The sequence below is a fragment of the Salvia hispanica genome, chromosome 5 (assembly GCF_029641045.1).
Source record: "Salvia hispanica isolate PSC_SH4W2 chromosome 5, Shi_PSC_v1, whole genome shotgun sequence".
In the NCBI taxonomy this organism is placed as follows: Eukaryota; Viridiplantae; Streptophyta; class Magnoliopsida; order Lamiales; family Lamiaceae; genus Salvia; species Salvia hispanica.
The window spans coordinates 42,319,389-42,459,123 of record NC_142696.1 but is presented as its reverse complement, the minus strand read 5'-3'; the positions used below and the strand labels follow the sequence as shown (position 1 = coordinate 42,459,123).

The 139,735-nt window shown below is 37.5% G+C and overlaps 21 protein-coding genes, 1 long non-coding RNA gene and 1 other non-coding gene across 27 annotated transcripts; 12 read left to right on the top strand and 11 right to left on the bottom strand.

Annotated features, from left to right (window-relative positions):
- Positions 1–21,639: 21,639 nt before the first annotated feature.
- On the top strand, positions 21,640–32,118 carry LOC125186305 (putative late blight resistance protein homolog R1A-3). Its single transcript, XM_048082656.2, has 3 exons — positions 21,640–22,828; positions 28,885–31,123; positions 31,381–32,118. The coding sequence occupies exons 1-2, from the start codon at positions 21,686–21,688 to the stop codon at positions 31,090–31,092; spliced, it is 3,351 nt and encodes a 1,116-aa protein (XP_047938613.2). The 5' UTR covers positions 21,640–21,685; the 3' UTR covers positions 31,093–31,123; positions 31,381–32,118.
- Positions 32,119–32,513: 395 nt separating this feature from the next.
- Positions 32,514–36,828, top strand: LOC148926876 (putative late blight resistance protein homolog R1B-8). The gene is made up of 3 exons (XM_089058557.1): positions 32,514–33,641; positions 33,833–36,065; positions 36,374–36,828. Exons 1-2 carry the CDS (start codon positions 32,538–32,540, stop codon positions 34,448–34,450), a joined length of 1,722 nt encoding a protein of 573 aa, XP_088914683.1. The 5' UTR covers positions 32,514–32,537; the 3' UTR covers positions 34,451–36,065; positions 36,374–36,828.
- On the top strand, positions 34,556–36,049 carry LOC148926877 (putative late blight resistance protein homolog R1A-4). The gene has a single exon (XM_089059276.1). The coding sequence runs from the start codon at positions 34,556–34,558 to the stop codon at positions 36,047–36,049; it is 1,494 nt and encodes a 497-aa protein (XP_088915402.1).
- Positions 36,829–38,697: 1,869 nt separating the features above from the next.
- LOC125189307 (DUF4228 domain protein) lies at positions 38,698–39,430 on the bottom strand. Its single transcript, XM_048086596.2, has one exon. It carries the CDS (start codon positions 39,342–39,344, stop codon positions 38,838–38,840), a length of 507 nt encoding a protein of 168 aa, XP_047942553.2. The 5' UTR covers positions 39,345–39,430; the 3' UTR covers positions 38,698–38,837.
- Positions 39,431–44,315: 4,885 nt separating this feature from the next.
- Positions 44,316–46,080, bottom strand: LOC125187037 (WAT1-related protein At2g37460-like). Its single transcript, XM_048083546.2, has 6 exons — positions 45,857–46,080; positions 45,723–45,785; positions 45,533–45,649; positions 45,067–45,457; positions 44,834–44,985; positions 44,316–44,659 (listed from the first exon to the last, which is right to left on the bottom strand). Exons 1-6 carry the CDS (start codon positions 46,033–46,035, stop codon positions 44,479–44,481), a joined length of 1,083 nt encoding a protein of 360 aa, XP_047939503.1. The 5' UTR covers positions 46,036–46,080; the 3' UTR covers positions 44,316–44,478.
- Positions 46,081–48,417: 2,337 nt separating this feature from the next.
- On the bottom strand, positions 48,418–50,088 carry LOC125187038 (WAT1-related protein At2g37460-like). The gene is made up of 6 exons (XM_048083547.2): positions 49,888–50,088; positions 49,750–49,815; positions 49,558–49,674; positions 49,084–49,477; positions 48,817–48,968; positions 48,418–48,727 (listed from the first exon to the last, which is right to left on the bottom strand). The coding sequence occupies exons 1-6, from the start codon at positions 50,067–50,069 to the stop codon at positions 48,568–48,570; spliced, it is 1,071 nt and encodes a 356-aa protein (XP_047939504.1). The 5' UTR covers positions 50,070–50,088; the 3' UTR covers positions 48,418–48,567.
- Positions 50,089–50,303: 215 nt separating this feature from the next.
- Positions 50,304–54,915, top strand: LOC125186543 (uncharacterized). The gene is made up of 5 exons (XM_048082924.2): positions 50,304–51,027; positions 51,461–51,718; positions 52,429–52,671; positions 52,819–52,968; positions 53,084–54,915. Exons 1-5 carry the CDS (start codon positions 50,587–50,589, stop codon positions 54,302–54,304), a joined length of 2,313 nt encoding a protein of 770 aa, XP_047938881.1. The 5' UTR covers positions 50,304–50,586; the 3' UTR covers positions 54,305–54,915.
- A 244-nt stretch (positions 54,916–55,159) lies between these two features.
- LOC125186542 (putative disease resistance RPP13-like protein 3) lies at positions 55,160–58,204 on the bottom strand. The gene is made up of 2 exons (XM_048082922.2): positions 57,614–58,204; positions 55,160–57,544 (listed from the first exon to the last, which is right to left on the bottom strand). The coding sequence occupies exons 1-2, from the start codon at positions 58,052–58,054 to the stop codon at positions 55,298–55,300; spliced, it is 2,688 nt and encodes an 895-aa protein (XP_047938879.1). The 5' UTR covers positions 58,055–58,204; the 3' UTR covers positions 55,160–55,297.
- A 1,955-nt stretch (positions 58,205–60,159) lies between these two features.
- Positions 60,160–62,626, top strand: LOC148926875 (uncharacterized). Its single transcript, XR_016130596.1, has 2 exons — positions 60,160–60,457; positions 60,702–62,626. It is a non-coding gene; the product is annotated as an uncharacterized LOC148926875 (long non-coding RNA).
- On the bottom strand, positions 61,297–65,231 carry LOC125188405 (putative late blight resistance protein homolog R1A-10). Its single transcript, XM_048085225.2, has 2 exons — positions 64,815–65,231; positions 61,297–63,680 (listed from the first exon to the last, which is right to left on the bottom strand). The coding sequence occupies exons 1-2, from the start codon at positions 65,229–65,231 to the stop codon at positions 61,470–61,472; spliced, it is 2,628 nt and encodes an 875-aa protein (XP_047941182.1). The 3' UTR covers positions 61,297–61,469.
- A 3,959-nt stretch (positions 65,232–69,190) lies between these two features.
- LOC125200859 (uncharacterized) lies at positions 69,191–72,613 on the top strand. Its single transcript, XM_089059275.1, has 4 exons — positions 69,191–69,700; positions 69,737–69,838; positions 72,185–72,316; positions 72,599–72,613. The coding sequence occupies exons 1-4, from the start codon at positions 69,191–69,193 to the stop codon at positions 72,611–72,613; spliced, it is 759 nt and encodes a 252-aa protein (XP_088915401.1).
- A 1,140-nt stretch (positions 72,614–73,753) lies between these two features.
- Positions 73,754–75,421, bottom strand: LOC148926874 (protein FAR1-RELATED SEQUENCE 5-like). The gene is made up of 2 exons (XM_089059274.1): positions 75,341–75,421; positions 73,754–74,759 (listed from the first exon to the last, which is right to left on the bottom strand). The coding sequence occupies exons 1-2, from the start codon at positions 75,385–75,387 to the stop codon at positions 73,754–73,756; spliced, it is 1,053 nt and encodes a 350-aa protein (XP_088915400.1). The 5' UTR covers positions 75,388–75,421.
- A 14,531-nt stretch (positions 75,422–89,952) lies between these two features.
- On the bottom strand, positions 89,953–91,170 carry LOC125186437 (non-specific lipid transfer protein GPI-anchored 9-like). The gene is made up of 3 exons (XM_048082802.2): positions 90,717–91,170; positions 90,427–90,483; positions 89,953–90,237 (listed from the first exon to the last, which is right to left on the bottom strand). The coding sequence occupies exons 1-3, from the start codon at positions 91,045–91,047 to the stop codon at positions 90,122–90,124; spliced, it is 504 nt and encodes a 167-aa protein (XP_047938759.1). The 5' UTR covers positions 91,048–91,170; the 3' UTR covers positions 89,953–90,121.
- A 1,112-nt stretch (positions 91,171–92,282) lies between these two features.
- LOC125191174 (uncharacterized) lies at positions 92,283–97,427 on the top strand. 2 transcript variants are annotated; one of them, XM_048088665.2, is made up of 3 exons: positions 92,283–92,947; positions 93,095–94,956; positions 95,088–97,427. In XM_048088665.2, exons 1-3 carry the CDS (start codon positions 92,347–92,349, stop codon positions 97,275–97,277), a joined length of 4,653 nt encoding a protein of 1,550 aa, XP_047944622.1. In that variant the 5' UTR covers positions 92,283–92,346; the 3' UTR covers positions 97,278–97,427. The 2 variants fall into 2 exon arrangements, with proteins under 2 accessions (XP_047944622.1, XP_047944621.1); XM_048088664.2 differs by having other exon boundaries at positions 92,283–94,956.
- Positions 97,428–97,987: 560 nt separating this feature from the next.
- Positions 97,988–101,279, bottom strand: LOC148926873 (uncharacterized). Of its 2 annotated transcripts, XM_089059002.1 has the most exons (5): positions 101,033–101,279; positions 99,374–99,431; positions 98,986–99,089; positions 98,322–98,376; positions 97,988–98,245 (listed from the first exon to the last, which is right to left on the bottom strand). In XM_089059002.1, the coding sequence occupies exons 3-5, from the start codon at positions 99,083–99,085 to the stop codon at positions 98,125–98,127; spliced, it is 276 nt and encodes a 91-aa protein (XP_088915128.1). In that variant the 5' UTR covers positions 99,086–99,089; positions 99,374–99,431; positions 101,033–101,279; the 3' UTR covers positions 97,988–98,124. The 2 variants fall into 2 exon arrangements, with proteins under 2 accessions (XP_088915128.1, XP_088915127.1); XM_089059001.1 differs by lacking the exon at positions 99,374–99,431 and having other exon boundaries at positions 101,033–101,270.
- Positions 101,280–102,245: 966 nt separating this feature from the next.
- On the top strand, positions 102,246–107,401 carry LOC125186547 (zinc finger CCCH domain-containing protein 67-like). Its single transcript, XM_048082930.2, has 6 exons — positions 102,246–103,038; positions 103,130–103,195; positions 103,587–103,706; positions 104,066–104,338; positions 106,563–106,838; positions 107,046–107,401. The coding sequence occupies exons 1-6, from the start codon at positions 102,463–102,465 to the stop codon at positions 107,199–107,201; spliced, it is 1,467 nt and encodes a 488-aa protein (XP_047938887.1). The 5' UTR covers positions 102,246–102,462; the 3' UTR covers positions 107,202–107,401.
- A 1,147-nt stretch (positions 107,402–108,548) lies between these two features.
- On the top strand, positions 108,549–113,144 carry LOC125189308 (uncharacterized). 3 transcript variants are annotated; one of them, XM_089058365.1, is made up of 7 exons: positions 108,549–108,761; positions 108,865–108,990; positions 110,331–111,348; positions 111,445–111,555; positions 111,660–111,737; positions 111,838–111,992; positions 112,642–113,144. In XM_089058365.1, exons 2-7 carry the CDS (start codon positions 108,865–108,867, stop codon positions 112,915–112,917), a joined length of 1,764 nt encoding a protein of 587 aa, XP_088914491.1. In that variant the 5' UTR covers positions 108,549–108,761; the 3' UTR covers positions 112,918–113,144. The 3 variants fall into 3 exon arrangements, with proteins under 3 accessions (XP_088914491.1, XP_088914490.1, XP_088914489.1); XM_089058364.1 differs by having other exon boundaries at positions 108,859–108,990; XM_089058363.1 differs by having other exon boundaries at positions 108,550–108,761; positions 108,862–108,990.
- Positions 113,145–117,304: 4,160 nt separating this feature from the next.
- Positions 117,305–118,779, top strand: LOC125187653 (small ribosomal subunit protein bS21c-like). Its single transcript, XM_048084282.2, has 2 exons — positions 117,305–117,766; positions 118,336–118,779. Exons 1-2 carry the CDS (start codon positions 117,384–117,386, stop codon positions 118,445–118,447), a joined length of 495 nt encoding a protein of 164 aa, XP_047940239.1. The 5' UTR covers positions 117,305–117,383; the 3' UTR covers positions 118,448–118,779.
- Positions 118,780–121,134: 2,355 nt separating this feature from the next.
- On the top strand, positions 121,135–122,936 carry LOC125190838 (GRAS family protein RAD1-like). Its single transcript, XM_048088245.2, has one exon. The coding sequence runs from the start codon at positions 121,194–121,196 to the stop codon at positions 122,661–122,663; it is 1,470 nt and encodes a 489-aa protein (XP_047944202.1). The 5' UTR covers positions 121,135–121,193; the 3' UTR covers positions 122,664–122,936.
- Positions 122,937–124,599: 1,663 nt separating this feature from the next.
- LOC125186059 (stemmadenine O-acetyltransferase-like) lies at positions 124,600–125,993 on the bottom strand. The gene has a single exon (XM_089057976.1). The coding sequence runs from the start codon at positions 125,981–125,983 to the stop codon at positions 124,751–124,753; it is 1,233 nt and encodes a 410-aa protein (XP_088914102.1). The 5' UTR covers positions 125,984–125,993; the 3' UTR covers positions 124,600–124,750.
- Positions 125,994–132,835: 6,842 nt separating this feature from the next.
- Positions 132,836–134,496, top strand: LOC125191195 (stemmadenine O-acetyltransferase-like). Its single transcript, XM_048088704.2, has 2 exons — positions 132,836–133,243; positions 133,419–134,496. Exons 1-2 carry the CDS (start codon positions 132,842–132,844, stop codon positions 134,283–134,285), a joined length of 1,269 nt encoding a protein of 422 aa, XP_047944661.1. The 5' UTR covers positions 132,836–132,841; the 3' UTR covers positions 134,286–134,496.
- Positions 134,497–135,059: 563 nt separating this feature from the next.
- LOC125191465 (U4 spliceosomal RNA) lies at positions 135,060–135,210 on the bottom strand. The gene has a single exon (XR_007171147.1). It is a non-coding gene; the product is annotated as a U4 spliceosomal RNA (small nuclear RNA).
- Positions 135,211–136,147: 937 nt separating this feature from the next.
- On the bottom strand, positions 136,148–137,340 carry LOC125187913 (stemmadenine O-acetyltransferase-like). Its single transcript, XM_048084571.2, has one exon. The coding sequence runs from the start codon at positions 137,272–137,274 to the stop codon at positions 136,198–136,200; it is 1,077 nt and encodes a 358-aa protein (XP_047940528.1). The 5' UTR covers positions 137,275–137,340; the 3' UTR covers positions 136,148–136,197.
- Positions 137,341–139,735: the final 2,395 nt, after the last annotated feature.

Here is a 139,735-nt window from a genome sequence, read left to right as displayed (position 1 = left end):
TCTTTGCATCTTTGTTCCTAGTGGATTCTTTGACTGTTATCTGTTTAAATCCACTATCTGTGAAAGCAGAGTTGCTTGCTTTGCCCTTGGTGTGTTGAGTTCTTTTGTGTGTGTAAAAATCTTTCTCAAAATGACTCAGCCAGTTTGCATTGTCCCCTTCAATGGGAAAAATGATTTTGTTATATGGAAACAAAAGGTAAAATGTGTTCTAATTCAGCAAAAAGTTTTCAAAGCCGTTGAAGGGGTTCTTCCTGAAAATATGTCTGCTGAGAAAAAGGCTGAAATGAATGAATTAGCTAGGTCTTCAATTATCCTCAACCTTTTCTGACTCTGTGATTAGAAAGGTTGGGGCTATTGAATCTGCCAGTGAGATGTGGGCTAAGCTGGATACCCTCTATACTGAAACTTTTATGTCCTCCAGGATGTATCTCCTGGAAAAGCTTTTTAAATTTAAATTGGATCTTTCAAAGGACATAGATGATAATATTGATATTTTTCAAAAATTGGTCCAGGACATTAAAAGATCTGGAGATAAAACCATTGATGAGTATACCAGCATAGCCCTCATGAATGCTATCCCTGATACTTATGGTGATGTTAAGGCAGCTATAAAGTATGGAAGGGATAGTGCCCCTCTAGACATACTAATCAGTTCTTTAAAGTCAAAAGAATTGGAGCTTAAAGAAAACTTTAACCCTAAATCTTCTCAAACTAAGGCTTTGACTGTGAGAGGGAGGTCTAAATCTAGAGGGGATGGCAGTAATTCCTCTGGGAATGGTAAGAAGTCAAATAGAGGCAGGTCTAGGTCTAAAAGTAAGGACCCTAAGTTTAAAAGAAAATGCTTTAATTGTGGTGAAGTGGGTCATTACAAGGCAGAATGTACTAGACCCAATAAAGGTAAGAATCCAAATGGTAATAACCAGATGGAGTCTGTTGCAAATCTGGCCAGGGATGATGGTGCAAATGGTGTTTGTTTTATGAACCATGATGTTTTTTCTGTAAACTCTGCCTCTGAGTGTTTCTTTACCAAATATGACTGGCTAATTGATTCTGGATGCACTTTTCACATATGTCCTTTCAAAGATGCTTTTACTTCTCTCAAACCTGTGGAAAATGCTTTTGTGTCTATGGCTAATCACAAGAAGTGTAAAATTCTTGGCATTGGTACTGTGCTCTTAAAGTTTGAGAATGGCTACTTGCTGCCTTTGAAAAATGTGAGATATGTGCCTGATCTGAACTATAATCTGCTGTCTTGCTCTTGTCTTGAATCTGAGGGTTTTGAGGGTAAGTGGGGGCAGGGTATTATGAAGATCTGTAAGGGTGTGCTATGCATGTTTAAAGCTGTGAAAAAGTGTAATCTGTATGTGTGTACTGCTAAGCTTCTAACTAGTTATGATCATAGTGTAAATCTGGTTAAAATGGATAAGGCTCTACTATGGCATAATAGACTTGGGCACATGAGTCAGAAGGGGTTAAAACTTTTGAAAAATTCTGATATTTTGAGTGAGTTGGATTTCAAACATGAGCTCCCCTTTTGTGAAACTTGTGTGATGGGAAAACAGCACAGGGTGTCTTTTCCCACCCCTTAGTCAATCTGTCTTAGAGTACTTGCATATGGATGTTTGGGGCCCTGCCTCTGTTACTACCCACTCTGGATCTGTGTATTTCTTATCCATTGTGGATGATTTTTCAAGAAAAGTTTGGTGTTTTCTTTTAAAACATAAGTCTGATGTGTGTCAAACCTTTTCAAATTGGAAAGTTTTAATTGAAAATCAAACTGGAAAATGTATCAAGACCATTAGGACAGATAATGGACTTGAGTTTTGTAATGCTCAAATGGATTCTTTGTGTCAAAAAACTGGGATTAGGAGACATAAAACTACTCCTTACAACCCTCAGCAAAATGGTGTTGCTGAGAGGATGAATAGGACTTTACTTGAAAAGGTTAGGTGTCTCCTGTCCAAAAGTGGTTTGTCAAAAAAGTTTTGGGGTGAAGCTCTTTACACTGCTTGTTATTTGATAAATAAATCCCCTTCTGTTCCTCTTAAGGGCAGATGCCTTGAGCATGTTTTTGTTGGGGTTTGTATACTAAAAGATGCTTCGAGCGTACATGCCTTTGTACAGTCAGCTTGTGCATGTATACGAGAAACGCCACATCCACTTGTTTACCTATTTATGAGAATAAATAATATAATATAATGGTTTATTATTGAAATATAATAAACAGTCTAACGCTTTTTACTAAGAAGGTCAAGTAGGGAAATTCGATGAATCTCCTCATGAGTTTTCCAGTAGGGGACTTGGCCAGATCTAGTAAGAAGAAAAACGTATTCACAACCTAGATAGGCTTTGGCTATCTGTTGGTACGGTTGCGGTGTTTGTGATAATTCTCTCTTACCTAAGAAGAGATTAGTAACACCGGTGTGGTAAAGCACTGAAAGGATCTAATCCGAAATGTATTCTTTATTGCTATCTACTGAAAGAATATATTTCAGAAAGTTTAGTATTTTCTAGTCTATGATATTAATATCAATATTGTTTATTCAATCAAACGCCACTTTGACTTATCAATATGTGAGAGTTTGTACGTAACTCAAGTTCATGATATCTTGGGTGGTAGTAATTGAATAACATGAAGGTATTGGAATATTATTTCATAGAATTCGCGTGCCCAGTGTGGTATGATTAAATCCCTAAAAGGGTGATCCCCAATGAGGTGTTTGAAAGAGGAATTTATTATTCAGAAATCTGCGCAGTTGGAATTTATTCCACGAATAATAAATAAAGTTTCAAACTAGAAAAACTCTTTGGAGAATTAATTTAATTCTAGTCACATAGCAGACAAAAGAATTAAATTGATGGATCTAGATAATCTTAAACGCGGGAAATATTATAAAATAAAATGGATCCAAGTTATTTGTAATTTGGTGATTTAAGTGGGAGTGCAATATTATTTTTTAGTGGAATAAAATAATATTCCATTGATAATATATTAAATCATGGGTCATTTGATTTAATTAGTAATTTATCTAATGGGTGAGCCCAACACTTAAGTCATTCCATGGATCCTCAACCTAGCCCAACAAGTCCATTATAAATAGTGATGAGATGTGGAAACTCTAGCACACCACAACTCACACCTCTCAACCCTAACCCTAGCCGCCACTAGCGTGGCTTTTCTCTCCCTCATTTGGCTCAATTTTCGAGCCTCTAAGTAATAGGGAGCTAGGGTTTTTGGTTTGATCTTGTCTTGTTCATTCTAATCCATAGAATTGAATCGAGATAGATAGATTGGTGTAGTGTTCCTCCTAGATCTCATCAAGACTATTTTGGTTGTTCAAGATCTGCCCACACGGATGAATAGCCAAGGACTAGGGAATAGGTTGGATGATTCACGGTCGATAAACCAAGGATCTCCGGGTGGTGCAGCTAGCAACTTCGATCCTGTGATGGATCAAAATGAGGTAACAATCGAATCTATATCAAATTGCATGATTATGTGTTTATTTGATGTTATATCTATAGATCTATGTAAATTGCATGAAATTGGAGTCGAATGCATAATCACCTAAATAGATCCGGTCAAGGACCTGTTTGGTTTTCGTGTCTTCCGCTGCTGCAGCCCCAACAACTGGTATCAGAGCCAATTTTTTCGGCTCTGATTATGTATTTGATTAATTGAATTTTTCGAAAATTATAGTGTGGAAACTTGGGATTTTCGAAAATAATGCAATATGTGTTGGATCTATGTTTTTCTTGATTTTAATTTTGGATCTATGATATGATGTTCTAGATCGATGAAAGAATATTATGAATCTTGAATTTTATTCAAGTTTTTCACAAAAATATTCTAGATCTATGATGAACATCATTAGATCTATATATTCTAAGTAATATGTACTAGATTATATGTTTGTTGATTACATATATGTATGTGTTTAAGTGAATATATGTTTTTTGAATCAAGAAATAAAGTGGTCCATGATTGAATACTTGGATCGATGAAAGAATATTATGAATCTCGAATTTTATTTGAGTTTTTCACAAGAATATTCTAGATCTAAGCAAGTATTCATAGATCTATAGTTTTATGTTCTTAATATGCAAGAATAATTTAAATTGCTAAAATGCTAGATGTTTAAATGTAACAGCCCGACATTTTTAGGGTATAATAAATGCAGCGACTGCTACTTAGGCGAACTTAAAAACAACAAGAACAGAGACTAGGGTTTCAATTAAAGAGATTTACCCTAGCAATTAATGAAGATCAAGGCAATAAGTCAACGGCTAACTTACGAGAATCAAGACTTAATAGATTAGGCTCAAAAGTCAAAGGTTTAGCATAAATCCAACAAACGCAATAATTTCCCTCAATCCAAAACAAAGAATTAAGTTCACCATAACCAAAGATAACAAGTTCAAAAATATTCAGCGGAAGCATATCAAGAGAAAGCGGAGCCATGTATGAAGACACGACTACACTTATAGTTCCAAACATCCATTTTATTCGATTCAATCTTCTCAACACCACCGACCGCCCATCGCCGCTCAACCTGCACATAGGGAAAACACATGCAGGGCTGAGTATTTTAAACATACTCAGTGGACTCATGCCAAAACATTTTATAGTTATGCCACCCTTACCATAGTGAACTCGAGGTTTTGCATTTATATGAAGATAAGCATCGAGTATCACAAAAATATATCATGGACTGGCCAGTCAAAAATACCTCCCATTTTCTCATCAATCATCATTTCATAGTGCGACGAAAGTGTGGCCACACTATTCGCCCACGAGATCGGCCGACTAGCAAGGACGGCTCCCGATCCCACCGTGTACACAGCCTGGTAGGGTTTGCGGCCCATACTCAGACTCGAATTCGTTTAATCATAGCCACTGTAGCCTAATGGAGCGTACTCACAATCTAGGCATCAGGCAATCACAATATCCAAAATAATTCATAGGCATGGCATAACAGTTTAATCCACCCTTATTTCTCCAACATCATATATTTGCACATAGAAGAGAGTTTAAAATAAAGCCCACCTCGATTTCTTTCGAGTTCAACAAAAATGCACTTCTTCTTGATATCCCACCGGGAACGCGAACTATCACCTTTAGTTCATATTTTTTTCAAATAAGTCTCAAATCATGGATTAAAATTATGCATGATCTCACGTTTCCCTTTTCCCATCAATTATTTTCAATATCACCAATCAAACAAAATACGATTATCATATCGTTTTATTCACACAACAATTCCAGATCTTTCATCAAATCGTGTCACGCATGAGTGTTCTTCCACACACAACACACGCACACACACCACGCATGTACACGCCTACCGAGGCATGCACACACACACACACACACGGTTACACACACATGCATCAAATTTCACCGATTAATTTCCCCCTTCACTCGATCTAAATGCATGTGGACTCAAGAACACCGATTAATCGGTAGAGGAAGAAAAGATTAATAATAGAAGTACCTTTTCTTGCAAAAACAAACGGTAGAAACAAGTAGAATCTTGATTCTTCAATGAATTCTTGAATTGCAGCTTCAATTCTTCTCCAAAAGATGAAGAATTAATGGAGAAAGTATAAGAAAAATTTGAGAGAGTGGGAGAAAGAGAGAGACCGAAAGTTGGGAGAGTGGGGGACGGTTTCTGTAGTGCTAGGGTTTTGATTTCTCTCCTCTTATTTATAGAGTGCAAGATATACTCCAATAATTAAATAATAAAGATTTGGGAGAGATTTGTTGGGGAAGTGGCGTTATTATAGTTGAGAAATAGGGGGTTTTCGAATTTCAAGCTATTTTAATAGCTTTTGATTTAAATTTGAATATTTCACGGAGTAGAATAAAATATCACGGAGCAAGAATAATAATAAAAAGTCTCCCCAATTTAATAGGAAAGTGGCGTGTGATTTGAGCCTTTCAAAGGGATTTAATTAAAAATCCTAATTAAATTAGGATATGGTAAGATCTTCTTAGATTTGGCAAGATATGCTAGGATATTTGAATTTAAATTATGGAAGAGAATCAATAAGGGATCAAATAATATAATAAAATAATCCCTTCTCCCATAATAAGGGAATTTCGAAAATCCCTCTAGGAATAACATAGATTTCGAAATTTTCATCAAATAAAAGGAATAATCGGACTTTGGATTTAATTTGGATAATTATCCCAAGCAATAATTAAATCCAAGAAAAATAGGATTTCTTTCCAATAAATAGGAGGGTCGAAAATTCCACATACTTAAATAAAATGCTCCTATTAAATTCTCACTCATCCCTTAGGATAATAATTCACCACAAATATTATTTCCTCCCACATCAAAATATCCACATTTTTCGAAAATCATCTCCACTTCACATTTTCAAACGACTTTGACCATTCCACGGCCACGTCATATTTTCCACAATGTTGACTATTCAATAGCCACGTCACATATTCAACAAGTTGACCATTCAACTCAATCTCAACTCAAAATCGCAATTAGGTCACATAGAATATTGCAATTAATTCACGCATCAATTAATTCCACATATCATAGCATTAAAAGCATTTAATGCAAAATTTCCACGTCACAAAAATTAGGGTTCGAAAAAGCGGGGCGTTACATCCTACCACTCTTAAAAGAAATTTCGTCTCGAAATTTGGTACCTTCATGGAAAAAGTTCCGGGTACATTTCCATCATTTTATCCTCGAGCTCCCACGTGGCTTCCTCGTACTCGTAGTTTCTCCAAAGTACTTTCACGCTAGCAATGGATTTGTTCCGCAAGATTTGAACCTTACGGTCCAAGATCATCTGTGGTCGCTCCTCGTAACTCAAATCCGGATTCAAAGCAACTTCTTCATAGTGAATCACGTGTTTCGGGTCGAACACGTACTTCCGCAACTGTGACACATGGAACACGTTGTGTACGTTCCCAAAGTTCGGCGGTAGCGCTAATCGATAGGCTACGGGTCCCACTCCTTCGAGAATTTCATAAGGACCGATAAATCGTGGTTTCAACTTTCCCTTAACGCCAAAACGCGTTATCCCTTTCGACGTGGATATCTTGAGAAAAACTTTATCACCGACTTGAAATTGTAAGTCAGTCCGTCGGACGTCAGCGTAAGACTTTTGTCTATCCTGGGCTTCCTTCATTCTCACACGAATTTGTCGAACGATTTCAATCATCTCCTCGACTGCATCTGGTCCAAGTACCCTTCGTTCGCCAACTTCATCCCAGTAGAGCGGTGTTCTACACTTTCTTCCGTATAAGGCTTCATACGGCGTCATGTTAGCTTGGAAACTGTTGTTGTAAGCGAATTTGATCAAAGATAGTGCGGTCTCCCAACTTCCGTCTCGGTCGAGCACCACGGCTCTTAGCATATCCTCGAGAGTTTGTATCGTCCTCTCGGATTGTCCATCGGACTGTGGGTGAAACGCTGTGCTAAAGTTCAATCGTGTTCCAAGCTCGCGTTGTAGACTAATCCAAAATTTTGAAGTGAACTTCGGGTCACGATCAGACGTAATCGTCACTGGGACTCCATGCAATCGCACGATTTCTCTTATGTAGATACGCGCTAGTCTGTCCGATCCATGAGTTATCGGAATCGGTATGAAATGCGCACATTTGGTGAGTCGATCTACAATCACCCAAATGGCGGTGTTTCCTTTGAGAGTCTTTGGCAAGGCCGTCACGAAATCCATGGTGATGTGCTCCCACTTCCACTCGGGTATCTCCAACGGTTGTAATTTTCCATATGGTCGTTGGTGTAAAGCCTTCACCTGTTGGCAGGCTAAGCAACGTTCTACAAACGTCGCGACATCCTTCTTTACGCCATTCCACCAAAATGACTTCTTCAAGTGTTGGTACATCTTCGTGCTTCCAGGGTGAGCAGTGTATGGAGTCTCATGAGCGAATGAGCTTCGCTCATGATCTCGTTCCTGAGTTCCTCGTTGTCGGGCACGCATAGTCTTCCTTCAAAGATGAGGGCATTGTCGGACTCCTCACTAAAATTTCCCGATTTGCCTGTTCTCACTTCCACTCGAATTTCTTCGAGTTTCGCATCCATTCGTTGCGCTGCAACGATTCTCGTTTTCAAATCTGGTTCCACCACTAAGGTGGCGATTCGTCTTTCCACTGTTTCAGGTGCCCTTATTACTTCCAATCGCAAATTCCTAAACTCTCGTATCAAACTTTCCTCTTCCGTTAGGAAAGCTAGTTGCGAATGGTCCTTTCGGCTCAAAGCGTTTGCCACCACATTTGCTTTGCCGGGGCGTAACATTAAATATGCATATTTGATATGAACATAAAAGATTGTTACAAATTAAGAAACGATTAATTAAGATTTAAGATCGCGGTCACGCGAAGCGACCGCGATGAATCAAGTTAATTAAAATCGAAAAAAAAAAAAATTAAAACTAGGGTTTCGAAAAACCCTAGCTTCACGCCGATCGGGAATCGCGACGGAGAAGGAGCTCGGGGCGGCGGGCGGCGATGGTCGTCGACCAGAGGGAGCTCCAGTCCAGTGGGAGAGGCGGCGGACGGCGAGCAGGCGGCGGAGCTGTCGGAGGCGTGTTGGACCGATCTCGATCCGACAGCGTGGGCCTCCGGTGGCTGCTGCAGCGACTGACCGACGACGACCGGTGCAGGCGACGGCTCGGCAAGGCGGCGGCGATGGAGGCGCGTCGGGTCTGCCTCAGCAGATCCGGCGACGTGGGCTTCCTACGTCGCTGCAGTGGCTGATCGACGCTTGCAGCGGCCGAACTCGGCGTTTCCAGACGGTGGCGGCGGTGGCGTGCGGTGGCTCCAGATGGCGGTCGACGGCGGAGCAGTTCCCAACGGCCAGAGGCGGCGGCGGTGGTCAGACGCGGCAGCGGCGGCTGCTGCGAGGCCGTGGCGGCCCAAACCCTAATTAGGGTTTGGGTTGCGTCGTCTCGTCGTCTCGTTTTGTTTTTCATGTTTTCGTTTCGTTTCTTAACACGCAAGCTATTTATAATTATGGTTTAAAATCCTAAACCTAGAATAATTAAAATATCTTGTGGAAATTAGAATGATTTTGCAATTAAGTCAAGATTCTAATTTAAAAAGAGAATATTTACCTTCTTTAAATTTGCCAATTGGAATAATTAGGTCAAATAAATTGATTTAATTTGTTAATTAGTTGATTTTGATGGATTCTTTCCATCTAGATAATATCATGATAATTAACATAAGGGAATTCAATTTTGATTGATCTAAATTTTGGCATTTCCATAATAGAATGGAATTTTAAAGGATATTCTCACTATATGCTTTCATGTTTTAATTTTAAGGTTTAATTGAAATTGTCTTTATTTTAATTGGTGTGTTATGGAATTATTTCCTAGAAATATACCTAAGGAAAAGACATAAGTTTCCAATTGTTTTATAAACCCTAAAATTTCGAAAATTACATGTATAATAATTGGATGGATTTTAATTGGAATCTAATTCCTAGTTTGAATTTTGTCTTTAATATGATGTAGGTGAATTTTATTTCATCTAGATAACATCGGATTAATTAAAGAAGTGAAAAATTCATTTGGCATTAACATGCTACTAAAATCCTAAATTATTAAAGTATTAAATGATTAATTGGATTTTAATTGGAATTCAATTCCTAGTTTAATTTGAATTTTATCTTTAATTTTGATGAAGGTGAATTTGTTTCATCTAGATAACATCAAATGAGATTTAAGGGTATGAAAATTCATAGAGCATTAATTTTGCTATTAAAATCCTTAATTATTTATTTATGTTGAATTTTGTCTTTAATTTTGATGAAGGTGAATTTTATTTCATCTAGAAAACATCATTTTGAATTAAAATGTAATAAGATTCTTCTTGTCATGTGATTTTATTTGAAAGCTATGAGAATTTTGATTCTCGAATTTAATTAGTGTGTTTTAAATGGATTTTGTCTTGATTGGATAAATGCGGATTTATATATCCAAGTGGGCATTTTAAATTAAGACTTAGCTAATCTTTTATGATATACACCTAGACATTAATTTTAGGATAATGATGGATAAATTCTATCTAAGTAAATCCTAATAGTATTAAAAGGTAATCCTAATAATCAAGATACGTTATTTTAACTAATAATGTATGATTGTTTAAGATTGGACTTAGTGTCTAGATAATCTTGTTTATGTGAAGATTGAATTTTAATTCTATCTATTTATTTTAGATGTTTAATTAAATGATCAAGTTTCGTCATTATGTTTATGTGAACCTTTTGTAAATGTGTTTACATGTTTTATTGATGAAAGATGGATATTTAATTTGAGTTATGATTTTATTTGTTAAAATCTAGTTTAACTCATGCATCGCCTATGTACTTATTTCCTTGCATGCATAGCTAGTACATGTTTAATTATTCTTTGAATGTGGATACCTGCCTTATCTGCTTAAGTGATAATTAAACTATTAAAACCACCAACAAGAAAATATGAAGCGATAATTACAACACGTTTGTATATGGCCTCCATAAAATTGGTCTTAGTGCGAAGTAGTGACCGTCCTGTCTTTACGGGAGGAACATTACCAGTTCGTATGTTTTGACTTCTCTAGATAAAGGTTATTAAAATCGTAAAATTAGTTTTTCAGTAATATCGCGACTGGTCTTTACCGGAGCAATATTGCTGCGAAATTATAAGGATTGTATTTTAATAATGCTTAGAGGGAGCTATAGGAGGAGGTGCTTGTCCGGTTCGACCTTTCTTTAGAGGAGTTCACGCACAAGTAAAGAATCCTTAGTGCTTAATTTTATGGTTATACGCTTTAGCATTGTTAGTCAGCCATGCCATTCTTATGGTCTCTGGACTATCTGTCGACATTGTGGCCAGTAAAAATAATGAATTTCTTACATGAATAAGACACGGCTTCCTAGTAGAAGAACGTTTGTGCTTGATTTTTGTGGATGTAAAATTGATGAATTGTTTTGTGGTTATTTGCAATTCCTTGAAATTTTACATGTTTATATTATTGGTATTTGTTCTCAGCTTGAACGAAAGATGATTGATACTTGGGATATTTACTATGCCATACTTAGTTCGAGGAAGCATGACTCTGAATTGTTTAAGGAATGGAAAAGTAAACTTGATGTTGATCGTTTGATCAATGACTTGAAATTGATTCTCAGCAAGGATCGACCGCCCACATACCATCTACAAGGAGAGGACAAGGAGTTTCGTGATCAGTGGCATACCGCAGAATGTCATCTCAAGGGCTTCGTTTTGGCCAGTGTTGGCAATGCCCTTGAGAGGTTTGACAAACCCAAAAGGCCGTTGTTCAACAAGCCCACGTGGTTTGAAGAAAAGTCCTCTAAGATAAGAGCTGGTATCGCTGTGAAGCATTTAAGGCATGATGTGTTTGAAGAGGGCCAAGACGTGGGGGTATATGCCCTAGTCATGCTTGGCTACTTCAATAAACTTCACTTGTCGGGGGGGAAAGTTGACCCAGAAACCCAACAGATAATGATCCTTGATGGGCTTCCAGATAGCTTTAATGAAGTCAGAAATGAAATTTTGTTTAGAGACAAAAAGTTTTCGTTTTTGGAGCTTTATAATAAGCTTGTGATTGCTCAAACAAAGATGAAAAGAAGGGGTGGACTTTTGAGATGACCATGTTCAAGTCAGAAGAGTTTATTTTTGCTTTTATGTTTACATTGTTGAATTTTGAGAGTTTTTTATATTGTTTGGTTTTGATATCATATGGATTATTGATATGGAATTTTATTCCTAGTTTATCAACTGTGTTTGTGGATTATCGATGTCATTTTATAATGCTTGCATTATTAGATAAATGAAGTTTTGATTATCCAATTATTTATGACATCAAATGTAACATGGTTAATATCAAAATGTTTGCTTGTGATTAAATTTGTTGATTCAATTATTATGAAGTTTTCTTCTAGAAATATTGATTATTAAGTTTCTTTAATCCTTAAGTCTTTTGAACCATTATTTTGTTGATGAGTCAATAGAACATTAATGTTCGACATGGATTCAATACAAAATAAAATGATCTTATGATCGCGTTTGTTCAAATAAAGGTGTGAGAAAAATAATCACAATAATTGATTACAAGACAAGTAAAATAAATTCAACTAGAAACAAGATAAGTATTTATTATAAATACTAGAAATTCTTGTGTAGTAAATATAGTGTGCACATTAAATTTATTTTAATGCTCCAAGCCTAGAGTTGACTATTTGATTAGTTATTGTTTTATTTATTTTGTTGTGAAAGTGATAATTAAAATAGTGGGAGCTTTTCTTAATGAATGATCAAATTCTAAGTGTTTAATAAGAGTGTTATGGCTCGTTTTATTAAACTAGGATGAATTTAACTCCAGACACTATTTAAATTGTTCTAATAGCCTTAAAGAATATTGAGACTGGTATTTTTCTACTTTTAAAAGTGGGAGCTAAATTTTGTCTCATAGAATATTCATAAATGGAATTAAGGTAATGTTCGATAGAGTTAAAGGGGTTCACACCCTAGAATGAAAGAAGTGATGAATTGCACACTTTCTAAGACTCTAATAACATTAAAAGATATTTCCAAGTTAGCTATTAAAAATTAGAATTACTTTTGGGTTTCCAAAGAAAGTATTTCTAAAAGTCACAACAAATGGTTAAATAAATGAACTCTTGGAATTTATGACTATAAAACACAGAATGCAATCATTCGGTTTTATTTTGTCATAAGGACTAATTTCCAATTAGTCATTGTGATGAGGTAATTATGTTCATGCATAAATTTACATCACAAGTTATATAGCAAGGATAATACCAAGTTAGGTTGGTATTATATAATTAAAGTTTTGGGAATCATATTCGACATGATTAAAACTTTATATTTGCTATAAGTATTCTACTTTAATTAGTAGAAATTCAGAAGGATCAAAATAATGGATTTTGATAGAGGAATATGTATAAGTGCACTTGAGAAAGGCACATAAAATTATTCCACTGGATCAAAGGGCCTAGAAATATTTTGATCAAATAATCGTGCTCCTTAGCAAGAATTAAGGTTATAAATTACAAGTATATTTTCGTTTTATGTACTCTAGAAAACTATATTGGTAGATTCTTTTAAAGAATTATAAGTGGGAGAAAATGTGTAGTGAATGTGTAGCACAAGGCCAATAAAGCAGTTGGTATACTCGAAAGCATTCTTTGAGTATAAGTGGGAGATTGTTGGGGTTTGTATACTAAAAGATGCTTCGAGCATACATGCCTTTGTACAGTCAGCTTGTGCATGTATACGAGAAACGCCACATCCACTTGTTTACCTATTTATGAGAATAAATAATATAATATAATGGTTTATTATTGAAATATAATAAACAGTCTAAGGCTTTTTACTAAGAAGGTCAAGTAGGGAAATTCGATGAATCTCCTCATGAGTTTTCCAGTAGGGGACTTGGCCAGATCTAGTAAGAAGAAAAACGTATTCACAACCTAGATAGGCTTTGGCTACCTATTGGTACGGTTGCGGTGTTTGTGATAATTCTCTCTTACCTAAGACCGGTGTGGTAAAGCACTGAAAGGATCTAATCCGAAATGTATTCTTTATTGCTATCTACTGAAAGAATATATTTCAGAAAGTTTAGTATTTTCTAGTCTATGATATTAATATCAATATTGTTTATTCAATCAAACGCCACTTTGACTTATCAATATGTGAGAGTTTGTACGTAACTCAAGTTCATGATATCTTGGGTGGTAGTAATTGAATAACATGAAGGTATTGGAATATTATTTCATAGAATTCGCGTGCCCAGTGTGGTATGATTAAATCCCTAAAAGGGTGATCCCCAATGAGGTGTTTGAAAGAGGAATTTATTATTCAGAAATCTGCGCAGTTGGAATTTATTCCACGAATAATAAATAAAGTTTCAAACTAGAAAAACTCTTTGGAGAATTAATTTAATTCTAGTCACATAGCAGACAAAAGAATTAAATTGATGGATCAAGATAATCTTAAACGCGGGAAATATTATAAAATAAAATGGACCCAAGTTATTTGTAATTTGGTGATTTAAGTGGGAGTGCAATATTATTTTTTAGTGGAATAAAATAATATTCCATTGATAATATATTAAATCATGGGTCATTTGATTTAATTAGTAATTTATCTAATGGGTGAGCCCAACACTTAAGTCATTCCATGGATCCTCAACCTAGCCCAACAAGTCCATTATAAATAGTGATGAGATGTGGAAACCCTAGCACACCACAACTCACACCTCTCAACCCTAACCCTAGCCGCCACTAGCGTGGCTTTTCTCTCCCTCATTTGGCTCGCTTATTGAGCCTCCAAGTAATAGGGAGCTAGGGTTTTTGGTTTGATCTTGTCTTGTTCATTCTAATCCATAGAATTGAATCGAGATAGATAGATTGGTGTAGTGTTCCTCCTAGATCTCATCAAGACTATTTTGGTTGTTCAAGATCCGCCCACACGGATGAATAGCCAAGGACTAGGGAATAGGTTGGAAGATTCACGGTCGATAAACCAAGGATCTCCGGGTGGTGCAGCTAGCAACTTCGATCCTATGATGGATCAAAATGAGGTAACAATCGAATCTACATCAAATTGCATGATTATGTGTTTATTTGATGTTATATCTATAGATCTATGTAAATTGCATGAAATTGGAGTCGAATGCATAATCACCTAAATAGATCCGGTCAAGGACCTGTTTGGTTTCCGTGTCTTCCGCTGCGGCAGTCCCAACAGTTTTCACTGGTAGAAAACCCAATCTGTCACACCTAAGGGTGTTTGGGTGTAGTGCTTTTATTCATTCAAAAACTGACAAGTTAGACCCAAGGTCAAAGAAGGGTGTTTTTGTTGGCTATCCTGATGGTGTTAAGGGTTATAGGGTGTGGGTTAGGGATAGGGATGTTATCTTCAATGAAGATGACTTCCCCTGTGTTGTCCCCAGGTCCCCTGCTTCTCCATCCTCAGATGGTGAGGTGGAGCAATCTGAGGAGAGGACCTCAAGTGAGGTGGAGTCCCAGGGCAGTGATGCTTCCACTGAGGTGGAGCAGGTGTGGAACTCTTCCCCTATCAACCCAGATCCTATACCCCCTGAGCCTCTAGAAAACCAAGACCCTGACCATGAAAATGTTTTTGATGGTGAGCCACAACCCAGTAATAATCCAGATTTACACAATTATGAGTTAACTATGGATAGAGCAAGAAGGGTTGGTAGAGCCCCTGATAGATTTGGTTCTTTTGTGAATTTAGTTGCCCTAGCTTTTAATGTGTTTGAATCTGATGGAAATGAGCCTCAAACTTTTAAGCAGGCTCAAAAGTCCAAGTTCTGGGATTTATGGTTTAAAGCTATGCAAGATGAAATCCACTCTCTGTTTGTCAATAAAACTTAGATCCTTGTGCCTCTGCCCCCTGGTGCCTCTGTAGTTGATTGCAGGTGGCTGTTTAAATTGAAAGATGAGATTGAGGGGTTGAGGTACAAGGCTAGGTTGGTTGCCAAAGGTTTTACTCAGCAAGAGGGGATTGATACTATTGTAAGAGTGATGCTTGCCTTATGTGCTCATTTTAATTGGGCTGTTTTTCTTCATGGTGACTTGGATAAACCCATATACATGAATCAACCAGGGGGTTTTGTGGATCCCAACTTTCCCAATCATGTGTGTTTTCTTAAAAAGGCTTTGTATGGTCTTAAACAATCTCCTAGGCAGTGGAATATTAAGTTTAATACATGCATGCAGAAGTTAGGTTTCATTAGGAGTACCTTTGATGCCTGCTTGTATGTGAAAAACCTTGATAAAGTACATGTGTTCTTGCTGCTATATGTGGATGATATGCTCATTATGGGTCCTTGCATTAAGTCTATTAAACATGTGCAAAGTGCCTTATGTGAAAATTTTGACATTAAAGATCTTGGTGATGCTAAAAAGATTTTGGGGATCAATATCCTTAGGGATAGAAAGTCATCTTCTCTGGTCCTTCATCAGGAGCCTTATGTGCAAAAAATTCTTGAAAAGTTTAATATGCTTGGTGCTAAAATTGTTTCTGTTCCTTTAGCTGCTCATTTTATGCTGAGTAAGGACCTTTGTCCTATAACTGAATCTGAGGTTAAAGCTATGCAAAAGGTCCCTTATTCTAATGCTATTGGCTCTATTATGTATCTTATGGTTAATACTAGGCCTGACATTGCCTATGTTGTTTCTTGCTTGAGTAGATACATGTCTAACCCTGAGCCAGTGCATTGGGAAGCTCTTAAGTGGTTGCTTAGATATCTGAAAAATACTTCTAAGTATGATCAAGGTGTTGAGTTGTGTGGTTTTGTTGATTCTAACTATGCAAATGATAAGGACAAGAGGAAGTCCACAACTTCCTATGTGCTTCAGGTTTGCAGGTCTTGTGTTAGTTGGAAATCACAACTCCAACACATTGTAGCTCTGTCTACAACAGAATCAGAGTATATAGCCATTACAGAGGCTATGAAGGAGGCAATCTGGTTAAAGGGAGTTCTCTCTGAACTCAAGTTTATTAAGTCTGCTCATGTGTTGTACTCTGATAGTCAGTCTGCCATTCAACTTTGTAAAACCCCTGCCTTCCATGATAGAACTAAGCATATAGATGTTAGGTTCCATTTTATTAGAGATGTTGTGGAAAAAGGTGAAGTTCTTTTACAAAAGGTGCATACTGATCATGACCCTGCTGATATGGGTACCAAATGTCTTTCTGTGGATAAGTTGTTGTCATGCATCAAAAATTTGCACTTTGATTTTGGTTGAGCATGTGCATTGCATGTCCCGGGGAAAGACCTTGTTGACTCTTTGAAGTCATAAGGCAGTTTAAGTCCTACAAAACTAATTGGGTTACCATCTGGTGTTTTGTTAGGCAACCTGGCATCTTCTATCTAATGAACTTTGTGTTCTTTGGTGATAGGAATGCCTTGTAGGCAATGATGAAGCAGCAGTAGACCAAGGCTCTCCCCTGTTTCTCCAGAAGTAGTCCAAAGGTGGAGAATGTTGAATATTGGACTCCTTGCTTTGGGCTTCCTGTATTAATTGTTTGGGCTAGTCCGTGCTGAGCCCATATGATTAATTGTTGGCCCAAATCGAGCCTGGCCCGTTTACTTATCCAGAGTGGCTGGATGTGTGACACCTGGCAACTCCACGCGGATCGTGGCTCTCAGTCGTTGGATGAGTGTTGTGTTTGTTAAGTGAGAGAAGGCCGTCTGGCTTCTCTAATTCGCTTCAATCTCTCTCTCTCTCTCTCTTGCTTCCAGAAACCGCCTTCTCTCTCTCCCTTCTCTCTAAGATTCCGGCGAACTTTGCCGGAGTTCTCCTTCACGCTTTCTGTTCCACCGATGTTTCTCATTCCTTGAGGGTTCCACCGGTGTAGATTGAGTGTTAGGCAACTTCTTCGGTTTCCTTCTCTTTCTAGGGTTTGGTCTTCGGTCAGTGACCAATCCCGAAGTGCTTGGGGTGTGTGGTGAGGGATCTTGTGTTCTTGGCTGTGTTCTGAAGCTGTGTGGGTGAGTCCGCGTGTGAGACGGTCGTGGTGTACGTTGACCGGTGAGATCTAGGGTTCCACTGATCTCTGGTTTGAGTTTGTTCAACGGTGCTCTCCTTTGTGACTTGCTGTGAGGATTGAGGAGGTCTGAGGCCTAGTGCAGTCACTGCTGTGACCTGAGCCACTCGTGGCCCGATTTTCTGACTTAGTCTCTTTTGTGTTTAGATCCTTCGGGATCAGTTTCTTGTGTGACTAATTCAGCTACTAAGTGTGCAGGTACAACTAGAAAAGATGGACTCTCAAGAATCAAGGAGTTCTTAAGCTTAGACTAGGGTTTCTGCTTGTAACATTGTACTTAGTGTGTAATCAAGATACCACTGTTGTATTTGGCTTGTACCTCTGAGATTAGCCATCTCAGAACCAATCAATAAAAGAGGTCCCGGTAATTAGCGAATCCCGAGTAGTCTGATCCCTACAAAAAGGAATTATTATTACTTTAGTTTGGATGCCCATGACTCATGAGTGGTGAGAAGGAAGGAGTAGTACTACGGGAGAGGCAATTATACTAAAATGGAGTTTAGAGCATCCGCAATGGTGCTTAGCCCAGCAATAGGCCAGCCATTCTCTCCCCTGCCACGTCAGCAACACTAAAAAATCCACCTGCCACGTCAGCAACACTAAAAAATCCACCTGCCACATTAGATTTAGGCCAGCCATAGGCCAACCGCAATAAAAATAATTCAAAATATACTACATTTACGGAATTAAGATTACGATTAAAATACGGAATTAAATTTACGACACATATACGGGAAAATTAATCCATTCCATTAAAAAAAGTACAAAGATTTTAAAAAAAAGTACATGATTTTTTTTTTAAAAAAAAAGGGCTTCAACACACGAGCCCCGCCACTCTCTACTCCTCATCGCCGTTGCCGTCGTCCTCACCGTCGCTGTCGCCGCCGCCGCCGCCGCCCGTGGTATCTGAGCCCACGTCGGAACTCGCTAGCCGTGCCCTCGCAATTTCCAAATCAACCCGCATGCTCTCGAGCATCTCGTGAAGAAACATCTTCTCCGTTGGATCAGTGGCGGTCTTCCACTCTTGGAAGACCTTGTACATCTGATCCCGCGTATGGTTACGCGAATGGAGAGTGTACTCGAGTGGGGCGGGATGGAGGGCGGAGGACTGGACCTCGCGGGGCGATAGGGGGGATCCGCCCCTCGCAGCCCGCTGCGCCCGCTTCTGTCCAACCGGGCGGGGGCGACCAGTAAATGAAGGAGGGGATGGAAACTTCTCAGCATCCGGGGGGAGGTCGTGGGATCCGCCGCTGCTGCCGCTGTAGTCGCCGCTATAGTTCAGTCGCTGCTTCTTCGGCCACCCAGCGTCGCACCCCACCCGGAACTTCTCGGAGTTCTTCAGCAACAAGAAGCACTCCCAGTAGGTGAACTCCTTATACTTCCCCGCCAAGGGGAACTGACTCGTGGCGATCCTCCGGGCGTCGTCCTCATTCTGCCCACTCCTAAGCTGACGGAGGGCGTTGGCGTACAAATTCGAAAAACGGCCCACTGCGGCCCTGGTGCGCTCCCACCCCTTCCGGACCTCCTCCGGCTGAAGTCCTTCCCGTGCGGGCAGTGCCTCCTATAGGCAGCTCTGATCTTCGCCCACATGTTGACGATCCGCTGGTTGTTCGCAACCAGCGGATCGTCGCACACCTCCAACCACCCCCTGGCCACCCCGGCGTACTCATCCTCCGGCCAGGGGTGTCGTCAACAGCGGGCTGCGATGACTCGCCGACCGCCTTGGCCTTCCCCTTCCCCCTCGTCTTCTTCTTCGGCGCGGCCCGCCTCGCTGGAACGGGAGTATCATCTTCCCCGAGAACGATCCCCATATCATGCAATGACAGAAGGTCATCGCCAGTGAACTGCGTCTCCACTGGGGTCGACGTGTGAGACGAAGCCGTCAAAAAATCAAGCGAGGGCCGATATACCGTGTCCCCTCCCGGTGACCCCCCCCCCCCCCCCCCCCCCGCATCCCAGGATGCATACCGTGCTACATCCCGCCCTGACACATCATCCCCATCATCTGCTGCAGCATCATCTGCTGCTGCATCTGGGGCATACCCCCCCACTCGGGCGCTGACTGCCCGCCGCCCGGCATCCCCCACGGCATACCCCCCGACATACCCTCCTGCGACCCCTGCGCCCCCCCCGGCGCACCGGCCATCATCCCCATCATCTGATTCCAAGGGATGTTAAACCCCGGGCCCATCTGCCCCCATCCAGATCCCACAGGTACCGTGGGAGTCTGAGATCCACTCGTCGCTGGACTGGACTCGTTGTTGTGATCCATCGCTCGATGATGCTCTTGTACAGAAAGTTAGAGAGAGAGAAAACTCGTTAAAACAAGTGGTGCAAATGAAAATAAAACGAAAATCGCGTTTATATAGGTTTTTTTTTTAAAAAAAAAAACAAAAATCGACGCTGGCCGATCGGCCAGCGATCGGCCAGCCCACGCCGAAGCGCTCGCCGACTGCAATGGTTCGGCTAGCCGATTGGCCAGCGCGACGAATCGGCTAGCCGGTCGCTAGCCGACCATTGCGGATGCTCTTAAGCATACAGACGCCGACGATGTTGAAAATATTGACACTGTTTGAACAATTTAAAATTTGAACGATGTAAGCGAAATAGACATAAAACAATTCATTAATACAACTTGAGGTGTGATGTGTTTTGGCGATCATGACATAAAAATATTATTGTTTATTTTGAGTTTTTTTTTTTTAATTAGACACTAGCCATCTATTTTCATTGTTCAAATATTTGACAACACAAAAAATCATTATTCAACTCTTTGACAACATGAAAAAACCAAAAGCTCTGCCCTCCCTCTCTGTCTATCCAAGGGATGGAAGGGCAGAGGCCTTTGGTGTCCCTTCCGGTCAAGAATTGGGGACTCACAATCACTAGCTATTGGCTTTTCTCTCATGCCTTTCTTCGTTCATGGTTCGATATTCTGGTGTCCTAGGCGTAGAGGAACCCCACCAATCTATCCCGAATTTGGTGGTTAAACTCTATTGTGGTGATGATACTGTAGGGAAGGTCCTGCAGAAAAATAGCTCAGACACCAGGATGATAAAAAGCTTAACACCTCTCATTCTTATTACTTTTTCAATGAATAAAAGGAAAAATCAAAAGATCATCTTGTAATTTTAATTTACTGCCTTATAGTAAGTTTCTATAATTTGCTAACTACTTATAAATAGTGGATTTTATTCTTTTACCTTCAATTTTGATAATAATCTCTTTGTCTTGCTTATGATTCTTTTAAGCATATATTTTAAAAAATTACTATTGAAAGAGCTAAATGAAAAATATTTTATTTTAAGCATAAATTTTAAAAAATTACTATAGAAAGAGCTAAATGAAAAATATGTAAAATATAAGAAAGAAAAATTAAAGAAGTAAATAAAAAAATAAAGCAGCAAGTGAGATGAAATATTACTTACTTCAACCATTATAAGCAAAATGAATCATCTACTCCCTCCGTCCTGAAATATTGTTCAGTTTTACTATTTTGATCCGTCCGTGAAATATTATCTATTTTGCTTTTTTTTTCATTTTTGGTAAATGCACCATACTTTCCGTTAACTCATTATACTCATATTAATTCTATTATAAGACTAATACTTCCTCTATTCATAAAAGTATAGACAATGAATATGACACGGGAATTAAAACAAAAAAGTAAGAGAGATGAGCAGAATGATAGATAAAGTAGTATTAGTGAATAAAAGGATTTACATTAATAAATTGATATAACTTTTTAAAAATAGAATGCACAAATTTTTGTGGGACGAACGAAAAAGAAAAAACGCACATATTTTTTTATGGGACGGATGAAATATATAAATGTGGAGCCTACATTCCACTTACTTTTTCCACTCACTTTTCTTCACATTTTTTAAAATCCGTGCCGAGTTAAACATGGATAACATTTTGCGGACGGAGGTAGCACTTATTATTTTATTTTGTTTTTGTCTTTTATCTTGATTTCCATTATACGCGCTTGTGCGCCATAATATAGTACCTACTCCAGTATAGTACTCCTACTACCATTTCATATACAGAAAATTTTCAAACTCATTAAGCTAGCAAAAGAGAGATGGCATATGCAGCTGTGATTTCTCTGAAGCAAACGATACATCGCCTTCTTAACTCTTCTCACACTCCCATTCCATCCTCAAGTCGAGAAATCCTTGAATTTGCTTCCAAAGAAATCACATCCTTGCAAGAATTTCTCAACGAATTCTACAACAGCAACAGCAAGAGATGGAACGCTTTGGATGCCAAAATCAGAGAAGCCGTACAAAAAGCAGAAGATGCCATCGAATCCAATCAATTTCTCTTTTTACCCGAACTGATACATTCCTTTGTCGAAACCATGGCGCAAATAAAGAACGATTTCACTCAAAATTACCCGCCACTCGACGACGATGAAGATGATGATGATGATGATGATGGTGGTGGTGGTGGTGATGGTGATGCAGCCGTTTCAACCGATAACGATCTCGGCTATGAAATGATAGGATTATCCAATGAGTTAGCGGAAACGAAAGAAGACCTGCTCAAACCACTGAGGCCCTACGATTTCGGGGTTTACTCCCACGTCGGAAAGAGAGGCTCTCTCAGAAGCATCACCGCAAAAGCCCTTTTCGACGATATATTCGTCGCAGAAGAAGAGCCCTTCGACTGTGGTGCGTGGGTGACCGTAGGCAGAAACTACCAATTCACTGAAATTCTCACAAATATCATCGCCCAAGTAGATGATCAAGCGCGATTTGATCATCATGATATGGATAAATTGAGGAAGGATCTATATGCGAAGCTGAAAGGTCGAAGATACATGATTGTGTTGGATGATGTTGACGACGTTGAGGTTTGGGATGAGTTGAAAAACTCATTTCCAGAGCAACACAATGGCAGCCTAATCGTGCTGACCACGGGGCTCATCGAAGTTGCCCAATATGCAAATAGTTTTTATATTCACGAAATGCCAATGCTATTCGGTGACTTCTTTTGGGATTTTCTTCGAATAATGATGTTTAGGTACGGGAAGGAGATCAATCCAGAAATGGAAAGAGCTGGGAAGAAGATTGCTGAGAATTGTAGAGGAAGTCGAATTGCGTTTGCTAGAATTATCCTCTTCCTCTACAAAGTCGACATGACTCCAGATCAGGAAAGCTGGAACAAGCTAGCTGCGGATGAACAACACTCCATATTCGTCGTCCATGATGAAGTCTCCGAGGTACCATCGCCAACCTATTTTCGCTCTCTGTCTCACAACTTATAAGTAAATACATATACAACTGGATTGATCGATTTCAATATTAATTTGAACATCTTTCTTTGTATATTATATAGCTCCGTTCGGTATCATGGATCCATTGTTTGGTACCACTTATTAAAATATTGTCTCCACCGCCTTTGATGAAGGATCTGGAGTTGCCGAGAATTTACCAAAGTCACGACATAGATGCTATATTAAAATAATAATATGTAATTAGGGAATAGGCTAGAGATTGGAGGAATTCTCTAGATTTAGTAAGTCGGCAAACTAACCGACTTAGTATGCCTATAAATTGGCATTAGGAGTGTAGCTATGTGTGTGTGAGAAAAGAGTACACAAGAGAGTGAGTGAGTGCACTAGCTAAGTGTGTGTGAGTGTGTACGAGAGTTAGTGTCCGAGGTGTGTCCTCGTAGAGCTAGAGGCGTGTCCTCGGGCGTCTTGTGAGGTGTGTTCTCCAAGAGTCGTAGTGTTGTGTTGGTGTTGTGTACACCACTGTTGTGTTGTGTATTGGTGTTTCGTACACCGTTGTCGGGAGCTTAATAAAATTCCGTTTGTGTGTCGATCCTGGAGTACCGCTGATACCCAACAAGTGGTATTAGAGCCAGGTCGAGCCGTGGTGGTTGTTATTGTAGTTGTGGTCTTTTTCGTGGTGTTTATTCGCAGGTCTAGAGTATACTGTTACTCTATCGGAATTAGCAATTGAGGACTGTTGTTGGAGTCGCTACTCTGCCGAAGTTGACAGCTAGAGAAGACCAGTACCAAATGGCGGATTTTTCTGGAGTTTCCAATAGCATTGAGAAGCTAAATAGCAACAATTACGGAAATTGGAGTATCCGTATGCGACATTATCTCATAGGTCAGGACTTATGGGATATTGTTGGAGGAGAGAACACCACATCACCGACTGGTGACGCGAAGGCGCGCAAGGAATGGGAGATGAAATGCGGAAGAGCAATGTCCGTGCTGATGGTTGCATTGGAAGACGAGCAGATACAACGTATCAGGTCAGCTAAGACACCGAAGGAGGTGTGGGAGATTCTGAAGACTGCTTTCGCCAAGAAGAATGAGGCAAAGCTGCAGCACCTGGAGAATGAGCTATTCTCCATCTTGCAATGGAAGCTTACTGTAAGTCAGTACTTTTCTAAAGTTAAATCATTATGTGAAGAGATTTTGAAATTAGATCCTGATAACGTGACTAACGAGACGAGGATGAGGAGGATCATCATCCATGGTCTAAGACCCGAGTTCAAGGGTCTTGTGACTGCCACACGCGGTTGGGCTACACAGCCAACTCTGGACGAGTTAGAGAATATCTTGTCCAATGAAGAGACCGTGGATAATAAGATGTCTAAAGTAGCTGTGAAGGACTTTGAGGAAGAAGCTCTGTTCACCGGCAACAGAGGTCGCTCTGCCAGAAATGATCACTGGCGTAGGTGATAGGGTTTGGTGCCCCTTGCACAGCGGAAGACTTGTACAAAACAAATAAATCAGATACGGATCTATTTGACCGATTATGCGATTAATCAATTCACATGTTAAACAGATAATTGCATGCTAGAACGCAAATAATTCATGCTCAAAGAATATAAATCCTAAAACATGAATTTCTACGGTTTAGGGATACCGATTTTGATTCTCCAAAGAATCGATGATTGCTCGCGCCTTCTCCACGATGATGATCTTCAATACTAGACCACGGATCTTCTGACTGGTTTCCGAACTGTATCTCGATATCAGGGTGGACTGATCTTATCAAAATACTAGGACTCGAATAAAAGAAGACAGAAATTCCTCACAGAGGAAAACTGAAGAATTTTCGAGCTCCTCTAAAACTTAGAGAGGGACGAAAAATTCAATGAATAATAATTGTGATTCTGTCTCTCCTTTATTCTCCTATTTATATTAAGTTCATATTGGGCCCAGTCAGGGATCTATGGAAGGTTTTGGATATGGACTCCTCCAATTAGCTTTTTACTAATTAAATTGAACCCCAATTTAATATAAGCTTTTAACTGGAATATTAAAAGCAGCCACTACAGAAGTAATATTGCACTCCCCATCTAAATCCGAAATTACAAGTAATCCGGGTTTCTGTTATTTATATTATTTATTTCTCGCGCTTATGATATAAATGTCCATTAATTAATTAATGTCTGCTATGGACTTAATTAATTAACATCTGCTTAATTCCAAGAGTGGATTTAGCAAGAAACACTTATTTATTATTCATAGAGTGATAAAACTCCAACTGGTCAGTTTTCTGAATAATAAAACCTTGTTCAAGATCCTCTTGAGGACATTATCAAACGAGACTCACCACTCGCACGATTCAACATAATAGCAATCCTAGCACCACTAGATATTAATCACCACTACCCAATATATCAGGATTATTGGGTTGCGAAAAACCCGCACCATTTGATAAGTCAAAGTAGTGCATAATCAATACCGTATGCTTAATGCTAACGTATGTAGATTAAGAAATAGTTATTTATCAAGACCTAGTCTTTCTGTTAGATCCATTCAGTGCTATACCACACCAACGTCGTCTTATTTCAGAAAGGCTTAGAAATAATCGGACTGACATTGCAAGCTTTCACGATAGGTAGCCAAAGTCTGTCTAGGTTGTAAAATTCTTCTTTCTCTTTTGCAAAACATTGCATAGAACCGACTGTAGTTACCTTAAAGTGGACGATGCCCACAACCAGTCTACTAAGTAAAAGACTTAGGCTTTGTTTACTTCTTATGCATTTAAATGTTTGTAAAACATCTTATAAATGCACAAGCAAACACAATGTAATAATATATTGATTCTTATTCGTGCGATACTGCTCGAATAATACTGAATCGGGTTAAAAGTGGATTGTAGAGTTTTTCGTATACAAGCAAGATTCTATTCGCGCGAAACTTGCTCGAAACATGCTTTTCAGTATACCAAACCTAACAGTAGGAGAGTAGAAGGTGAACGAGAATATCGATGTAGAAGGGACGAAGGTGATCGAGATCAGTGGCGTGAACGAGAAGAAGATGATCTGAGAAAAAGCCAGTAGAAGGTCATGCAGTGATAACTAGTGGTGCATCACCGGATGAAGAAGAATGGGACATGGAAGCAATAGCTATTCTGAGTGACAGAGAGTTGGAATTCCAGGCGTCCTTCGTTGTAGAAGAAGAAGATTGGAACTTTGACGATTCCATGTTGATTACTGAAGACGAAGAGCGTAATATTATTGAGGAGACTTGGGGAGAAGCAAATGGAGAAATAAAACTGGAGCCGCTAGAAGTTGAGGAGGAAATCGACGAGCAACATGTGAAGCTTCCAGAAACTCAAGGAGAAAATGATGAAGGTGAAGGAATAAAAATATCATGGGTTGAAGCGGATCAAGCAGCAAGAACGCTGAAGCAGCCGGAAAAGGTTTTGGAGTCCGAAGAAGAATCAGAGAAACTACAAGTTCGAAGATCAAGCAAAACACGGAAGAAAACAATTGCCGGAGAAAGAGAATTTAGGGAAGCCGTCTCAACTGAAGAATCATGTCAAGACATGCATCTTGAAGAGCTCAGCACTGCGGAGCTACAGAAGCTGCAGGAGCAACTAACCATACGGAAAAAAAAGTCGGTGTCGAGGGGGAGTATTAAAATATTGTCTCCACCGCCTTTGATGAAGGATCTGGAGTTGCCGAGAATTTACCAAAGTCACGACATAGATGCTATATTAAAATAATAATATGTAATTAGGGAATAGGCTAGAGATTGGAGGAATTCTCTAGATTTAGTAAGTCGGCAAACTAACCGACTTAGTATGCCTATAAATTGGCATTAGGAGTGTAGCTAGGTGTGTGTGAGAAAAGAGTACACAAGAGAGTGAGTGAGTGCACTAGCTAAGTGTGTGTGAGTGTGTACGAGAGTTAGTGTCCGAGGTGTGTCCTCGTAGAGCTAGAGGCGTGTCCTTGGGCGTCTTGTGAGGTGTGTCCTCCAAGAGTCATAGTGTTGTGTTGGTGTTGTGTACACCACTGTTGTGTTGTGTATGATTCGTACACCGTTGTCGGAAGCTTAATAAAATTCCGTTTGTGTGTCGATCATGGAGTACCGCTGATACCCAACACCACTAAAGTATATGAATTTGGAATTGAATTTCAATTCCACCAAATCCAATTCCACAACTTCAATTCCATACCAAAACAAAAGAATTATAATTTCACTGGGTCAAATTTAGCAAAAAATGCGGATCTTTTACGGGTCATTTATGGAAACGGGTCATATAAAACAAAAAATTATTCTTTGTCCCTCACACTTCTCCTGCATGCCCTAGCCGTTCCGCCTCTTTTTTCTCTCATTTCAACTGTGCCTCTGTGCCCTTGATCTGCCGTTTCTCTCTCTTTTCAACTGCGTTGTGAGCCACGATCGATTTATTGATAATCAAGATCCATTTTTTTCACAATCCAATTTGTTGAGTTTCATGAAAAATCGATGGAAGGATTGCTTGAATTTATGTTAAATTACGTTGTGTTCAACTTTTGAAGTTAATATGGTTTTTCCAACAAATTTGTGTTCTTTATATTGAGTTTTTTCGTGTCTTCGAACTGTTTTAGAAAAAGTCTCAATTAGTTTTTAATGGGTTCTCAGCATTCAAATCTTCTAAACAATGAAAAAAATACCAAATTAACACCCTTGACTAGGGGTGGAAATACGGGTATCCAATCCAAAAAAATCGGGTACCCAAATCCGAAAATCATCTAAATGTCTATCCAAAACCCGACCCGATATATTTTCGGGTACTCCAATAACCGTCCTGGGTATCCATACCCGACATATCGGGTACCCAAATACCCGACTCTTTACATATGTTAATAACTAGTAATAAAAAAAAATTCAAACTATATGTATTAATATAAATATATAAATATTTAAATTGACTAATATCTTTAATGTTTCATTTAATTTGTAGTATAAAATTATAAAAAATGGGTTACTTTTATTTTAAGTATATGATTATATTTATGGGGATTGGTTATGCAATATGTAAGTAAAGTAATAAAAGTTATGTATTTAATTAAATCGTAGAAACAACCAATAATATAATTTAAAAGTCAAAACAATTAACTAAAATGTAAAAACCACATGAGTTGGTTATGCAATACGTAAAACTTGAGAGTTTGGAGAAGTGGTGACCTAGAGTAAGAGAGATCGACTTATTTATATAAGTTTAAAGAAAGTTTAACCTAGTAGTAAATAAATTAGCCCAGCTCTTAGAAGCTTAAAATTGTTAAATCTAGTTTAAAAAATGATAATAAATTGGATATTCAGGTAATATTCGATACTCATTCGGATTACCCAGTACCCGTTCTATCTTAAATTTCAATATCCAATCCTATACCCAATCTCATAAAATTGGATATTGGGTATCCAATACCCGATGGATATCGGGTCGGGTACGGATAAACCCAATACCCGATATCCATATTCCCACCCCTACCCTTGCCAAAATGACTCAATTTTTTCTGGTGTTTACAGATAGCATTTTTTTTAATATTTAATTTGGACGTGCCATTCATATTTTTGTATTATTATTGTACCTAGTGATTTTTTTAATAATTTTATAGATTTTCATTTTAGTTTTGTTCTAAGTGAATGTAATCTAGCTACTAATTAAGTGGTATCAATATTTCTTAACTAATGTCAGATTTTTGTTAAATAAAATTATTAAACAATGAATTTAACATTATACCAATTCCATAGCTATACCATACAAAGGATTTGGAATTGAATTACTATTCAATTCCATGTCAGATTTTTGTTAAATAAAATTATTAAACAATGAATTTAACATTATACCAATTCCATAGGATTTGGAATTGAATTACTATTCAATTCCAATTCCAATTCCGTATACCGAATGGACCGTTAATGTTGTTTTATGTTAAAAAACATAAGTTAAAAATAACACCAAAATATATCCTTAATTTGAAGACGTAGACAAAGAGTAATGACCCTTGCATTTTATCTTTTTCTCCTGCCAGGTTCGTAAACTCAGAGAAGACATATATGAGCTTACAGACGAAAACAAGTTTACGATCACAGCTCCACTTGAGACTTTTGCGGCTCTTAAACTAATCAAGGAGTATCTTTTTCCCCAAAAATACTTTCCAAAATCAAAAATCATGTTCATCTGTGGAACGGCAGGTATTGGAAAGACTACTCTTGTTAAGAATCTTTTCGAAGATTCCTCAGTTTCGCATCACTATGACCACCGGGTGTGGGTGGCTCTCGGCACAAGATATAAGCCAGAGGAAATCTTGATCGATATTCTAGCTCATATATATCCCCACATCGAGAGAGAACGTGTCAAAAATGATGCAAAATTAGCTGCAGATTTGTGTATGGAAATGGAATTATCAAACAAGAGATGCTTCATTGTGTTAGATGATATGTGGAATCCAGAGCCCTTATACCACTTAAAATCTCTATTTCCAAACATTAGAGCTAATATCGTTGTAACAACCCGGCAACCTGGGCTAGGTCCATCATTTGGGCCAGATGATAGGTATTACACAGTGCGCTTACTCAATAAGCAAGAAAGTTGGGATCTTCTTTGTCACAAGTTGTTTGTTGGTGCGTCATGTCCTCCTCGACTAGAGAAAATTGGCAAGAAAATTTCTAACAAATGTGAAGGTCTTCCTCTCTTAATCCTCACAGTTGCCAATCTCTTGTCAAAAGAAGAGAAAACACTAGAGTATTGGAGCATGGTAGCAGAGGAAAGAAATTCAGTGTTCAGGGATGCATATGATCATATGCATAAGGTGTTAGTTCCCAGCTATCAGTACTTACCACAACATCTGAAAGCGTGTTTTCTCTACATGGGCGTTTTCTCACTGAATGATGAGGTTCCAGTGTCAAAGCTCATTGATTTGTGGGTTGCAGATGGGTTTCTTGAGCCAGATGTTTCTCAGACTGTAGAAGATTATGCTCTTAAATCATTGAAGGAGATTGTTAATCGAAGTCTAGTTATGGTCCAACGGAGGGACTCTGATCCCAAATCCAGTAAGACATGTAGACTTCATTCTGGGCTTTGGTATATGTGTAGCCGTGAAGCTGAGAAGAGCATGTTTTTCAATGCTTATACTGTACACGGATTAAAGGAGGAGCAAAGGAGAGTGTGCATTCGTAATAACAGTTTGTTAGGCATCAAACATGAGCATAACTCAATGTTATACACGCGTTCTCTCTTATGCACTGGCCCATACCATCATTATCCAGTACCAATACCTTTTGGGTCGAGGCTGCTGAGGATATTAGATGCTGTGTCAATCCGTTTGTACGAGTTCCCAATCGAAGCAGTGGAACTCATACATCTAAGGTACCTTGCCCTCACTTGTGATGGGAGGCTTCCTGCTTCTATATCCAAACTCCGCAACCTGGAGAAGTTGCTTGTGAAAAGGCATTTGAGCACCAAATCTGTTGATGATTCTTCGATTCTGCCCATGGAAATCTGGGGTATGAAGGAACTGAGGTATCTTCGAGTTGAAGGATGCAACCTACCTAGCCCTAGTAGTGATGAGGTTTTAGTTAACCTCTCAGCTCTATTAGATGTGAACATTGATAGTTGCACTGAGGAGGTTCTTAGAGGTGTTCCAAATATAAAGAGGTTAGGAGTCCGGATCCAGCTCGAGCCGGGAGATGATGGCAAGTCCTTCCATCACTTGAATAACATATCCAGTCTAGGCAAACTGGAATCACTTACTTGTGTGGTTGTGAATCCTGACTTAAGTCAGGATACTGTCACTCCACCTGCTCCTCATTCCATGTTTCCAGAGTCTCTTAAGAAGTTGAGTTTGAGTGGGCTAGGATATCCATGGATTTACATGGACATAATTGGCAGACTACCAAATCTTGAAGTGCTCAAATTACGATGCTATGCCTTTCAAGGACCAGTATGGGAAACAGATTATGCCAGTTTCGGCCAGCTTAAGCTTCTCTCACTCGAAGATACTGATCTAGTGCTGTGGCGAACAAGAAACCCAAGCTTCTTCTCTCTTAACTATCTTAGAATTAAACATTGCTATAACCTAGAAGAGTTCCCTGCTTACTTGACTTGTAGTGTTCGAATGCTTCAAGTAGCTGACTGTAGCCTTTCAGCTGTGGCATGGGCAGAAAAAATGAAGGAAAATGATTTGGAGAATAGAATAGAAACGCTCACAATTGATGTCCATTCTTCATGGGATGATTAGAATCTCGACCCATGACTGCGTGCTTACCAAGGTTAGTCTCTTCAATTCAATATTCTATTTTTAGTAGTATCATAGACAGTTCCTATTATAGGAGTATGTGTTTTTGTTGATAATGATACGTATATACTATTTCTTAAGTTTTCCTACACATGCCCCTACTTGATTTATTATATTCTTTTGAAGATGTTGATCTACACTTTTTGCAAGAAAATCACTTTCCCCAGATTCCTAAAGCTCTTATTACTATCCTCTGTTAAATTGATTGAAGTAGAGTTATGAATTTGGCAGAGGAAATGAAAACAGGAATATGCATGGCAGCTTACAAGAAACAAGGCATTTGCAGACTCATGGGATTCTGGGATAACTTCAAATGATGACTGTGAGTTGCTTCAGAACTAAGGTTCATTTTCAGTTTGAATTTTATTTGCTTTAGTTACGGGTGTTGATACGTGGAATTGATTTAAATTATGTAAACTTAGGAAGAGGAAAACCAACTGTGTTTTGTTTTTACTACCTCTGTCCCTGAAAATTTGATACAGTTTATTATTTCGGTCCGTCCCTGAAAATTTGATATACTTCACTTTTACCATTTTTAGTAGTGGACCCCATATTCCACTAACTCATTCTTACTCACATTTTATTATAAAACTAATACTTTAGAGTAGGACCCACATCCCACCAACTTTTTCAACTTACTTTCCATTACATTTCTTAAAACCCGTGTCGGGTCAAATGTAGCAAATTTTGGGGGACGGAGGTAGTACATTTTATGGAAAACTGCAATATCAGTCCTGTGATTTTAGAGTGGTTGTAATATTGACGAGTTTCATTCTAAGGTCATCATCTCTGTTCCTCTTGGTTATGTTCTTTGGCTTTATGTATTTTGGGCTTTAGCCTTTAGTAGTCTATGATAAACATTATACAATCAAAAAGTCAGAAAGACAAATGGCTTCAACTCGAATCTAAACCCTTGGGTTCGTGTAGACTCACTTGAAACGGTGATCACATATGCACAGTGCGATGGAGAGCTGACGATCGCAACCGTGTGATCCATCCGTGCATATGTGATCACCGTCCCTATAATGTACTTTTGATACCTAAAAGCTTATTAATGAGAAGAACACTGTTGAATCCAATGGATTTTATATTCAGTTATTACTTCATTTTATATTGAGAATAATTTCGAAGACAGTCGTGCAGATGCAAATGCATTCATATGCTAGTGCAATTAAATTTATATATTGCCACATCGATACGTCAAAGCGAGACTTTTCGTTGTTAATTTAATTTAGCTAATCGCAACTATGTGTTTATTTTCATTATTTCACATTCAAATTAATATTAATAAATTTTGGAATTCTAAAAACGTAACTTATCTATCTCTTCTTTTTATTCATACGCGCTTAGGTAATTTTTTTAAAACTCATTAAGCTAGCAAGAGAGAGATGGCATATGCAGCTGTGATTTCTCTGAAGCAAACTATACATCGCCTTCTTAACTCTTCTCACACTCCCATTCCATCCTCAAGTCGAGAAATCCTTGAATTTGCTTCCAAAGAAATCACATCCTTGCAAGAATTTCTCAACGAATTCTACCACGACAACAGCAAGATATGGAACGCTTTGGATGCCGAAATCAGAGAAGCCGTACAAAAAGCAGAAGATGCCATCGAATCAAATCAGTTTCTCGAATCGAGGCGAGAGATACATTCCTTGATCCAAACCACGGCGAAGATAAAGAAGGATTTCACTCCGTCATCACTCGACGTTGACGAAGATGATGATGATGCAGCTGATTCACCAACCAACGATGTCGGTTTTGAAATGGTAGGATTATCAAACGAATTAGCCGAAATAAAAGACTACCTGCTCAAACCAACGAGGCCCTATGATTTTGGGGTTTACTCCTACGTCGGAAAGAGAGGCTCTCTCAGAAGCATGGTCGCAAAACACCTTTTCGACCAAATATTCGTCGCAAAAGAAGAGCCCTTCGACTGTGGCGCATGGGTGACCCTAGGCAGAAACTACCAAATCACTGAAATTCTCAATAATATCATCGCCCAAGTAGATGATCAAGCACGAATTGATCATCATGATATGGTGAAATTGAGGAAGGATTTGTATGCGAGGTTGAAGGGTCGGAGATACATGATTGTGTTGGATGATGTAGACGACGTTGAGGTTTGGGATGAGTTGAAAAACTCATTTCCAGAGCAACACAACGGCAGCCTAATCTTGCTGACCACAGGGCTCATCGAAGTTGCCCAATATGCAAAAAGTTTTTATATTCACGAAATGCCGATTCTGTGGGATGAGTACATGTGGGATTATCTTCGATTGTTGATGTTCGGGTGCGAGAAGGAGATAGATCCAGAAATGGAGAAAGCTGGGAAGCAGATTGCTGAGAATTGTGGAGGAAGTCGAATTGCGTTTGCTAGAGTTATCCTCTTCCTATGCAAATTCGACATGAATCCAGATCATGAAAGCTGGAACAAGCTAGCTGCGGATGAACATCACTCCATATTCGTCGTCCATGATGAAGTCTCCGAGGTACCATCGCCAACCTATTTTCGCTTTCTGTCTCACAACTTTTAAGTAAATACATATACAACTAAATTGATCGATTTCATCTAGTCACTAAAAGGAATTGGTCTTTCTCTATACATACCTTCGTGCTGTTTTATGCAAAAAAACTTTGGGTTAAAATTAACACCAGAATATATACTCAATTTTCCTGCAAGGTTTGTAAAATCAGAGAAGACTCATATGCGCATACAGGTGACAAAAAGATGAAAATCACATCTCCACTTGAGATCTCTTTGGCTGTTAAGCTAATCAAGGAGTATCTTTTTCCCCAAACATACTTTCCAAAATCAAAAATCATGTTCATCTGTGGAATGGCAGGTATTGGAAAGACTACTTTTGTTAAGAATCTTTTCGAAGATTCCTCAGTTTCGCATCACTATGACCACCGGGTGTGGGTGGCTCTCGGCCCAAAATATAAGCCAGAGGAAATCTTGATCGATATTCTAGCTCAATTATATCCTCAAATCGATAGAGAACGTGTAAAAAATGATGCAAAATTAGCTGCAGATTTGTGTATGGAAATGGAATTATCAAACAAGAGATGCTTCATTGTGTTAGATGATATGTGGAAGCCAGAGTCCTTGTACCACTTAAAAACTTTATTTCCAAACATTAGAGCTAAAATCTTTGTGACAACCCGGCAACCTGTGCTAGGTCCATTATTTGGGCCAGATGATAGGTTTCTCATAGTGCGCTTACTAAATAAACAAGAAAGTTGGGATCTTCTTTGTCAAAAGGTGTTTGTTGGTGTGTCATGTCCTGCTCGGCTATAGGAAGTTGGCAAGAAAATTTCAAACAAATGTGAAGGTCTTCCTCTGTTGATCCTCACAATTGCCAATCTCTTGTCAAAAGCTGAGAAAACACTAGAGTATTGGAGCATGGTAGCAGAGGAAAGAAATTCAGTTTTCAAGGATGCATATGATCATATGCATAAGGTGTTATATCCTAGCTATCAGTACTTACCACAACATCTGAAAGCATGTTTTCTCTATATGGGACTTTTCTCACGCAACGATGAGGTCCCAGTGTCGAAGCTCATTGATTTGTGGGTTGCAGAGGGATTTCTTGAGCCAGATCCTTGTCAGACTTTACAAGTTTATGCTCGAAAATGTTTGATGCAGATTGTTAATCGAAGTCTGGTTATGGTCCAATGCAGGGACTCCGATCCTGACTCTAGTAAGACATGTAGACTTCATTCTGTGTTTTGGCATATGTGTAGCCGTGAAGCTGAGAAGAGCATGTTTTTCAATGCTTACACTGTACAAGGTTTAAAGAAGGAGCTTAGGAGAGTGTGCATTCGTAATAACATTTTGTTAGGCATCAAACATGAGCATAACTCAATGTTATACACACGTTCTCTCTTATGCACTGGCCCATACCATCAATATCCAGTGCCAATACCTTTTAGGTCGAGGCTGCTGAGGATAGTGGATGCTATGTCAATCCGTTTATATGAGTTCCCAATTGAAGCTGTGGAACTCATTCATCTAAGGTACCTCACCCTCACTTGTGACGGGAGGATTCCTGCTGCTATATCCCAACTCCGCAACCTAGAGAAGTTGCTTGTAACAAGGCATTTGAGCACCAAGTCACTTGAAGATTCTTCAATCTTGCCCACGGAAATTTGGGGTATGAAAGAATTGAGATATCTTCGGGTTGAAGGGTGCAACCTACCTAACCCAAGTAGTGATGAGGTGTTAGGCAACCTCTCTACACTATTAGATGTGAACATTGATAGTTGCACTGAGGAGGTTCTTCGAGTTGTTCCAAATCTAAAGAGGTTAGGAGTGCGAATCCAGCTCGAGCCGGGAGATGATGGCAAGTCCTTCCATCACTTGAATAACATTTCTAGTCTAGGCAAACTGGAATCATTTACTTGTGTGGTTGTGAATCCTGACTTAGATACTGTGACTCCACCTGTTCCGCATTCCATGTTTCCAGTGTCTCTTAAGAAGCTGAGTTTGAGTGGGCTAGGATATCCATGGAGTTACATGGACATAATTGGCAGACTACCCAATCTTGAGGTGCTCAAATTACGATGCTTTGCCTTTCAAGGACCAGTATGGGAAACAGATTATGCCAGTTTCGGCCAGCTTAAGCTTCTCTCACTAGAAGATACTGATCTAGTGCTGTGGCGAACAAGAAACCCAAGCCTTTTTTCTCTTAACTATCTTAGAATTAAACATTGCTATAACCTAGAAGAGTTCCCTGCTTACTTGACTTGCAGTGTTCGAATGCTTCAAGTAGCTGATTGCAGCCCTTCAGCTGTGACATGGGCAGAAAAAATGAAAGAAAATGATTTGGAGAATAGAATAGAAAAGCTAACAATTGATGTCCATTCTTCATGGGATGATGAGAATCTCGACTCATGACTGCATGCTTACAAAGGTTAGTCTCTTCAATTCAGTTTTATACTTTTATACATTCACTAGTATCATATTCCTATCATATTCCTACTATACAGTTCCTACTATATGTGTTTCTTTTCATAAGTATAGTATTTCTAATGTTTTCTTATGTATACCTCTTTTGGAGTTATTAGTATATTCTTTTGAAGAAGTTGATCTACTATTTTATGATAGAAACTCACTTTCCCCAGATTTGTAAAGCTTGAGCATATAGTCTATCAATATATCCTCTTTTTAAATTGGTTGAAATAGATGAGTATAACTCTATGTTATGAATTCATTGGGCAGAGGAAATGAAAACAGGAACATCATGCCAGCTTACAAGAAAAAAGTCACTAGAGACTAAACGAAAACTTCAAATAATGACCGAGTTGGTTCAATATCAAGGCTCATTTTCAGTTTGAGATTGATTTATTTTTGCCACGGGCGTGGCTATGATACGTGTAAATGGAGGATCGAGAAACTGCTACTGATGGAAGATGTTAGAGATGGAGTTTGTTGGAGAAGCAGTTATCAGTTCAATAACAAATGTCAACAAATAGCTATGTATACATCTTCTATAGTCAATTAATGAATCAGAACTTCCTAGTCTATCCTCTCTTATCTCTGTACTCTCTCTGCAAATCTGCAATCAAGCTCTTAAGCTCTTAACCTAATCCTTCCCTGCATCAGGTTGATTAGAATTGATTTAATGTTAGTTTAAGAAGAAAAAACCAACTATGTTTTCTTTTTATAATTTGTGGAAAACTGCAATAGCAGTCTTGTAATCATAGGGTGGTTGCAAACTTGCAATATCAACAAGTTTCAGTCTAATATATTTATCTCTGTTCCTATTGTTTATGTTATTAGGCTTTTGTATTTTGGGCTTTGGGCTTAGGCCTTTAGTAATAGGGATAAGGAGCCGTGATACAGCGCAAAGCTGATACGGATTAGTCCATTATAGTAAAACAATTTTTCGTTTAAAACAAAGTCATATTTGTATTAAATAAAAAAATTAATTTAATATAAATTCAAGAATATTAGAAATATTCCAATTAATAAATAAACATATTAATGAAATTTATTGGTCAAAGGAAAAATTAAATGTGCCAACGACACCTTGAAGAAGAATAAGATGGCGAGTCATTTAGAAAATAAGACCAAAAAGCCTACTAAACCCTAGATGTCATCTAAATTCTAAACCATAAAACCCACGGTACCTTAACCCAAAGCATACAAGCCCATTCTCCTCTCTATCTATGACTAAGTGTCGTTAAATTTAGAGGAAAAAATCATAAATAAAAGAAAATTAATTATTGTAAATAACTCTAAATTCAAAATAGAAAAAGAGAGTATACATTTATTTTATTTTATTAAAAAAAATTAATAAAACTCACCCGTTTGCCCACCCACCTCCTTCCTCGCCACCATTGCCCAGTAGCGGATTCACATGGTCTCTAGGTGGGACATATGCCCACTCAATTTTACCAAAAGTATTTTGTTCTATTAATTTGTAAATTTAGTCAAATTTCTTTGTAAATGTACCCTCTCAATGGTGGGACAAATGCCCACTCAATTTTTTACCAAAAGTATTTTGTTCTATTAGTTTGTAAATTTAGTCAAATTTCTTTGTAAATGTACCCTCTCAATTCTTCAAAATTTCCTCACGTATATCTTTTCCACCCATAAATTGAATTTCTGGCTCTAACATTACTGTCGCGGCCATATCAAACACACACGTTTCACATTTGCACGAGAGCTTAGGATAGGAGAGACAACTACCAACACCTATTTTATATTATTAGGTCAAAACTAATAAGGCTATGTTACGTGTCATGGAATTTGGCCCATGGAATTGGAATTATAACATTTAATTCCAAATCCAATATTTGATACTGCAAAATATTTGGATTTGAAGTTGAATTACAATTTCAATTCATTCTCACAATTTAAATTCCACATTAAAATTAAGTAGATTAGAATCCAAATAGTTTAAAATTTTTGGGCACATTCACACAAACACAGACTATATCTAGAAACACGCTGTATGCACATACACACCTCATATCAATTATATCATTTTTATTGAACAAAAAATTTAAAATTGAATTACAATAATTTAATTCTGTCGAATTCAATTTCATAAAAATTATAATTCTAGTTCAATTCTTATTCCGCGTATGGAACGGATCCTTAGCTAATCTTGCTAGAAAAAAGAAAAACTCTTTTACCAAAGACACCAAAATTAAACTAATCTTATTGTCTTTCCTTCATATTCACATGAGATATTTTAAAGAATATCTGCCTTGACCGACACATCATATGGAATAGAAAAATATCATTTAAAAATCAGCAAAGTTGCTTTTTTAATTCAATTTTGTTGTGATGACAAATAATTGTACTAGCCAGATTTAACAATAATAAACATTAGCTATAGAGCTTCTGAATGGTCGAACCAAGTTTCAATTCAGATTATTCTTATACTAATCAACCAAAAAAAATAAAAAGAATCTTCCACACAATATACTAATACTAATACATTATATTCAAGTCTTAACACCAGCAGTTAACTCGAATATACAAGTAGCTAATACACATACATTTAATTATTCTAACCTGACTAGCTAGTCGTATAATATAATGATAAACTATGCTTCTCTTCGAAATCATAATGTTTCTATATTTTACATCATTTCACAGAACCAAGTAAAAGGCACAAAAAGAACGCAATAAAATATAAAAACCCCGAAAAAGAAAAAGAAAATAATTTAGATCAAGAATGAGGGGCTTCAACAATGGTTTCCAATGCAGGCTGCCATGATCTTTGCCTTGAAAACCTCCCAACTTGCAGCAGCGAATCACCACCACCAACTACATCAAGCTCCTCCACGCCATTGTCGTCTGAGCCACTCGGAAACAGACAGTTGAATTCAGGAAAAATCTTAGAGAAATTTGAGGCTGCCCCATGCTTCATTCCTTTAGTCGTCTTGTGCGTCAGATACTTGAGTTCTTCCTCCGTGAGGACGGAGTATAGCATTTCCATCGGCAGAAGGAAGTAGACCTGCCCGCTCTCCAGCTCTTCCTCCGCGCAAACGCCAGGCACTCGCTGCCCGACTTTCAGCTCACCGGACTCGCAAAGGAACTGCCCGGGGAACTCGAGCATGATTTCTGCTGCTTTGATTGGTGACCTTGTGTAGACCAGCAATCTGCCGTCGCAGCAGAGGATTTTTACTTCGTTGGTGCCGATGATTGAAGGAGCACACATTGCTACATTGCCCATTTTTTTGAGGAGAGAGGAGAGGGAAGGAGGGAAGGGGAGGTGAGAGTGTTTAACTATTTATATAAGGGTTTGATAGTTATGGCACCTTTAAGTTTAGACCTGTCTGTAAATGAAAATTTTGTATTAGATTTACATGTATTGGTATGAAGGATGTGTGTGATGGTTGTTGAGGAGAAAGGACAAGGGAGAAATTATTAATCTAAATTGTTGGTTATGTGTTCTATGTTGTATAAAGAGTATATTTCATTAATTAGGATATTGTTTAAGCAAGCTGCATACAATGAAATCATCAAAGTAGCTATTGACAGGGTGATTTAGGGAATATAAAATGGAGAACATTATTAAGTAGGTAGGCTGTGTACAAAGTATTGGTGCAACGAATGTAGATGATTTGAGGATTTGTATACGACAAATTGGAGTTTGAAGTAATTAATGTAGAAAGTTGTAATGGTTCTTAAAATCACAAAATTACCATAATTTGGTATTTTATGAATTTAAAACTCGATAGTTAATAATACTTCAACTTGCACTTTAATGCAAATTTCTAGTGAATTTGAACTTTTTTTCTTAAATTAAATTTGACGTGGCACGTTAGATTATGTAATTGAACAAAACTGTCAACATAAGAAACGACGCCACTTTTAATGAGTGTAAACGATATCGTTTTGTACGTTACTTGAGTTTAAAATCTCTCTCAAATTTTGCCGAATTTCCAAATCGTGGAAAATTCATCACAATGCATAAATTCATAATTTTTGCGATTAAATTTTAAGTTTGTGGGAATACTAAATTTTGTCCGATATTTGAGATTGTATGGACCAATAACCCTTAATATTATGACTCTACTTATTAATTTGCTAAAGATGCATGTTAGTATGTTTATATGTTCATTTGTCTTTTAGCAAAACATGTTTCATGCTAGGGTTGATTTGCTATTTATCTGGTCCCATTATACATATATGAGGCATTTCAACTGGACCCTTTGAAAATAAATTGTGTTTGTCCGCTGAAATATGTATGTAGTGAAGACGACTCTTCCAACAATCAACCACAAAAATTATATTACAACGAGAATTCATTACTGCTAGGATCTAGGATCTAGGATCGTCGACTGCACATTATTAGATCATTGTTGAAAAAGCGTACTTCTAACTTTTGGGCCGCAAACTACAATTATTACATAAATATTCTAACTGATTAATGAGTATGTGAGAGGATAGCTAGAGGCATATAAGATATGATCCTAAATTGAAATCACTTGTTTTGGCTTAAAGTGGTTAGATTAAATTATACTATTGCTGCAAGCACATGGTAAGGGATGGAACTACCGTTGGCTCTATTCACAAGCCACACAAGGACAACACCAAACCAATTATAGGTGATGGTATCACTTATTTCTTTGCTACTTTTCTATTTGTCTACTCACCAAACTTGATTGCTCTAATTAACAATCCCCTACTTACAAAAAAATTGAGAGGAAGTCATAATCATGAAAACATTGAAGAAAAATTTGATGAGCTGTTGAAGAGGGAATCTGAATACTTATTTAGATCTTAGGTTAACTGTTAATAAATTTGTCAATATCCCACCACCATCCATAGGTAGGAAGTCACTATCAAGTTCAATTCCAACAAATTCACCAATATAAATAGTACTCCTGATGCTTGTTTTTGAACTATTATGAGGAAATGAGTATACAAGCATGTTATTAGGGAATTTGGTTACAATTACATACGAATGTGACCAAATTAATACTGTATTTTAGTGCCAAATAAGGAATTAGACTACTTACACCCGCTTCAAATTTTCAATTCCACAGTTTTATAGGATTAATTTAGGGGTGGCGAAACGGGTTACCCCCGGGTATCCGCACCCGATAAGTCGGGTACCCGTATCCGATTTTAGCCAAATTGTTGTCCCGATACCCGCCCCGCCACATACCGGGATTACCCGATACCCTGTCGGGTATCCCGTACCCGACATTGCGGGTACCCGTACCCGACCCGAAATCCTAATAAAAAATTTGAAAACCATAACAACCGTTAATGTTACCTAATTTACTTTATTAATATCGATGGTAAACGTTGAATAGATTGAGCATAAAAGTTAGGGAACACTCTATAGCTAGTTCGGTGAGTTTTCAATTGTATGTTCGTTGGAATATATAAATGTTACAAAAGAACTCTTAGATAAAGTACTTCCATTGTTTCACCTTAATAGAGGCATGCAATTTTCTTTACTCATTTTGGAAAAACAATAATAGAAATACTCTTCTCTACATTATTATCTCTCTTACTTTATTTTTCCTCCATTCTAATTATATATTTTTAATTTTTCAAAATGAGTGCGTATAAGGCTATTATTCTTTAACTATTTACTTGTTTTTTTTCTCCACTTTAACTATTTGAAACACGTCTATTAATATGGAACGGATGGAGTATTAAAAGATGGAATATGGCTAATACTAATAATAACGGGTATTATTGGGACTAACGGGTATACCCGCTACCCGTAAAACTCTAAAACGCACTACCCGATCCCGCCCCGTTTCTCGTTATCGTCGGGTAGTGGGTACCCAATACCCGGCGGGTAGCGGGTCGAGATGGGAATTACCCATTACCCGCTACCCATTTTGCCACCCCTAGATTAATTGCATATAAAAGCATCACCTTAGGCCCAAATCTGGTTTGTAACATGACTTTTTTAGCGGGTGTTCGGGATATTGTATCTCGGGATTAAATATATTCACTCTCACAATTCAATCCTAGGTGGATAATCATAAAATAATTAGTCATAGTTAACCTCCTTATGACTAAAATAATCTCACAATTCGATCCTAGCTAGCAAATTAAATCTTGTTATTATTTTATCTTGGAAACCAAACACCACCTTAATGTGTGGAACTTAGCCGATAGTTCAGTTTGTTACAATTGTAATTATTCCTAAATTAATTCGACATTTCAATTAGCTAATCTGCATGCCAGCATGGGCATCATACAACGCTAGTTTGACATATACAATGTGGATACCATGTTTGAAGTGATCACAACTACAACAAATTAAAAGTTTGGCAATTTTTTTTGCTAGTGTCAATTCATGTTGCAAATCAAATTTAGTTTTGGTTCCTTGACATGCACATAATTTTTTTTATACAGAAGGTGAATTAAAAGTTTGGCAATTTTTTTTTGCTAGTGTCAATTCATGTTGCAAATCAAATTTAGTTTTGGTTCCTTGACATGCACATAATTTTTTTTTATACAAAAGGTGTTACAGATTAAATATGAGAACTCATCCCAAAAGTCTATTGTAACGACAAATTTACAGTGCTGCCAAAAATTTTTATAATACACATCCGACTCAGTGCAGCTCTGCCTTCACCCCGATCCATTGGCCTTTTTCCAGAAAATAAAAAGAGATGGAGGGAGAATATTAGAGATTGGAAATGGAAGGCAAAAAGTCCAGAGATTCTCTTATGGTTGGAAGGAAGAGGTAGACAGTTGCTTTGGTAAGCTGAAATGAACAAATTCTTTGGGCCTATATATATTTACTAAAATAAGTTGGGCCTTTGATCTAAAATGTTGATAAAAATTAATTATATAGATTTACTTAATTTCAGATTCATTAAGTATAACTATTTTCATATTTTTAAATTTTTTTAACTATAATTTCATTCTATTTCTATTTAATTTACTGAATTTGTTAATTATTCATACATGATCGGCACAAAGAAATTTGAATTTTTTTTTATAAATGAATACTTTAGAATCAACTATCGCGCAAAAGAGAGATATTGCTACATTAATTGTAATGATTTCTTAAATAATTACTTAAATATGATATTTATTATTGATTAATTCTTTATTTTATCCGGCCCTTGAATTTTATCTTCTGGATTGTTCGTTAATCTATTTTTATTGGTCCATTTGATCGGCCACGTTGGTAACCGTTGGCTCATTCCCTAGGACTCTACTCTAAGTCAATGTGTTTCCTAATAAAAATACTAACGAGTTTCTTGGTATGATTGAATTTAATATGGACATAATGAAGTGAAGATGTGAATTGAATGGGGATTTCATTCCATTATTGTATTTGGTAAATGTAAGGAATACAAATAAAATGAATTTGTGTAGTGTGTGTGGTGTGTGCAATGTGTGTAGTGTGTATAGTGTGTGTGCAATTTGTGTGGATTGTGATTTTTTTTAATAATTAAAAATTCTAAACTTTTTATCTTATTATAAAATTTAACAATTACTATAAATTGAGTGATATTGAATTTAAATACTCCATAATAGTATGTTTTATAATTTTGTTAAAATCTAAAATAAAAATAAAAAAGGATGAAATGGAATGACCATTCCTTAGCAAAATGGAAGGAATTATTATGTCCATATAAAAAAATACCAAGCAAAGGAATGGAATGGTACGAAAGCCATTCCATTCGCCCATTTCATTCTACCATACACCAAGTATTATTAACTACACTGATATGATACTTTTTATTCATCTACAATATCACGGCAAGTATAGGGTGCTACTAAAAGTATTGCTATAACAAGCATCCTAAAATCAATGAACGCAGAGGAAAAACGAGCTTATTTGATTAATCATATCAATTCCTTATAAGGAACTAAATTCCACAAGCACGAAAAATTAATTAAATAATTCGGACAATAGAAAAAGATATATGCATGGTGAAGTGCAGCCGAAAAAACTTTTGAGTTGGAGCATAAACGGATCACTTGATATAGAAAATTATTCTCTCCCCAAAAAGTTTCTATTTATGCATAAATTCATCACCGTGATGCCGTTGTTGGTGGTTAATTAGTGGTATTCTTAAATCTATATCCTTCTAGTGGAAAAACTTTATCACAGAATGCTTCAGCATAAGCATCTTATCTCTCATTTTAATATCTGCAGTGCTCCTTTACCATATATATCTTGAATCTCATGAATTGATCATCTACTCAAAAGTAAAGATATTCAATCTGATCGTATGATTGATCTCATCATAAATGACAAATAATTCCATCCCCACTATTTAAGAATCAACAGTACTAGTGTTGCACTTTTATCTATACACACACTTACATTATATTATTATGAAAGAGTGATATGAGCATTATAATAATTAACACTAGACAACATTAGGGGATGATATTGGTTCATCTGATCTGGCAGTTGATGTGGCCTTGAAGCTTGATGATGATTTATTGTGTAAATGTGGCAGCTGAATTTTTTCTGCCTCTTTATGATCCTTTGTTTTACCCCATATCACCATGTACAACCCAATAACAATCACAACAGCTCCACTAACCCTGCAAATATTCCAATTCCATCAATATAATTCGATATAGATTTGACCTCGTAAACGAAAAAACCGTTTTCTATGAGCACTTTTTGTGCTTATAGACAACAGCTTAGTCCACCACAACGATTTTTCAACAAATACGTTGTAGTGGACGTTTTTTTCTTGTAGTATAGCTACTTACATTCCGACTCTCATTTGCTCCGCAAATATAAAAGAACTCATAATTGCGACGATGACCAAGCTCAAAGGACTGAATGCTGTCAGGAAAACTGGCCCTTTTGCATTTATCACCACTCCAGCAAGATAATAACCCAATCCAGAACTGAATATTCCCTGCACCGATACGAAAATAAATAAACAAAACATGATAATAACATACATTTTAGGTCACGTTAAAAAACAGTGATGCCTTACACCATAAACATAAGCCAATAGCTTAGTGTCCCATCCGAGAGCCCAAATGGCGGCATTGCCCCTCTCTACACCTAACGTGAGCGCAGTTCCAATCACTGTTCCCATCGTGCAGGCGGCTGCTGTGAGGGAAAGTCCGGCTGGATACGCCTTCAATGTGATTGCCTGAAGAATGTAGAAGGAGGAGTAACATAAACAGCTGGTTGTGATCATCAGAGCTCCTTTTATGGGATCTTCGCCCTCGTTTCCATTGGTGTGGGTGGACTTATGCGTCCACGGCAGCTCTATCACATGCCCTCTCATGAGGGTCACCATCATCGCTCCGCCTACGGTGATCAACGTTCCCACAATCTTCGCGTGACTGCGAATATCTTTCCACTTCACCTTCTCAATCCTACATTAAAAGTAAAAAAAATATAAAGTGCAACCTAGCTATAATCCGGTTGGCCCAAAGCTGACAATATCGTACCTCAAAATCCAAGCAAGTAGAAAAGTTATAGCAGGCAGAAGATTGCACATAGCTGAGATGAAAGTAGGTGATGAGTATTTGAGGCCGGCGTAGAAGGCGTTCTGGCCGATCACCGGGCTGTTAGATGTAATTAATTAAACAACAAATAGAGTTACAAAAACGCAGATAAATTTGTGTATAGTTTGTTTACTCAATTGAGCCAAGTAGTAGGATCTTGATGAATGTGGAGAGAGTGATTCTTGGCCTTGTTTTCCTGTTTAAGAAATTAATATGAATGAACCAAGAAAGAAAAGTGATTAACACAAAGAGTAGAAGATAGGAAACCTCTCTAGAAACAAGGCTAAAGGAATGAAGATAGCAGCTGCGAAAGCGTTTCTGTAGACTGAAAATGTGAAATGGCTGCTTCCTTGGTTTAGAGCAGCTTTGGCAACTATACTAAAACCTGCGTTACCTAATTGTAGGATTATTACACAAACGTATGGCTTCACTTTCTTCCAATCCATTGCTTAACAATGATTACTATGCTACAAACAATTAATTAGTTTCGATTGTTTATGGAGATCACTGATAAATTAATATATAGACTGAATGTCACACATAATAATTTAAATCTTTGGTGGAGGCAAAAGTGAGCTGCATGCATAATTAATTGACCCACTACTAAAGGTGTGACACTACAAATTGGAATTGGAATCTTACAATGGCGCCACGTGTAATATCACTGCTAAAAATATACTATATGAACATCCTAAAATCAACGTGGTCCATTTGATCAGCCACGTTGCTAAGAGCATCCACAGCGGTGTCCTTACGGACGGACGTCGATGGAGCCGCACGCAACTGCTCCGTCGCTGCGCTCTCGCCGTTGGCACGACGCTGCTCGATAATAAGAGCACGTCCGTGTCGCTGAGCAGGCTGACGTGGCGGCACACGATTGATCAACGGCTTAGCCGTTGGATTTTCCTTTTTTTTTAAATAAAAAATAATACCAAAAATTAAAAAAAATATATTTTTGGATTCTCAAAAAATAAAGCTATTTATTATCGTTTTTTTTATTTTTTTTAATCCCAAAATCATCTATAAATACATACATTCATCATCCACTTTTCACATCAAATTATCTCTCATTCATATTTTTTCATACAACTCATCTACATCTTCGTCATTCACTCAAACCCTCTCTAAAAAAAATTAAAAAATGGATTTCACCGATACCAATGCGGAAGCGGAGCGCGAAGAATACTATGAACAATTTCGTGCCGCCTATGTAATTTACATATTAATTTTATGAATTTAATTATGTAATTTTTAATTTTTAGGATTTTAATTAATGTAATTTTTTATTTTTAGATTTAAATTATGTAATTTTTAAATTTTTTTGTAATTTGTAATAGTATTCCGAGTATTGTTAATGCATTTAATTTTAATATTGTGGAAATGTTTTATTTAAATTGAATAATGGAGTGGTGAGACCCTTGAGCTTGTCCTTGAGGAAGAGCGTGGATGTGGGTATTGTGCTCTTGCTTAAGAGCACGGAGTAAAGAATGAATAAAAGTGGGTCCGGACCCACATCCGTACTCTTGCCAAAGAGCACGGATGTGGATGCTCTAACCTTGATCACTCCAAGTCAATGTAACTCTCGATGAAAATACTGATTAAATTGGAGACATTTTTTTTGTCATCTACAATTTCATCTCAAGTATACAGTGCTATTTGAAAGTATTGCTACGACTAGGGATATCAATCGGGCCAGCCCATAGGGTTTTAGGCCAACCCTATTCGAATTGCGGGTCAATCGAGTGCGAGCTAATCGGGTTGTATTTTTTCCGGTTATAAAAGTTCACCTCTAACCCTAAAAACTCGGGTTTCGGGCTAGCCCAACGGGTTAATCGGGTTTCTACAGATAAAATTAACATGCGATCAATCCAATAAATAACAGTGAAAATTAGTTATATATATAAAATGTAAAATATTTAATTATGATAAATTTGAGATATATGCTTTAACTCAAATATAAACATGATCAAATACTAATATTTGAGATATATGCAAAATAAAACATAAACATCAAGAAATTTTATAGCATGTTTTAGAAATTTAAATATATTTTTAGTGAATTTAAAGTTTCTAATTTATTTATCTATTATTATGTTGATAAAAATTTAATATATTTATATATTTAGTATATAAAATTGAAAGTTATTTTTTTTAGTAATCTAGTAAATGAAGGGTCGAATTAGAGTCAAACAAATAGAACGATAGAAATTTTATCGGGTTCCGGGACAGCCCATCAGATTTTCGGGTCCGGCCCAGGCGGGTTGTAGGTTAATAGGGTGCAGGTTAATCGGGCTGTAATTTTTTCGGACTATAAATTTTCAGCCCTAACCTTATAAATTTGACGGGCTATTCGGATCAGCCCACAGACTGCGGGCTACATTAACATTCCTAGCTTATGCAAACGTCCTAAAATCAATTAAAGCTATGGATAAAAACGAGCTTATTATTTGATTCATCATATCAATTCTTTCTAAGGAATTAAATTCTACAAACACGTGGAAATAAATTAATGATCTGAGTCTCAGACATAAACAAAGATATATACATGGTGATGTGCAGCCGAAAATACTTTTGAGTTGGAGAGTGAATGAGGGCATAGAAAATTATTGTTTCCACTACAAAGTTTCTATTTATACACATATATATTTAGGAGGTGCGATTGTTGTGGAATAATTAGTGGTATATATTCTTATTTCTTTTAGTGGGTAAACTTTTATCGCAGTGAGCTCCAGCATCTTCCCATTTTTGCACTCATTTGCAAATGGCAGTGCTCCTTTACCATAGACTCCATATATTTCTTGAATCTCAATTGATTATCTACTCAAAAGTAAAGAAATTGATCTCATCCATTAATAATTCCATGCATTCTCTGCCATGAAACACCCCACTAGTTATGAATCAACGTAACACTAGTGTTGCACTTGTTATATTATACTCCATATTAAATAGAGATATGAGCATTATACTAATAATTATCACTAAACAACATTAGGGGATGATGTTGGTGAGGCCTTGAAGCTTGATGATGATTTATTGTGTAACTGTGGCAGCTGAATCTTTTCTGCCTCTTTAGGATCCTTTGTTTTACCCCATATCACCATGTACAACCCAACAATAGTCACCACAGCTCCACTAGCCCTGCAAAATGTAAACGAAAAACCGGTTCTATAAGCACTTTTTGCGCTCATAGACAACGACAACGTTTCTTTTGTAGTATAGCTACTTACATTCCAACTCTCATTTGCTCGGCAAAAATGAAAGAACTCAAAATTGCGACGATGATCAAGTTCAAAGGATTGAATGCTGTCAGGAAAACTGGCCCTTTAGCATTTATCACCACTCCAGCAAGATAAAAACTCATTCCAGAATTTAATATTCCCTGTGATTGTATCACACAATATTAATAAATAAAATAATAACACATGGAGTACTAGTAGTATTTTAGATCATAAAATTAACATGGTGATAAAAAAAACAGTGACATGATGCCTTACACCATAAACATAAGCCAAGAGCTTAGCGTCCCATCCCAAAGCCCAAATGGCGGTATTTCCCTTCTCTACAACCAAAGTGAGCGCAGTTCCGACCACTGCTCCGATCGTGCAGGTGGCCGCTGTGAGGGAAAGTCCGGCTGGATACACCTTCAATGTGATTGCCTGAAGAATGTAGAAGGCGGAGTAGCATAAACAGCTGGTTGTGATCAACACAGCTCCTTTTATCGGATCTTCGCCAGCGTTTCTAGTGGCAGCATGGTTGGACTTATGCGTCCACGGCAACTCTATGGCACGCCCTCTTATGAAGGTCACCATCATCGCTCCGACTAAAGTGATCAACGTTCCCACAATCTTCGCATGACTGCCAATTTCTTTCCACTTCACCTTCTCAATCCTGCATTAATTAAGATTGCGGACAATATCATCATATATATATAGTAGTACTAATAACTGTTTGGTGATATGAGTGCGTACCCCAAAATCCAAGCAAGTAGAAAAATCATAGCAGGCCGAAGATTACATATGGCTGAGGTGAATGTAGGTGATGAGTATTTGAGGCCGGCGTAGAAGGTGTTCTGACCGATTACCGGGCTGTTACATGTGAACAAGTAAGTACACATAAACAAAAAAGAAGAAGATAGGTTTGTAGCTAGGTGGTTTACGTACTCAATTATGCCAAGTAGAAAGATCTTGATGAATGTGGAGAGAGTAATTGTTGTTGGCCTGGTTTTCCTGTTTAAGAGATGAATAGACAATATGAATGAAACAGGAAAGCGAATGAAACAGGAGTAGAAGATAGGAAACCTTTCTAGAAAGAAGGCTAAAGGAATGAAGATAGCCGCTGCGAAAGCGTTTCTGTAGACTGAAAATGTGAAATGGCTGCTTCCTTGGTTTAGAGCAGCTTTGGCGACTACGGTAAAACCTGCGTTAGCAAATTGTACGATTATTACACACACGTATGGCTTCACTTTCTGCCAATCCATCATTCTACTCCAAGCATGTACTGGCTTCGTCTTGTTTATTTATAGTAAATTTATATGCATTAACTCACTAATAAATTAATACACCGAATGACTCAATCGAGCATTATGTGAATCTTTGGTGGAGAATGGCGCCACGTGTATCACTACATTGTCACAGATAATAATAATAATAGTGGAGGGAGTAATTATGCGTTTGGTTCTCTATATGGACGATGGGCATACCGCATATGTTATGATTCGAATTTTGAATAGAAAGCAGATGTTTGGTGCCATTATGGAATGAAGATAGTTAAATTGTGATCAATTGCGTTATTTACGTCGCCAGATGTGTCGTTGCCCAGCAAAAGTGGCCCCGTTAGCCACGTGTCTTTATCATCTTCCCAGTTAGTCACCCCCAAATTCAATCAACGAACCCCCACAGTTTTACACAATAGCCATGGCTCTCTCCTCTATTCAGTCGATCCCGCCCAAACCCCCCTTCCCCATCCTAATTTAATCATTCTAACCCTAGCTACAAGCCATGGCGATCGTCACCGGCGATAGATATCTCGAATCACTCGTCAAATTCGTTGATTATCAGGCAGAGAAATTGATAGAAGGTACTCTGGTATTGAAATTGAATCCGGCGGGTTTGCGTTACGTGCAATCGAGGCTGGAGGCATTTAGGCAGATGGAGAGCTCGTTGGCCGGAGCTCCGGTTGATTATCTGCGCGCCTATGTGTCGGATTTTGGCGACCACCGCGCGCTCGTGCAGTTGCGGAGAATTCTTCGCCTGCTTCCGTCGTTAAAGGTGGTTTCTCTGCTGCCGCCCCTCCGCAGGGATCCGACGCCTCTGTCCCTTCTTCCATTCGCCAGTTTGAAGGTTTTGGAGCTCCGGGGATGTGATTTGTCGACGTCTGCAGCCAAAGGGTTGCTTGAGTTGAGGTTCACGCTTGAGAAATTGATATGCCATAAGTCAACTGTGAGTGCTGATTTTCGTATAATGATTGCCAAATATTTTACTTGCAACGTTGATCACCTTGAGTTCTTGTTTGATAATCAAAGAATTTGCTTTTAGCGTGGTGTAGGGGATTAACTTTAATGATATTTTTTTTTTATTTCTTCTGTTTTTCATGTTTAGCTGTGCAATATGAAGCTGTAGTTTAAGCATGTTGGGGAAATAGTGGTGTATGTCATTATTTTGCATTTTAGAATGGGACAAATTATAGTGTATTATTATTAATGCGTGGAGAATTGGTTGACATTTGATAGTTTTTAGGCCAATTTCTAATGAAGTCCTTGTTTTTCATTCAGCTCAGTGCACACCAACCAAGTATTGATCAGTTCCGCTAGATACAGTGTTTGATCTATTGTCATGTTGACCTTTCGTAATTTATTGATTGAAATTGTCTCAGGATGCATTGCGGCACATATTTGCGAGTAGAATTGCGGACATAAAGAATTCACCCCAATGGAACCGGTTGTCTTTTGTTTCATGTGCATGTAATGACTTGATTCTCATGGATGAGTCTTTGCAGCTGCTTCCTCTGGTTGAAACCCTTGATCTGAGTAGGAACAAGTTTGCAAAGATGGATAATCTCAGAAAGTGCACCAAATTGAAGCATGTGGATTTGGGATTTAATAACCTAAGAAGTATTGCATCATTACGTGAGGTAATTTCTGAAATCAGATGCCTAGTAACCAAGCCAAAAGAATATGTTTGCATTGTTGAGTTGATGACATGATTTCTTAGTGATAATAATAGTTCCAAAATTTTGGATACATCATTTAGCAGGACTCACCTAAGGTTATGGCAATCAGTGACCATATTAGAAGTAAAAACATACTTTCAACTGTACACCTTAGATAAGGAAGGTATATAGCTTCAATATGGAAGAAGGGACAATGTTTTGAAAGATCATTTATGCTTTATACAGTGAAGTAAACAAATCCAGTCTATCCTTTCAAAATAGAACTTGAAATCAATTTATCATCTTAGTTGGTCAGACATACAACTCAGCATCTTATTCTTAACGCAATTCTGTTTCAAAGTAACATAAAAATCTTACAGAAATGGTTCGACTCAGAGTATTGTAGTACTATTATAAGTATAATCTAACAAGTGGGTCCCAAAATTACAGTGTATACATGATTCTATTATAGTCTATCGCTTTCTTGAGACTGCCACACCTACTGCTGGAGTGTGGATGTTTTTATTTCCTTGATTTTCTTGTATTATTACCTGAAATGTGGACTCACATCCTGCTCTAGCCTCAAGTTAAATACTCATTTTTTGTTGCTTTTTTACTTGTTCATTCTGTAAAAGTATTGGTACTTTTATCTAGGGAATTGGCAGAGCCACTTTAAATGCTGATTTGTGCAGGTCCCCTGTCAGATTGTTAAGCTTGTGCTGAGAAACAATGCTTTAACTTCATTGCATGGCATTGAAAATCTCAAATCACTTCAAGGGCTTGATGTTTCATACAATATCATTTCTAACTTTTCTGAGATAGAGGTTCTTGCTGGTATCTCATCTCTTCAGAACTTATGGTTAGAAGGAAATCCTCTTTGCTATGCCCGATGGTTCCGAGCTAAAGTTTTCAGCCTTATTTATCATCCATATTTAGTAAGTCGCTGGTGACCTTTTTCAGGTTGTTATTACTCGATAGCATATGCATTAAATAAACTTTTTTCTTATTTATTGGAGCACTTATTTCAACTATTTTTGCTCTTTTGTTCACTTGAATAACTGATATGTTGGCATGTGCCGTAGCTTAAGCTGGACGAGAAGAAAATATCTGCTTTTGAGGATTGGAAGCGGAAAATAATAATTTCAAGTAGGCAGAAGCAGCCTGCAAGCTTTGGATTTTATTCACCCATCCGTTATGAAGCTGATTTAGAAGAAGATTCTCATACAAAGAAGGTAAGAAACTGCTAAATGGTATCATTATTAATGCTATGAAAATATTATTAGCAGACATTTACTGAGTTGTGAAATTTGTTAACAATATTTAATTACTTTTGTTTGATGATTTCAGAGGCGTTCACGTGTTGCATGTATTGAGAATGATGAGCGAAGCACATATATTGTTGACCCAGATTCAGTGTCATGTGATGATGATATTGAGAGCAAAGGAGAAACTGTGCATACAGAAGAAGAAGCTGAAATTGAAGATTTGATGGAAAGAATTGAAAATTTGAAGAAGCATCGTTCTTCTATGTGGTTGGAAGAATTTCATGAATGGATGAATCAAACATCAGAAACTGTTGGTGATGGCAATAGATTTAGGAGTACCATATCACATAGAAATAAAGAGATGTGTTTGAACAGTGAGACAGAGGACATTGACCAAGGCGAGACCTCAAGGTACCTCTCCGACTCTTTTCAGCTTTCTGGGGATGAGAGCAGCACAATCCTTCTAGGATCCGAGACATCCTTTGCAAATACGTCGGTTGTCAGTGCTCAACAGTATTTTGATCGAATCAGCGAAGCATCTTCAAGGTCTTCAAGGTTGTTCATGGGCCATTCTGGAGGGGACAGATCTGTTTTCAAGAATTTTAGTGAGAGTCAGGAAGAGCTGAGATACTTAAACAATGAAGGGAATATTCCTGCAGATGCTGTATACTTGAGATTTGATTCCCTTGAAATGCCCAGAGGGGATAATTCGAGTGCAGAAAACATGTATGTCCCTTCAACTACTGCAATGAATAATATAATGGGGTCCCGTTCTTCCTCAACTTTGCCGCCATCTCCACCTCATTACGAGGAGGATATTTTACATCGACGACACAACTTAGAAGAAGAATTTCTGCAGCTGTCTGCTGAATCATTCTCAGTGGCATCATCTGATAGTAATACAAGCTGTAGTGACCATGATTCTGCTCATGATGGCCCTTCGGTGTCTCATATTGATAGGTCTGTCGATGACAGTTCATCTAAAAAGAGTAATGATAATATCTTTATAGCTTCAACTGACGATGATACAAGTGATGCAAAGAAAAATGTGACTGATGTGTCAATTTCTCAGACTCAAGGAAATTGTGCTTACACAAATGGAAGAGAGATGGAAATTTCCCTTCCTGACAGTGGTAGGTCTTTAGATGATATACAAGATGATGAAAGTTTAGGACTTTTTAAGGGGAAGAATAGACACAGAAGGAAACCCAGTAAAAGGATGATTTCCTTATCTGAGGAGGATGATGTGAGAGGAGATACTGAATCTTCAAAGAGGTCAGGTGATCACGTAGAATCCTGCTGAAGTAAAGTCTCATGAAGCCAAAAATAAATGTTGGGCTTTGAGCTATGGAAATCCAGTCTGGATAGTAACAATGATGACAGCACCCAACGTATTTGGCTAGTATAACAAGGGAACCAGATCTTGAGTTCAACAATTGAAATTAACAAAAAGATGGTCATACTTGTGATCTTTCTAGTTTTCCTTCTCATCCAACTTGTGGCTAGAGTATGGTACCTTCCAGGATTGCTGTTCATGTATGAAGGGCCTCTGCCTCTATACACTGAAGATCTCATGCCATTTTCTTTCCTTTGGGCAGGCATATCGGAAACGTGATCTAAAAGATAAAAACATGCTTCTGATATCAAAGCATGGAGGTATGAGTTATTCTCCGACTTTCTGACCTTGCTGAATACAATCCACGCCTAGTCTGCATCTTAACAGCTTATTCTGAGATAATAAGGTTTTGGTTTTTGCTTGAAATTCTTGCCCATTCTGTGATTTTTTCCATTTTTTTTACTGTGCGTTGTGCACTTGTAGTTGTAGCTGGTGATCTTGCCTTGGTAGTACAATTTTGTGGCTTGTATTTGATTGATTCATTTATATATTGTAGTTAAATGATGCAGATATAAACATCTTGAATTGTACATACATGATAGTACCTTACATTGGATGATCATGATGCAATTATATTAATTAATTGCCAACTCTAGTCCCAACTCCAATGATGTTAATGTTTATCAATATTCTCAAGTAACTTTAGCATTCGGATCTAACAAGTGTATATTGAAAGCTTATCCTTGAAAAATGAAATGTTCTTCATCTTGACGTCAACGTAATACTATTTGTAAATAAGGGGTATAACCATAGTATACTAAATTGCGTTAAAACTATATAATATTGATATAATACTAACTCATCTCCATCCATAACATGTTGAGTACAAAAAGATGAGACCCTGTTTTTGGCAAGGCTACGAAAATCCTTGAGACTGATATAATTAAGATAGGTGGTGGATTAGTTTGAGGTTGATGAAGATGATGCATCCCCTGGAGAAGTTTTGAGTTTAAATCCACCCCTTCTGGCTCTTACTTCCCCACCTTGCATTTCTTGTTTTTCCTTTTCGATTTTGGCAGATGCGATTTTTTGGGCAGATTGAACTAGTGTTGGTGACACACGTTCAATCTCCAGGAGCTGAAGGTTTTTCCCCTTCCCTATTGCAAATGGGATTTCTTGAAGTCCCTCGCAGTTCTTCAATATCAGATTCTTCAGTTTGGGAAATGGTTCATCTGAAGCAGCAGTCCATATTTCCAAATCGGTACGCGCAATGTGTAGAGTTTCGAGATTAGGGAAGCCGCTGCTTTGAGTTTCCCAACGCCCTCCCTTGAACGCCATCTCCTTGAGCTTGAGCACCTCCAGACTGTGCAGGCCTCCTAGTATGTTCATCTGGGTCCAAGCCAACTGAGTGTATGATAGCGTCAGCATCCTTAGGTTCGGTGGGAGATTGTGAAGATGAGGGAATCGATGCAGCTCCTTCTTCTCCCCCGTGATGGAGAACGGGTCGTGCACTAGCTTCAGCTTTTCAAGTAGTTCCAATTTCCCCAAGTACGGCGCATCCACTAGAGTGTTTAGGTTCCCTCGGATCCCCAAGTTCCTGAGGTTTAAGATCCTGCTGAACAGCTCTGCGGTGCAGGATTCGGCTGACAATCTGCTCAGTGTTTGTAGATTCTCTCCGCCTTTTCCTTTCAATCTCATTTCCTTGAGACTGATAGCTGCTTTCGTCTTCAGATGCCTTAGCTGCGCCATCTTGGAAATATCCACTCTGACCTCCAATTCGCGTGACGTGGTGTCAATCTTGACGGTCTGTAGATTCCAGAGGTTGGAGACGCCTTCGGGTAGAGCCTTGAATTCGTTGCCGGAGAGAGCAATGTACCTCAAATGTATCAGCTTGGTGAGTTTAGCGGGGAATTTGGTGAATTTGAGTGAAGTGGCGTCGACAACCCGAAGTAAATCGAAAGCGTTGGTGATTGACTCAGTGTGCTCTGTTGGCAAGCTGATTGTTTCCTTGGAGAAACAAACGAACGAGCGGACTCTAGGGCCCTTGGGTTTGTTGTGGAGGAATTCCATCATGACGTTGTAATGGATACAGAGGCGGCGGCGCTTCACTATCTCGGTTATTGCAGGATCCAACACCCCATGCCTCGTGTTCTTCACCTCCTGGAACAGATTCTTGTTTGCAAACGAGGCTTCGTTCTGGCAGAACTCGCGTATCATGTCGTGGACACGGCAAGTTTTGACGTATCCATTGGCCTTGGTTGTCTCAGCCATGACTAGGTTCCTGGCTACGAGATCGCCCAGGTTGTCCTCCGCCACTTCCTCCAAGCTCCTCCCCGGCTTTTCTTGTATAAATCCTTCTGCAATCCACAAGCGTATGAGCTTCCACGCCGAGATCTCGGTGTCCTCAGGAAACATCCCTAGATAGAGGAAGCAATCCTTCAAGTTATGTGGCAGTTTGTTATAACTCAATGAGATGATTTGTGTAGTGCGCCGATCTTCTTGGACGTAGGTACTCACACTCTTGGACACCTTCTCCCATTCTCTCCTGTCTTGTTTATCGGAAAGAGTTCCTCCGATCACCACCACAGCTAGAGGCACTCCCCCACACTGCTTGGCTATATGCTGTCCGGTCCCCTCCAACTCCTTAGGACAAGTATTGCCCTTACCAAATGCCTCCAATTGGAGGAGCTCCCAACTTTCCTCGAACAACATGAAGCGTAGCTTGTGGGGCTCTCTGTTATGGTTTGTTTGTTTAGCCACTCTCTCATAACGGCTGGTTATCAGAACTTTACCCAATTTATTGTTCTTTGGTAGGGCAGCTTCGATTTCCCTCCAGTCTTCGAGAGTCCACACATCATCCATGAAGAGTAAGAACCTCCCCTTCTCCAGATGAGACCGGACTAGTCGGGTCAGTTCGATGTTGTTATTGCCAGACATGTCTTCGCGGGTGAACTTCTTGAGAATGGTGAGGAACACCTCTCTCACATTGAACTCCTGAGAAACATACACCCAAATCAGCACCGGGAATTCAAATTCGATTTTGGGGTCACGGTAGATTTTATAGGCAAGAGTGGTCTTGCCAAGACCAGGCATGCCCACGATGGAGATAACATCAAGTTGCTCTGTTTTTTCACTCAAATATTCGAGTAGAATGGCTTCTTGATCAGCGAAACCCACTACATTGTCTTGTCTCAACACCAACGTTGTCTGCATACAAACAAATAACCCATCAGCTTACAAACTCAAGGAAAAGAAGAGTTGAGAATGGAGTAGTACCTTTTTGAGTATATTGTGATGGGATGTTCCTAGGGTGGAAGCAGATCCATCGGCGACCGACTGGGCCGGGCCTTTCAAGTTGGACATGGCTCTATCAAATGCAGGCTTGAGTTGGAGCCTAAGCTCCTTGACCTTCTTGGCCAAGTCAAGAGTCTTGAGGCTGGGAATGCCACCGGGTTTAGATTTAGATTTGGCCTTGAGGGTGAGCGTGTCGAGGGCGTCTTCGGCATCGTAGACGGCCTCCCTTATCTGCTTCACCAACTCCATGAAGATGGGGCCATTGTCTTGATTGTCGGAATGCTCCATCAAGAAAGCATTCATCAGCGCCAGGTCGTTCTCCAGTTGCTTCAGCTCACCCTCCGCCCCCTTTACCAGACTCGCCTGCTCCACCACCAGCTGCTTCACGTTCTCCAGCAGGAATGTTACTGCAGCATCCGCCATTTTTCACTATTTTTCCTTTTTCCTTTTTTCAATCTCTATTTTTGTACATTCAGTCAAAATAAAACTATATATTTATAAATCTCAAAGCGAGCAAGAAACTACTCTTCCCGTGGTTCTTCCGCGTCCAAAATGATTCCTCATGCTTCCACGAAATTTCCCGACGGAATGATTTAGGCGACGACCCTAAAAGCAAGTCTTCGTCGTCGGTAACAACTAAGAACGTTTCCTGGGCCCATGCTGACACCATTGTTTGATTTAGCATTTCAGTTTTGGTTCTCATTTTTGCTACATCCAAACATAGCACTAGTAGTCATTATTTTAGATTCAAAATCAAATTGAATCAAAATATATACTCCTTCCGTTCCACAATAACAAAAGCGTTTCGTTTTAAGCACTCATTTTGAAAAAATAATAATAAATAGTTAAAATGGAGAAAGAGTAAAGTAAGAATAATAAATAATTATAATAAGTAGTATTTTTTTTTATTTTAAATTTTTGTCTCAAGTTACTGCAGTTTTTCTTTCACCAAATTTAAGAAATTACTAATGTTTAATAAATAGAGAAAGAATAAGGTATGAATAAATGTGAAATAGTCGAGATTATATATTTTATGTTTTATTATAAAAATTGTTAAAATAAAATAATGTAGGACTATATGTGACTTTATTTGAAATTTCAATTAAACGCAAAACCGAAATCCAACAACTAAATTGAATTTCATAAATCAATTGGCAATACTTTTCTCTTCCTTATGGTTTAAGAAGTTAACAAAGTTAGCAACTATGATTATTTTAGGCATGATACGATGTGCTTACAAAAATTTCTCTCATTATTTTATGCCCTACTCCAACTTGGTTACTTCTGTTCTACGTAATTATCATTATACTAAAAACTATTACTCTTTTTATTTCATGTTAACAGAGTCGTTTCATTTTTCTGCACTCGTGTTAAAAAGAAATAAAATTAAAGTAAAAATAGAGACTAAATAAAATAAGAAAGAGTATACTAATACTCCCTTCCTTCTATGTTAATAGAATCGTTTCATTTTCTGCTCTCATTTTGAAAAAATAAGAATAAATATTTAAAATAGAGAAAGAGTAAAATAAGAATAAATATTTAAAATAGAGAAAGAGTAAAGTAAGAGTATGTTAATAGAATCGTTTCATTTTCTGCTCTCATTTTGAAAAAATAAGAATAAATATTTAAAATAGAGAAAGAGTAAAATAAGAATAAATATTTAAAATAGAGAAAGAGTAAAGTAAGAGATAGGATAATAGTAGTATTATTCATTGTTTGCAAAAAAGATACTACTATATGGAACAATAATTAATGAAAAATCGAATGATTCCTTATAAATTAAAAATCTCTAACAACAACCAACTATTTGTTTTTTAATTGAAAATTTGGAGAAAATTTTATTAAGTGAGCCTGGGCACTCGAAAACCGTTGAATACAAAAGTCGTCTCATTTAAGAATAGATTCCAAATGAAATGAACATCAATCATGAATAGAGTGAACTAAAGAAAAACAAAAGAAGGACCAAATCAACAACAATCGTAGGTTTATTGTGACCAATATAATAGCAGTCAGTCTGAATATCTTGTTAATTTATGGAATTATGATTGTAAACTCTCACCTCGAGATAATTCTATTCCGACCATCACCACAACCTGAATAAGACTGATCCAAATTCATACTACTCTCTTTGTTACAAGTTACTTGAGTCGTATTTCATTTTAGATTGTTCCAAGTTACATGAGTCATTTCTCTTTTCTAGCTAAAAATAAAATATCTAATCACCTACTTTATTCTTTCTTTTATCTTACCCTATCTTCTCTCTCACTTTATTCTCTCTTTTATTTTATTTTATTTAACTTACTAAACTCAATTTTCTTAAATCTTGTGCTGAAAAGGAAATGGCCCAAATAATATGAGACGGAGGAGGTGGATTTAAAATATAAGCGGGCCGAACAGAAAACAAATAGCTATAAATAATCAAAAGCCCACTAAAACATTGCCGCTGCCGTCTAATTTTAAAAAAGCCCACTAAATAATTAGGGCTCCCCGTCTAATTTTACCCCAAATCTGAAACAACCATATAAACACCTTCATCCATTGTTTCGTCTCTCCCATTCGCATCTCGAATTTTCCGTCATTACCTCACCATAGCAACTGGAGTTGCAGATATTTTTATCTCGTCCAGAGCTAGTCAATAATCATTTCAATGCGCTCGTTTAATTCCTTTTCAATCATTCTGTCTTTTGCTTTTACCAATTGCTTACGGGAAATATGAAAAAGGCAATCGTATGTTTGACTGATGCGTTTAATAATCGATGAATCCATCAGCCCTTACTGTTGCCCAGATGTCTGGAGCATCATATGCTTGCGCCTGCTGCTCTTGCGGTTCGTGCACTAATGTGCTCCTACATTTCCAATGTTTTTTCACCTTTTTTTTTAAAATTTTGTTACTATACTGAAATTTATTTATTTTTTGATACGCTTTGATCGTCTTTACTCTTTACTGGGTATTTTTTCATTTAAAATAATCCTTTCAATGCCTGGACATCTCATTTTGTGTTTGATTATGTTGTTTCAAAAGGATCGGTTTAATTCAGATTAATTTTCTAGATTTTAATTTATTTTGCAGAAACTGTTATATTATTTTAATCACAGCCGGGGGTTTTCACTTTGGTTATCACATTCCAAATGCAATGGAGGTACGCATTTGTAAAACTGCCGATAATTTTATGATTACAATTTTTATTGACTCTCGAAAATCTCGAATTAAAACTAACAAATTACAATTGACAATTATTAAATTCTAATTAAAAATCATAACTATAACTTGACAAAAAATAAAGAATTCACTGATTAAATGTTGATAGTGCAATCGCAGCTTTGGGAATTTTTTTTAAGCAAAATCGTCTTAATCGCGGCTTAATATTCATTCCCACTAAAATCTCAGTAATTATTGCAAAATTTTATGATGGTTTAATATTTTATACCCATAAAAGTAGCTTAATTTAGGTGTCACAGCTCAATCTACAATTAATTAGCAATCATCTAATTCTTAACTTAAAAAAGTTGATTTGCAATCAGAAGAATCATAAGCTCTTGATATGGAGTATTAAAATTGTAACTATAATGTCAATCAAAACTTTAGTTACGAGTGTCAACTGAGTAAAGCAAAATCTTAGTTTGGCATTGCTAGAAAGAGAACTTTAGTTAGAGTGTCAACTGAGTAAAGCAAAATCTTAGTTTGGCATTGCTAGAAAGAGTTTTAATAACACACTGCTGCCTAATGAGCACACATAAATATGTTGGTACATGAAAGGGATAAGAGCTTAAAAGATAATTAGGCCATATTACAGTACGAAAATTATTGAGACTGATAATAATTAAGATAGTCGGTGGATTAGTTTGGTGTTGATGCATCCCCTGGAGAGGTTTTGAGCTTAAATCCACCTTTCTGAGCTCTTCCTTCCCCGCCTTGCATCTCCTGTTTTTCCCTGCTGATCTTCTCAGCAGATTTAAGTAGCGATGCCGACACACGTTCGATTTCCATGAGCTGAAGGCTCTTCCCCTTCGCCACTGCAGATGGGATCTCTTGAAGCTTCTCGCAGTTCTTCAGTATCAGATTCTTGAGTTTGGGAAATGGATCACCAGAAGCAGTCCATGTTTGCAAATCACTGCGTGAAATGTGCAACGTTTCCAAGTTAAGAAAGCCGCCGCCCTGAGCTTCCCACAACGCTCCCTTGAACGCCGTTTCCTTAAGCTTGAGCACCTGTAGTGTGTGCAGGCTTCCGAGTGTACTCATCTGCGTCCAAGGCAAATGCGTAGACGAAAGCGTCAGTATCCTCAGATTCGGCGGGAAACTCTGCTGATGAGGCACGCGATGTAGCGCATCGTCTGAAGCCGAAGGTAACAAGTCGTGCACCAGCTTCAACTTTTCAAGATGTTCCAGTTTCCCCAAGTAGGATGCTTCCACCAGATTGGTTAGGTCCCCTCGGATCCCCAAGTTCTTGAGGTTTTTGGCCCTGTTGAACAGCTCCTCTTTGCAGCTTTCGGCCGATAATCTGCTCAGCGTTTGTAGATTTTCCCCGCCTCCGCCTTTCACTTCCTTGAGCTTGATGGCTGCTTTCGTCTTCAAATGCCTTAGCTGCAGCATCTTGGAGATATCCACTTTCACCTCAAACTCGCGCAACAAGGTGTCTATCTTAACGGTCTGTAGATTCCAGAGCTTCGAGACAGATTCGGGTAGAGCCTTGAATTCATTGCCGGAGAGAGCAATGTACCTCAGATGTATCAGCTTGGTGAGTTTTGGGGGGAATTTGGTGAATTTGATGGGAGTGACGTCTACAACCCGAAGCAAATCAAAAGCTTCGGGGATCGACCCTGTATGCTCTGCTGGCAACCCGATCGTTTCCTTGGAGAAACAAACAAACGAGCGGACTCCTTTGCCCTTGGGTGTCTTGCGGAAGAACTCTGCCACGTGGGAATGAATACACAGGCGGCGGCGCTTCACTATCTCGGATATTGCTGGCTCGAACACACCTTGCCTCGTCTTCTTAACCTCTTGGAAAAGATTCTTGTTCGCAAAGGCGGCTTCATTCTGGCAGAACTCACGGATCATGTCGTGGACGCGGCATGTTTTGATGTCGCCGTTGGCCTTGGTTTTCTCAGCCATGACCAAGTTCCTGGCCACGAGGTCGTCTAGGTTGTCCTCTGCCACTTCCTCCAAGCTCCTCCCCCGCTTCTGCTGTATGAATCCTTCTGCAATCCACAAGCGCGTGAGCTTCCATGCCAGGATCTCGGTGTCCTCGGGAAATACCCCAAGGTAGAGGAAGCAATCCCTCAAGTTATGAGGCAGTTTGTGATAACTCATGGAGATAATGTTTTCAGTCCGCTTGTCATCCTGGACATAGGTACTGACACACTTGGACACCTCCTCCCATTCTCTCTTGTCTAGACGTTTTTCGATAAGAGTTCCTCCTATCACCACGACTGCTAATGGCACTCCCCGACACTGTGTGGCTATATCCTTTCCAACACCCTCCAAATCTCCCGGGCATGTATTGTTGTTACCAAATACCTCCAACTGGAGCAACTCCCAACTTTCCTCAGTACGCAAGAACCGCAGCTTGTGAGGTTCTCTGTTGAGGTTTGTTTGCTTAGCTACTCTCTCATGACGGCTCGTTATCAGAACTTTACCTGATTTATTGTTCCTTGGCAGGGCAGGTACGATTAGTTTCCAGTCTTCCACAGTCCACACATCATCCATGAAGAGTAAGAATCTTCCCCTCAGCAGATGAGACCGGACTAGTGGAGCTAGCTCCCAGTCTTCCTTGCTAGACATGTCTTCGCGGGTGAACTTCTTGAGAATGGTGAGAAACACCTCTCTCACATTGAATTCCTGAGAAACATACACCCAAATCAACGTGGGAAATTCGAACTGGATCTTGGGGTCTCGGTAGATTTTCCAGGCAAGAGTGGTTTTGCCAAGACCAGGCATGCCCACAATAGAGATAACATCAAGTTGCTCAGTTTTTTCATACAAATATTTGATCAGAGTGGCTTCCTCATCAGCAAAACCCACTACATTGTCTTCTCTCAACACCAGATCATTCTGCAAATAAACCATTCCAATAACCCATCAGCTCATTTATTTCATTTTTGTCCCAAGTCATATCATAGTAGTATAATGAAACACACTTTGATTGAATTGTGATGCAATAAATTTAGTTTTGGACTATTCACTTGCAATACATAGTAGCATTTTGGTGTCGAATTTGCATACAAAGTAGGGGTGGCAAAATGGGTAACGGGTAATGGATAATTCTCATCTCGACCCATTACCTGCCGGGTATCGGGTACCCGCTACCCGAAGATAACGGGAAACGGGACGGGATTGGGTAGTGTGTTTTAGAGTTTTGCGGGTAGCGGGTATACCCGTTAGTCCCGATAATACTCTTTATTATTAGTATTAGTCATATACCATCTTTTAATACTCCATCCGTTCAATATTAATAGAGACGTTTCAAATAGTTAAAGTGGAGAAAAAAAAGTAAATAGTTAAATAATAATAATAGTCATATACACACTCATTTTAAAAAATTAAAAATAAATAGTAAGAATGGAGAAAAAATAAATTAAAAGAGATCATAATGTAGAGAAGAGTATTTATATTATTATTTTTTCCAAAATGAGTGAAGAAAATGAAATACCTCTATTAAAGCAAAGCAGTGGGAGTACTTTATATAATCTAAGAGTTCTTTTGAAACAATTTTATATTCCAACGAACCAATTGAAAACTTACCGGAACTAGCTATAGAGTGTCCCCTCACTTTTATTCTCAATCTATTCAAAGTTTACCGTCGATACTAATAAAGTAAATTAGGGAACACTGACGGTTATCATGGTTTTCAATTTCTTTATTAGGATTTCGGGTAGGGTACGGGTACCAGCAATGTCGGGTATGGGAACCCCGACATGGGTATCGGGTAATCCCGATATGTCGCGGGGCGGGTATTGAGACAACAAATTTGGCTAAAATCGGATACAAGTACCCGACTTATCGGGTGCGGGTAACCCGTTTCGCCACCCCTGATACAAAGGTACCTTGACTTAAATAATTTGCACCAAATACAATTCTAGAAATAGATAGATAATACCCACAGCTAGTAATTACTTGACTATGACAAATGTGTTTGTAATTGTATTGAAGATAGAATTGAAGAGAGGTAGGGTATGAAATAGATACCTTTTTGAGTTTATTATCATGGGGAACTCCAGATCCATCGGCGACGGGAAGGGCGTTGAAGCCCTTGATGGCTCGGTCGAAGGTAGGCTGGAGCTGGAGGCGAAGCTCCTTGACCTTCTTGGCCAAGTTAAGATGCTTGATGTTGAGAATGCTACCACCAGATTTGGCCTTGTGGGTGAGGCAAGCGTCGAGGGTGTCTTCGGCCTCGTAGACGGCCTCCCTGATCTGGCGCTCGAACTGAATGAAGACTTGGCCCTTCTCCCGATTGTTGGCGTACTCGATTAAGAAGGCGTTCATCAGCTCCAGCTCGCTCTGCAGCTGCTTCAGCTCCTTCTCAGCCCCGGAGATGAGATTCATCTGCTCCACCAGCAGCTTCTGCACGTTCTCCAGCAGGAATGTCACTGCCGCCTCCGCCATTTTTTTTCTCTCTCTGTACTATCGGATACACCACAGATACTCTACTTATATTTGAAGATCACATCAATTTTACAATCTCTAGCGCGTGGACATGAATGATGCTTCAACGAAATTTCTCAAGTACTACTTCTAAAACTAGAGACGACGACCTAAGTCTTTGTCTATACTATATCTTGTTTTGGTGGGTCCACGCGGACACTGGCTTTGCTTCCAGCTTTATGTAATCAACAAAGTTGCCACTTGCCAGCATTTACTTTTTAAAAACTTTCCCGAGCAATGTAAATACTCACTATAGACTATAGTAGTCTTTTTTATTCTATTTTATATACTTATCATAATACTCGTGAAATTTTGTAAATGTATTTTATTTCGAATGAGAATATTAATGGTGAATCATGAAGTTTCACAAATTGTCAATTGACATTGATTATTTTCAAGGAAAATGAGAAGCTAAATTACCGTACATGTCTAAAATTTTGATGATGACAATGATAACAGCGTATCAAGTCTAAGAGCCCTATTTTTCTGCAGTGGTGGAGCCCTAGTGTATGCTTTATCTCTTATCAATTTTTCATTTAAATTTTAATATTATTGTTTTTTAATTTTATTTTTAATTACTAAAATACCAAAATATATTATATTAAACACCACAAATGCAAAAAAAAAATTGCATTACTTAATTAAAAAAAATTACATCATACTTAGCTAAAACAACTACATTAAACTAAATTACTAATTAAAAAAAAAAACTAGTCATCTAAATTTAACTTTTGGCTCAAATTCTCAAACTTTTAATAGTGATTTAATTAGGGTTTAAAGAATTAAAAATTTTAAAAAAATGAAAAACGGCCCGATCAGGCTCGGGCATCGAGCTGCAATGGATGGCCGATCTCACGCCCGATGGATCGGGCGAGAGATAGGTCGCGACCGATCTTTCGATCGTGGTTGGGCGCGACCGACGTCTGCAGTGGATGCCCGACGACGCCCGGGCCCGATCTCAAGCGACCGAGCGTGAGATCGGACATCCATTTTAGATGCTCTAAGAAACTATCAAACCGGTAGAATAAAGCAAGAGATATAAATTAACAAAAGCTCTAACCATTGAAACACCTAATAGTTAGAACAAACTGCTAATATTTGAATTCTGCATAATCATTCCCATCACTATTTAAGAAAATAAGTATCACTATTATTCCATCTGTGTTTTCAAAATAGCAACTACTTTTATTTTGGGTCGTTTCTTAAAAATAGAAAATTTAAATCTTTCTATGTTATGACATGAATCCCACAATCCACTAACTCTGCTTTCACTACTTTTTCTCTTCCTTTCTCTTACTTTACTTTTTTTCGTCTCTCTTACTTTACCAATTATTTTCTCTTACTTTACCAAATTTATATTAAAACTCTTGTTAAATCAAATATTTCTATTTTTTTAATACAAGGAGTATAAATAAAACACGTTACGTGCCTTTATAGCTTTAGCCCTTCGAAAATTATTCAATTTGCACAATCATGTTTCCACGAGATTTCTTTACTCAGAGGAAGAGGCGACCAAGACCAACAGCAAGGAGTCGAATTATTGTCATCTTATTTCTTTTAATCCAAATTAATAATATAGTGTTTCAAATATAAATTTACTTTTGGTATGAATTTTCCATGTGTTGCAAACCTTTCTTCGTGCCTTTCTATATATATATATATATAGGGGTGCATTATAATGATAACCCTAATTTGTGTGATAACCCTATAACTAAATCTCCACCACACATTTTTAAAATATATGGTCTAGATTTAATCTAACAAAAACTATCATTGTATCAAATAAAACTATCATTTTCGGATATATTAAGGGCAAAATTGTCATTTCATTTTAAAATTTGGTGGGAAAGAAGAAACTTGACTCAGACGTTAACATTCGATTTCTCACAACTCAAACCCTCCATCAATATCTCCCACAATCAAACCCTCCGAATCCCGTTTCAAACCCTACGAATCGAAGGAAAAATCATCACAATTCTGGAATATGTCGAAGGAAAACGCTGAAGCTTCACCGAAGAAAGGTTGGATGAAGTTTATTACTTATTTCACTTTTGATTTTGCTCGATTTATCATTTTGCTGAAGATTTTCTCGATTTTTTTTAGATTCTGTATTTTTTTAGTGTAGATATTTCTTACATTTATACAATATTGTTCATGCATAACAATATTGAGAACAATCTACATATTTAGATTTACATTTTACCGTGCATGCTGCTGGTGTGTGTTTTTCTGTGTTTGTGTGTGTGTTTTGCTTTGTTTACGTGTGTTTTTGCTGTGTGTGTGTTGCTATGTGTTTGGTTGATCTGTTTAAATGTAGAAATTGTGATTTTGCTTGATAAAATGATACTTTGTGAATAGTGTTTTGTTTTACTTAAGTGACAAGTTATGCCCTCTCTACTTTTTTGAACTTATTGAAATTTAGAAAATGATAGTTTCAGAAGATAAAATGATAGTTTCATGGGATATGGGATAAAATGATAGTTTCATGGGATAAAATGATAGTTTACATTATAAAATGATAGTTTCATGGGATAAAATGATACTTTATGTTTGTTTGTGTGTGTGTCCTGATGCTAATGCTGCTGTGTTTGTGTGTGTGTTGTTGTGTGTGTCTCTGTGTTTTTGTATGTGTGTGTGTTGCTATGTGTTTGGTTGATCTGTTTAAATGTAGAAATTGTGCCTTTGCTTGATAAAATGATACTTTGGATGCATAAAATGATAGTTTCTGAAAATGATAAAATGATACTTTGTGAATAGTGTTTTGTTCTACTTAAGTGACAAGTTATGCCCTCTCTGCTTTTTTGAACTCATTGAAATTTAGAAAATGATAGTTTCAGAAGATAAAATGATAATTGCCCTTGATAAAATGATAGTTTCATGGGATAAAATGATACTTTGACTTTATATAATGACATAAACTGTTTAACACACTAAAATCTTTTGTTTATTAGGAAAGAACATTCGTGATGATGATGATTATGAACATAGAACATTAGCAGAAGAAGTAGAACATATAAGAAATAAGAAGAAAAGAAAGAATGATGATGCAACTGATGGTAAGACAACATCAAAGAAGGGCAAGAAAAAAGTTGTTGAAGATATTACAGTCATTAAGATAGCAACTTTGGCAGGAAGAAGGAATACTGACTTCTTCGTTGACATGCTTGAATCTCTAAACGAGAATCAAAGAAGAGCTGTTAGAGAGATTGGGTTTGGCGCACTCCTAAACTTCAATATAAGAAGTTTCCCAAGAGCATTAGCGTATTATCTGATCTACAACTTTAACCGTAAAAGTTCATCAATTGAGTTGAACAGTGGGGAATCACTGTTTTTAGACGATGAAGATGTTCACATAACTCTTGGGTTCCCGATTGGATCTTTACCTATCAATAAGAGCAAATTTCAGAAAAATACCCACATCAAAACTGAAATTGCTAAATTCTGTAAAGGTGGAGAGAAAAAAATGGTGCCAAAGTATGTTGTAGAGCAGATGGAGAGAGACAAAGAAGGTGGTGAGTTGTTTAAATGGACTTTTATGGTTCTCATGGAGTATGCCTTGATTAACACTCCTGCTGATGGAAATTTGAGGCCAAAAATTTTAGATTACATAGCTAATGTTGAGAAGATCAAAGAATACAATTGGTGTGGCTATGTCATATCTAGATTGCATGAAACACAAAAGAGGTGGAAAAAAAACACAACAAAGATATTTACCGGGCCAGTTATCTTTGTAGTGGTAAGAATATATTTGTTTTCCATTGTCTATGAATCTATTTACAGAAAAACTAATATTTAGTTTTTGTTTAATGTAGGCTTGTTACGTGGACAGGATTCTTTTTGAAAAAAAAATGGTGCCAAGATGTTATCCAACAGTGAAAGGATGGACTGCCGAACTGTTGAAAGAAAGACAAAGAGCAGAAATGGAGAATTCAACATTTGGTATGGGTCATATGTATGACAGATATAAAAAGCAGCCACATGAAGAAAATGATGAAGATGACGAAGAAGAAGAATCTCAAGATGTAGAAGTGGGGACAACCAATGAATGGGAGAATTTCTTACATGAATGGAAGGAAGCTGCCAAAAATGTTAAAGCGTCAATGGAGAAGATTGTTGATGTCCTTGAAGCAGTGCCGGAAAAACTCAGGAATCTAAATAGCTTTAAGATAATCTGTGATACAACAAGAAATGCAGTGGGATTGAGAGAGGAAGGTGTGCAGCATGTTATAGAAAGTCAGAATACAATGACACATGCTATAAACAATGATGAAACTGATGATCCTGAATGGATTGATATCATGATTGAGTTAACTAAAGCTGCTGAGAGGACATATATATTGAAAAATAGGAATGAGTTCCCTACCTTCACTCTGATACCTGAATGTGACGACAGTCCTAATGAGAATCAAGAATTTAATCGGAAAAAGGATGTAAAGAAGGAAAAAGATGATGAGGTGGAAAACGAGCAAGAGAAACAGAATGAAAGCGAAAAGGAAATGGCTAATAAAGCAGCTGGAAAAGAAGAGGAAAAAGTTTCAGGGAAAGAAGTTCAGAATGAAGAATATGAGGTAACTTTTAAAAATGATAGTTTAAGTACATAAAATGATTGTTTATATGGTTAAAATGATATAGGTTTGATGATGTTTTTTGGTGGTTCTGTTTTATTTGAAAACTGATACTTTTGCATCATAAAATGATAGTTTAAGCGGATAAAATGATACTTTTGCATGATAAAATGATAAAATGATAGTTTCGGGGAATAAAATGATAGGTTCTGTGAATAAAATGATAGTTTTGTTTCATAATGATAGTTTTAGATTTTTGGCTATGAGTATTATTTTATCAGCTATGAGTATCATTTTATCAGCCAAAAGTATCATTTTATCTACTGCAAGTATCATTTTGTCATTATATAATTCAGAAGTACCATTTTATAACATAAAAATGAATTATATTTTCATGCATATAGAAAAGTATCATTTTATCAGCTATAACTATCATTTTATCAGCCAAAAGTATCATTTTATTAGTAAGAAGTATCATTTTGTCATTATATAATTCAGAAGTATCATTTTATAACATAAAAAGTATCATTTTATCAGCTATGACTATCATTTTATCAGCAAAAAGTATCATTTTATCAACTGAAATATAATTTAATCAGCAAAAAGTATCATTTTATGTATATTAGCAACAAAAGTAATATACCTGTTAGTGTTGTATGTTGAATCAAATGAAATTACATCTCCAAACATATGATAATTTCATCTTGAAATAGCATCATCCCAGAACTGATACTTTTATTTGAAAACTGATACTTTTGCATCATAAAATGATAGTTTAAGCGGATAAAATGATACTTTTGCATGATAAAATGATAAAATGATAGTTTCAGGGAATAAAATGATAGATTCTGTGAATAAAATGATACTTTTGTTTCATAATGATAGTTTTAGATTTTTGGCTGATAATGTGATAGTTCCTGTGGATAAAATAGTATACCTTCTGTCAATAACAATTTTTTTTTTTTTTTAATGAAAGCATGACAGAGTTGATACCATAATAACCACTGTCATGGAGGATATCCACAGAGATGATGAAGTTTTAAAACAGAGAGAAGAAAATTTGAATAAGGAGAAAGTGGTTTCTCAAGAAGATGATGAAGTTTTAAAACAAAGAGAAGAAAATTTGAATAAGGACAAAGGGAAGAAGATGGTTTCTCAAGATCCTCCAATGGAAAAGGAGAAAGTGGTCAGAACAACAAAGAAAATTGTTGAAGCAATGTGCTCTCCCTACAATGTCAGAGCAGTGAATCTGAAAGGAAAGCTGAATAAAGAAGAGAGAGAAATAATGTACTGGTTGATGGCAGATGAAGAAAGTGAACAGTAATTTTTGAATTACATAATTATATTCTTATTCAGTTCTTTTAACTAACATTAAATATGAATTTGAAATCAGTTATGAGGTAGTTTATGAGAACGACAAGATCACATTGTTCAAGATTGACTTCCACAGCCTTGCTCCACGTACATACGTCAGGATCAACATCATAGATGCATGGGTTGTGTTCCTCAACCACAATGAAAAATTCAAATCAAAGGCATCACCGAGTCGTCTTTTCATCAACACCACACCTACGGTACAGTAAACGATTAAATAAATAATAGTATTACATTAAAAGTTAAAATATATTTACAAAAATGTAAACATGACAGATTTACAACATTACTGCAAGGAGATCTGGTTGGACTGAAGCAGAGAGTCGAGAAAGATTTTGCTCAAACTTGAATGAATTTGTGTCAAAGATTGAAAATTTCAAATGGGAAAATTATGACCTGGTAAGTAATAGTTAGATATACATTACAGAACAGGGGTGCGTTATAATGATAACCCATATTTATGTGATAACCTAATAACCCTATCATTTTATGGGTCAAAAGTATCATTTTTACTAAAAATGATATTTATACATGATAAAATGATATTTTTCGTCCATAAAATGATATTCTGTTCTATAAAATGATACTTTTCTTCCATAAAATGAGGGTTATTAGGTTATCATCATAAATATGCGTTATGATATGATGACATCCCTTACAGAACAACATACCTATATTTTTGAAAATGACATTTATATATAATGTTTTGAAAATTAGATATTCTTTCTGATCTGGGCGTATGAACATTATTATATCATCTGCTTCAATCTCAAAATGCAAATGATGGATGTGATTGACAATTCTCTGGTTAGTGAAGATTTACTTGAGATGAAATATGAAGATGCACCAAGTACTCTGGTATGTTTAGTTAAATGCATTCAATATTTATTAGTTAAAATGCATTGAATATAATTCAGTATGGAACATAATATAATTTTTAATCAACCTCATGTATGTTTTGTGTTATTTGAATAGAGAAATTTCTTCCGAACTTATCTTGGAAATGGAGTCAATCCATCAATGGGAAGAACTGTCAAACTGTCAAAAACCAGATACATGAATATGCCATGGCAGAACGATACAAATAAAGTTGACTGTGGAATTTATGTGATGCGCCATTTGGAGACTTACATGGGTGGTCCTGTTCGTAACTGGAATTCAGGTTTAACGAAGAAGGGAACAGAGTCTTTCATAAAACTCCGTGCCAGATATACTGAAGCATTGCTTATTGGAGATACTAACAAGAAGGCTTTTGAGACACTTACAATGATAAAGAAGAAGTTTGAGAATGACAACAAAAAAGGAGAAATTGATGGTGAAAAGATGATCAGAGAATTTGAACCCCTTGTATACTAACTTATATGACTTGATAATAGCGTTTTGTAATAGTGGTTTCGAATATAATCACCCAAAATTATCATTTTATCTGCTGCAAGTATGTCATTTTATCAGTCAGAAGTATCATTTTATCATTTTATCTGCTCCAAGTATCATTTTTTCAGGTTAAAGTATCATTTTATCAGTTTATAAACAAAAGAATGATGTTATAAGCCAAAATGTCATTTTATAAGCCCAAAGTATCATTTTATCTACTGCAAGTATCATTTTGTCATTTTATCAGTCAGATGTATCATTTTATCATTTTATAAGCCCAAAGTATCATTTTATTAAACAAAAATGTCATTTTATCAGAAGTATCATTTTATCAGTCAGAAGTATCATTTTATCATTTTATTTGCTGAAAGTATCATTTTATCAACTGCGAGTATCATTTTATAATTTTATAAGTCAGAAGTATCATTTTATCAGCTTATATATCATTTTGTCAGATTAAAATATCATTTTATCCGTTGAGAGTATCATTTTATCAGCTTATATGTCATTTTTTCCAGCTTATACATGATTTTATAAGGTTATTGTCATTTTATTTGCTGCGAGTATCATTTTTTCAGGTTAAAGTATCATTTTATCAGTTTATAAACAAAAGAATGATGTTATCAGCCAAAATGTCATTTTATACACCAAAAATACCTAAATTATATCAAATGGTTTCAATCTGTCTTCTCTTGACTCTACCACAATTTCTTGAATCATGACGACCCATCTCATGACATTTACCACACCGTCGTAGAGGCTTATTTGCTTTCCTTATTGCACTCTGCCTCTTTGCTACTTTGCCACTAGCTGATCCTTTGGTACTAACAACGTCTGGAGGATGTACATCAATTACATCAGGTACTGCCATTCCATAAAAATCCTCAACCATCTTCTTCTTTTCAATGACTGAAGGTGCTGCACAATTTCCAAATATATGCTGTTCCAAATCATCAAGACCAGCACTTAACAAAGACAAATGATCAATACTTCCTTCAGACTTTTGGACTAATCGATAAAAGTTGGAGAACAACTTTTTCTTAACTTCCTGCTTTTCATCCAAATCTGCAAGATAAAAAATAACATTATTACAATAAGTACTATCATTTCTCTGACTGAAAAATAGAATTTTTACAAATAAGGTTAAAAATGGAACACACGTTCAAATGGTTATTGTTCCTCAGATGGTAGACCATGTGCTGCCTTTAGTAAAGAGCTCGTCAACCACCTTCGACCAAAATATTTCTCAGGAATGAGATTAGCAGACTTATTCTTCAACAAACAAAATATATGACAGCATAACAAACCAATTCTGGAAAACTTCTTGCAACTACAGTCGAATGTGTCTTTCTTACAATCATACTTAACATCCAATGTTCTACCATATTGGTCCTTGACCTGATGCATCTTGATGTTATCCTCAACAGTAGTTATAGAAACAATCTCACATACCATACTTATTTCCTGTTGTACATGTTTGAAAATAGAATCAGTGTAGATTGTAGATGCATGCTTCTCAATAGGCAATTGGGTTGACAAATCAGGAATAGTTGAGTAATCCAAGTAGTTCAATCGTGAATTGGCATTCCTTTGATCTCCCACAGCATAATTAAAGAAATTGATGAACTGTACAAGATTTGCACGTGGCTTTGTGTAGTTTTTAAAAAAGCTATTCTCCGATTCAGACATCGATGTAGTCCTAAGAAGCGACCCCATGGGAAAATCTCGAAAATAAGCAGGAACCCAGAATTCTCTATCTTCAAACATTGATCCAAACCAGTGCACGTCTTCTAATCCATACCGTTCCATTATATCATTCCATATTATATCAAACTCATCAGGCTCTAACAAATCAGACCAAACACATGCATTCAACTCTTTTTTGAAATCTTCATTACCAAGTAAAGATTTGGGCAACTTATCTGACACCTTAACCATGATATGCCACATACACCATCGGTGCCTTGTTTGTAAAAGTACTTGTTGAACAGCAAGTTTGATCCCCCAATCTTGATCAGTGATAATCAATTTGGGTGCTACCCCCATGCATCGAACAAAACAGCCAAACAACCAAGAATAGGATTCTCTACCTTCACTTGATAACAAGCCAGCTCCAAATGTAACTGGTCTAGAATGGTTATCTTTTCCAGTGAATGGAGCAAAAATCATGCAATACCTTCAGAATATAGCATAAAAATGAATTATATTTATCATAAAATGGTTAAAATGATATAGGTTTGATGATGTTTTTTGGTGGTTCTGTTTTATTTGAAAACTGATACTTTTGCATCATAAAATGATAGTTTGAGCGGATAAAATGATACTTTTGCATGATAAAATGATAAAATGATAGTTTCGGGGAATAAAATGATAGGTTCTGTGAATAAAATGAGTATATTCTGAGTATCATTTTATCAGCCAAAAGTATCATTTTATCTACTGCAAGTATCATTTTGTCATTATATAATTCAGAAGTACCATTTTATAACATAAAAATGAATTATATTTTCATGCATATAGAAAAGTATCATTTTATCAGCTATAACTATCATTTTATCAGCAAAAGTATCATTTTATTAGTAAGAAATATCATTTTATCTACTGCAAGTACCATTTTGTCATTATATAATTCAGAAGTATCATTTTATCAGCTATGACTATCATTTTATCAGCAAAAAGTATCATTTTATCAACTGAAATATAATTTAATCAGCAAAAAGTATCATTTTATGTCTATTAGCAACAAAAGTAATATACCTGTTAGTGTTGTATGTTGAATCAAATGAAATTACATCTCCAAACATATGATAATTTCGTCTTGAAATAGCATCAGCCCAGAAGAGTCTAGATAACTTTCCATGAGATCCTATCTCAATTTCATAATAGAAGGCATCAGATGATTCCTTTTGAGAACGCATATAATCAAAAATCATTTGAGCATCTGAACCATCAATATTGGACATAATATCACGATAACCATTTCTAATATCAATAATATCACATCCAACATTTTCAGGTCCACCCATTATCTCCTTCAAAAGTTTGAATGTGAGAGTGGGACCAATATTACACCGGCCACAATCCTCCATAAACCTCCGATGGATAGGATCCAGATTGCGATTGGCCATCATAAAATGCCTATGCTCATCCGCAACCATTAAGTGATTATGATACTCAACAAACTGATAAACCTCATATCCTCTGCTCTTGCCATCTGAATAATATCTCAAATTGAGTTTAGCAAGACATTCACACCTAAATGACCGACACCTACGCTTTTTAAAAGACACTTCAGTTGATTGGGATGCATGACCAGGTATAAAATTCTTAGAGCCTTGTCTGCTGCAAGCCAAATACTGCCACTTAGTAATACCTTGAACTGATTTGTTACCCATTTTACGAATGCCAAAACCAACTAAACGAGCATAATGTTCATAGAAACCAACTGCTTCTACTAATGTATTGAATTTCATACCAATCATTGGCTTCAAAGCATCATCACAAACAGGAATGTACATACCTACAAATCAGTAAAAGTATCATTTTATCATAGTATCATTTTATCATAATATCATTTTATGCAGTAAAAGTATCATTTTATGCAGTAAAAATATCATGTTATGCAATAAACCTATCATCACAAACAGGAATGTAAATACCTACAAATCAGTAATAGCATCATTTTATCATAGTATCATTTTATCATAGTATCATTTTATCCGACAAAACTATCATGTTATGCAGTAAACCTATCATCACAAACAGGAATGTACATACCTACAAATCAGTAAAAGTATCATTTTATCATAGTATCATTTTATCATAATATCATTTTATGCAGTAAAAGTATCATTTTATGCAGTAAAAATATCATGTTATGCAATAAACCTATCATCACAAACAGGAATGTAAATACCTACAAATCAGTAATAGCATCATTTTATCATAGTATCATTTTATCATAGTATCATTTTATCCGACAAAACTATCATGTTATGCAGTAAACCTATCATCACAAACAGGAATGTACATACCTACAAATCAGTAATAGTATCATTTTATCATAATATCATTTTATCCGACAAAACTATCATATTATGCAGTAAACCTAACATTTATAAGCCAAAAGTATCATTTTAACACATAATCGACAATACATAATATAATCAAATAAGAATTTCAGTACATCAGAAACATAAACCAATCAACAACTAATATTAATCTAAAATCAAATTCAATACATGAATATGAACACAATCAATAAGCTAAGTAATAGATAATGATTGTCACCTTCGTTATTTGCTACAGATTCCATCGAAGCAAATTTTCACAGCAATTGCCACATGGCAGCTTATTATTCATCCACGTGTACAAATGATTGGCTAGGAATAGTGGTATGATGTTATTTTAAGGGGTGGTGGCACCCTAACATGCCTATATAAATAGAGAGTTGTGATCAATGTCGAACCAATTTTAAAGACCGAACTAGAGACCAAATCTAGGCCATTAGATCTAGTTTTTTTGATGAGATGTGCTGCTGCGAAAATTTTTTCTGCTTCATTACTAGCCCATTTTACTTCATTGTATAGGTTTATTACTTCATTATGTACCTAATACCTTGAAACTACAACATGTTTTTACTTGCTTCCAGTAGGTTTTGAAATGATTCAACATATGTTTCATTCAAATTCATTGACGTGGGTTTTTGCTTGATTAACATTTAAAAATGCAATTTATTCAAGTGAGTTTATTAATTCATTCAGGAATGTTATTACTTCATTGGATAACATTTTTACTTCATTCCAGTAGGACTTCAACTGCTTCTACACATACTTCATTCCAATAATTTATTACATTATTCCATGTGTTTATTAAAACAATATTAGCGTCATGGCGTTGGTGATAGATATTGTAGAGAGAAAGAACGGCACGCGACGGCGAAACCACATTTACGTACTGGAATGAAGTAAAAACCTACTGGAATGAAGTAAAAACCTACTAGAATGAAGTAAAAACCTACTAGAATGAAGTAATATATTCTGGAACGAAGTTAAATCTTCGTAACATGTTAGTATAACTTATTTACCTTCAGATGAATTAAAATAGGCTCGTGATGAAGGCGAACATAATTTATAAATTTCTGTATCTTATCCATAAAAAAACTAGATCTATAAGCCCTAATTTGGTAAGGTTCGGTGGTTCGGTCTTTAAGAGTGGATTTGTGGATAATGGGACTCTATATATATATATATATATATATATATATAGGGGAGTGATCAATTGCTAACTTATCACTTAATTGCTAACTACAACTAATTTAAGGCCATAGGATTTTAGAAAACGTGTGGTCTACAATTTGCCACGTGTATTTTTCATTTTTATTAATAAAATAAAAAAAGATAAAAGAAAACGTCAAATTAGGGTTTTAGATGAAAATGTCAATATAGTGTTTCGAAAATATCAATACAATGCTTTGAGAATGTCAACACAATGCTTTAAGAATGTTAACTCATTGCTTATATTGACATTCAACATGTATTATATTGACATATTTTATATAGTATGTTGACATTTCTGCTTTACGAAAAAATTGAAAAAAATTCAAATTTTTTTTAAATTTTGACGTCGGAACATATGCATGTATGATATCGTTGGAATCCTTATAAAATTATCTTTAATTTGATATATGTTATATGAATTTAACATTTTGGGATTTCTTTTAAAAGTTAGTTATAACTAAACATGTAGTTAATTGACATTAATACCCCTATTGATATTTTATGGAATTAATCCTATGACTTTATTGACGTTTTTTGTTGATCGTATTGACATTTCTTGGTTGATGATCTAGGCCATTAATTTGAATATCTAATGGCTATTATTTAGTTGTAGTTAGCAATTAGGTATTGAGTTAGCAATATAACACTCCTATATATATATATATAGGATTGTGATCAATTGAGATTATTTAGGCTAATTGAGAAATGAGATGCAATATCAGCCACTCATTTTTATTAAATGAGTGGTCCAGATTTTGCCACACAATAAATATTTTTAGATTAATTTAATATGAAAGGGTAGAATGGTAAATGTTGATTCCTTGCATCTGGACGCATTGTTGGGAGAGAAAAATTGGGTTTCGATCTGAAAATCCCCAAAACAGAGAAGAAAACCTCTCAATCTCGACCGCAATTGAGCGGCGAGGCATCAATTGGGGAGTGCTGAAGAAGAGCTTATGCCCGCCGTGGGGGTGACACGGCGTGGATGCACTGGTGTGCGATTTCCGTCTCGAAACGTAGGGTGAAACGGAGTGGTGAAACAACAGAGGCTGTGGCAGCTGTGAATTGAGCTTGCAGCGATCATGTAGCGCATGTTTGAGCGCCGCCTGCGCCTGCGATTGCGCTGATATGACGGCGACGAGGTGGTGGCAGCTCGATCATGTCTCCGCCGGAAGAGCTGCCACAGCAGGGAGCCGGACGCCGTCGCCTAAAGTGACGGCAGACAAGCTGACGAAGTCGAAATCTAATAATCAATCAATTAACGCGGACGGCGAATTCAGCTTCGTGTTCAGGCAGCTCGGCGGAATAACGAGCACGAATATGAGGAGCGAGCCGTCGCCGTTCCGGACTTGGCGAGCGCTTGGAGGAGCTTCGACGAGTAGATTTGCTGCTGCGTCTCCGATTTCCATTCGATTGGTGAGTTTTGGTGCTGATCGTTATTTTCTGCTATATCGCGGCTATGGATTTTCTTCTTGTTCCGTCTCCTCATCGATGATCTACCGGAATTTAGTGCTGGATTCGCTGACAGGAGTGATGATGACATCTTATTAGCTGCTGCTTTTCAATGAATCCAACGAATTTGATTTGAAGATTTTGCAGCTGCAGATTCAACAATTAAAGATGAGACAAATTCAATACCACCGCCAGATTATGGAATTGGATGAACTGATTTCAAAGATTGATTCATCAAAATTTGCTTTTGTTATAAAATTTGAACTTTTTGCAAGCTTGATTATTAATTCGTTTATGGAATTGAAAGTTTTAGGTTTAGATTATCAATTGTGTTGGAGTGAGGAATCAAGCTTAATCATAATGCACTCTAGGTGTTTGGTGATATTTCCTAATTGGGAATTAGTTGCTAAGAGTTAGATTCTCAATTTTAATGTCAACTACGCACCTATAATGTCAACTACATATAGGTGATCGGAGAAGGTGAAATGTTGATCGAAGATGGTGAACTTTGGGAGTATTTCACAAAAACAGGAACCCGAAAGCTCACTCTGCATGTCTGTTTAACTTTGGGAGTAAATCGTTTGATAGAGTGAGATGCACTTCAATTTTTGTTCTCATTTCACCGCATCTCTCATACTCTGTTTCTTTTCTGGCTAATTCTATTTTCTTTTCATGTTTTGATTGTTTGGGCTAACACTGTGTGGTTATTTGGGGAAAGTAGATCAGGTTTAGGTGAATTTCTTTGTTCTCTTTTCCATTTTTATTTATTTGAAACAAGCATTTTTGTTGTGGTTGTACCATGTTTTAATTCAAATTCATCTATTTTCTTTTCATGTTTTACTGATTTCTGTAAAATAGAGGCATTTTGATACGTCTCTGTTTTTTTTTTTTTGCCTTGTAGTGCTTGTTGTGATGACTGTAGACTAAGTAGTTGTTTTTCCTTGATCATGATTTGATGAGTTGCTATTTACTTGTGTTTTTGCTATCAACATTTTTATGAGATTTTTGCTTCTGTTGCAACCATATTACCATATTTTTGCAGTAGATGATTCAATTGTATTAGATGTGAACTCATTTGAGAGATTGATTTTTCCAATATTTGCTTTTGTTATAGGATTTGAACTTTTTGCAAGCTTAATTGTTGATTTGTTTATAGAATTGGAAGTATTATCAGGAATTGGATGTCAACAAAACTTGGATTTGGGTTGCAGAATTTACCCCAAGAGAAGATGCCTCAACTTGTACAAATAATCAGGAAGAGGGATGAGCATTTGGCACAGGATGTCAATGAAATTGAGCTTGATATTGAGGCTCTTGATACGGAAACGCTGTGGGAACTTGATCGGTTTGTGACCAATTCGAAGAAGATGGTGAGCAAGACAAAGCGGCAAGCGTTGATGATGAACAACAATCCAGCTGCTGGAGTTTCTATTCCCTCCAGTCCTGTTACTGATGCTGATGTGGTAAGTTAAATTTGCATCAAGATTTTTGTCTTTTTTGTGGTGTTTTCACTGTTTATTCATGTTGTTGGTAATGTTGTGTAGGGCGCATTGAGCGACAAGAATGATGATTGTGGCAAGATGATGAAACAAAATGATGAAGAAGATGTAGATATTGATGACGATATGCCAGCAACGAGTTTCCCTGTTGTTGTGGAGATTGAGTTTGTGAAAGAAGGTGTTGTTGGGCAGGAGAATGATGGTGTTGTTGGACAGGAGAATGATGGTAGAGGCAATGGCATCAGTAGCTCAAGCAGTTCTGGCAGCTCAAGCAGCGATTCGTCCTCGAGTGGTATTGATACTGATTTTTCTTGCGTTTCTACATTGTTTGGGGGTGAAAGTATGGAAAACGGAAACAGAAACAGATGTTCATTCGTTTGAGCTTGTTTTTTACAGATTCTGATTCAGGGAGTTCCTCTGGTAGTGAGTCCGACGCAGATGATTGACCAATTTGATGATTGAACTTTTATTTGATGATTGAATTGGATATCTGGCAGTTTTATTGCTTTTTCTTGCCTGTTAACTGTGATATCTCAACTTTGTTTTAGTTCATTTGATATTTTGGCTATTGATATGTGAATTATAAGTGTTATTTTTTAGTTGTTGACATTCGATATTCTCGGTATTGATATGTCAATTGTAAGTGTTATTTTTTAGTTGTTGACATTTTAATACGAGTTGTTGACATTCGATATTTTCGGTATTGATATGTCAATTATAAGTGTTATTTGTTAGTTGTTGACATTTGATATTCTTGATATTGAAGAAATGTTAAATGTACAATTTTTTTATTGTTGTTGGATGATTTATCAAGTATGAAAGGAACGGAAAATACGTAAAGAATTCTGCTTTTGAGGCAAATGTTACGTGTCTCTCTCTTTTATTTCTCCAAATTAAAGCATGAAATATTTTGCACTCTGATTGTTTGGTAATATTTCTCATTTGAAAATTAGTTGCTAAGATTTAGTTATCTCCCCTTTTTAATATCAACTATGCATGTCAACTACCTATATAATCTATGTCAACTACATATACAATTAATGTTAACTACACACATATAATGTCAACTACATTTACAATTCATGTCAACTATGTGTACAATCCATGTCAACTATATATACAATTCATATCAACTACACACATATAATGTCAACTACATATACAATTCGTGTCAACTATACACATATAATGTCAACTATAAGTTGTTAACATTTGGTGCAGGCTATTGACATTTGATGTGCAAGCTATTGACGATAATACCCCTAATTGACATAAACTACACGCTGTTGACATCGCACGAAAATTATGAATGAGTGGCTGCATCAAATGTCAACAACTTATAGTTGACATTATATGTGTATAGTTGACATGATTATGCCAACTAGGGGTATTATCGTCATTTCATTTCTAAAATGGCGGAATATCGAATGTCAACAACTCGTATTAAAATGTCAACAACTAAAAAATAATACTTATAATTCACATATCAATACCGAGAATATCGAATGTCAATAACTCGTATTAAAATGTCAACAACTAAAAAATAACACTTATAATTCACATATCAATTGACATGTAGTTGACATGGCTTGAAAGTGTAGTTGACATGACTTATAATTTCGTGACATGGCTTGTACATGTAGTTGACATGGCTTGAAAGTGCAGTTGACATTACTTATAATTGTTGACATGGCTTGTGCATGTAGTTGACATGACTTGTACGTGTAGTTGACATGGTTTTTTTTTTTAATTTTTTTTACATTTTTTTTTTAAAAAAAAAATATTTTTTTTAAAAAAAAAAATTAATTTTTTTCAATTTTAATTTTTTTTTATGTCAACTACACAGTTGTTGACATTTGATGTGTAGTTGACATGGATTGTACACATATTTGACATTATATGTGTGTGCAGTTGATATGATATGGCTTGTACGTGTAGTTGACATGACTTGTACGTGTAGTTGACATGGTTTGAAAGTGTAGTTGACATGGCTTATAATTATCGTTGACATAGCTTGTAGTGTAGTTGACATGGCTTGAAAGTGTAGTTGACAGGACATATAATTGTTGACATGACTTTTACGTGTAGTTGACATGACTTGAAAGTATAGCTGACATATTACTTACTTTCAGAAACATCGCAGAGCTTCCACCAACATACACAAAATCTATTAGTCAATTAAAAAATTTAACAATTTCGACACGAGGATTCAATATCTCACAAATCTTATTGTTCCAATTTTTAGATCTACAAATTCCAATTCAGGAAAAATGAGTAAAATTGCAGATCTCACTACAAAATCCAACAAAGAGTAGAAATCAATGCTGTCGGCGAGGAGCTCTCGGCATCCATCTCGAGATCGGGCAAAACATCGCCGTCTTCGATTCCGAGGAAGAGATCGTTGAAATCAATGCTATCGAGCAGAATGACGCCTAAGAAATCGGGGAACTCGGCAGCGTCGATCGAGAAGCCTTCCATTTCGCCTTCCATATCGGAAGGCGAAATGTCAACATCTTGTCAACAACTTGTATATAGTGTCAACAACTAAAAAAATTCTTGTAATTAAAAGATAACTACTATTTTATGGCTCTGCACATCATCATCGTCATCATCAATATTGAGAGTGCTGCTTTTCACTCTATTCCTTACAAGATCAAGATGTTTTCCTCTCTCTCTCTCACTCTTTCTCTCAAATAGATCAATATGTTTCTTTCAGGAACCAAGAAGCTATGGAAATCTTAGCTCAAGAGACAAACAGAGAGAGAAATTAGATATGGTAAGATATCAAGACCAATAAAAAATCAGCAGAATTAAGTAAGACAGCAACTCCATCAAGAACAATTTCAGCTCAAGAATAAGAAAAACAATCCACCAAAAAAAATCCCTCATTGAAAAGAAAGGAAACATTTGCTAGAAAAACAGAACACATTCAACCATCACTATACACAAGAAAAAAGAACATTTTATTCTGGAAAAAAATCGAATCTTAATAATTAGATTAGAGAGACAATTCACTCTAAACTTTCACACGCATAAACGCACACACCTTCTGAATCAATTCATCAAACACCTGGAGAATCCAATCGAGCTCCACCACCTCTGCCGCCCCCTTGCGCTGCTGGTGGCTCCAAAACGGCACAAACGCTCTCTTCACCTACTGCAGCACGGAGAAGAGCTCCGGCGGCACGCCCTGCGGCAGCTGCTGCTGCTTCGTGATCCACCACGGCGACAACTCCTCCCTCGAAGCCTTCCTCCTCTCCAACGGCTTCACCGTCCCCCCCCCCCCCCCCCCTAGCTCGATCCCCTCAAATTTGCCATGGAAATCCTCACCGACCTCCAACCACTGGAACAGCCGGAGCAGTAGCCGGAAAAATCAATCGAATCCATCTCTCCTCCTCCAATTGAACACAAAATCAGATCTGGAAGCTCGAGAATCCACGAAATCACACTCCTATCCTTCCGATTCTGGAAATTGATTTACAGAACGAAGCAATTGCTCGTCAGCAACACATTGCAAGCCATAGGAGTCGGAATCGTGCTCGGCACGATCTACATCAACATCGGATTAGACAAATCGGGGATCGAGAAGCGATTAGGTCTCTTTGTGTACACACTCACCTTCCTCCTCTCCTCCACCACCGAAACCCTCCCGATCTTCATCAACGAGCGACCAATCCTCCTCCGAGAAGCCTCCAGCGGCGTCTACCGCCTCTCTTCCTACCAATCCGTCTTTCAGATTTTCCTCTTCATTCGTTATTTAGATCAGCGAGATTTTGAATGTTTACGTTTTGAATTTTGAAGATCAGCGAGATTTTGCAGATGAAGATTTGAAGATTTTGGAAGAGAGATTTTAGAGAAATTTTAGAAATTGGTTTGAAATCAGTTTGGATGTTTCACGCTTTTTTTATTAAAGAAATTACAATTTTACCCCCTTGTTGACATAATGTTGTATTTGTTGACATTTTGTTTAGCTTGTGGATTAGTGGCCCATATTGCATCTCATTTCTCAATTTAGCTAAATAATCTCAACCTAACAAGACCCTATATATATATATATATAGAGTTGTGATCAATGTCGAATCAATTTTAAAGACCGAACTAGAGACCAAATCTGGGCCATTAGATCTAGTTTTTTTGATGAGATGTGCTGCTGTGAGAATTTTTTCTGCTTCATTACAAGCCCATTTTACTTCATTGTATAGGTTTATTAGTTCATTCTATACGTAATGCTTTGAAACTACCACATGTTTTTACTTGCTTCCAGTAGGTTTTGAAATGATTCAACATATGCTTCATTCAAATTCATTGATGTGGGTTTTTGCTTGATTCACATTTAAAAATGCAATTTATTCAAGTGAGTTTATTACTTCATTCAGAAACGTTATTACTTCATTGGATAAGATTTTTACTTCATTCCAGTAGGACTTCAAATGCTTCTACACATACTTCATTCCAATAATTTATTACATTATTCCATGTGTTTATTAAACCATATTAGCGTCATGGCGGTGGTGATAGATATTGTAGAGAGAAAGAACGGCACGCGATGGCGAAACCACATTTACGTACTGGAATGAAGTAAAAACCTACTGGAATGAAGTAAAAACCTACTAGAATGAAGTAATATATTCTGGAACGAAGTTAAATGTTCGTAACATGTTAGTATGACTTATTTACCTTCGGATGAATTAAAATAGGCTCGTGATGAAGGCGAAAATAATTTATAAATTTCTGTATCTTATCCATAAAAAACTAGATCTAAAAGGACTAATTTGGTAGGGTTTGGTGGTTCGGTCGTTAAGAGTGGATTTGTGGATAATGGGACTCTATATATATATATAGAGAGAGTTTTGATCTATGAAGACCAGATTTAAATACAGAAACGCAGAACATGGTCATACGTAAGACATTTTTTGGTCATAGTTAGTTTATTTTTAGGTCATGCTAACAAAGCATGACCTAAAATGATCTTAACATGACATAAACCCAAATATTATAATATGACCTAAAACTACTTAATTATGACCTTCCGTGTTTTGGGTTAATTATTGACCATTAGATCATCTAATCCTAGGGCCAAGATTTGGGCTGCATTTCTGGATTTAAATGCATTCTTATTTTGATCATCTCCCTATATATATATATATATATATGGTCCTATTCTAATGCTTATAGCACCCTAATCCAAAATCAAGACTAAATTTCCACCCTTGGATTTTAAAATGAGTGGATGAGATTAAAGCTCACAAAATCTCAATAAATAGTAGACAAAATATCAACAAAAGGGTAATATCGTCATTATGTTATCATATGATAATTTTCGTTAGTGTTTTTTTATATCAACATTGTGTATTACAAATATCAACACAAGGACAAGAAAATATCAACACATTTTTATTGAAATTGGACATGCATAATATTGAGATTTTGCCTACAATATATTGAGATTTTTTGTTGCATTTGTTAAAAATGGCTGCTTATCAACATGTACAAAAATTGAAATATAATTTATCAAATTTCATCACCCGAACATCGTCGGAACATATGCAATTGAGATCTCGTTGGAATCCTTATTAAATTATCTTTAATTTGATATATTTTTGGGAAAAAATAATTTAAATTGAGAGAGTTACTTAAATTTAAAGATTTGAGATGATTTTGAGGAGAGAGAAAGTAGTTAGTTATAATTACTACATATAAGATTTGACATTAATACCCTTTTAATTTAATTAATAATTATTTAAATTTAAAATACATTACACTTGGCATTATATTAACCACAAGATCTTCTAATCTAATGGTTGAAAATTGGTCTCAATTTGGGATTGGTAATTAGTTAGCAATTGATTACATCCCTATATATATATCTATAGGTTTGTGTTAAAATGACAACACCTCTTAAGGTAACACCATATCACCAATCCTACCCAATTATTTGTACACATGGACGAATAATCAGCTGCCATGTGGCAATCATAAAAATTGCTCAAGGGTAAATTTTCACGGACTGCAATATCCAATACGCTAGACTGCAATTTTTCCCGCCTGCAATATCCAATACGCTGGACTGCAATCTATAGATTGCAGTCTAGTGTATTGGATATTGCAGTCTAGCCTTTATAATATTGCAGTCTAGCGTGGTGTCACAGTGTCATTTTAAGAGTGTTGTCATTTTAACGCACCCCTATATATATATATATATATATATCATTAAGGGTTTGAATTCATCCCTACACATATATATATATATATATAGAGTTGTGATCAATGTCGAACCAATTTTAAAGACCGAACTAGAGACCAAATCTGGGCCATTAGATCTAGTTTTTTTGATGAGATGTGCTGCTGTGAAAATTTTTTCGGCTTCATTACAAACCCATTTTACTTCATTATATAGGTTTATTACTTCATTCTGTACTTCAAATGCTTCTACACATACTTCATTCCAATAATTTATTACATTATTCCATGTGTTTATTAAACCATATTAGCGCCATGGCGTTGGTGATAGATATTGTAGAGAGAAAGAACGGCACCCGACGGTGAAACCACATTTACGTACTGGAATGAAGTAAAAACCTACTAGAATGAAGTAATATATTCTGGAACGAAGTTAAATCTTCGTAACATGTTTGTATGACGTATTTACCTTCAGATGAATTAAAATAGGCTCGTGATGAAGGAGAAAATAATTTATAAATTTTTGTATCTTATCCATAAAAAAAACTTGATCTAAAAGCCCTAATTTGGTAGGGTTCGGTGGTTCGGTCTTTAAGAGTGGATTTGTGGATAATAGGACTCTCTCTATATATATATATAGCCATATGTAAGGGTTTGCGTTAGTGTGCTAACTAATTTACAGTAATAACTAATAACTTTCAATTTTGTGTATTAAAATTATTAATACAAAAATATAATTATATCAATACAACATGTAAATTTAAATATCAACACAAAGACATAAGTTTATCAACACAAGAAGATTGATAAATTTATGTCTTTGTGTTTATATTTTTAACAATCAAAATTGATATTAGTTATTAGTTATTACTGTAACTTAGTTAGTATTTGATCACACGAATTGAGATGGAATGACAAAATTGTGTACAAACAATACTCTATGGAGTAGTTAGAAAAGAATCAATAAAATAAAAGAAAATTAAAGTAGTTAGAAAAGAATCAAGAAAATAAAAGAAAATTACAACGTAAAGAACAAATCAATAATAAAAAAAATAAATAAAGTAGTTAGAAAAGAATCAATAAAATAAAAGAAAATTACAACGAGAAGAACAAACACTATCTCCAAAGCTGATGCATAATATTTTTATTAAACAACATTTTTTTAATTCAAAACTGACGCATAATTTTCTTTTGAAAGCAATGCATACCTTTCTTGATAAACTACAATTCAAACAAAACTAATTTTATCCGTTCACCTTTTTTTACACCATCATACTCCCTCCGTTCTAACCGTTCTAAGATATTAGAGCACTTTCTTTTGGATACAAGAATTTAGAAGATGTTGTTTAGTAGTGTAAGTGGAGTTAATAGTGAAGTAAATTTTTACCATAAATAGAAATGACTCAAATATGGTAGGACACCCCAAAAAAGAATAAAGGTCTAATATCTTGGGACGGAGGAAGTATATAGTATTACTAGGCAAGAATTGGAGAATTGCAACTTCTCCCTTTTCACGTGAGTGGACAAAAATCTCCCTAAATTGTTCAATTTTGGGAGTAATTTGATTTTTGGAGGGATAAATTAGTCATTTGCACCACCAATTCTGGATAACAGTCCAACCAGATTTGAATACTGCGATTTTGTTTTGTTTTAATTCATGGGAATTGTTGAATAAATAGTGAGGGTTGGACCCCAAATCTTGGGCCTGGCAGAAATGGATCATGAACACTGAACACATGATTTTGCAAAGAAATGACCCAAAAACATGGCATATCAAAGGAAGCTGAATATGACACGTTAAGGTGAATAAGATTATACTATTATCATTAAGGGCTCGTTCGGTGTTCATTAAATGGGCAGAAATGGCTTAAAAACATGGCATTTATGCTAGTTCGGTGATTCTCATTTAACCCCCAGGCCCGCACTGTTCGGCAATGCTTTGGTGTGAAACAATTCTGCCGACAGACTCGATATTGTATTTCTTGTCCGCTACAGTGATCGAGAATTGAGCATGAGTTTACCAAATTGTCGTTGAAAATTTCGAATTCCCTCCTTCACCAAAATGGGTCGTCATTTTGAAAAGTGCATTTAGTGAAGACTCTCACTCTAGTCGGAAATCTAGAGAGAGTTGTGGTCTGCGTGCTGAACATCGAGAGCTTTGTCGCCGTCCTGGGCCTATATTTCGTCGTCATCTTCTTCAAACGACGAAGGTATTGTTGTTTCTGTCTCCCCCCCAACACGGTTGTCTTGGTTATATGAGGTCTGACTTTCTAAGGTTAGTATGTCTAATTCGTTAGATCCATAGTGGGAAAAAACTCCAGCGACATCAACTTGTAGCAAGCTATGTATTGGATGTTTGGAGTGTATTTAAACCAAGTTCTTGCCGTGAACATATACCAAATTTGGTGGGTAAATGAAATTCAACTCTTTTCAGGTTTTGCCGCGTCTAATGTGTTGGGGGTAGCAGGTGGAATTTGTAAAAAATATGGAGGACATAAATGTCCAACCACGTGCACATATTTGGTCAACAGACGTGCAATTAGTGTAAACTGTAAAGCAAACGCCAACAAATAATACCAACCGGTGGGACCAACCACATACATTTCTTCGCAGAATTATTTAATGCAAATGCAATTCGTCACAAACAAACGAGCCCTAATAATATCGTCACAATTTCATAAAATTGATATATATTCATAAAACAAAAATGAAAATGATTTAGAATTAAATAAAAGTGCCTAAAAGATTACATTTTATTTTCAATGGGTTCGATTAACCAATTTTTACTGAATTTTGTCAATTAACACTAGGTCAATTGATTTTTTCAGAAATTGGTTTATAATTTGAATTAAATCACTACTATTTCCCCACCGAAAAAGATCAAATTTGAACAATAGTATTATGTACGTTTCACTGTTATTTGATAGACTTTCTTAATTGAAACAACCAATCAAAGGAATTTTAACTTATACTACTACTACTACTACTATATTAGTAGGAGTAGTAAAGTGCAATTAAAGTTGATTACGGTCGCCCTCAAGAAAAAGGTTGACTAATTGGAGAAGAGAAATGTTACAGTCATGAAGAATCGCATTGCTATACCCAGTTCTCAACTGTTAAAAATATCTCTAAAATAGAGAAACAATAATACCGAAAATGGAGGGCAGCAACAATAGAGATCCTCCAGCATGAGATACAGTGGTGATGCCTGCATTTTGATTTGGCGGCCCACTCGTTCCCGAACCTACACATAATTTATGCAGATTTATTGCTTACCAAACCTAGTTTTGTATACCATTTCATATTGTAAATAAATGTATAAGCATCTATTTTTCCATGGAGCAAATCGTAGTAACAAATAATTGTCATCTATTTGCGATTGTAGAAATATATGAATCCACTAAACAAATTAACAAATTACTTAAAAACTTACTATTTGAAGAAGGTGCAGATGGAATAGATGATGGTGGACCAGAAGGTGGTGCAGCCTCTGACAAATATCACAAAAAAAGGAAGTGAATTTTTGTTTCTAGTAAGTGAACTCAACTTGACAAGATAAGCATTCACTTGACGAGATTAAAAATTGTAAAAAGTTCCCTGTGACATAAAATATTTTAGGTAAGAACCACAAGTTTAGCAATTTGGTGGTACTATTATTCACATTTATACAAAAATGAAAGCAAATTTTTTACTAAATTATCATGAAAATGGGGGGAAAAAAACCTTTAGAGCAAATGGATATATCAGCATTGGCACCACAAGATTTAACAAGATTGAGAGCATCTTCCTGCGTGACATTGAGTTTTTTCAAGAAGGCCTGATTGTTGAAGACGGCGCAGAGGCAATGGGCGTCGCTGCTCGCCATCTCCTTCAGCGGCACGCAGCACGCCGACGCCGGCGACAGACACGCCGATCCCTTCAGATACGCCTGGCAGGGCAACAGTTTCTGAATGCATGGCAGCTGCTCTCCACCGCCGCTTACTTCACAATATCCCCTCAAACCTAAACAACATATCACCAAAAAGTTTAACAATAATAATTTCGAAATTTCCATCGAAATTAATACTATCTGTATATTTGAGAGAATTTGGAGTCTCTCTCTATATATACGGTAATTATATGTGAATTTTTATTCGAAAAATCCTTCTTGATACGTATTTTTTTTAAGTTTATAGTACATCATAAAGTATATTTGGGATTTTTAAATCTTCAAATTAGATATATATAGTGATAAAAGCTCGGTTTATTAATCTTATTTTACTTTAACTTGGAATGAAAGAATAAATCAAGCTTGAATTACTATAATGTAAAAATTTGATGATTGCCGTAAATGGATGGTTGTTAATTATAATAGCGTATATATTTGTTATGAAAGTGCACATTATATATATCTGCGTATCAAGAGTTTTGGGAAATAATTGATCGCAAACGTAATTACAACCCTGTTTGAGTTAGCAGTTACGATTCTTTATTTGGAGGCTTTTTGTAAATCTAATTTTCAACAAAATTATCCGAGCCAAACTTCCTTTATTTTTTTTTTCCCTTTTAAGTCTAGAAATTTGATGCGGAATTTAGGGGTGTAGATTGATTACGTGAAATGCTCTTCTTCATTTCGTTGCAATTTGCTTTATTGGATGATCTAAATATGGGGGAAATAACGATTACAAATATTGTCATTCATTGATTGAGACGGCTACAAATATTGGTCATTCATTTTAATAAAACCAAGTATACTATTAGGCCATAATGTTCGAATTAATGCCATAGTTGCAAACATTGTCATTTCCAGCTTTATTATATGTATATTAATAATATTAATAATAATAATAATAATAATAATAAGGATGTCAATTCAACTGAAGTTTACATACTACTATTAGCCTAATAAATCAATAAAAAATATTACTCCGGAGTATAATTAATTTTTATAACCCAAAAGCATAACCGGAATATTTGCCGGATTGCAGACCATTCTGATGAATTGGTGGTCTTTATTTTATAATGGAGAATTTTTTTTGCTTGGGAATTGGGATTAGGATTTTGGGTTGACCTAGATATAAATTCAGTAAAGATAAATTATCATTATAGATTTAAAATTAGTTTTCAGTAATCTTATCAACACAGCTGCAATGTTATCTTAATTATAGTATCAAATAATGTTAATAGTGAATCAATAGTGAATTACCACTCAACATTTTGTTTCACTCAGCAGTAGCTGATCTGGCAACGCGACGACCACTTGTTAAACAAGTCCTACCACTGACCAGAAACAATTCATCTAACATATTTCTTGTGGCTACAGTCTAGTCTTCTACACCATCTGTATTGATCTGAAAACTCTCATAATCCGGTGATGGCGGCTGCTTACGCAGCTTTAGTTTCTCTCACTCATGTTCTACACCAAATTCTGCATCCACCTCCTCTCAATCAGATCATCATTCCTACAGACCAGATCGAGTCTCTACAGCACAAAGTTTGTTTCTTGTTGGATTCTCTTCAAACTTATTCCAGGGAAGTAGGAATTCGGGAGTTGGAGAAGAAGATTGCAGAAGCTGCTTATGCAGCTGAAGATATCATTGAATCTCATGTGGTCACCCAAATCCGAGACAAGTATCCCATCCATAGAGCAGAGAGTTCCCGTGGCCTGAATGGAGTTAAAGGTCTTCATGCAATGGTGAAAAAGTTGGGGAAGATCAACTACAAGAATCAGATACCAAGGGTGATAAAGAAGTTTCATTCACTCGAGAAAGAGGTGGTCAGGATCATAGACAAGAAAGGCGTTGAAGATTTGCATTCGAATAACTCCCGCATGGCTACCTCATCCCCACGGCCTCCCTTGAGTAGGGAGGAGACCATGGTTGGATTCAATGAGCAGTTGTTGCAAGTTATGAGTGCAATCACCACGTACGAACTGAATCGCCTGATCATCCCGATTGTTGGAATGGGAGGCATTGGTAAGACCACTCTCGCTACAAATGTATTCAACAATCCTACTATCAGAGATTACTTCCCTATACGTGCTTGGATAACGGTGTCCCAGGTTTATACTGCAAGAGAGATTCTTCTAGGCCTTCTGCATCACATTTGTAATATTTATGCAGATGAGCAGAAGAGGAGTGATGAGCAACTAGGAGAGTTACTGTATAAAGAGCTTTTTGGGAGGAAGCATTTGATAGTTATGGATGATGTGTGGGATATTGAGGCTTGGGACAACATAAAGAGGTTCCTTCCACCAAGTAATGATGGAAGTCGAGTCTTGATAACCACAAGGCTGTCGAACTTGGCGGTATATTTTGGGAGTTGCAGCCCTTATGAAATGAAGTTTCTAGATGATGCACAAAGCTGGGATTTACTTTGTGAAAAGGTTTTTGCAAAATATGGCTGCCCTGTTGAAATGGAGGAAGTTGGAAAAAGTATTGCGAAAAAATGTGGTGGACTACCTCTAGCCATAGTTGTCATTGGTGGGCTTCTTGCTAACTCTAAAATGACTAGAGAATATTGGGAATCTGTTGATGCAGATGTGGCTTCTGCCATAAACCATGGAAATGATGACCAATGCATGAAGATATTATCATTGAGTTATAGTCACTTGCCTATATATATAAAGCCATGCTTTCTTTATCTCTCTGTGTTTCCAGCTGATTTGGCAGTTAAAGTGTCCAAGCTCGTCAAACTGTGGGTTGCTGAAGGATTCATTAGAGCGACTAGCAATAAGACCTTAGAGGAGACCGCAAAGGAGTATTTGGAGGAGTTGATCAACAGAAATCTTGTTTTGGTTTGTGAGCGAGGAAGTAGCGGAAAGTTGAAGAGCTGCAGCATTCATCATATGATATGGGACCTCTGCACGAGGGAAGCTCACAAAGACAACTTTCTGCATATTGAAAAGTTTGATAAACTGAATATCTCACCACATATTGAAAGAGAGCGCCGCATCAGTATTCAGCCCTGTAGAAGGAAAGAGAAGTTAAATGTTCCCTTGCTACTGGCTCCTCTTAACAGATCATTGTTAAGCAGCTTATATTGGGAATCCAGAAAAATTACTCGTAAGTATCGTTTGCTACGGGTACTTGATGTAGTTGACTTCTACTCCATTGATGAGATTTTACACCTGATCAACACAAGATATGTTGCTTGTGCCATGGATATGTCATTAAGGAATTTTTCTCTCTGGAAATCTATATCCCGACTTTGGAATCTGGAAACTTTAGTTATTGATAGAGAAGTCTTTCTACCTCCTCAATTCTGGCAGATGGCACAGCTTAGACATCTGAAGATGGAAAGAATCATCCTCAATGACCCTCCAAATGCCCAAATGGATGACCAAAGTTTTGTAGTTCTTGAGAACCTACAAACACTTTCGACAGTCCTAAACTTCAGATGCACTGACCAGATAATTCAAAGAATCCCAAATTTGAAGAAACTGAGGGTTACTTATGGTTATAGAACCAATGGCTTCGGAACACATTACCTGCGCAATCTTGTCCATCTTGATAGACTCGAATCACTTGGCATCAGAGGTCATGAGAAGTTATCTGGGAACATTGACTTCCCAGGTTCCCTTAGAAAGTTGACTCTGGAAAATTGCTTCATTCCCTGGGAAGATATGTCCATGATTGGTTTGTTGCCTAATCTTGAAGTTCTCAAGTTGAGGACTAATGCTGCCAAGGGCCAAGAATGGAATCCAGTTGAAGGAGAGTTTTGTCGACTGAAGTTCCTATTGGTTCATGGATGTGAGTTGGAGATTTGGGAAGCAGAACATACCCATTTTCCAGTTCTTCAGCACTTACATCTCAGACGCTTAAAGCTGAAGGAGCTTCCAATGGCTTTTGCCGAGATATTAACTCTTCAAGTTATTGACTTGAAATACTGTAGTAGTTCTCTGGAGATATCAGCAGAAAAAATATCAGAGGAACGGGAGAGCCTTGGATATGATGACTTTCAACTTCGATTAAATCCTTCAGAGGTGAGAAAGATGAAAAACATATACATGAGTACAGCTTTTGTCTATCCTTTTCCTTTTTCATTTCAGTACAATAGGAATAGGTGACAATCAGTTACATTAGTTTCTGACATATGATTCTGCTTCTTACATAGATTTCCTGGAGCCAAGAAAATGTAGTTGGTTTTGAAGATGAGGCAGACACTCTCATCAGATATCTCAATGAAGAATCGGAGAAGCTTGAAGTTATATCTATCATTGGGATGCCTGGTTTCGGGAAGACAACTCTCGCATGGAAGATTTATCGGGATCCAAGAATTCAGTATAAGTTCTCAACTCTGATTTGGGTTAACGTTTCCCAAGAGTTCAGCATGAAGAAAGTGTTTCTTACCATTCTAGAAAGGTTCACTGAGCTAGACATGTCTGTTTTAACTGAAGGTGAGTTAGCTCAGAAGGTTCAGTTCTATCTCGAGAAGCAAAATTTCTTGTTGTTCATGGATGATGTTTGGACAGCTGAGATCTGGAAAACTATTGAAAATTCATTGCCAAGGAGTAATGGAATGGGAAAAGTTTTGATAACAAGTCGCGATGAGAAAGTAGCTAGGCAAGCAAATCACTTGAGGGAACCCCACAAGCTACGCGTCCAAGATTCCAAAGAAAGTTGGGAGCTTCTCCAGCTAAAAGTGTTTGGTAAGCTTGATGAGTGCCCACCAGAGTTGGAAGAGATTGGGAGTATTATAGCCAAGCAATGCGAAGGAATCCCGCTTGCAATAATCATTATAGCAGGAATTCTTGTTGAAAAATACCCGAAAACTAGTGATATGAAAATTCAGTGGGAGAATATATCAGCTAGTTTGAGTATGTACTTCAAGTATGACAGTATTGTTGAGAATATCATTGCATTGAGTTACGATCAGCTACCTCGTTACTTGAGAAATTGCTTTCTCTATTTAGGTATGTTTCCTGAAAATGCAGATATCCCGACTTGGAAACTCATTCGTCTGTGGGTTGCAGAAGGATTCATACAGAAAAATACAGAGAAAACCTTGGAAGAATTGGCAGAGGACAATCTTAAGGACCTTATAAAGAGAAACTTAGTCATTGTTGATAAGACAGCGGCCAATGGCGATGTCAAAACATGTCGTGTTCATGATATGATACGTGAGTTCTGCAAAAATGAGGCTGCCATTACCAAACACAATTTGTTCCAAGAGGTTGAAAAATCAAGTGAAGGAGTCTTCAATCCATCTGTTTCTGAAATAAGGAACTATCATCGTCTATGTATCCATTCCAATGTGGTCGACTTCCTCCGTAAAAGGCCAAAAGGCCCATGGGTTGTGTCATTTTTGTGTTTTTCCAAGGAAACTATCACGTTACCACCAGAGTACACTTCATCGATTCCTGATTCATTCAATCTGCTGAGGGTGTTAGATGTGAACCCCATCAAGTTCACCAAATTTCCCTTTAAGCTTACTCAGCTAACTCAATTAAAGTACATTTCTCTATGTGGTGACAACTTCACCGCACTTCCTAGTGCTGTGTTTGAGCTTTGGAATCTACAGACTATAAGAGTTGATACAATGTCGCGTACACTTGATATAGAAGCAGACATATGGAATATGATGCAGCTAAGGCATTTGAAGACGAAAGCAGCCATTGTTATTGATAAGGAAGTGAAAGGTGAAGCTGGAAAGAATCTACAGACACTCAGTCTGTTGTCGGCCCAATGTTGCACAGAGGATGTGTTCAACAGGGCCTTAAACCTGAAGGATTTGGGGATTCGTGGGCAACTAAGCATTGTTTTAGAAACTAATCTAAAACAGTTAACTTCTCTTCAAAAGTTGAGGCTGGTACATGATGTTTATCCTGAGATGAACTATTTGAAACCATTGCCTCGTCTTCCTCGAGCAGACAGATTCCCTCCTAATCTAAAATTCTTGAAATTGTCATCCACATTTCTGGATTGGAAGCATATGTCCACTTTGGGGGAGCTTCGTTATCTTGAGGTGCTCAAGTTGAAAGAAAATGCATTCGTGGGTAAGTTGTGGGATGCAGTTGGCAGCAGCTTCCCTTCTCTTCAATTCTTGCACATTCAATGCACGGACTTAGAGGTTTGGACAGCGTCAGGCAATCCTCTTCCTAAGCTCAAATGCCTCGTGCTTAAGAAGTGCAAGGAGCTTGAAGAAATTCCATATGTACTGGTGAAAAGCCTTGAGGTACTGGAGATTGATCGTGTTTCTGAATATGTGGTTGCCATTGCCCGGAAGATGGAGCTGGAGAAGCAAGGACAACTACGGACCAAAAGTGATCGATTTAAGCTCATAATTAATCCCAGCGCAGAGTGATAGCTGGGGAATGTTGCTTCTCCTTCTCTAGATTCCTCTCAACTAGGAAGTAGCTTTTGCTATTACAAATATAATTCATTTCATTTCCCTCTCTTCTTTCTAAGTTACACTGCACTTGAGTTCAATTTTCTATTTTTGTATTCTTGTTCATCGAATTAATTAGTCTCTCTTTTTTCGAAGAAATTAGTCTTTCTTCTTAGATAAATAGATCTGCTGAATATTCCAATGTCAGTATGTCACCCCTTAAGGATTTCCAAGATCTATGGTCACAACTAGTTATTTGAGGGGGAAAAGGACAAGAATAATGATACACTTCTAACGAAATGGAGTCTAGACTAATAACTTTTGCCCAGCCAAGGATACTTATACTTCGATGAGCCCATTTCTTACATACAGAAGGCATATCAACAATAATACAGACGAAAGATGGATATGCCAGAATTATTGGTCAAATAAATGCACCTAGGAAAAGGAATCATATTCCAACATTAGAAACCATGTTCTAGTCCAGTATCTATACAAGCCACGTCTCCTTTCTATTCCCTTGTCTGTGAAAGGTAGAAAGACCCTTCCAGCATTATCTCAATCGAAATACAAAATTCTTGGTTCGACCATACGCTTTCATACCAATATCATGACATGAACATAAGACGGATTTTGCACATTTAGCACAAGTAATTAGTTGCAAAGATAGAGACTGTATCATCACATACGTGAAAACAACTTCGCATGAGTTTGCTTAAAAACAATAAGCTTCACATAAGCAACCAGAACAACATTCACAAACATTGCTACAATATCCATTTTAAATCAACTACAGGATACAAGAAGTTAGATGTAAGTGACCTTAGGTCAAAGGCTTCCCATTTGAAGTACTAGTTGTTGGAGTTTCTGCTGAAGAACTTGACCCTTTGTTTATCATTTCATCAAAAGTCGCAGGATCGAGATAAGATTGGTATGGTGGCAACCTACACCACAGACAATAAACTTAGCAAAAATCAACATAAATTAAGGTATTGGAATGGGAAAGATAGTCCTTTCTACCTGCTAGCAGTAATAGTTTGTCCATCTATATTCATCTTCACATCGAATATATTGCCTGCAGACAACAAACTGATTACTCGTAGCACTAATAATAATGTCAATAATATTCCGACAATGAAATTACTTTCGGATTTTACTGGGTCAGCAAAAAAGTATGTATAAAAATGATTTTTCTTCCTTAAGATTAAAACTTAAACACCATTCATGAAATGAAATAGATTATGTACAGAAAGAACCCAGTTAACATAGAAGTTATCATGGGCCTTCTACATCATTCTGCATTCATGTCTTCTTTTAACCATCACCCTTTCGTTGTGCTTATCTTTTAACTAGCTGATGTATATTTTAAGTCTAGCATTTAAAATTCCAACACTTAAAATATAAGGGACGACAATCATGAAATCAAAAAACGTAAACAGAGAGCTAGAGGATAACTTAAGATAACAAGGAAATTGAAGGTTGTGATATGTATTGGTAAAAGTCCTTACTTCTTGCCTCGTTTATCATGTCAACAAGAGATTTATCAGATAAGATCAAGTGTGTAAGAGCAGACATTGCAACAAATAGCACTAAGTGGCTTCCTCTACTATTTCTAATTGTATCTAATGCATACTTCCATTTACAATCAAGGTCTCTATCTATTATTAGTTGCATCAATATTTACCTCCAAAAATAGTCTTGTCTGAGAAGTATTTTGACATCAAATACTGTTTAGATTCAGCCTCATACTTCTTGAACTTCTCAATATGCTCTTTGTTGTCCATGAATCTGAAGGCGAAATATGAAAAGAGTTATAAAGCATGTCAGGTCCACAAATGAAACTAAAGCAGAAGTGCAGAACTATAATAAATTAATCAACTCAGAACACCATTAATCATAATAAAGTGTAGTAAACTATAGCATAGTAACTAAATACGACTTTACAACGATAAGTCAGCTATACAGATTCACTATACAAATGAAACAAAAGAATAGTTAACATAAATAAATAACTAATAAAATAATCAAATTTGTAAACCATATAAAGAAGTGAAATAAAGCGTACAACTCACAGCGTAGGTCAGCTTCTTTGATTTATTACACATTTCAGACTCCCGGACTGCTTCTTAACTACATGATATAAGGAAAGAGTTTTCCTTATGTGAACCAATGAATGATGGAATGCAAATAAAGAGTGAATTCTAGCTCCAAAACTGAGCGGCAACTAAAAGCGTAATCACTTTCCAAGTGTAAACTGAGAGCTTGTCCTTGAAAATTAATACTAGTACTAATTTCTTTCAAACAAAAGAAGTTAAAAGATATGGTAGTGTATCTTCCTATACATCTCTGACAAAACTATTTGAGATTTTAATAGCAAAATCTCTAAATAAAATCAGCAAAAACCAATCTGCATGCAGAAAAGAAACTGAATCAATTATAAGAGGACTTCAAAAATATAAAAAAAAAAAAAATAGAACATTTACAATTCAATTATTTTAAGCCAATAATTCTTTCATGAAACCGGACATGCAATAAGGACCAGCAGACAGAGGTGACAAAAGACCATGGTCAACTAAAACTAACTCGAAACACATGGAGCCAAAAATAGGATTTTTTTCACATTCATGAATCCGGAGGCTGGCATTTTCAGAAAGCCATAATCATGGTATACACAATATAACTAAGCCAGAAAAAAAATACAAAAACAGATTTTGTGTGATGCATCTGATGAAGCAAAACTGAAGGGATACAAGGGAAAAAATAAGTCATAAAAGAGGAAAATTCAGATTAAGGTACAACCATCATATTGAGCACAGAACACTATGGCCTGCATTTTGGTATCAATTTAAACGTCCAGTAATGGAGTCTTGCTGATAAGCTAACATCATTTTTATCTTATCTAATAAAAGGTGTGTCAAGCCCACAGACGTGGCTATAACATGTCAAAAAGAAAATTCAGATTAAGGTATGCCAAATACTATTGCATGTTTGTCCTTACTTTGAGAAATGGCCAACCCACGTTTCTTCAGGAGTCTATCATACTAACATTAAAACCATTTGCACAAAATCACAAAATGAGATACTGAAATTTGATTTAACATCAAACTAATATCACTCCACACAGTTTTGTGAAATAAAATTTAGTTGCCCTAATGTGCATCACTATATTTGGTGTTTACTTTCACTGAATTACATGTATCTTAGGCAAAAAAAACTTATTGACAAATATACTTCGGTTTTGAAAAATATATAAAATTTTCAGTCATTAAGCAGAACTATTCCTTTGCCTATGATAAGGGGGGTTATGTTTTTAAATTTCAATTATCAAGCAGAACTATGCCTTCAATTATAAGATGTTGGAATCTGCTGCTTGATAATTAAACTATTTCTGATAAGTCATGGGAGATTATGTTTTTCACTTTGTTTTGAATAAGATGCCAGTTCTACTATGTAGCCTCTCAACAAGCAGTTCAAGCAAAATCACGATGAGTCCATCTATCTAGGTGGTTCCCAGGCCTTCCACTCTCTAATAAGTTTAGGTATAGTTATCTAAAAACATCTACAGGCCTTCTCAATTGAGTAAAGAAGTTTCGAGATGAGACATTAGTAATTTTAACCGAAAACATTCATATGTTTCACGAATCAAGACAACACTCAGCAGAAGTTTGAATCTTTCCACATTTTCTCACTAACAAACACACAACTTGAAATACAAAACGAAAGAACAGTACCGAATCGGTAAGAACGGGGCGGAGTGCGGCCCCACGGCAGAGAAGGTGCAGGGATGTGGAATCGGCTTCAATGGAGCAGGCGGCGGCGCCCGCCGGAGAAAGTGCAGGTGATGAGGTAGAGTGGCGACTTCTACCAAAATACTGTGTTTAAATCAGTTGGGTTTGGATTCAATCCGAACCAAAATTGAAAACCCAACCCCAACTGAAGTTTGAGGTTAAAATACTCAGATTAAATTCGATGTTCACGAGTTAAACTTTCATTTCATGAAAAATTACAGCATAAAATAAACTTTAATATTTGCACTTGCATTCCCTCGAAAACCTATCATATGCAAATAGAAACTATAAATTTTTTGTTTATTTCTTAAAATTAAAAACTTTTTATTTTTAATAAGATGGAATTCATTTTTTATTGAAATATATTTTCTTTTTATTTTTTTACTTTACCAATCTTGCAGTAAATTAGTATCGTTTTAAAGTTTACGCGGAGTACTTCTTCTCTCTTCTCACATTTAATTTTGCAAGTTATCTTTGTCTTCTCTATATACTTAATTTTAGTTTCTGTGCATTTTTGCATATGATAAACTTAATTTACGTTTTAAATAAGTAGACCGTGGTCCGAATAATAAAATGACTATGGAATTAATTATTTGTGGTTAAACGATTTTAGCTTTGGAATGATTAAGATTACATGCCATCTGCATGAAGCTTAAGTTCTAAATTTGAGTAATCTACTTAACGAAAAAGAAAAGCATCATTCATGACAAAATAGAACATTTTCTCGTTTGCAAAGGGACTAATAAATACTCCTACTAACTAACAAAACTTGAAATAACTCACAAGCTTTCAAAATAATAGGAAAATCTCATATAATGAATTTTGTCAACAATAGATTTTTTGTAAAGAATAGTTAAAGAAATCTATTTTCCACAGTATCCATTTCGTTCATAAAAAATTATGAACACTTTCCTTTTGTCCATTCTAGAAAATTAGCTTTACCCCTTATTTTTCTACTTTGACACTACTCACAATAAAATACTAATAATCATTTCGCCCTTTACAATACAAATAACACTAATTTTTTTAAGAAAGTGTAGATAAAGGTTAGTTAATATTTAGTTGGGAATTAATGACACGTAATGTCTCTCATCTGTAATTATCCCATAAAACCTCAAATTACGAATATTTATACCCATAAAACCAGAAAATTACTCATAGGTTATATGTGTAGAGCGAGAAGAAAGTGGAAGCTTGAGTCTCTTCCATTAAAGGCTTAAGCTCCGTCCCCAGTCAGTAAATACTGTACTCCACACTTATATTTCCATTCAACGCGCATTCTCACTCGGTTTATTGACTTTTCTCGATCAATTCATCACTCGAATTGGAGCGAGAGGCGTTTGATCCAGGGTTTGACATGCGGAGGGGCCGCCATGGCTGAATCACCACCATCAACCTCTGAAAAACCCCCAATCCAGAAGGTAGGGTTAGGGTTTTTGCTCGAAGATGCGCCTCTGTCCGATCCGATCAATCCCGAGCCTGAAATTCCTGAAAATGCCCCTGGTGGAGGGAGTGATCCGCCGAAGGCGGAGCGGGAGGAGGTGTTTGATGAAACCGCCTCCCTCGATGAAGAGATGGAATTTCTAAATGCAATTGAGAGAGAGCTGTCTGAGCTTACTATCCAGCAAGCCCACATCGAGGGGGTTAGCGTGATATTGGAGGGCATCGAAGGGGATGATGCTGGAAAACAAAAGGATGGCAACGATTCGGAGAGCTTCGAAGGTGGAAATGATATTGATGAAGGTGATGCGGATAAGGAGGGTAATGTAGCTGTTAATTTTGGTGATGGAGCGTCCAAGTTTGGGAGATTTAATCAGAACAATAGCCGAAGGAGGATTAACTATCCTATGAGGCCTGATGCAGAGGATTGCTCCTTTTATATGAAATTTGGGTCGTGTAAATTTGGGTTGAATTGCAAGTTTAATCATCCTCCTAGGAGAAAGAACCAGGTCTGTTTGTGTAGTTGGATTAGACCACATCATGCCAATAATGTTTAATATACCGTTCATTATAATCATAAATATGTTTACTTTTTTGCAGAATGTTAAGGAGAGAACAAATCACAGGGAAGAGAACTCAGGGAGGGGAGGGCAGACTGAGTGCAAGGTTATTAAAAGTTATTCTTTTCTTTTTTAACTTTTGTGGAAAATGCTTTATCTGCTTTTCAAGTGGATGTGATCTTAATTCCTGACAGGGCCCATGTAAATTTGATTTCTTTAATATGGCTCCTGATAACTTCTTGCCATTTGGACACTAGATGTACAGTGTGATAGTCTGAGTCTTTTCATCTTGCTACCAAGACAAAGCTTTTTAGAATAATATACAGCATAGGTTTGGTTCATTTATAATCGAACATAAAATTTTCTCTTAGCCATTATCTATTTTCTTGCCTGATGCATGAGGCTTTATATTGATGATATTTTTTTCTATTATACACAGGTTGAGTTTTCCCTGTAATTTGTTATCTGATGTGGCAATTTATTTGTATGTAATGCAGTATTATCTGACATCAGCGGGTTGCAAATATGGAAAGGACTGTAAATACTCTCATGGTTCAGACAGAAGCTCGACAAGCCAAACACCAGAGCTCAACTTCTTAGGGTTGCCAATTCGAATTGTATGTCTCTTCTGCAGAATTTGAAATGTTCTTCATGCATATTTGGATTTTGTTACCTTAATCTAGGCTTTGGTTTGATTTAAACGAATTAGTGGCATTTGATTGGTTCATAGATATATTCAGGAATCAGGATCAATAGGGAATGCAGCTAATTAAAGCTGAAAATGTTGAGTTTCGTTAAATTAGGCACTTAAAAATTTAGAGTTCGCTGTTAGTTCCTAGTAGCTAGGCACGGGAAAAATTCGACTGACATATCTAGTTGTGATGCTATGGAGAACTTTAAGCAATATCCAAAGCAAAGTTTGACTAGTTTCTTTTGGCTCGACTCAGTCTGTTGGTAATAGTAATCTTCATTACAGGGAGAAAAGGAGTGTCCCTACTACATGCGCACTGGGTCCTGCAAATATGGATTGAATTGCAGATTTCATCATCCTGAACCAGTCACTGTTGGTGGTGATTCCTCTTCTGGATATGGAAATGGGGGTTCTTTTCCATCACAATTTGTTTCCTCATCATCTCCCACTTCATGGTCTTCACCAAGAGCATTTAATGAGAATTCTCCATTCGTACCAGTTATGTTTCCACCATCCCCAGGTGCTCCTACTTCAAACCAGGATTGGAACGGGTATCAGGTAACTTTTGCTTATCATCCTACATGGTTCAGTATTTTGGTATATGTCTTCTATTTTCTTTAAACCTTGCGCAGATACTATTTTCAGATAACCACCCACTACTTTTGTTTCAATTATTTGGTAAGATATTTACTCCCTCCGTCCCACAAAAGATGTCACACTTCCCTTTTTTAGTTTGTCCCACAAAAGATGTCACATTTCCATTTTTGGAAAAAGTTCTTTCTCACATGAATATAAAAACAATATTTTCTCTCTCCATTTAACACACAAAATAAAACCTCCTAAAATCCCGTGCCGTCCCTCAAGTGTGACATCTTTTGTGGGACGGAGGGAGTACTATTTAGATGGTAGTGTAAAAATTGCAGTTCTTGTCAAGGTCAGGGAGTGTAAAACTCTCTGTTACTGTGTCTGTTGTGGTTGTGTTCTTTAAACTCACACAAAGTAATCGATCCCTCTTTCCATCAAACAAGTGGTACTTGGTTCTTAACTGACCTCATTAATTTCTAAAAAAAGGCCTGTTTCTTGGATAGTCAAAGTCATGTATGGAATATTATTGTTGTTCTTTGGTTGAATTGCTGAAAACATTTGTGGTAGGTGGGATTGATATTCCCAATGCTACTTAGTTCTATCAGCAAGAGTTTAGTAAATAGTGTAGTCTACCTCATTAAGGAGTTACGAGTATTATCCGGATGTCCTTTGTAAGCGATAATTTATGCAGAAGTTAGGAATCTGTTGTGTTGCCTTCATTCCTAGTAGATATGCATACTCTGGCTGGTCTGCTTTTATATCTGTTGGTGTGCCGTAACGCTCTAGCAAATGAGTGGCTCACTTAGCTCCAAAAAACACCTAGTTGCTGTATTTAGCAAAGTAGAGATCGTCAAGAATAAAATATCTGTTCTATTTTATTTGTAATAATTTTTTGTTAGCTTTTAAAGTCACCTTGGTGGGCCATTTTTGGAATCTAGAAATTATTTATAGCTAAATGGAAACAATATAGTTTCAGTTCTGCTTGATCTAGTTTACTTACTTAGTTTCAATATATATACCAGTATTTTATCTATTAAGAATTGAGTGCATAAAAGTGATGTAAGTTAATTTTATGAATAGTATGAAAGTCTACCGGAAAGTAGGTTTGGTATCACAAATAACCAGAATTGCTATCCATATGTTTTGTTATTTTGGTTTCTCCTACAATATCTAATTTCCTTATTGTTGAAGTGAAACAAGATTGTTATTCCATTTGTTAGTAGTACTAGTACATGGTTTGTTTGGTAGAATATGGCAATATGCTCTAGATACACAAGTGAGTCTTCCTAGAGTCTCTGGAATGTAGTCAGCAGAATAGGGAAAAACAAAGTGAATATGTTTATTAGGGAGTACTCCCTCCGTCCCCCATTAGGAGTCACACTTTGACCGGGTACGGGTTTTAAGAAATGTAAAGAAAAGTTGGTTGAAAAAGTTAGTAGAATGTGGGACCCATTTATTTATATTGGTTTTATAATAAAATGTGAGTGTATTGAGTTAGTGGAATGTGGGACCTACTTACTATTTATGGTAAAAATGAAGTGTGACTCTTAATTGGGGACGGACCGAAATGGAAAAGTGTGACTCTTAATCGGGGACGGAGGGAGTACTATTTAGTGGAAATACAGTTCTTGTGGTTGATTCATTGGTGAAGTCTATATAGTCTAGTTTTCTTTCACGCTCTCAGTAAGCACTAAGCTCCTATAAGCCTATTGTAAAGGTTGATGGATGAGTTTGAAACTTAAACATGGTGTCAGATTTCTTTATTTTGATTATTTTGTCATTTTGTGTCACCTGGATTTCAGTGAAAATACCTTCTGAGTTAGATTTGAAAATGGTGTTAACTGAAGAGTCCACAATCAGGTAAAAGATTAAAGCAGTATTTGTCGATGTAAAACAGAGGGCCATTTGTTAGATGAAAAGATAATTAATGATTCTTCAATAAATGGTCTTAACTTAGGAGTTCACTCCACAATATTATGAATTATAGATAAAGATTAGATGGTATATGTCGCCTCTCCTAATCTCTCCCTTGAAGGTGATAGGACTATTGACTGAATGATAGTACTAATTTTTTATGTGTTTTATGTGATTGTGTGTGGTGGCCAGTTGGTTTATTTTAAAGTTTTATAGCTTATCCGTATAATGCCCCCTTTAGCTCTGTCTTATCTGCTTCCATTTCATTCTTGATTTGTTTGAGGCTGCAACCTACTCCGCATCTGAGGGCCTGCCAACACCCCCAGCCTTTGCCCTGAACAATCTACCAGCTGAGATAAACTTCCCCATGCGTCGTCAGCCTGATATTCTAGTTGAAGAATATCCAGAGCGTCCTGGTGAACCAGAATGCAGTTTCTTCATAAAAACTGGCGACTGCAAATTCCGATCAAATTGCAAATTTCATCACCCAAAAAGCCGTGTGATCAAGGGAAAACCAAACACTTACACTCTCAGCGACAAAGGCTTGCCTCTTAGACCTGTAAGATTTTTTATGTTCAATTGAATTTTCCATTTAGGGGCACACTAAGCAAAGCTTTCTTGTGCCTTTAACAACCGTCATCCAAGATGAAAACTAGAAGTTAGGTTTTGTTGGAAGCATCTTTCTCATTATCTCCAACTGATGACGGAGCTTGCTGATAATATCATTATCTGAAAATACTTTTGATTGCTCTTGTTAACAATGCAGGATCAGCCCATCTGCACGCACTATCACCGCTACGGGATTTGCAAGTATGGACCAGCTTGTAAATATGATCACCCATCAAACTTTGCCATCTTGCCGACTCCCTTTGATCAACCGGCTGTAATGCTGGAGCAAGGAAATGAAAGCTTAGAAGCTTGAGCCTAACTTAGAGAACTATCCACTCTTTTTGTCACGTCTTAATTTAATCCTTTCATGTCACACTAGATTTTAAACTTTGGACATGCAACTTCTGCTTGACTGTGTTATTACCTAGATACAGTTTTGTAGTGACCACCAACACTTCATATTTGATCTTGGTTCTGACTTTTACTATGAACAGAATAACTTTGCACCGTGTATCTTAGCCTTGTGAGATTATGAACCAACCCCAAGTACGGTGAATGTTTGCAGTTAATGATGATTTGGCCTGAATCCAAAAGATAAAGAAAGATGTTACTGAAACAAGAAATGTAGATTTTGTTGTCCGAATAACTGGATAAAATTATAGCTTGAAATCCATCGGTTGACCCGAATAACTTGATAAAATTATAGGGTTCGAGCCGAATAACTTGATAAAATTATAGGGTTAGGCTGTCTCTGAAAATTATACTCCTCGGGAGTATACATTTGATGTTCCTCGGAAACGGAGTAGTATAACATCTTTCATTTAAATCATGGCCTAGTACTCAATATTTTAACTTTAAAAGCATCTCTTGTTCACAAAATAAAATCACACATTTTCTTGCTAATAATCTTTAACCACTCAAAACATATCCATCAACTATTTATTTTCTTAAAACGTGTGTAAGACAAATGTGTAAGTTTTGGGGATGGTGGGTATGGATTGGAATTTTGAGATATATGCAAAGACTATTGATAATTTCTGCAGCTAATAAATAGTGTCATCTTAGCTTGAAGAGAAGGATTATCTTCTTTCTCAAATGATCTAATGATAATATCAAATGCTATAGATAGAGTGGCATATAAGTACAAAATTTGATTACTAATAAAATATTCCCTCCATCCGCTATTAAAAGTCGCATTTATGAGCGTCACGAGTTTTAAGAAATGTTAAGAAAAGCAGGTGAAAAAAAATGAGTGGAATAAAGGCTGAAATGTGAGTAGAATGAGTTAGTGAAAGGTGGGACCTTATTACCATTTATGGTAAAAATAAACCGGGACTCATTTTCGCGGATAGATTAAAATGAAAAAACGAGACTCCTATTCGCGGACAGAGGGAGTATTACACTACTCTGGGTTGATTCAAACATAGAGTAATACCACAAAGAATACCACAAAGATTGTCCTATTTTTTCATTTTCGTGCCTCCCAAAAAATTTATTCCATTTTTCCATTTCCGTCCGTTCTACGAAATTTGTCATATTTCACTATAGTTGACCTTATATTCAGTTAACTTTTTCAACTCTTCGCGACGAAGGGAGTAGTTCAATATGATAAAAATTATAATTTCTCCAAGCTCATGACATTTAATGATCTTGATTTCTAAAATAAGTAATCCATTCAAGATTTATTATACAGTTTAGAGGGAAAACGTTTGATTTGTTTGACACGCCAAATTTACGAAGAGCCCAAATTAACTTTTTTACTTTTTACCCCAATCTAAGTTTTAGCGACTACAGCTGTACACTCCCCCATTTCAATCCACCTGTCACGTCACCGGTGCAGGCAGAACATCCCAGAAGTCGTCGCCGGATAACGGTGAGTCTGTTGAGATTTTTGTTTTACTTTCCAACTTTGCTGTACAGTGTAGGATGGGAATGTGATAGCTAACAATTTAACAATGTGTTATTTTAAGAAGAAGATGGTTTCAAGAGGCATAGCATGTGTTGACTGCACCATCAAATGCGAGAGATCTCACGGGAAGCAGCCAACACTTATCGACCGCTTCTTTAAAATCATGTTCGGCAAAGACTGCTCACAATTTCTGGTACTAAAACACACACACACTATTAATATGTCCCTTTCACTTTGATTCAGTTTTAAGAAATGTAAAATAAAAGTGGATGGATAAAATTGTTGAAGTTTGAGTGCGATTTTAGATAACAAAAAGAAAGTAAGTGGAAAAAATAATTGAAGCTTGAGCTCTACTTTTACACTCCCTCTATCCCATTTAAAGTGGATCATTTCTTTTTTCAGCTGTAGAGAATAAAGTGGGGAGATTGATGTTTCTGTTTTTTGAAATGATTCACTTCGAATGTGCTATACTACTACCGAAAAGGAAAATCCGAAAATGTGTCACTTTGAATGTACTCCATTAATTTAGTGGAATGTGAAACATTCTAAAATGGAAAAGTGTATCATTCCAAACTGGGACTGAGGGTATTAAGGATCTTATGTGATTCTGTTTTATATTATGTGCTTTTGTGAGTATGTTATTTTGCGTTCTCTATAGAGAGAGACCATCAATGCATTATGTTTAAATATGTTCTATTGCACACAGTTTAATGTGAACTTACTTAGCACAATCAAATAAGTATTTGCGTTGGTTCTACTTTTACCCCTGCATGGCTGGTTGTAATCTCCTATTTACTGGCTTATTTATCGGCTTATTATTGTTGCCATGAATTTGATAAGTTATTAAAATACTGACTTTATTACTAGTTAAATGAGTTGTGGATCTTGCATGTGACTTACATTTTTATATTTGGGGCTACCTCATGTTAAAAGCATCTCCCATAATCCCATTGTCCATTTAGCTTATCAGCAAAAGCCCTAAGTATCTATTATCACAATTTTTTTACTGCTTGATTTCAATATGTTAGAGCATGGGGAAATATAAAAGATTACATATTGACATGTATCTACAAAGTGCGTATCTTCGGTCTCGAGCTTTTCCAAAAATACATGCTTTAAATTCTATAATCCAATAAAGAACTCCAAAAATTTGAATTTATTGGCCATTTGCACCAGTCAACTTTTTGGTGTAATTCTAGTATTAATGTAAAGGTTTGGACTTTTTTTGGCCCAGCACAAACTTAAGGTGCATTTGAGAATCATTGTAAACTTTAAGGGCTCCGTATCTCAATTATTAATGATGCTAGTCCGGTCATGCGATCACATTTAAATAGGTTGCATGGTTGAGAACTGTGTCTACTGTGCTATGCAAGATACTTTTGCCATGTCCATGCCTATCCCACACAGATTAAAATCTATGAATCTTTTAGAGTCTAAAAAGGATTACTTTGTACTGCCCTTACGGGCTTAATCTTGCATTTTGAATGTGAGCTTTTTGTTGAAACGAACAAATAAAGTTCTTAACTTTTGCAGTGCTTGCCTCCGGGATCTGCAAAAATAATGAAGCACTTGACTAATCAGGAAACACAAATTGTGGATGTAAATGGGCAGAAATGGTCTGTAACACTTTCCCTTGTCAAAGGCTCCCTTGCATTTAAAAGGGGTTGGCAAAAGTTTTTTCAAGACCACGGTCTCAAAGCAGGAGAGTTCTTGGTATTTGAGTACTATGGGGAAAGTGATTTTATTGTTCAAATCTATGGAAAAAGCGCCCGTGAGAGAACAAACTTCAGTTATAACATGGCTCGCCAGGGCAAAAAACGTGGAAGAGACCCTGGAACAGCTTCAGAAGATGAATCATGTGGGATAGTTGGTGTAAATTCAAGCGATGAATTAATCTCGATCACTGGAGATGAATTTCAAAACCGTAAAACCATGCATGTGGTTAAAAGTGCTGGCTTGGGGGTTTCAGAACTTCTTCCGATACCTGTGGACATTGAGGATCCAATTTGTATAATCAACAATAGTGATTGGTATCACGAAGAACATAGGAATTCCTTATATGACTTAAGCTTTGAGATGGAATACAAAACATCAGATGCAAAGGAATGTGAGAGAGCTGTAATCACAATGTTAGACCCTCATACTGAAACTGAACAGCATGATGCCAACTTAGATAATGCATCAGGCCCAAAATTATCCCTTTCTTATAATCAGGTTCTGGAACTGACCAACCCAGCTCAAGCGGAGCAGACTAAGACATATGCAGAGAATGCTGAAGTGGCTGTGAACAAGGAAACTCTTATCACAAGTAACAGTGCTGAACTTTCTAGTGACAAGTTGGTGAAAGCTTTGCATGTGAAAACAGCCCTTTCTCATACAGTAAATGGAAATGAGATTAAAGAGAATGTGGATGACACTCAAATGGCTCCGCATTCACATCAAGAGGGTGGCCAGTCTGGTGGTGATTTCAAGAACAAGTTTTATGAGAAAACTTCTGATAACAGAAAAATGAAGAAGGGCGAGTTGGATAATGTTTGCAGTTTCCAAGATGGTAGGGCAACTTGTGCTTAGACTAGACTCAGGTTCATTCTGTTTTTAACATATTATAATATACAATTAATGTCTTATGATATTCTTCCTTGAGCAGTGATACCTGTTGCACTAGACAAAGCACAACCCATAAGCAAATCTCCTTTCATAAAGATTGCAAAAAGGGAACATGCTTCCGTCTCCACTTCAACTGTCAAAAATCCATTAGGTTTGTCCTCTGTTTCACTTACTAGAGAAATGATACATGTCTCATTTTATGAAGAGATGTCTTAAGTTGCATTTACTGGTTTAATAACAGTATACACAATACAGGACTACATGCTACTACTATTACGAAAGGTATCAAGATGGAGGACAAAGACAATGTGTTTCCTCAATTACCAAGTGGTGGTGCGTTCTAGTCTTCTCACATTTTAATTATGTAATGTTTTTTTCTATGTATTTGCATATATGTTCTATGTGGTCTGTACATTTTTTCCATGAGCTGCAGGAAAGGAGCCACCAATGACATGGAACGAACCCCAGATGATTTCTCCACTAGTAGTAAAAACTGAACCTGATCTGCCATATGAAACAGACCAATTGGATACTACCAATCCCTTTTTACCTCCATTTTCAGCTGAAATAGAGAGCAAACTATACCTGGTATTCTGCTTTTGTCATCCTTTCCTTTCGTATTGATTGTGGATTGCTATTAATACCCATATAAATGCATCGATGGCTTCGCCTCATCATGGCTTCTCCCCTGATTGCTCCTTATCATTAGCGCTATATATAATCGATAGATGATGGTGAAAGATGTGTATATTGGGCTTATCATATTTCTTAAATTGCAACCTCTAAAAAGCATTTATGATCCTTGAGGATAATTGCGGAAAACTCTCTTGAGATAGTATTTCTCTAAAAAGTTTGGTTTAAATATAGTTATATCTTGTGGTATTCTGAACTGCATTTAACTCCCTTGGTATTTGTTATCGTCTTACATAGACATTGCATACCTCTGATCATAATATTTATGATGTGAAATAGTCCCTATTTGTAGCATTGAAATTTGGCTTTGTACAAACAACAAAATTAAAGTTTTTGCTCTGGTGCTCCGACTCACATCAGTTGCAATTTATTAGTGATAGTATCATCATCATTGAGCCACTTATGCTGCGTTGTTGAAAACCACGCCAAACTGCAGATAGAAGTTAGATGGGTATTCAGTACTGTTATTTCGGATCAGCTCTGTTATATCTTCAGTTTATTATGTTGTGCATATTGCATTACCTCTTTGCCATGTTTTATGTAGGAGCTGCCGGTACCAATTACATTACCTCTAGGAAGATGGAGGACTCAGCTGAGATTTCGTCCAACGATGATTCAGATTATTGTATATCTGAGAGGCTCAGTAGGAAGGATATGGCCGGTTATGTACCATGAATATGTTGGTGGTAGAGCATTAACTGTAAACTGGACTAACTTCTGCGAGCAAAACAACATTAAGCCTGGGGACAAATGCCGGTTTCAAGTTGAAGATAGTTCATTGTGTGTCTTTAGAGTCGACGTGACACATGGATCTGGTTGAATCCTGAGTGATGCAGAGCTGCTTGTGCAGCTAACTTAGCCTTTAGAAGTTGAAGTACTAGATGAAGCAATGCGGATCTTGTAGCAACTTTTTCTTAGTGCACCTGATTCCCTGATATTTGGTGATGCTACTGTGTCGATATTTTGGACTGGTCCATACTTATCTGTGTAATGTGTATGCCCTTTTTCTACGTGAGATGATTAGACACAAGGGCTATGCATTTATTTTCATATTTCTCATTTACTTTATTTTAGTTAAAAACAAAGAGGAAATAGACGCATGAAATAGAAATAAAGAGTCCACGAAACTCTGCTATGGTTTGTTTAAATGAATATTGTAAAGAGTAAAAGTCAAAATTGGTCCTGAATATATGATCATTTTACGTTTTTTGGTCCTAAACATTATTTTTTGGATTTTGTGGTCCTGAACATATGGAACGATCAATGGATTTAAATCCGAATTTGACCAAATTTAAGTTTTAATTCTGTTTTTTTATTCCTTAATTAAAAACCCTAACTATTACTAAAAATATTCTTTTAAATATAATTAGATATTAATTATTCCGGAATGTTTTGAATATTCAAAATATTTTTTGGGTTCAGATTAACTGCAGATTACTATTAAATATTTTGAATATTTATCGTTAATTTTTCGTCATCACTATATTAAACTCTTCAACTTCACTAATTAGATGCTAGTACAAATTACTACTACTATTTTTCATTTGGAACAAAATAACACAGATTTCCTACTCAAATAAATTTCATAATTGGGAACAAAAATAACCTCATTAATCCAACATATATATCACGATAAATCATCGTCAAACTCTCATAACTAAGAACTAAACTAAATGATCTTGGGTATTTCATTTTTAGTCTTCCATAAAATTAGTTGAAAAACTAATTGGTGGTGAATATATGAAAATACTAAGTAATTTGCAAAAATATATTTTTGATATTTCAACTAGCTTCAATATCGCGTACTAGCTACAAATTCATAAAAAAAATTTTTACTGCACTATGATTGCGAAAATGGGACAATAGCATAATCTAAAATCATAAGTAATAAATAAAAAAATAAAAGGAATCTAAATTTGTTGAATCCATTTACATCTTCATTAATTAGAGGTGATTATCACCTCGAATTCTTTCTACACGGAGTCAGAGTCGGCGGTAGAGAAACAGCAATATCAGTCTTTCCGATCTGCAATGTCTGAATCGGCGCCCCGTTAAATCTCCTCTTCCACAGATTCGCATTCCCCTCCGCCTTCTTCACCACGTCCGTCGAGGTAGCGAATCCGTCAATTAAACTTCAGTCATTTTCTATTTTGAATATTCAAAATATTCAAAATATTTTTTGGGTTCAGATCCGTCAATTAAACTTAAAATAATTTTGGGTTCAGATTAACTGCAAATCCGTCAATAAAAAATATTTTGAATATTCAAAATATTCAAAATATTCCTGAATAATTAATTTCTAATTATATTTAAAAGAATATTTTTAATACTCCCTCCGTCCCGGCACTTTGACCCGGCACGGGTTTTAAGAAATCTAATGAAAAGTGAGTTGAAAAAGTTGGTGAGATGTGAGTCATACTTTTAAAATACTCCACCCGTCCCATTAAAGATGACTCACTTTCCTTTTTTATTTGTCCCAATCAAGATGACTCATTACTTAAAATGGAAACCTCTTTATCTCTACTTTATCCCCTCTCTCTTACTTTACTCTCTTCATTTCACACACAAAATAAAGTTGCATAAAATCTCATGCCGCCCAAAAAGGAGTCATCTTCCTTGGGACGGATGGAGTATTAGTTTTATAATAAAATGTGAGTATGAATGAGTTAGTGGAATATGAGGTCCACTATCAAAAATGGTAAAAGTGAAGTGGGACAAATTATGTGGGACAACCCGAAATGGAATATTAGGTCGAATTATTTGGGACGGAGGGAGTAATAGTTAGTGTTTATAATTAAGGAATAAAAAAACAGATTAAAACTTAAATTTGGTCAAAATCGGATTTAAATCCGTTGTTCTAACGTAAATGTTAACAGAGGACCAAAATGATCAAATTACCATATATTCAGAACCATAAAATCCAAAAGTTTAAGACCAATTTTGACCTTACTCTATTGTATGATATCGTTCTACTGTGCAAATGTGTTAACTTTGTCTTATTTTAAGTACTCCTACTAGTTACAAAATTAAAAATGTATGTTCCTTTGCCGTATTATTTTAGGATGTCCATTATTATATGCTCCATTTCATTTTAACAATATTCAGTGTAATTTACATTAATTACTTTTAATTCACATTTTCTTAGAGCAATCCACAGTAAGAATAGTCCAGCTATAAGCTAGTCATTTTCTCTCCCTGTCATATCAGCAGCACTAAAAATTCACCTGTCACATCAGCATTTACTCAAATAGGTCAGCCATAAGCCAGCCGTAATAAAAATAATTCAAAAACAACTACATTTACGGAATTAAATTTATGATTAAATTACAGAATTAAATTTACGAGACATATATGGGAAAATTCATTCATTTCATTAAAAAAAAGGTACATAGATAAAAAAAAATGCATGATTTTTTTTTTAAAAAAAAGGGCTTCCACACACGAGCCCTGCCATTCTCTACTCCTCGTCGCCGCCGCCGCCGTCCTCGCCGCCGCCACCCGGGGTATCTGAGCCCGCGTCTGAACCCCCTACCAGTGCCCTCAAGGCATCCAAATCCACCCGCATGTTCTCGAGCATCGAGTAGAAAAACCTCTTCTCCGTGGGGTCGGTTGCGGCCTTCCACTCTTGGAAGACCGCGAACATCCGTTCCTCTGTTTTTGCACGCGAGAAAAAGGTGTACGCGCGTGGGGGGGTGCCGAGATGACCTCCTGGGGCGATAGGGGGATCCTCCCCTCGCTGCCCGTTGCGCCCGCTTTTGGTCAACCGGGTGAGGGCGACGAGTAGAGGACGGAGGGGACGAAAACTCCTCAGCATCCGGGGGGAGGTCGTGAGATCCGCCGCTGCTGCCGCTGTAGTCACCGGAATAGTTCAGCATCTGCTTCTTCGGTCACCCAGCGTCGCACCCCGCCCGGAACTTCTCGGAGTCTTTCAGCAACACATATTATTCCCAAAAGGTGAACTCCTTATACTTCCCCGGCAAGGGGAACTGACTCTCCGCTATCCTCCGGGTATCCTCCTCATTCTGCCCACTAGTTCGCTGGCGGAGGACGTTGGCGTACAACCCCGAAAATTGGCTGACCGCGGCCCTGATCCGTTCCCACCCCTTCCGGACTCTTCCCCGCTATAGTCCTTCCCGTGTGGGCAGTTCCTCTCGTAGGCTGCTCTAATCTTCGCCCACATGTTGACGATCCGCTGATTGTTCGCAACCAGCGGATCGCCGCAAACCGACAACCACGCCTTGGCCACGCCGGCGTACTCATCCTCCGTCCACTTCCTCCGCGTGGGGGTGTCAACAGCGGGCTGCGACGACTCGCCGACCACCTTCCCCTTCCCCTTGGCCTTCTTCTTCTTCGGCGCGGCCCGACCCGCTGGAACGGAAGTTTCCGGCTCCCCGAGATCGATCCCCATCTCATGCAATGACAAAAGGTCATCGCCAGTGAACTGCGTCTCCACTTGGGTCGACGTGTGAAACGAAGCCGTCAAAAAATCAAGAGAGGGACGATAGACCGTGTCCCCCCCGGTGGCCCCTGCATCCCAGGATGCATATCGGGCTGCATCCCTCCCTGCCACATCATCTCCATCATCTGCTGCATCATCTTCTGCTGCATCTGGGGCATACCTCCCCACCCCGGCGCTGCCTGCCCGCCGCTCATCTGCACCCCGCCCGGCATCCCCCACGGCATCCCGCCCTGGTTCCCCCCCTGCATCCCCCATCAACTGTTGTCAAGGGACGTTAAACCCTGGGCCCATCTGCCCGCCCATCTGGCCCCATCCAGATCCCACGGGTACCGTGGGAGTCTGAGAGCCGCTCGTCGCCAGACTGGACTCGTTGTTGTTGTCCATCGCTCGATATTGCTCTTGTACAGAAATTTAGAGAGAGAGAACTCGCGTTAAAACAAGTGGTGCAAATGAAAATGAAACTAAAATCGCGTATATATAGGTTTTCAAAAAAATTTTAAAAAAAAGAAAACGAAAATTGGCGCTGGCCGATCGCTGGCCAATCGGCACGCCACAATGGCGGCCAGCGCCCTCAAATCGGCTAGCCCACGTCAATTTTCTCGCCGATTCTCAGCTGGCCAGTTGCAATAGTTCGGCTAGCCGCTATTGTGGATGCTCTTACGTAGTATTAACATATTTAAGTTAAATAATTTAACAATACTGCCATCATAAGATCAACTCAATCATATGTTTATCCAAATAAAAGTATCTAAAAATCGAATTTGGCTACTCCAGCTTCCCTAATTTGAAAGTACTTATATTTTCATGGGAAACAACGATCGGAATGAATGGCGGTTTCCAAGCTCGATCACATCTTCTGGGTTTCCCCTCACAATCCAACTGAAACCAATCGACCCCCAAAATCAAATCTTCCTCTCCTCCCCTTGAAAGACCCCTCAATTCTCTCTCTCAAACACCAAAATCAACAACTAAACCATTCTCTCTCGGTGGCTTTCCCCGCGCTCGCATTCTCCAACACCCTTTTCTTCGCTTCCAACGTTACGCTGGTCGTGGGTGAAGATGAGCACGAAGAGAAGCTGATCGGCCGCTTCCGCCGTGAGGTTCTCAAAGCAGGCGTGCTCCGGGAGTGCAGACGCCGCCGCTTTTTCGAGTGCAGCCAAGACAAGCGCAAGCGGAAGTCGCGCGAGGCGGCGCGTCGCAACCGGAAAAGGTTCGCTTGGTTCCGATTTCTTGTTTGGTTCTGTTAATTGATTCAAATGTTAAATTTTTTTAATTGTATTGGTTTTGTCGATTTAATATCGAACAGTAGTTGATTTCTTTTACATAAATTTGTTGTTTGTGAATTTTGTCAAGGTTTAATTTGGCTGCTAGAATTTTGGATTCTGATCCTAGAATTTAAATGGGTAAACATCACTCTGTTACCATATGAGTTATATTCAATAGAGTGATACAGTTACATGGCACCCTTGAGTAACTTATCAATTTTACAACCAAATTGCTTGATCTGGTAATGGCTGTTTGAGGATTATTGGTTAATTCTATGGCTAAGAACTTTACATGATTAGTTTTGTTATTTATCTCTTGCTTTTAACTTCCCCTATGTATATACTCCATATTTGCCCTTTTCTTATGCTAAACTAAAAAAGGATAGGTAGCAAACATGAGGAAACAATTTTAGAATGGACCTTTAGTATTCTTATTTAGTTCACTCTGTATTGTACGTCTCCGATATATTGAATGTCATTAGTTCTTTAAAATCCCGAACTTGTCTGTGATCAGGCGGCCACAGCAGCCAAAGGCCAAAGCAGAGACTTCAAACAAGAAGACACAAGATACCAATGACGATGATGATAACTGGGAGTTTTTTGACATAGATTTACCCTATTGTTGACTTCTACTCTGCAAATCAAAGGTGCAACTGGAACTGCTCGTGTTTTTGTCGAAAGGGCAGAGACTTCGCTGGTAACTACCACAACCGTGTTAACTCAAGGCATTATATGTTGATAACTTGTTTATGAAATCAAACAAATTCTGCTATGAGAAAATGTACTTTGTTGGCGTCTTCGTTTCTGAGAGTTGAAAATGTGCTTGCTAACTCGTTGTGGTCGTGTAGTACTGATCTCTGATGTAATTTGCTCCTTCATCACTCTATGATTTTGCATGAACTCTTCATTTTAGGGGATTACCATGTTTATGGCCAAGTATTGCTTTATTTTTGCATAATTTCTATCCAGCTGCCTATTATATTTTCAGATGTGAATGATCGCTTGTAATGGGGAACACCATTATAATATTATTGTTCCTCTTATAAAATAGAGAAAAAAAAAAGTTTAAGTAAGATGCTTGTGGTTGGCTTTAGATATACTATGCCGACTGCATAGACGAAGAGTAAACTTTGTGACGATCATTCGATATTCCATTCAGAAGAATCCAAATCTGCATTTTATTTTGATTAATTAACAACATAAACATGACTAATTCTCCAATAGTTAATTTGCGTTAAAGAAGCTTCTTTTCATAGACGAGGTAGCTGACAGAACTATGATATCATTGCTACGTCATATATGTGGTATTCATTTTGCTTATCTATACACCTCTAATCCATGGCGGAATTGTAATGATCATATGCTAACGTGTTGATAATATCTGTTATGATCATGGCCATTAGGTTTCGAATTTAATGATTCAAATTAGTAGTTGTATTATCATCTAATTAAGAGAGTGTTTTTAGCCTAGTGCTATCGTGTTATCACATGAGAGCCACATAGATGAAATGCCAATCTGATGTATATGAATAATGCTATGTAACTAATTTTAATACAAAATTAGTTATGGTAATTCCCTTTTTTCTCAGCTATGAAATTTGATTTTATTGCTACCATCTTCTACTACACGGACATCAATCTAATGCTATAAGAAATGATCATAGGGGATAGGGGGTGTTCGGTTGACAAGACTAAATCTCATGATTAAATATGTATCATGTTTGGTTCATATGATTGACCCCCTCAACTTAATCCTAGATGGATAGTCTCATGATAATTAGTCATAGCCTCCCCCCCTCCAACTAAAATAATCCCACAACGTAATCTTAGATGAATAGTCTCATGATTATTAGTCATGACAACCGAACGCCAACATAGAATATCACTTTACATGTAAAGCATGACCTGGATCACATTGTATAAAATCTTATGTTAGTACAAGTAGTATTTTTCCTTTGATTAGATCACAATGCATAGCGACTATTCAAATTTCTTCATATAACATATTCAATTAGAATTTTGTTAAAATCATCATAAAGTTAACATAGTAATATTATTGATTTACTATACCGATTTTATTTATTGCTACACATTAAAAATTTAGAGCACAAAAAAGGTGGTTTCGGATTCATGGGTGCACCCGGGCTCGACCGTGCCCCATTCTTTCTATTTATATATTCATAATTGATTCTAAATTATGAAATAAATATAATTAGTATAGATTAATAGTAGTAAAATAAAAAAATTTAATTAATAAACTTTTATATGCCACAATTTAATCCGAGCATGCATGCTAATGCAACCGTTCATGTATTTTCCAGAATGTGATGCAAAACAAAATACTCTCATACCTTCAAAACTGATCTACTTTATCAGGCAAATTATAGTACTAGTAAAGAAAAATGAATCACCCTCACTCACTGCCTGCAATTTCAATTAATTATTTCTTCTTTTTCTTGACTCACTCAGCATGGTTGGTGCCTTAGGTGGTGTATGATTTTTGGTTGATGCATCTTCTTGCTCATGAACCATAGTGTATGCGTATATAGATGTGTCTGTCTGTAAACAACTGGAATGTGCAAACTGTAGGCTAGAAATGAGCCGCCATATTGTAAATGTGGGGATCGTACTTCCAAGTTCCAAATCAAATGCTCACTGGCTCATTGCTGATTAATCAAATGATCATTATGTAAAATGTATGTTTAACTCCAAATATAGGTAAGAATATTGTGGTGTAACCAATTACAATAAGCGTTGTTTCTACTGATAGATTTGTACAGTCTGACGAAGGTATCCCAATGATTAACATTCCACGTACAATAAATACCATGATTTCCATTTGCAGATATCGGGTATCAAGTATGATTGGGTATTATTTGACATCCTACATCCGTATTTGCAGGCCTAACTAAATGAAGAACAATATGGACGTTTAATTAAACACAGAGCAGCATCTCTTCTCAGAGAAATAAAAGTAAAGTATTGATCGAGTAGCTTAGGAATTAACAACCTACAAGTTTACGGTTTGAATCCACAAAATATGCGTGCTACCATAGGAGGATACTATGTTTATACGACTCCAAATCGCAACAAACCAAAACCGTAAACCTTATAATACACAAAAAGGTAGAATAAATATCATTGAGCTATGCTATATACTACTTGCATAAAAATTCCCTGACAGGTGACAGCCATTTATACAAACAATTTAAAATTCGCCCGTCGCCAAAATCATTGTTATCCACGAACACAAGAAATTGGTGGGCCCACTCTTTCATTCTATATAAGCCACTTCTTCGTTTAAGCGGTTCTTTCAAGAGCTTTGCTGCAGATTTGGAGCGCATAAACTTTGATCGCAACATATTTAACTTCATGGCTTATACTTATAGTGTCCTACCTCAAGATTCCTTTGATGACAACGACTTCAAAAATTTCCCCATTTTGGATGACGTCATCGGCGCCATCTGGCTTCCCACCTTGCACGACGCCGCCGGCGACTTCAAGCGCCTTAAGAAAACCCCGAGCTTGAGCGAGCTCAGCGACAGCAGCAGCACCACCAACAACTTCATCCCGCGCAACAGCAGCTTCGCCAGCTTGAGCAGCAGCGGCCCGCAAATCCGCGACCGCATCAAGTCGTACAGGAAGCTCTACCAGGAGGCGGAGGCTCTGGACGGCCCCGGCGGCGACGGCGCCGAGGGAAATGCCGACGAGATGAAGCTCGTCCAGCAGCTCATCTCCTGCGCCGAGGCCGTCGCCTGCCGCGACCGCGCCCACGCCTCCCTCCTCCTCTCCGACCTCCGCGCCAAGGCGCTCGTCTTCGGCTCGGCCTTCCAGCGCGTCGCGTCCTGCTTCGTGCAGGGCCTCGCCGACCGCCTCGCCATGGTGCAGCCTCTCGGCGCCGCCGGGTACCCGACCGCGCCGAAGATGAACATCATGGACGCGGCGTCGGAGAAGAAGGAGGAGGCGCTCCGCCTCGTCTACGACATATGCCCCTACATCCAATTCGGCCATTTCGTGGCGAATTCTGCGATACTGGAAGCCTTTGAGGGAGAGAGATTAGTTCATGTGGTGGATTTGGGGATGACGCTGGGTCTTCCCCATGGCCACCAATGGCGAAACCTAATTCATAGCCTGGCCAAAAGGCCAGGCGCGCCCCCCGCGCGCCTCCGCATCACCGCTGTCGGCCTCTCCCGCGACAAATTTATCGCGATTGGGGAGGAGCTGGAGGCGTGCGCGGCGGAGGCAGGGGTGGAATTCGAGTTCTCCGTTGTGCACAGCAATTTGGAGAGCTTGAAGCCGGAGGATGTGAAGGTGGAGATTGGGGAGGTGGTGGTGGTGAACACGATCCTGCAGCTGCATTGCGTGGTGAAGGAGAGCCGCGGCGCGCTGAACTCGGTGCTGCAGATCGTGCACGAGCTGGCGCCGAAGGTGATGGTGGTGGTGGAGCAGGACTCGAGCCACAACGGGCCCTTCTTCCTGGGGAGGTTCATGGAGGCGCTGCATTACTACTCCGCCATATTCGACTCGCTGGACGCGGTGCTGCCCAAGTACGACACCAGGCGGGCTAAAATGGAGCAGTTCTACTTCGCGGAGGAGATCAAGAACATTGTGAGCTGCGAGGGGCCGGCGAGGGTGGAGAGGCACGAGAGGGTGGACCAGTGGCGGAGGAGGATGAGCCGCGCGGGGTTCCAGCCCGTGCCGCTGAAGATAGCGGCGCAGGCGAAGCAGTGGCTGAGCAGCATCAATGCTGGGGAGGGATACACCACTGTGGAGGAGAAAGGGTGTGTTGTTTTGGGGTGGAAATCTAAGCCTATTATTGCTGCTTCGTGCTGGAAATGCTGAAATATGGGGTTTTAATTTGTGGTAATTAATTCCTCCATGGATTCAATAATGCATTTGATGAGGATGCTTTGGAGTAGTGAAAAATAAGGTGGAATCCTGGGATCACTGTTTCATGTATTAGTAGTCTTCAGGATTTGGATTTTGCTTTCCTTTTTTATTTTTTAATGTTGATTTGGTGTGCAAAAAATATGATCCACGGCGGTGGTGGATTTTTAACATTTCTTTGATTCTTTCCTAGTGATGATGATGACACTTAGTTGGAGCTTAGGTTGTATTTCTTCTTTCCAAATTGTAATGAAGTTGACTATACTTGTTTTTTAAAGCGTCTACCTATTCTTGATTTCTTTAAACCATTCTCTAATAGCCTATCTTAAGTTTTGACGCTTTTAAAAAAATCTCTGCTGGCCGACCTGTATGTGAGTCACACAATAAGCATGGCAATTATATTAAAAGGTCAACTGAATTTTTATTCAACCTATAGAATTAAGATTAGTTTGATTGGTAGGTATTTGTACCTAATTTATTAGATGCTCAATTCGGGACTTGCATATATTGATTCAAAATTTTGGCTTATCGGTTCAAGAAGTGTGCAAACGCCACAAAACTTGTCACTTTACTAATAAACGTACAAATCTATCTTGTACCGGACAATTGAGTGATTGACACTTTATTGTGCTCCCTCCTTCCTGGGAGCTACTTTTATTTTACTGTGGGCACGAGATTTGAGAAAGACAAAAAAATAGTGAGCCGTTAAAGTTAGTGAAATATGAGACTTACTTTTTCTTATATTAGTTTTATAATTGGTCTCTAAAATCATGAACTTTGCCTAAAATTTGGTATTTCCCATGAACTTTGAAATTGGTATATAATATCACGAACTTTGCATTTTGTTTGGTATTTCCCAAACTCACTCAAATAAGATATTTTCATCAAAATCTTATTTAATATAGGCAACCTTGATATGTTTTATAATATTTGAAACCACTTTTTAAGTTCATAACATGTAGCATAAAAAGTCACGTTGAAAACTACGTTGATTTAATTGTATCAAGTATGATAAAAAAGCCTCGTAAGTTAGTCAAATATAGCAATAAACATGCCGTGGGAAATACCAAACAAAATGCAACGTTCGTGATATTATATACCAATTTCAAAGTTCATGGGAAATACCAAATTTTAAGCAAAGTTCATGATTTTAGAGACCAATTTCCCTATAATAAAATGTGAGCGAAGTGTGAGTTAGTGAAATGTCGTACCTACTTACCATTTATGGTAAAAATATAGTGTGCCTCTTATTGTGGGACGGACCCAAATGGTAAAGTGTGACTCTTATTGCGGGATGGAGGTCGTAACTACCATGCTCCTAAGTCCAAATCACCATTTTTTTTGTTTTGACCACATGTATACCGAACACACCTTTGGCGAAATCTGACTAAATTTGCTCGATCAGTTTGATAGATTAAGGTCGAAAGTCTCTAAGCGGATAGCGAGATGTGAACTCGTGACCACATATCAAAGGACACACAAGTGATTATGTAATCATTTATATATATGGATAATTCGCAATGAATTTAGAAAATATAATGTCTTGTTCTCCTTTTTATTTGTCCTAAAGTAGTTGAGTTATTTCTTTTTTTGGTAAATTTCTATTCCTCTCTTTACTCCCTCTCTCTTTTTTTACTCTCTCCACTTTATTTCTCTGTCCCAATTAGTTATCTGAATCTATCACTACTCTGCTAGCTGCAACTCCATATCAGCTACCATGTCAGTCTAGCTCCAAATGATCAGATCAAGTTTGCAAGAACATTCCTAGTATATGAAATTAGTTATATACACCTATGCTGCCAGTGCCAGAGCTCCAAAATCTTCCGTTGAAGGAGCGACAATCTCAATACATGTAGTACAAAATATAGTACTACTATTATTTATACTTAAACAATCTCAATACATAACACTTGGTGCTTGGTCAGAGACATACAGACACTGTCACACATTCTTTAGATGGTTGAAATAATTAAGGCTATAAAAGAAAAGTAAAAAAAAATACAATGAAATAAAAGAAAAATGAGCACCCTTGCGCAGAACACTCATTCAAACATTTTCATATCTTCCTCCACAATGTTAACCCATGCTTCAATTCCTTCACCACATGGTGTGCTCATCAAAACCACTCTATTCTTGTGTAGAGCCGTGGTCGTGCAAACCCAGACCGGCTTCCCCCACCCGAAATCCACCTCGTACACCCGAAACCTACACCAACTGGTGAAGATGCAGAACTCCACCCCACTCTTCCTGAACATATCCCATGTTCTACTCACAATATTTAAATACTCTCCATTCTCAATCTGTCCAATAAAGTCCCCATCGATTTTTGCTATCGCATCCCTAAATTTCCCCACCAGCTCGGCCTCACTCGCCTCCGGTCCCAACAGTGTGGCCGCAAGTCCTGAGCAGTTTCCGAACATGTGCTGCGCAAACGGCGGACTCTTTCTCGACCTCAGGTCCACAGCTTGAGCAGAAACAAACGACGTCGTTTTGGTTGCGTTGTGTTTCGCATTCGCTGCGTCCATGAAGCGTCGCCAGATGTTGGAAGATACAGCTTCGACTCTAGTTGGAATATTCTTGACTTGCGATCCACTACTGTTGATCATCTTCAGCTTAGCCAGCTGTTCCTTGTCGAAAACCAATCTTATCGTCGCGATTTTATCCCGTGTAATGCCGACTGTCTGGGTGGATTCCAGCACGGAGAGGTCTCGGGGTGGGAAAACGGAAGCGAAATCGAACGACGGTTGGAAATCTAGAGTTTCGCCGCGGGATGCAGCGGCCCATGCATTGACGAACGCCATGAGGGACGTTCCGTCGGCAATTTTGTGCGAGAGAGATATGGCGACGGAAATCCCTCCGCAGTCGAAGAAACAAATCTTCACTCTTAGTATCACCTTCTCATTTCCCCCTGATGATATTTGGAGTTTCTTGAGCTCTTCCATGTTCGGATTCTGTATGATTTCTGATAGTTGGGTGTGAACACAAGCTTCGACGAACTCGGCGCCGAGATCGTTGCAGTTGATGGATGAGTTATCATGAATCCTCCCTGCCAAGGGGTAGAAATCAGTTAGGATATTGGAGAGAGATTGTTTGAGCAACGTTGAGATTTGTCGGTGGCTGAGATTTTGGAGATTGTTGTAGAAGAAAATGAGGGGAATATAAACAGGAGGTGAGATTTGGTCTAAGAGTGAGAGTTTGAGGATTCTGAGATGGTTTGGAGTTGGAGAAGAAGGCTTAATCATTTCATCTGAGATTATCTCCACCTCTAACGCCATAATTCCTTTTTGTTGCAGATTTGATTTTTGTATGATACTATATGAAAGTGCATTCACAAAAAAAATCTCTAGGTATTTATGGGTAAAAGTCGAGCCATTATACTAGCTAGGGTCAACTTTGGCTAATTGAAATTTTATATTTTAATTCCTTTTTTTATAACATGCGATTCTAAAAAATACTCCTACAATAATATAGTATTAGTTCTTATTACTCCTCCATCCCATCTCAAGTGAATGACTGCTTTGGGCATGTATTTGGGAGTCATAAATAATTAAAGTGGAGAGATAAAATAAGTAAGAGAATAATGCAAATACAACTCTCTCTTTTATTTTATTTTCTCTTCAATTTTAACTAATTTATTATCATTTTCAGAAAACAATTATAAAAAAGAAATCAATTACTTGAACAGAAACGAAGGGAGTATTATTTATTTATTTATTGAGTAATAATATAGGGAGTATAATATAGGAATGTAATAGAGCTTCTGTCAAATACTCCCTCCGTTTCTTCATAGATGAGGCGAAACTTTTATGCGCGTAGTTTTAGAAAGGAATGTTGGATGCGTTAAATAAATAGATTAAAAAGTACTCTCTCGGTCCCACAAAGATTATCCCATTTTTTCATTTGGGTCCGTCCCACAAAGATTGTCCCATTTCACTTTTTACCATTTTTGGTAGTGCACCCCATATTTCACTAACTCATTCCTACTCACATTTTATTATAAAACTAATATATAAAAGTAGGACCCACATCCCACTAACTTTTTCAACTCACTTTCCATTACATTTCTTAAAACTCGTGCCCGGTCAAAATGGGACAATCTTTGTGGGACGGAGGGAGTAAGAGAGAGGAAAATGTAGAGAGAATAAAGTAGAGAGAATAAAGTAAGAGAGAGTAAAGTAAGAAAGAGAAAAAAATTACCATATATGGAAATGACTCAATTATAAAGGAACTTCCCGAATTGAAAAAATGACTCAACTATAAAAAACGGAAGGAGTATTATTTTCGATATTTGCCCCTCTATGCACGTCTCACCTGCAACTTCTAGAGTGATTTAGAAAAAAAGCATACAGTATATAATAGTAAGAGTGCATGCTAGATACGGCATATTTATATATTGTAATAAGGAGTATAATAAGTGTGTGCTAGGTATGGCATACTGTACTCTTCCCGTCTTATCAAAGTACAAGCAATTGATATTATACGAGAATTATGACAAAATTAGTAAAGTAAGAGAAGACTGTGATTAAAATAGTGTAAGTGGATAGTGAAACGCATATTATTTATAGTGTAATAGTGATATAAGTTATAAATAAATTAGGTATAGGGGTAATAAACTGGGATAAGTTTTCAAAAATAAAATGCATATATTTCTATGAGACGAATAAAATAAAAAAATGCACATATATTTATAGGATTGATGGATTAATTTGTAATAAGGAGTAAGTGTGTGTGCTAGGTACGGCATATTTATATATTGGAGGAATAAGGAGTATAATAAGTGTTTGGTATGTATGGCATATACATATATTGTAATAAGATGTATATGTGTGGAACTGTGGATGGTATGGCATATTAGTAGTAATATATAGTAGAGTAGTTTGATGTACGTAACGTTGCGTTGAAAAGGAAAATAATCAAATATCACAAAATTCACGTGGTCTCTGCATTCGCAGTTTTCTCTTTCCAGGAAAAGAAGGATCATGTGATTTTTAAATTTTTTCTGATTTTTTCTTCTTTGTGAAATAGGTGCAAAAGTCATTCTATCCTACTGTATTACATTTAGAGCATCCAGCCCAGTCTATTCCACGTCATTATTTCTCAATTTTCAAACCCAAACCATAACTTCTATAACCATGAAGGCCTCGTCCAAGTCTCAATTATTAAATTGCACTATTCATAACTACTACCTATTTTACTTATATAAATTGAAAACGTTGAACAATTATAACAAGAAAAAATCATTTTTAATTTGAAAATTATAAATTATAAATTATAAATTAAAAAAATTTAACAAAATAAGAAAATCAAAATAAAAGCTTCACTTCCAGATTTCCAACATATAATTATAAATTATAGTATAAACTAAAAAAAATGAAATTGAGAAAATCAAAATAATCTCCACTTCCTAATGAAAATGAGAAAATCAAAATAATCTCCACTTCCCAACATCTGTGCACGCCTCTCTGATACAGATCAAATAGGAGAACTCAGCCCAAAAGACTAGTCTATTAGGTGAGAGAGCCCATTTAGTCTATATACCCCACACCAGTTGTTCACACAACCGATGTGGGAATTGAGTCCGTAACATTCGACCCTCCTTTAAGGGCCAACGTCCTCGTTGGTCATGGCTGGTTCTTTGGCAGGCCACCACTCCGTGGGCCACCACTCCAAGTTCCCCGTTGGTCACGGCGGATTCTTTGCCCGGCCACCACTCTGTGGGTCACCACTCCGAGTCGGCCCCAAACGCACTCGTTGGTCACGGCGAGTTCGTTGCCCGGCCACCACTCCGAGCCGTTTGGGCTCTCAATGAAAGCACCAGTTGATACGAGGTGAACTCGTATCGGGGGATAAGGTGGTTCTTCCACCGAGAGGATGGAGGATTGCTCCGTCGAAGTTACGATAATCACACGCCAACGGTTTGGCGGTGGAAGAAACTTGCAGAAAAATAAAGAAGAAAACATAAAAGAACGATAAAAGATAAATTGATTTGATAATTCATGAATTGATTCAGAAAATAACAATGCTCTCTTATTTATAATAGGAGTATTCAAACTTAATGAACAAGAAATAAACCTAACTTACCGAATAAGAAATAAATATTCTATAAAGATATGATAACTAAATTACTAATAAGATACGAGGGATATTCTTGAAGATATCTATGTACCCGCCTTGGTATCACTTGAAGCACGAGTACAGATCATATGTTCAAGAATCCCCAACCGGCTGGCCATCTACCTGCTGGGACTTGCCGGAGCCCTATCAAACATCAGAGTATCATAGCCACCAATTTGAGCATCAGCCCCACTAGTCCAGAATCAATTTGCTCACGACGCCCACATCGCCGGTCATTCCAGATGGTATCAACAACCTGAGCATTCGAATCCTAATATTGACGAGCTGACCCTGAATCCTTACTACCGACTAGAAGCGTACCAGCAACGGGCTGTTGACCAGCTGCCTGTGCAGCCACCTTATATGGGCTTCGATTTGCCGGAGCCACCGCCATATCCTGGTACAGAGCCTCTCGGCATGCCGCAATATCCGATGACGCCGGAGTTGGAATCGGACCTACCGTTGACAACCTTGGTTTCACAGCTAGAGCATCTGACTGCGATTGTAAAAGACTTGGCGTCTCGGATAGATGCAAACGAACGTTGCCGGGGCGATCCACATGCCGCAACGAGTCCGACAAGCCATTCCCCCACAGCCGCCCCGATACCTGCTGCAGTTGTTGTTCCGTTCTTAAATCTGCCCCCGCCAACTCCTCCGTGCAGCCCCAATATCAGTGGAGATGAGGGAGAATTATTAGACGGTGACCAACTCCTACAAGCCGCAATCTCCTCATCGTGCACCCCTGATGTCAGTCATGGTGCAGAGATTCTTAAGGGTTCCTTTTCCTTGCATGCTATTGAGGCATCTAAGGAGCTCAGTGACAAAAAGGTAGAGAGCGGAATTGAGAGATATAAGTCGCATAATAGGGTGGATATTACAATGTTGAGCAACAAGATTGATTCTTATTTGTTGAAAGAGGACGAAGATGGTTCCATTGAGGAAGTGAAGAAGGTAATTCCTTGTGTATATGTTGTTTGGCATGTTGGTAATGTTCTAGGTATTGATCATCGATCAACTTTCCTTGACGCGGATGCACGGTTGATCCCTTCGTGCATTGGATTTATTGACTGCTTAGCCACACCGCTGCCCGACACCGCTGGAGCTCGACGAGCCCACATTAACTGCCTAAAGGTGGACACGGCTCCTCTGGAAAATATTGTTTCGCTTTCGCCTAATCGGTTAATTAAGTGCAAAACATGGGTCTTGTGCATTTGATCCAGGAGGGAGTACATCTCAAAACTTTGCTCGGGAGTGGAAGAAGATTGAAGCCTACGTTCTGCGGGTGCTCCCACAAGTGACAATTATTGGAGTTCATCCTTTTGATGTCAATGCTAAGGCGTTATTGTTGCACCTTGACCGAAGAATAGAGTTGGATCAAGCGGGAGGTTTCTTTGATGGGAAAATAGTCATTGAAATTGATAAAGAGATTTTTCGTCTTTGCAGCAAGGAATTAACAGAGGGGATGGGTCTTGTTAACCATAGTGCTATATGTACTTCACTAAATGATATGTTTGAGGAGATAGGGACTATTTTCAAACTTTTCTTAGCTAAAGCTGAGTCCTTTTGCAAGCACTATAGTCTCAAGGATGCTAATGTAGTGGTTGTGCCAAGTGGTGCCGACTTGATTTTTAGTAGATTGGGATTGATAATCGCGCCAGAAGATGCCGTGCAGTTGTATCTGCAACTTGCTAGCCCGATGATGGAGACTCGTCAGCATCATGAGTGTCAGGAAGTGTTCCATGATAACCTAATTTCGGAGTTGCAGTGCCTTCTTGTTTCTTGGTTTCCACCTTGAGGACAAGGTGAATTTCAACGGTGGGGGAGTTGATACGGGAATATCTTCAAGAATATCCCTCATATCTTATTAGTAATTTAGTTATCATATCTTTATAGAATATTTATTTCTTATTCGGTAAGTTAGGTTTATTTCTTGTTCATTAAGTTTGAATACTCCTATTATAAATAAGAGAACATTGTTATTTTCTGAATCAATTCAAGAATTATCAAAACAATTTATCTTTTATCGTTCTTTTATCTTTTCTTCTTTATTTTTCTGCAAGTTTCTTCCACCGCCAAACCGTTGGCGTGTGATTATCGTAACTTCGACGGAGCAATCCTCCGTCCTCTCAGTGGCAGAACCACCTTATCCCCCGATACGAGTTCACCTCGTATCACTCTCTCCCTCTTCTTCATCTTCATCCTCTTCCATTCTTCTTCTAGATCTATATTTCAAATGCAAAAAATATCAGAAAATTGAGGCCTGGGTCTGGCCCGTGCACCCGCAACGCCGGGATGGGCCGCAATTGGGCGCGGCCCCAGCAACAACAACGCCGGGACGTGACTCAACCGGGCGCGGCCCCAGGCCTCTCCTCAGTCCCTAGCCGCGGCTTAGACCGCGTCTCCCTCCCCTCCAACGCGCCAGGCTGTGGTCCGACCCGCAACGTTATGGATGCTCTTAAGCTTAATTCACAAACAATACTATATAAAATTTCGTGTAAAAAAAATGCTCCACTTAGAATGGGAAGAAGGGAGAGTACTGCAGTGTCCTTCCATCCGCATGGAAAGGGAGGGAGCTTCGCACTTAACTCGACCCGGTCACCAAGGCCCTTAATATACTAGAGAGATTTAGTATTTTCTATCAAATTAGACTATGCAATTATGCAAACAAAGCATGTGTTATATAAATTGATTATTACAAATGATACTCTATCTCCGCTGCACTCGAAATGTCTCATATCTTTTGAATATGATTATTAATTAGACTTTTAAATTATGCAAACAAAGGAGTATATATTTTGTTCTTCATCTCCCAAGAGTTCTTGCAAGATAGATAGAGGGTGAGAAGGAATATGTGTGTTTGCTTAACGGTGGAGTGGTAAATGCCTAAAGCAAAAGTCTCATATTCAAGTCTATCATGATATTCAAGTCTATCATGATATGACCTTTACAATTTCTATTCATTTACCCCTAGAACACGGAGAAAGGCCAATGTTCAAGCAGTATAGTACTTCATCCATTTCTTATAATTTGTCCCAAGATCCACCATGAGTTTTAATAAATGTAATATAAACTGAGTTGAAAAAGTTAGTAGAATATGAGTCCTATTTTTATATATTAGTTTTATATAATAAAATGTGAGTGATAATGAGTTAGTGGAAGGTGGGGTCCACTACTAAAGTTGATAAAAGTGAAAAGTGAAATTTTTTTAAGGATGGACGAAAATAGAAATAATTGAAAAATTTTATAGGGAGTACATTTTCAAGTTTTGGGGGAAGATTTATAAAATAATTTCGGAAAGGCCGACCATTATTGTTATGTGTAGAGTGTACCTATTTTATTAGATGCTCAAGTTGGGCATTGATTCTAATTTTTGTCATATTGATTCAAATTAAGAAGCAAATCCAACAAAATTTTTATGTGCAAAGGCCAAAACTTGTCACTTATCTACGAAAACGTATAAATTTATCTTGGACCGGACAATTGACACTTTTTTGTAACCACCACGGTCCTAATCACCATCAAATGACCATCATTCATTGATACACTTCGAAGGACGCACAATTATGTATGCTATCCAAAATTCCAAACCATTTCATGTGTACGAGTACATGCATAATTCACAGTGAATATAGAAATAGTTATATCTTGTGACCAAGGATATCAAATTAAAATAAGAGAAATTAAATACGGAGTACTTACAAAATTAGAAAACAACTAGTATAACATATTTATCAGGGATAAATTTGATTATCATATAGTCATAAATTTATCCTTATGGATAGCGATTTTCTCCAGATTTAGAATTTTCCACGTTAAACTACTGTGAAAGGATCGTTTTTTATTTCCTTTTAAGATAACATTAAAAAATTGTCTATGACTATTTTACTTTTAATTATGTTTGACTATCATTAGTCACATGCTCTTGTTGCAACTATTGGTTAATTTATTTGGTTTTGACAGAGTCATATAGTATATGTCAACACATTGCCTGCATCCCCTAGTTTCATGGCAGCTGCATAATGAAGATTGAAATTGTGTGTAAAGAAGCGATTAAGCCTTCTATCCCTACACCCACTCATCTAAGAGACTTCAAACTCTCCTTTATTGATGAGAGAATCCCTACCGTTTACAGCCCATTAATTATTTACTACAAAAATGAAAACATGAAGCAACATGAGATGGTTGGTCGGCTGAAAACCTCTTTATCAGATGCTTTAGTAGAGTTCTACCCTTTGGCTGGCCGGATGAAAGGCCAGATCTTCGTCGACTGCAATGACGCCGGAATCTTGTACGTCGAAGCTCAAGCCCACGCCAGAATTTCGGACATCATTAAATCTCCCGAATCAGATGTTTTGGACAAGCTCACCCCTTTTCCCACCACTGGCTTTCTTTCTACTCTTCAAGAGCCATTAGCAGTTCAGGTCAGTATTTAGTGGTTTCAGTTCTCTCTTTACAAGGGTTAGATTTATATAATTGTGCTAGTTTTCTTTTTACATCGATGTAGATAGACTTACACGGTGGTTTCAGTTAACCTTTTTTCATAGATATCGATATGAGATATTGTTATAGTTATTTTTGTTTCGTTTGCCAACACAGATTACCTCATTTACGTGCGGAGGGATCGCGATCGGGATGTGCATTTCCCACCGAATCGCCGACCATTACAGCCTCAGCTCATTCACCAAGTGCTGGGCGGCCATCGCCCGCCGTGATGACTCCTCGCTGATCTCCCCCGTCTTCAACTCCGCCGCAGTGTTTCCGCCGCGCAACACGCCCGATTTCCGTCCAAACCTGAAAAGTCCGTCGGTCCACCCATTAGCAGCAGAAGTCACAATGAAAACATTCCTCTTCACCCCGGCCGCAATAGCCGCGCTGAAACTCGAAATCACGGCCACCGCCTCCATCGCAAACCCTAGCCGAGTCGAGGCCGTGACGGCGTTCCTGTGGAGCCGCTGCGCCGCCGCCTGCGGATCCGACGCGTCCGTGGCGTGCCACCCTGTCAACATCAGAGGAAAAATTCCGTCGCTAACGGAAAACTCATTCGGAAACCTCTTCCAAATGGTCTTCGCGGAGAGCCGCGGCGAAGCGAGCTGGATAGGGCTGGCGGAGAAGCTGAGGTCGGCTTTCGTGGCGCTGGACGTGGCGAGGCTGTTGGGGGAGAGAGGGTTCGAGGCGGCGAAGGAGAATTTCATGGAGATTAGCAAGCTTTTAGCGAAGGGGAATGTGGATGTGTTTAGGTTTAGTAGTATGTGTAGGTTTCCAGTTTACGAAGCGGATTTCGGGTGGGGGAAGCCGGTTTGGGTGAGCTACGCGGGCGTTCCGAATAAGAACTGTGTGTTTCTGTTTGATAGTGTGGATACGGAGCGTGGAGGAGTGGAGGCCTGGATTGTCTTGACTCCTCAAGCTATGGAGAGGCTTCAAGGGGATCTCAGTTTCCTGCATTTTACTTCGGCTTTTGCTTGATATCATCCAAAAACTATTACTCCTTCATCATGTATTTTCTTCGTTATTTCCTTTTCAACGCCACGTGCATTATACACGTGATCTAAAATAAGCATATACATGCACTAAAGAGTGTGTGCTAGTAAATTAGTAAGATCATGTGCAAACGTGGCGTTGGAAAGGAAAAATCGATGAAATATATCGCATATTTACATAAAGAAAAGTGTCTGATTTCCAAGTTTTAATTTCTTTGCAGTGGAAGGCTTAGTTGATTTTAATTGAGCTCTTAAATTTATCTTCTTTATGAAGGTGGTATAGAAAATTGATCATTTAGCCTTTTTATTGTAGAATGGAATTTTAGACTCAAATATTTTTCAAAAAGTGTAAAATAAATCCATGATTGTGTTATATTTAAATTTCATTATCAATTTTAAATTAAAATATTAGTTGTGGACAAGTTAAAATGCCTCATCTGTCGAATATTCGGTTTTATAAATTTCATGAACCTCGTTTTCCGAATTCCATTTCGCCAAAAAAATTTAAAAGTTAAACTAAGGCAATAGATTGATGAATTAATACAGTGGCGTAGGAGTACTTTATAGTTCGAGATTAATTGACAAAAAGTTGCTCACAAGCACGTGATGACAAAATGGGCCATCTATCAAATTGGGCCTCTATCAGATTTGGCATTTGAACGATATCAATGTTAATCAAGAACAGTTTCTGACTAAAAGAGAATATGCAGCATTTAAACAACACATTAACCCAATTAAAAACTTTTACTGAGAATTGTAGGGCCTAACCCAAAAGGAAGCCCTTCCAAAAATTCTCAACTGCCCAAGTCAAGCCTAGGCAGAAGAGGGGGTTTGGAAATAGTTTTCAACCAGCAATAGACGCGCCTCGGTTAGAACCTCACTAGCTGCGTCATTGCCCCAAGCGCAAAGATAGTTTTCAATTAAACCCACCCTCACTTTTTATATGCATGTTTCATTCCTCGCTATGTTCAATTCTTCGATGTGGTACAAATACTAAACTATTTGCTTCATACACATTACATTAGTCTCAGTCTCCAGACAGTGCATTAAGTCATACACCAAAATACTACTACTCCTACTGCCAATCAATTAAATTGCGTTTTAAATAATCTCCTTATTAGTGTTTTTCTCTGCTATTAATGCAACAGAAAAGTGAAAACTGACAAAATTTTCAAAGAATATGAAAACTCAATCACCATAACTGATTACATGAGCACCAATAAACATGTGAAAGATTATTTTATCTGGTGCTGATATTTTTCTTGAATAAACAATCTCAATACATACCACTTCTTGCTCAACCATTATTCTTGAATAAACAATCTCAATACATGCTTATGTTGTTAATTAATCAAAATAAATTGCAGATTTCGGTTTCTTCTGAATGGATTATCGAATGATCGCCACAAAGTTTACTTCATCTATGCAGCCGGCATAGTATATGTAAAGCCAACCACAAGCAGCTTACATAAGCTTATCCCACCTAAATTTATTTAAACAACATATATTTGTGTAATGTTACTTAAATATTGATTATATTTCTGAAGCAGTTGTGGATTTGGAACTAGTAATTGTTTTCTGTGGAAGCCCTACAACATGACGTTTTACAACTATCAAGATTTGTATTAAGCTTATAAGATTTTTTAAGTACTAGCTAATTGTGCTTTTTGAATACTTAAAAAGTTACCAAGTTACCAAGGCACCGCCATACACAGTGCAGAGGGTTTTTAGCCTGTTCTTGATCAACTGTGGTTTAATCTCAACAACACCACTTCTTACTCAATACATACACAAAATATATTAATTCTTGAATAAACAATCTAAAATACATACCACTTCTTACTTCATCGCACATTCTTTAGATGGTAGAAATAAAAGCAGAACACTCATTGACATAATTAGATGTTGAGTTCCTGGCCTTGTTCAAACATTTTCATATCTTCCTCCAAAATATTAACCCACGCTTCAATTCCTTCACCACATGGTGTGCTCATCAAAATCACTAAATTCTTGAACGGCAGCGTCGTCGTGCAAACCCACACTGGTTTCCCCCACCCGAAATCCACCTCGTACACCGGAAACCTACACCAACTGCTGAAAAGGCATTTTTCCAACCCACCCTTGATGAACAATTCAACTGATCTACTCAGAACATTCAAACAGAGTTCATTCTCAATCTGTCCAATAAAATCCCCATCCATTCTTGTTATGGCACCCCTCAATTTCCCCACCAGCTCGGCCTCACTCGCCTCCGGTCCAGACAGTGCGATCGCGGGCCTCCAGCAGTTTCCGAACATGTGCTGCAGAAACGGTGGACTCTTTCTCGGCCTCAGGTTCACCGCGTGAGCAGCAGCAAACGACGTCGTTTTGGTGCTGCCTTTTTCTTTCGCTTTTGCAGCGTCTATAAAGCGTCGCCAGATGTAGGAAGAAACAGCTTCCACTCTAGTTGGAATATTCTTGACTTGCGATCCACTACTGTTGATCATCTTAAACTTCGTCAGCTCTTCCTTGTCGAAACCAAATCTTTTCGTCACGATTTTCTCCTGCGTACAGCCGACTGTCTGGGTGGATTCCAACACGGAGAGGTCTCGGGGTGGGAAAACGGAAGCGAAATCGAAGGACGGCTTGAACTCTAGAGTTTCGCCGCGGGTTGCAGCGGCCCATGCATTGACAAACGCAACGAGAGATGTTCCGTCGGCAATTTTGTGCGAGAGAGATATAGCGACGGAAATCCCTCCGCACTCGAAGAAACAAATCTTCACTTTCAGCATCACCTTCTCATCTACCCCTGATGATATTTGGAGTTTCTTGAGCTCTAGTTGATGATGGTTGTAGAAGAAAATGAGGGGAACATATATGGGAGGTGAGATTTGGTCTAAGACGGAGAGTTTGAGATTTCTGAGATGGATTGGAGTTGGAGATGAAGGCTTAATCATCTCATCTGAGATTATCACCATCACCACCTCTAACGCCATAGTTCCTCTTTGTTGCAGATTTGATTTTTGTATGATATAGAGGATCCATCAAAAAAATCTATAGGTATTTATGGGTAAAAGTTGTGCCATTATACATCCTTCCAGCCTAGCTAGGGTCACCTTAGGCTATTGTTTGTCACTTCTAGAATGATTTAAAATAAGCATAGTATAACTATAAGAGTGCTAGGACGGCATATTCAAATGTTGTAGTGCTCCATTTTAAAATGAGAACTACAATATTTACTCCATTTTAAAAAATTGTATTATGAACTAAAATGTTTTTATAGTAAACTAAATCTCTTTTATAATTAATTAAATTTGTATTATCTAGTTATACATTTAAGTAGTAATTATATTACTACTATGTGTAAATGTGTATCTAATTGAATTGAGAAACACTAATAAAAAACTTTTAAGAATAAAGTAAAACATTAATAAAACTCTGATTAAACCAAAGTCCACACGTACCCATAATTTCTCACTCACTCTCCCTCAACCCAATCCCATGCATGCCGCCTCTCAGCCGTGCTACACAACTGTTTCGCCACTGTCGGTAACAGTCGGCATAGTTCGCTTCCCATTGTACAAGTACAGTGTTAGAAAAGGAAAGATTGTGATTAGATTTGTAATTAAATTATAATACTTGGTGCTCAAGAATACTTGGAGCACAAGTTTCACCATATTTACTTGTTTGTAATCCCTATTTAAAGGGTGCTTTATACAATGAAATCATCATCCTATTCCAAACAACCGTTCTCTTTTCTTCTTCCCTTTCAATTATGTTTTCTGCACCATTTCACATGGTACCAAAGCAGGACTCAGAAAAGTTTCATCATCGTCCCTAAACCTTTCCCGACCTTTTAAACCAAAACCTGCAGAAAACCATTCAACATGTCAGAAAACGATGAAAATATAGTTCATCCCAATCGGATGAAATTGCTCGGCAAATCGCTGAGATCATAAGCCGAAGCCTTTGCCTGATAATACCACCCAAACTAGAAACCACAGAAAACCCACCAGAAAAACCAGTTCTGTTACAAAATTGATACACAACCTCTCCACGTCAGAGGCAGCAAGTTAAACGGAGACAATTACTCCGAATGGGCCGTGCTAATGAAGATGGCTATAAGCGGCAGGGGAATGGTATCTCACGTAGCCGGAGTGCCACCTCCCCCGCCACGAACAGATCCAGCCTTCCCGCAATGGCAACAAGCCGACCATTGCTTGTTTACATGGCTGACACAAAATATCGAGCCACGGCTGGTCAGCCGGGTGTTGAAGCAACCGACTGCCAAGCACATATGGGATGCATTGGCGGTCACTTAGGGAAGCGGTGGAGACAAACTCCAGATTTACGACCTGCACATCAAAGCCAGTATGGTGAAACAAGGAAGTCAATCGTTGGAAGAGGTATGGAGCACCCTACAAGATCTGTGGATGTCAATAGACCAAAAGTGGACAAATCCTATGAAATACCCTGAGGATATGGAAATACACGATAATTGGTCCAAGAACAGAGATTGTTAATTTTCTAACTGCCATTGATGGCAAATACGAATCAACAAAGAGGGAGATAGTTAAAATGGAGTCACTCCTCTCGGTGGATCTTGCGTATAATTTGATCAAACAAGAAGAAACAAGATCCTAGATTCTGCAGTCAGGAGCCGCAAACATGGCGGATGGCATCGGGGCTGGACTCATCGCCCGAGAATGGTCAAACCAGTCCGGTGGCAGTTCGAGGGGCGGCGGCAATCGAGGTGGAGGTGGCTGGAACCGGCGAAGCAACGACGAGGACAAATCGAAGCTGGTTTGTTCCTATTGCAAGAAGAAAAAACACACAAAAGATCAGTGCTTTGAATTGATTGGATATCCCGATTGGTGGGAGGAGAAACATGCCAAGAATTCAACCCCCCCACCGCCTGCACGCACACCCTGGAATCGCGGTGGTCACGCGGCGGCAGTCGTCGGAGGAGATGGAGGTGGCTATCCTCACGCCGCCACTGAGGGCAACAAGGAAGTCACTCAAACTCGGGGCGGCGATAGGGGAGCTGCACAACCGGTGACACACACCGGCGCTGCCAATTTTGCCGGAGGGACGTTGATTCGAGACTGGAGCGAGGCGAAATTTGGAGGAGTTGGGGAAGGAGCGGCGACGGGTGAAGGTGAGGTAGGGTTTGAGGGTTCTTTTATTAAAAAGCCCCAAACTCTACGAAAATTCCAAACTTTACCCCAAAATTTTGATAATTTACCTTATTCACCCCATTTATTGCCCAATGACCCCCAAACTCCTATTTCGTGCAAATCAGATCCCGAATTGTGTATTATTCCTGTAAATGCCCAAATTGTGTGTAAAAATAGGTTTCAGCCCCTAGAAAATTGTGGAATTGCATGTAAAGTGTCTAGTGAAAATGAGAAGAGCGATGGGTGGATATTTGATTGTGGGGCGACAAATACAATAACT

Coding starts and splice junctions, on each gene's coding strand:
- LOC125187038 (XM_048083547.2), bottom strand. CDS start 50,069: ATGATGGATTGGCAGAAAGTGAAGCCATACGTGTGTGTAATAATCGTA. Junction 49,675..49,749: donor TTTCTACTTGGCATAATTGA/GTACGTAAACCA, acceptor CACATGTAACAG/CCCGGTAATCGGTCAGAACA. Junction 48,728..48,816: donor GAGCAAATGAGAGTTGGAAT/GTAAGTAGCTAT, acceptor TACATTTTGCAG/GGCTAGTGGAGCTGTGGTGA.
- LOC148926874 (XM_089059274.1), bottom strand. CDS start 75,387: ATGTTTGGAGATGTAATTTCATTTGATTCAACATACAACACTAACAG. Junction 74,760..75,340: donor TCAACATACAACACTAACAG/GTATATTACTTT, acceptor TATATTCTGAAG/GTATTGCATGATTTTTGCTC.
- LOC125189307 (XM_048086596.2), bottom strand. CDS start 39,344: ATGGGCAATGTAGCAATGTGTGCTCCTTCAATCATCGGCACCAACGAA.
- LOC125188405 (XM_048085225.2), bottom strand. CDS start 65,231: ATGGCGGAGGCGGCAGTGACATTCCTGCTGGAGAACGTGCAGAAGCTG. Junction 63,681..64,814: donor ATGATAATAAACTCAAAAAG/GTATCTATTTCA, acceptor GTTTATTTGCAG/AATGATCTGGTGTTGAGAGA.
- LOC125187653 (XM_048084282.2), top strand. CDS start 117,384: ATGGCGGTTTCCAAGCTCGATCACATCTTCTGGGTTTCCCCTCACAAT. Junction 117,767..118,335: donor GCGCGTCGCAACCGGAAAAG/GTTCGCTTGGTT, acceptor GTCTGTGATCAG/GCGGCCACAGCAGCCAAAGG.
- LOC125186437 (XM_048082802.2), bottom strand. CDS start 91,047: ATGGAAATTTCGAAATTATTATTGTTAAACTTTTTGGTGATATGTTGT. Junction 90,484..90,716: donor TATATCCATTTGCTCTAAAG/GTTTTTTTCCCC, acceptor GATATTTGTCAG/AGGCTGCACCACCTTCTGGT. Junction 90,238..90,426: donor ATCTGCACCTTCTTCAAATA/GTAAGTTTTTAA, acceptor AATTATGTGTAG/GTTCGGGAACGAGTGGGCCG.
- LOC125200859 (XM_089059275.1), top strand. CDS start 69,191: ATGGAGAATTCAACATTTGGTATGGGTCATATGTATGACAGATATAAA. Junction 69,701..69,736: donor AATTTAATCGGAAAAAGGAT/GTAAAGAAGGAA, acceptor GTGGAAAACGAG/CAAGAGAAACAGAATGAAAG. Junction 69,839..72,184: donor TTCAGAATGAAGAATATGAG/GTAACTTTTAAA, acceptor TTATTTGAATAG/AGAAATTTCTTCCGAACTTA.
- LOC148926876 (XM_089058557.1), top strand. CDS start 32,538: ATGGCATATGCAGCTGTGATTTCTCTGAAGCAAACTATACATCGCCTT. Junction 33,642..33,832: donor TCCATGATGAAGTCTCCGAG/GTACCATCGCCA, acceptor TTTTCCTGCAAG/GTTTGTAAAATCAGAGAAGA.
- LOC125189308 (XM_089058365.1), top strand. CDS start 108,865: ATGGTTTCAAGAGGCATAGCATGTGTTGACTGCACCATCAAATGCGAG. Junction 111,738..111,837: donor TCCTCAATTACCAAGTGGTG/GTGCGTTCTAGT, acceptor CATGAGCTGCAG/GAAAGGAGCCACCAATGACA. Junction 111,993..112,641: donor TAGAGAGCAAACTATACCTG/GTATTCTGCTTT, acceptor TGTTTTATGTAG/GAGCTGCCGGTACCAATTAC.
- LOC125186059 (XM_089057976.1), bottom strand. CDS start 125,983: ATGGCGTTAGAGGTGGAGATAATCTCAGATGAAATGATTAAGCCTTCT.
- LOC148926877 (XM_089059276.1), top strand. CDS start 34,556: ATGGTAGCAGAGGAAAGAAATTCAGTTTTCAAGGATGCATATGATCAT.
- LOC125191174 (XM_048088664.2), top strand. CDS start 92,347: ATGGCGGCTGCTTACGCAGCTTTAGTTTCTCTCACTCATGTTCTACAC. Junction 94,957..95,087: donor TTCGATTAAATCCTTCAGAG/GTGAGAAAGATG, acceptor CTTCTTACATAG/ATTTCCTGGAGCCAAGAAAA.
- LOC125186305 (XM_048082656.2), top strand. CDS start 21,686: ATGGCATATGCAGCTGTGATTTCTCTGAAGCAAACGATACATCGCCTT. Junction 22,829..28,884: donor TCCATGATGAAGTCTCCGAG/GTACCATCGCCA, acceptor TTCTCCTGCCAG/GTTCGTAAACTCAGAGAAGA.
- LOC125186542 (XM_048082922.2), bottom strand. CDS start 58,054: ATGGCGGATGCTGCAGTAACATTCCTGCTGGAGAACGTGAAGCAGCTG. Junction 57,545..57,613: donor ATCACAATATACTCAAAAAG/GTACTACTCCAT, acceptor GTTTGTATGCAG/ACAACGTTGGTGTTGAGACA.
- LOC125187037 (XM_048083546.2), bottom strand. CDS start 46,035: ATGGATTGGAAGAAAGTGAAGCCATACGTTTGTGTAATAATCCTACAA. Junction 45,786..45,856: donor TTAGCCTTGTTTCTAGAGAG/GTTTCCTATCTT, acceptor TTTCTTAAACAG/GAAAACAAGGCCAAGAATCA. Junction 44,986..45,066: donor TATTGGCTTATGTTTATGGT/GTAAGGCATCAC, acceptor GTATCGGTGCAG/GGAATATTCAGTTCTGGATT.
- LOC125187913 (XM_048084571.2), bottom strand. CDS start 137,274: ATGGCGTTAGAGGTGGTGATGGTGATAATCTCAGATGAGATGATTAAG.
- LOC125190838 (XM_048088245.2), top strand. CDS start 121,194: ATGGCTTATACTTATAGTGTCCTACCTCAAGATTCCTTTGATGACAAC.
- LOC125186543 (XM_048082924.2), top strand. CDS start 50,587: ATGGCGATCGTCACCGGCGATAGATATCTCGAATCACTCGTCAAATTC. Junction 51,028..51,460: donor TGATATGCCATAAGTCAACT/GTGAGTGCTGAT, acceptor AAATTGTCTCAG/GATGCATTGCGGCACATATT. Junction 52,969..53,083: donor AAGATTCTCATACAAAGAAG/GTAAGAAACTGC, acceptor TGATGATTTCAG/AGGCGTTCACGTGTTGCATG.
- LOC148926873 (XM_089059002.1), bottom strand. CDS start 99,085: ATGGACAACAAAGAGCATATTGAGAAGTTCAAGAAGTATGAGGCTGAA. Junction 98,377..98,985: donor AGACAAGACTATTTTTGGAG/GTAAATATTGAT, acceptor TGTTGTCTGCAG/GCAATATATTCGATGTGAAG. Junction 98,246..98,321: donor CAAACTATTACTGCTAGCAG/GTAGAAAGGACT, acceptor TCTGTGGTGTAG/GTTGCCACCATACCAATCTT.
- LOC125186547 (XM_048082930.2), top strand. CDS start 102,463: ATGGCTGAATCACCACCATCAACCTCTGAAAAACCCCCAATCCAGAAG. Junction 103,196..103,586: donor GAGGGCAGACTGAGTGCAAG/GTTATTAAAAGT, acceptor TATGTAATGCAG/TATTATCTGACATCAGCGGG. Junction 106,839..107,045: donor AAGGCTTGCCTCTTAGACCT/GTAAGATTTTTT, acceptor TTAACAATGCAG/GATCAGCCCATCTGCACGCA.
- LOC125191195 (XM_048088704.2), top strand. CDS start 132,842: ATGAAGATTGAAATTGTGTGTAAAGAAGCGATTAAGCCTTCTATCCCT. Junction 133,244..133,418: donor AAGAGCCATTAGCAGTTCAG/GTCAGTATTTAG, acceptor TTGCCAACACAG/ATTACCTCATTTACGTGCGG.